Source organism: Rhea pennata, unplaced genomic scaffold (assembly GCF_028389875.1).
Source record: "Rhea pennata isolate bPtePen1 unplaced genomic scaffold, bPtePen1.pri scaffold_32, whole genome shotgun sequence".
NCBI classification, from domain to species: Eukaryota; Metazoa; Chordata; class Aves; order Rheiformes; family Rheidae; genus Rhea; species Rhea pennata.
Genome location: NW_026907679.1, coordinates 43 through 140,071, shown reverse-complemented (window position 1 = coordinate 140,071; position 140,029 = coordinate 43). Strand labels below are relative to the sequence as shown.

Below are 140,029 nucleotides of genomic sequence, written 5' to 3'. Positions count from 1 at the left end.
TGCACTGTGGAGAGCAGAGACATCCACTTCCAAAGTGCCCAACAGCACTCTTTCAGAGGGAATGTGAGGGGGGTCTCAGCCCTCCCCTTCTTGCCAGCAACACACTGGGTTCCTTCCAGCTGCCCATATCCAGCCTCCCAGTAGCATTTCCGTGTTCTTAGGATCTAGGTGCCTCTGCCTAAGGCGCCTGGGTTATACCCAGCTGCAAAGGGAGAGCTGTGCCCTTCTGGAGGGCAGCTTGCAGCCCAGCCAGACACCCCAGGGAAATGGCTGAATGTCCTAAGGGTGTTGAGGGTGTTCAGAAGAGAGAGTTGGCTAATTCCTGGCCCCCTACACTGCATTGTCCAGAGCCCCACAGGTTAGAGGGGATTTGGGCCCCTCACTGTCAAAGACATATTTTCATGGCAGGACCCACATGGTTGGTGTCTGAACTGCATCAGAAACCCCCTGCCCAGAGCACCCAAGGGGAAGGACAAGGGCAGCATGGGCAGGTAGGAAAGAAACAGGGAGCAACATCACGATATTTTCGCTGAGGGAGGCAGGACAGGGAAGGACAGAGAGACACTCAGGAGTGTCTCCTCTCCTGGATGTCTGACTGCTGAGGAAATGACTCATGTCCTGGACCCCACAGCCTTGAGGCAAGAGGGCTGTATTGGGTGGGAGAGGAGAGGGGACTTTGGAGTTGATAGTTTCCTCTCACACTTTGGCCGTGGCTCCGCTGACAAAAGCCATCCCTGCAGGGAGCTATGTCTCTGTCCCCACATCTCTCCCCTCTCAGTCATCACAGACCCCATCCCTCATGCTCAGCATTCAGCTCTGCCCTGCAGAAAGCTCCCAGAGGCAGGACACTGTGCAGGGGCACCTCCAGGTTTGTAGGAGCTCAGGAGCAGGTGAAGCAAAGCTAGCTGAGGCTGGAAAGGTGATGCTGACTATCTGTAGGCTCCATGTAGATGAAAGCATTTGCTGAGTCCCTGCCAGAACTGCTCCTCTCTCAGTGCCACTGTCCTGCAGCCTCAGTATTCTTTTAAACCTGACAGATCCAGTCCCATTTCACCGCACCCAAACAGAAAATAACTGAAAGCACCAACTCATGAAAGCACCTTCTCTTTCAGCTCTCCCCTGCCTTGGCATTCCTGGTGAAAAGTCACCTCTGGATATGTCCCCCAGCCCTGATCCATGCAGCAGGCTCTCCATGGAAGAAAGTACCTGTCCTGTCAGGGGTCTTTCCTTCCTCCCAGAGCTTCTCCCTCCAGTGCCATGGGGATCTCCCTGCACAGGCTGAGTGTTGACCCTTGCAGGCAGCAGAGTCCCAGCCCTAGGCACACAGCATGCTGGGCCACAGAGACTCTGCTCTGAAGGACAGTCCATGCCCACCTGGGTGCACAACAAGGCTTCACACCCCTGCAGCCATCCATCCAAGAAAGGAGCAGAGTGACATGTCCCTCTTACCATGTGGCAGGGAATCCTTGCTCTGAAGTTTCTCCCCATCCTCCACACTCACGGGATGGGATGGGCTTAGAAGACTCCCCCAGGAAACACAGCAGCATTGCCCTGTAGCCAGAGACTTACCATGCAAAAGACTGTGAAGATTTCTCCTCCCACAAGGAGCTCTCCTCTGGCCTCTCACTCCACACTGCCTTTCACTTCTGTCTTCTCTCACCTCATCTCATCTCATCTCCTCAGCAGCAACAGGCAGTGCCCAGAGTCCTGCTGCTCTTTGCAGAGGAGCTGTTTCGGGACACAGCCATCTCTCAGCAGTGCTGCCAGGCTGCCATGAGCAATCTCTATCCCCAAAACTGGGCTCAGCTCAGGAGCACAGGACCAGCTGAAGGCAGGAGTTGTTCAGTCCCTTGTGATTCCTCCTCCTGGGAGATGTTCCCTCAAGTAGGCTAAAATAAACACCTGTTTTCCCTTTCTAAAGAGGGCAGAGAGACTGATTCCAACATTGCCATTTATTTCGTCAGAGGATGGCTCTCTATGATAACTGGAAATGTCCTCATCTGCAAGCTCCTAGTTCCATCTCCTAACTAGGCAGGACACCCAGACAGGGATAAGAAGGGTGTTCACTGACACATGGTTCAGTCAATCTCGGCATCACATCCTGGTTTTGAAGACCCTGGGTTGCATTTAGATTCTGATCCCCCTATCCCCACTGTGAACTCCACAAACACACAGGAGGTAGGATTCCCCCTGCCAAAACTGAAGGGAGCACAGCACAGAGGTCTGCATGCGAGCTCCTTGTCTAAGCTCCCGTTCTAATCACTGGAGATGGAGGCTGGGAGTCAGTTGCTCACACACAAAGACTTGGTGACAGTGGAAGAGACAGAGATCATCCCAGGCACATACCAGTGTCTGCTTGCTCTGATGGAGTGACTGGGAGCCCTGAATCCTTCTAGAACATCAGGTGCGGAACAGGTGGGAAAATATTTTGGTCATCTGCAACGATGCTATGAAGCTGAGGCAAATGAAAATTCCAGTGTTACAAACAGTAGTAGTAGGTCAGTGCAGACATGTGATTTAATGACACAGAAATAGGCTGGCAGGGCTATTTCAAATGCCAGGGGTGTCCAGCACAACCACCTGTCTCTAGCAGATCCACCCTGGGACCTAAAAGAAAACCAAGCCCCTTTGCAGTGATTGCTGGGCAAGTGCCCCAGGGCATCTTGGGTTTTCTACATGTGCCCATCCCGTCTCCATTCAAGTGTGCTGTATACATGGGAGGCACATCACACCAGGGCCTCTGCTCTAGGCCCTGTACTCACAAACCCTTCCAGCTCTCTGACCACTGAACACTTTTTCACCCTGCTATATAAAGAGAGCAGGGATTGGGCTAATGAGGACCTTAGAGTGGTGGTATCACAGGTTGCCCAGGCTCACAGACTTCTTCAGTGACACTTCATCCTGCCTGGAGATTGGTTCAAGTCTGTCACCGGCCCCAAGGTGTCACAGAGTCAGCTCGGGCCGTCAACCACACTCCTGCGATTCCTGCATGGCCCAGCTGTGTTTCTCTCTGGCCTTGGGCACTGCAGGGTTTGCTCTCTTAATGGGAACATTCTTTCACCATTACATTACCACCTGCTATCCATGCCAGTAAGCCACCACTTGCACTCAAAGCCTTTGCATACATACATAAGGTCTTTGGGGACACGTGACAAATCTTTGGTCACCCCTACAACTGAGGTGCTGAAGCCAGAATGTATGCAAACACACACAGCCTGGGGTGCAGGCAGAAGCAATGCACAAGCTGTCACAAGAACATCACCTGGTTGGAATAACAGAGATGTGGTGGGATTGCTCACCTGACTGGAGTCCTTCAACAGCAGGTACAATTTCTACAGGAGGGACCACCAGGGAAGATGAAGAGGGGGGTGCCCTATGTGTGAAGGGATAGCTTGGATGTAGGGAGCTCTTCCATGGGATGGACCAAGGGAGGCAGCTCTGCAGGGCAGAAGAGCTCAGGAAAACCAGCAGATCATTAAGGAACACGTCTGTCAAGAACAAGAATGCTCCTTAAAGAAGAGTTTGTAAAATTGGTGGACATCTCTGGACCCTGGTTTGGTTAAAAAAGCGAGCTCACACACGAGCTCCAGGGGTATAAGGCAGCATATGGAAAGGGGAAGAAGGTAAAGGCTGCAAAGGAGGAATTTGGAAACAATGTCCAGCAAAGACGGGATGGCACTAAGAAAGCTAAAGTTCCACTGGGACAGACACCTGCAGGGGATGTGAAGGACAGGAAGAAGAGCTGCTACTGCTGCAATCATAGCAAAAAAAATATAAAAGGAAATGTTGGCCCACTGCTGAATGGGGCAGAGATTTCCAGTAAAAGCAGATGTAGATTGGTCTAGGGAAGTCAGGTCCTTCCTGGCTTCAGCCTTCACCAACAAGACTTTCTGAGCTGTTGTGCCCAGAGTCAGGACTCCTGAGGAGAAAACCAACCCACAGGGCCTAAGTCTCTAGAACTCAGCCTACAGAGACCTATGGCAGTGGACAGCTGGCATCCATGGACAGGGAGAGAGACGACTGCGAGGACAGCAAGGCTGCTCTCTATTGTCTTGTAAAGGTTGTGGAGATCAGGGAAGGTCCCAATGAGTAGAGAAAGGAGTATGTTGTGCCCATCTTCAAAAAAGGCCACAAGGACAAACCAGGGAGCTGCAGGCCTTTCAACCTCACTCTGGGGAAGAGTGTGTCATAGAGCCAGCCTCTCCAGTCACATGTCTGGGCAGGAGAAGAAGGTGCCTGGGAAGAGTCAGCATGGATTTACTGAAGGTAAATCATTCTTGACCAACCTGATTGCCTTCTGTAATAAAAGACTTGCACATGTGGAGAAGAGGAGAGTAGTGGATATCCAGTAGACATTCAGATGGGCAAAAGGCTGGTTGGATGATTGAGCTCAGAGCATTTTCAGGAATGAGTCATGCTTTATCGGGATGACAGTTAAATGTGGAGTATACAGGGGTATACACTGGACCCTGTCCTGTTTGAAAGGCTCATCAGTGGGGCAGAACAACATGTGCATCCGAACAGGCAGAGACCTCACTGGCAGAGGGCAGATCCTGAGGAGAAGGACCTGGATGTTACGAAGGATGCCATATGAGCTTGTGGTGCATGCTCACCACAAACGAAGCCAGCTGCATACAAGACTGTTTTAGGAAGAGCATGGCCACCCAGAGAAGGCCAGGTCTAATCCCCCTCGATTCAGCACTAGTATGGCCACATCTGGAACAGTGTGTCACAGTGTGGGCTGCCCAGGGCTGGAAGAATGGGTACCAACTGGCGATGGTCCAGAGGCGGTCTGTCCAGTTAGGACTGGGGTCCTCAAGAACTTGGCCTTTATGGAGCGTCTGAGGGACCTGGGCTGCTTTAGCCTGTTGAGGTGGAGGCTAAGGTCAGTAGAGTACTGTACTGACCTTAGTATAACTCTTGTGACTGGAACGTCACCATAGACAGCTACGTGCTTTTTAGGAAAGACAGGCCAGGAAGGCGAGGTGGTGGAGCTGCTCTTTATATGAGGGAGCAACTGGAAGGTATGGGGTGGAGGAGGATGCAGTCAAGAGCTTATGGGTGAGGATTAAATGGCAGGCTAACATGGAGGGCACTGTTATGGGTGTCTACTACAAGCCACTTGATCAGGAAGAGGAAGTCGATGAGGCTTTCTACAGACAACTGGAAGCAGCTTCATGATCGCAGGCCCTGGTTCTCCTGGGGGACTTCAACCACCCTGACATGTGCTGGAAGGACAACACAGATAGGCAGAAACAATCCAGGAGGCTTCTGCAGAGCATCAATGATAACTTCTCCTCAGTGGCTCCTCCATCACCTGTGTCAAGGAGTGTCCTGCTGGACCTTGTCCTAACCAACAAAGAAGGACTGGTTGGAGACATGAAGGCTAGGGGCAGCATTGGCTGCAGTGACCATGAGGTGGTGGAGTTCAGGATGCTGCATGGAAGAAGTAAGGCAATAAGCAGGATTGCAACCCTGCTTCAGGAGAGCGGACGTTGGGCTCTTCAGAGACCTAATTGGAGGAATCCCAGGGGTTAGTGCTCTAGAAGGAAGGGGAGTCCAAGAGAGCTGCCTAGTATTCAAGCATCCCTTCCTCCAAGACCAAGAGCGGTGCATCCCAAGGAGAAAGTAGGCCAGCAAAGGAGGCAGGAGACCTGCATGGATGGGCAAGGAGCTCCTGGCAATACTCAAACAGAACAAGACAGTACACAGAATGTGGAAAAAAGGACAGGCCACCTGGCAGGAATATAGGAACGTTATCATAGTATGCAGGGATGTGATGAGGAAGGCTAAGGCCCACTTGGAATTCAACCTAGCAAGTGATTCAGGACAACAAGAAGGGCTTCTTCAAATACATCAGCAGCAAGAGGAAGACTGGGGAAAATCGGGCCCCACTGATGAATGGAGTGGGAGCCCTAGTGACAGAGGACACAGAGAAGGCAGAGTTACTGAATGCCTTCTTGGCATCAGTCTGCTGAGCCCTCAGGACTCCCAGATCCTGGAGATCAAAGAGGAAGTCTGGAAAAAGGAAGACTCTCCCTTGGTCAAGGAGGATCATGTTAGAGGTCTTTTAGGCAGGCTTGACATCCACTAATCCATGGGCCCTGATGGGATGCACCCACGAGTACTGAGGGAGCTGGCGGATGTTATTGCTAGCCCGCTCTCCATCATCATTGAATGGTCCTGGAGAACTGGAGAGGTGCCTGAGGACTGGAAGAAACCAATGTCACTCCAGTCTTCAAGAAGGGCAAGAAGGAAGGCCCAGGAAACTACAGGCCAGTCAGCCTCACCTCCATCCCTGGAAAGGGGATGGAACAGCTCATTCTGGATGTCACCTCCAAGCACACAGAGGAGGAGAAGGTAACCAGGAGTAGTCAGCATGGACTCACCAAGGGGAAATCCTGCTTAACCAGTCTGATAGCCTTCTATAATGGACTGACTGACTAGGAGATGAGGGCAGAGCAGTGAATGCTGTCTACCTTGACTTCAGCAAGGCTTTTGACACTGCCTCCCGTAACATCCGCGGTAAACTCAGAAGGGCAGGCTGGATGAGTGGACAGTGAGGTGGATTGAGAACTGGCGGAAAGGTGGAGCTTAGAGGATCATCATCAGTGGTACAAAGTCTAGTTGGAGGCCTGTACTATAGCTAATGGTGTCACCGAGGTCTCAGTACTGGGTCCCGTCTTGTTCAGTTTGTTCATCAATGACATGGATGAAGGGACAGGGTGCATCCTCAGCGAGTTTGCTGATGATACCAAGCTGGAAGAGTGGCTGGCTCACCTGATTACTGTGCTGCCATACAGAGAGACCTGGACAGGCTGGAGAGTTGGACAGAGAGGAACCTCATGAGGTTCAACATGGGCAAGTGCAGGGTCCCGCACCTGGGGAGGAATAACCCCATGCACTAGCACAGACTCGGGGCTGAGCTGCCAGAAAGTAGCTCTGAAGAGAAGGACCTGGGAGTGCTAGTGGACGACAAGTTGACCATGAGCCAGCAATGTGCCCTTGTGGCCAAGAAGTCCAATGGCCTCCTGAGGCGCATTAGGAAGAGTGTCCCAAATCTGCATTCTTCTACCCAGTGTGCAAGCAACTAATAGACACACTGGGTCGAGATACTTATTTCATTTCTGCACAGAGATGGATACTATGTGGTAGATCCGCAAAGTTAGCACACCTTCTCCTTTTCTCGTTCTTTATTTATAAACAGTCAGTATATGAATGAAGTACATACAAGTATAAATAAATGTATATATAAGGGATCTCATAGCACAAAGCGCAGCCATTGGTCTAGCACTGGCCGATCAGTCAAGGCTGCACAAGTGACCCTACAACAACAAAGAGCAGCCACATGACTACCATGGACCTGTCAAGCCCTGAGGAACAACTGACCCAGCAGCACAGCCAGCAGCAGTGGCCATAGCACTGCCCTGGGAGAAAGTGAGGCAGAAGTGACCTCAAAAACACACACATCAACCACATGACCAGCCCTGTCCTATCAGGCACTGGGGCACAAAGGACCTCAAAACTACCACCAACAGCCCTGTCGCCAGCACTGGGTGATCAGGCACTGAGGCACAAGCGACCTTGTATAAGAAACAGCAACAGCATGACCATCACAGGCACAAACAGCAGTCACGTGTCTCCTTGTTGCCTGCCATTTACAGGTGCACAGGTGGCTTTACACTGTGTATCAAAAGACTTTGCTTGCTGCTTGCAGATCCTGTTCTGAGGAAGTAGTGACTTCACAGTCTTCATCAAAGCCGCGTGCCACCAGCTGGCCTATCAGATCGTAAGGCAAGTGTGACCTCACAAGCAAAAACAGAAGCCACATTCCTACCACTGGCCGCTCACATAAGGAACAAAGGTGACCTCACACTCGGCAATGAAGGCATGGGCTTGCTGCTGAGGCACACCAACGTCAGAAGCACAAACAGCGCTGATCTCCATACCGCTGCTCCATCAGGTGCTCATGCAGAAGTCAGCTCCGAATCAGAAACAGCAGCAAGGGCTCAGTTTTTTCAGCAACAACGACCTCAGATTCTGCATTGAAGCCATGTGCTTGCTGAGGGCCGATCAGGCACTGAGGCACAAGTGACCTCACAGGCACGAAATCAGAAATGTGCTTGATGCTGTTCCTTGAAGCAAAAGTCACCTCTCCAAAACAAAAATCACAATGTGGCTACTGGTGGCCTAGCCAATACTGAGGCCCAATAACTTCACAAACACAACCATCAGCAATATGCATTGAGCTGGAGTGTCACCTACTGAGGCAGAAGTGACCTCACAGGCAGCCATGAAGCCACAGATCTGCTCCTGCTCTGTTGGGGACTCAGGCACGATTGACCTAACCAGGCACAAACAGCAGCCATGTCCATGCTGATCACCAATCACTTACTGATACACAACTGACCACAAAAGCACAAACAGCAGCAATGGGCCTGCACCCCGTCTGCGAGGCGCTGAGCTACGACAGACCTCAGCATGTTCACACAAAGCCGGGTTGGTTTTGTGGGTTGGTGCCCATTTTTCCTAGAAGACTGTTGGTGCCTTATACGATGAGTCAAAGTCCCTTATAATAAATGCCAGCATCTCTTGACTGCCTTTGTCTGGGTGCCCCAAAGCCTTTGTAGCTTAAATTGAGGAAATCTCATAGCCCTTGTGGTCCTGGCTCTGCGAGAGCTGAAGATGTGCCCAGAGCTAGGTTGCCCATGGCACCCAGCCCTCAGTGCTCTCTGAACCCAGCTGTGGGGCCTCATCTCGTGCTGCAGAGCTTGTGCAGCGAAGATAGCTGGCACACCAGCAGACCTCCAGCCTGAGGGTGTCTCATTACTTGGACCTCGCTTCAAAGCCTCTGCCCCCTTTTCCCCTTCACAAGGTCTCCTTGTCCAAGTAACTAAAGGAAAGGAACCGAGGTTATTTTGAGCTCAGGAGGCCTTCAGGATTCTCCAATATTTCTACATTGTATCTCTAACATTTTTATTCCTAAACAAAATCCCTATCCCTCCATCCCTAGGTGCAGGTTCCTGAAGGGATGGAGGTGGAATGCAGCAGCCTGCTCTGCCCAAAGAAAACAGGCTTTTCCCCTCTGAAAACAGCAAAATTGTCCAAGGACCCAGCTCTGTTCCTGCTCTTGTGCTGATCATTTGCACATGCCTTGTGAGCCTAAAATGCCTTGGCCACCCTTGGGTGTGAGTGCAAGAGCTTCCCTGCGTGGGCTGAGGTGGCAAGGGAAGGCAGTGAGCAGAGCAGTGCTGGGGGAGTGTGCAAATGATGAATGTACTGCACGCATCTCTCCTTGCTGGCACTTGGTTGCATCTAACAGACCAGCCAGCTGTGTGGGGTAGAGTCAGTGTGTTTGTAGACTAGCTGGGACAGCAGAGGTCTGGCATGAGGTTGATGGCTGATGCAGTGCTGAGTTGATCTGTCAGTGTCAGACACCCCTTCCAATGAAGCTGCTCCCTCAGCCGATCTCTCTAGTGAGGCACAAGAAATGGAAGTGGCATCCTGCTGTCCTTGTGTAGGTGCCGCAGGGCAAAGGCTCGCAGCTCAGACCTGATGGTACTAAAGGAAAAGCCAGACCAATTGTTGCTTTTTGTGGTATGTGCCCTGTGTAAGAGAGTGGGGTTGTCCAGGACTTGGAGAGAGTCTTGGCAGGAGATGAAGGCTGTTTGCAGAAGGCTGTTATGTTTGGAGTGCTAACAGCATAATCAAGGGCCATGAGCATTGCCCAGGTGAGCTTCTGCTCTGTGAAGGTCTGCACCTTTCAGGTCACTTGTGCCTCAGTCCCAGGAAGACCAGCAGCAGGCACGTATATGCCACTTGTGCTTGTGAGGTGAGCTGTGCCTCTGAACCTGTTAGACCAACCTGGCTTTGTGTGTTTGTGTGAACATGCTGAGGTCCGTCGTAGCTCAGTGTCTCACAAATGAGGAGCAGGCCCATTGCTGTGTTTGTGCTTTTTTGGTCAGTTATGTATCAGTATGCGATTGGTGATCAGCATGGACATGGCTGCTGTTTGTGCCTGGTTAAGTCAATTGTGCCCGAGTCCCCAACAGAGCAGGAGCAGATCTGTGGCTTCATGGCTGCCTGTGAGGTCACTTCTGCCTCAGAAGGTGACACTCCAGCTCAATGCATATTGCTGATGGTTGTGTTTGTGAAGTTATTGGGCCTCAGTATTGGCTAGGCCACCAGCAGCCACCTTGTTGTTTTTGTTTTGGAGAGGTGACTTTTGCTTCAAGGAACAGCATCAAGCACATTTCTGCTTTCATGCCTGTGAGGTCACTTGTGCCTCAGTGCCTGATTAGCCAGCAGCAAGCACATGGCTTCAATGCAGAATCTGAGGTCGTTGTTGCTGAAAAAACTGAGCCCTTGCTTCTGTTTCTGATTTGGAGCTGACTTCTGCATGAGCACCTGATAGAGCAGCGGTATGGAGATCAGCACTGTTTGTGCTTCTGACGTTGGTGTGCCTCAGCAGCAAGCCCATGCCTTCATTGCCGAGTGTGAGGTCACCTTTGTTCCTTATGTGAGCGGCCAGTGGTAGGAATGTGGCTTCTGTTTTTGCTTGTGAGGTCACACTTGCCTTACGATCTGATAGGCCAGCTGGTGGCACGCGGCTTTGATGAAGACTGTGAAGTCACTACTTCCTCAGAACAGGATCTGCAAGCAGCAAGCAAAGTCTTTTGATACACAGTGTAAAGCCACCTGTGCACCTGTAAATGGCAGGCAGCAAGGAGACACGTGACTGCTGTTTGTGCCTGTGATGGTCATGCTGTTGCTGTTTCTTATACAAGGTCGCTTGTGCCTCAGTGCCTGATCACCCAGTGCTGGCGACAGGGCTGTTGGTGGTAGTTTTGAGGTCCTTTGTGCCTCAGTGCCTGATAGGACAGGGCTGGTCATGTGGTTGATGTGTGTGTTTTTGAGGTCACTTCTGCCTCACTTTCTCCCAGGGCAGTGCTATGGCCACTGCTGCTGGCTGTGCTGCTGGGTCAGTTGTTCCTCAGGGCTTGACAGGTCCATGGTAGTCATGTGGCTGCTCTTTGTTGTTGTAGGGTCACTTGTGCAGCCTTGACTGATCGGCCAGTGCTAGACCAATGGCTGCGCTTTGTGCTATGAGATCCCTTATATATACATTTATTTATACTTGTATGTACTTCATTCATATACTGACTGTTTATAAATAAAGAACGAGAAAAGGAGAAGGTGTGCTAACTTTGCGGATCTACCACATAGTATCCATCTCTGTGCAGAAATGAAATAAGTATCTCGACCCAGTGTGTCTATTAGTTGCTTGCACACTGGGTAGAAGAATGCAGATTTGGGACACTCTTCCTAATGCGCCTCAGGAGGCCATTGGACTTCTTGGCCACAAGGGCACATTGCTGGCTCATGGTCAACTTGTCGTCCACTAGCACTCCCAGGTCCTTCTCTGCAGAGCTACTTTCTGGCAGCTCAGCCCCGAGTCTGTGCTGGCGCATGGGGTTATTCCTCCCCAGGTGCGGGACCCTGCACTTGCCCATGTTGAACCTCATGAGGTTCCTCTCTGTCCAACTCTCCAGCCTGTCCAGGTCTCTCTGTATGGCAGCACAGTAGTCAGGTGAGCCAGGCACTCTTCCAGCTTGGTATCATCAGCAAACCCGCTGAGGATGCACCCTGTCCCTTCATCCATGTCATTGATGAACAAACTGAACAAGACGGGACCCAGTACTGAGACCTCGGTGACACCATTAGCTATAGTACAGGCCTCCAACTAGACTTTGTACCACTGATGACGATCCTCTGAGCTCCACCTTTCCGCCAGTTCTCAATCCACCTCACTGTCCACTCATCCAGCCTGCCCTTCTGAGTTTACCGCGGATGTTACGGGAGGCAGTGTCAAAAGCCTTGCTGAAGTCAAGGTAGACAGCATCCACTGCTCTGCCCTCGTCTCCCAGTCAGTCAGTCCATTATAGAAGGCTATCAGACTGGTTAAGCAGGATTTCCCCTTGGTGAGTCCATGCTGACTACTCCTGGTTACCTTCTCCTCCTCTGTGTGCTTGGAGGTGACATCCAGAACGAGCTGTTCCATCACCTTTCTAGGGATGGAGGTGAGGCTGACTGGCCTGTAGTTTCCTGGGCCTTCCTTCTTGCCCTTCTTGAAGACTGGAGTGACATTGGTTTCTTCCAGTCCTCAGGCACCTCTCCAGTTCTCCATGACCATTCAATGATGATGGAGAGCAGGCTAGCAATAACACCTGCCAGCTCCCTCAGTACTCGTGGGTGCATCCCATCAGGGCCCATGGATTAGTGGATGTCAAGCCTGCCTAAAAGACCTCTAACATGATCCTCCTTGACCAAGGGAGAGTCTTCCTTTTTCCAGACTTCCTCTTTGATCTCCAGGATCTGGGAGTCCTGAGGGCTCAGCAGACTGATGCCAAGAAGGCATTCAGTAATTCTGCCTTCTCTGTGTCCTCTGTCACTAGGGCTCCCACTCCATTCAGCAGTGGGGCCCGATTTTCCCCAGTCTTCCTCTTGCTGCTGATGTATTTGAAGAAGCCCTTCTTGTTGTCCTGAATCACTTGCTAGGTTGAATTCCAAATTGGCCTTAGCCTTCCTCATCACATCCCTGCATACTATGATGACGTTCCTATATTCCTGCCAGGTGGCCTGTCCTTTTTTCCACATTCTGTGTACTGTCTTGTTCTGTTTGAGTATTGCCAGGAGCTCCTTGCCCATCCATGCAGGTCTCCTGCTCCCTTTGCTGGACTTCTTTCTCTTTGGGATGCACCGCTCTTGGGCTTGGAGGAAGGGATGCTTGAATACTAGGCAGCTCTCTTGGACTCCCCTTCCTTCTAGAGCACTAACCCCTGGGATTCCTCCAAGTAGGTCTCTGAAGAGCCCAACGTCCGCTCTCCTGAAGCAGGGTTGCAATCCTGCTTATTGCCTTACTTCTTCCATGCAGCATCCTGAACTCCACCACCTCATGGTCACTGCAGCCAATGCTGCCCCTAGCTTTCATGTCTCCAACCAGTCCTTCTTTGTTGGTTAGGACAAGGTCCAGCAGGACACTCCTTGACACAGGTGATGGAGGAGCCACTGAGGAGAAGTTATCATTGATGCTCTGCAGAAGCCTCCTGGACTGTTTCTGCCTATCTGTGTTGTCCTTCCAGCAGATGTCAGGGTGGTTGAAGTCCCCCAGGAGAACCAGGGCCTGCAATCATGAAGCTGCTTCCAGTTGTCTGTAGAAAGCCTCATCGACTTCCTCTTCCTGATCAAGTGGCTTGTAGCAGACACCCATAACAGTGCCCTCCATGTTAGCCTGCCATTTAATCCTCACCCATAAGCTCTTGACTGCATCCTCCTCCACCCCATACCTTCCAGTTGCTCCCTCATATAAAGAGCAGCTCCACCACCTCGCCTTCCTGACCTGTCTTTCCTAAAAAGCACGTAGCTGTCTATGGTGACGTTCCAGTCACAAGAGTTATACTAAGGTCAGTACAGTACTCTACTGACCTTAGCCTCCACCTCAACAGGCTAAAGCAGCCCAGGTCCCTCAGACGCTCCATAAAGGCCAAGTTCTTGAGGACCCCAGTCCTATCTGGAGAGACCGCCTCTGGACCATCGCCAGTTGGTACCCATTCTTCCAGCCCTGGGCAGCCCACACTGGGACACACTGTTCCAGATGTGGCCACACTAGTGCTGAATGAGGGGGATAAGACCTGCCTGTGAAAAGCCAGGCACTTCCCACCTCCAGGAAGCAGAGAGAAAGTGCTCTCCTCGGGGCTCACCACACCAGCTCTCATCTCCCTCTTTTGCCTCACATGCCTTTACAAGTACATACCTCCAGCAGGTTCCTGCTGCTGCGCTAGGGTCTTTCATGGCAAAGAATCATAGAATCATAGAATCAGTAAGGTTGGAAGAGACCTCTGCAGATCATCTAGTCCAACCCCCCTGCTCAGCAGGGTCAGTTAGAGCATGGTAGACAGGGTTGCATCCAGGCAGGCCTTGAAGATCTCCAGAGAAGGAGACTGCACAACCTCTCTGGGCAACCTGTGCCAGTGCTCCGTCACTCTCACAGGGAAGAAATTCCCCCTCACGTTCAGGCGGAACTTCCTGTGGTTCAATTTGTGCCCATTGCCTCTTGTCCTGTCACACGGGACAACTGAAAATGGTTTGTCCCCACCCCCTTGACACTCACCCTTCAGGTACTTATACACATTGATAAGGTCCCCCCTCAGTCTTCTCTTCCCCAGGCTGAAGAGGGCCAGCTCTCGCAGCCTTTCCTCGTAGGGCTGGTGCTCCAGCCCTCTGATCATCCTCGTAGTCGTATGTTGGACTCTCTCCAGCTCTCTCCAGTAGCTCCACGTCTCTCTTGGACTGGGGAGCCCAGAACTGGACACAGTACTCCAGATGAGGCCTCACCAGGGCTGAGTAGAGGGGCAGGATCACCTCCCTCAACCTGCTGGCAACACTCTTCCTAATGCACCTCAGGAGACAATAGGCCTTCCTGGGCACAAGGGCACATTGCTGGCTCAGAGTCAACTTGTCATCCACCAGCATTCCCAGGTCTTTCTGTGCAGAGCTACTCTCCAGAAGGTCAGCCCCCACCTTGTACTGATGCATGGTGTTATTCCTCCCTAGGTGCAGGACTCTGTACTTGCCCTAGTTGAACCTCAGGAGGTTCCTCTCTGCCCAGCTCTCCAGCCTGTCCAGGTCTCTGAAGGGCAGCACAGCCCTCAGGTGTGTCAGCCACTCCTCCCAGCTTGGTATCATCAGTAAACTTGCTGAGGAGGCACTCCATCCCCACATCAAGGTCATTGATTGATAAATAGAACAGGATGGGACCCAGTACTGAGCCCTGGGGAACTCCACTAGCAACAAGCCTCCAACCAGACTCCATGTCACTGATGACGACCCTCTGAGCTCTGCCTTTCAGCCAGTTCTCAATCCATCTCACTGTCTGCTCGTCTAACCCACACTTTCTGAGTTTCTCTAGGAGGATGTTATGGGAGACAGTGTCAAAAGCCTTGCTGAAGTCAAGGTACACAACGTCCACTGCTCTGCCCTCATCTACCCAGCCAGTCATTCCATCATAGAAGGCTATCAGCTTGGTTAAGCAGGATTTCCCCTTGGGGAATCTATGCTGACTACTCCTGATCACCTTCTTTTCCTCCATATGTCTGGAGCTGACATCCAGAATGAGCTGTTCCATCACCTTTCCAGGGATGGAGGTGAGGCTGACTGGCCTATAGTTGCCTGGGTCCTCCTTCTTGCGCTTCTTGAAGACTGGAGTGACACTGGCTTTCTCTCAGTGCTCAGGTACCTCTCCAGTTCCCCAGGACCTTTTAAAGATGATGGAGAGCGGTCTGGCAACAACATCCACCAGCTCCCTCAGTACCCATGGGTGCATCCCATCTGGCCCATGGATTTGTGGATGTCTAGCCTGCCAGAAGGTCTCTAATCCTATCCTCCTCAATGAAAGGAAAGTCTTCCCTTCTCCAGACTTTCTCCCTCACATCCAGGCTGCAGGATTCTTGAGGGCTGCCCTTAGCAATGAAGACTGAAGCACAGAAGGCATTCAGTAATTCTGTCTTCTCCGTATCCCTTGTCAGCAGGGCCCCTGCCCATTCAGTAGCGGGCCCACATTTTCCCCAGTCCTCCTCTTGCTAACGATGTATTTGAAGAAGCCCTTCCTGTTGTCCTTGATATCCCTTGCCAGACTCAATTCCAACTGGGCCTTAGCCTTCCTAGTCGCGTCTCTATATACTCTGGCTTCATTCCAATAATTCTCCCAAGTAGCCTGTCCCCTCTTCCATATTCTGTGTACTTTCTTCTTCTTTCTGAGTTTTGTCAGGAGCTCCTTGATCATCCATGCAGGTCTCCTGCCCCCTTTGCTGGACTTCTTTCTCCCTGGGATGCACCGCTCTTGAGCTTGGAGGGAGTGATGCTTGAATACTAGTCAGCTCTCCTGCCCCTCCCTTCCTTCTAGAGCCCTAACCCATGAGATTCCTCCAATCAGGTCTCTGAAGAGCCCAAAGTCTGCTCTCCTGAAGTCCGGGGTTGCAGTCCTGCTTGTTGCCTTACTTCTTTCCTGCAGGATCCTGAACTCCACCAACTCATGGTCACTGCAGCCAAGGCTGCCCCCAACCTTCACATCTCTAACCAGTTCCTCTCTGCTGGTAAGGACAAGATCCAGCAGAACTTTTTGGTAAGGACAAGATCCAGAACCCTTCCTCATAGGTTCTTCCACCATATCTGACAAGAAGTTATCAACAATGCATTGCAGGAGCCTCCTGGACTGCTTGTGCCTTGCTGTGTAGTCCCTCCAGCAGATGTCAGGGTGGTTGAAGTCCCCCAGGAGAACCAGGGCCTGTGATATTCAGGCTACTTCCAGCTGTCTGTAGAAGGCCTCATCAACTTCCTCTTCCTGATCAGGTGGCCTGTAGTAGACACCCACAACAGTGTTCCCCATGTTAGCCTGACTTTTGATCTTTACCCATAAGCTCTCGACTGACTCCTCTCTCACATAAAGAACAATTCCACCACATCATCTTTCTGGCCTGTCTCTCCTAAAAAGCACATAGCCATCCATGACAGCGTTCCACTCATGTGAGCTATCCCACCATGTCTCTGTGATTGCAATGAGATCATGGCCCTGCAGTCGCACACAGATCTCCAGCTCCTCCTGTTTGTTCCCCATGCTGTATGCATTGGTATACCTGCATTTCGGAGAGGTAGTCATGCATGCAGGTTTCCCATGAAGGGTGTACGGGGGTCGCCCATAGCCATGTCCCAAACACACATCCCTAGCTGGATTTACCCATTGGAGAACCCCCAACCCAACTTGTGTTTTGTTATCTACCCTATCTGTATGACACCCCCCCACCCCCCTTCTAGCTAGTATAAAGCCCTCTTTACTAGACTGGCCAACCTGTTTGCAAAGGCAAATGTGCCCTGCTTGGTGAAGTGAAGCCCATCTCTCCCCACCAGCTGTTGGTCTTCAAGCCATGTTCCATGGTCATAGAATCCAAAACCCTGTTGCCAATACCAGCAGTGTAGCCAGTTGTTGATTTGGAAAATCTTCCTACTCCTCCTCCTATGCCTCCCCCTAATCGGCAGGTATCTGCATGAGAGCTCCTTGTCTGTGCTCCCTTTGCAGTCAGTGGAGATGGAGGGGGGGAATCAATTGCTCATACACAAACACTTGGTGACAGCTGAAGACACGAAGTTGGTACAAGGCATGTACCAATGACCACTTGCTTTGCTGCAGCAAATGGGAGACCCATGTTCTCCTAGAGCATTGTATGGGGCCAGGTGAGGAATTTCTTTAGCCATCTGAAATGACACTAGATGCCTGCTACAACTAGAGCTCCACTCACTGTGAAGCTGAGACACAGGCAGAGTCCAATGTTACGAACACCTGTCTGCCAGTTCAGGGCAGATACTTCATTTAATGACACAGAAATGGGCTGGCAGGGCCACGTCAGATGCCTGGGGTGTCCAGCACAGCCACCTGTCTCTAGCACATACAGCATGACACTTAAAGGGAAACCATGTCTCAAACACTTCCTGCTCTCCTCCCACTGAACCTCTTCTCACCCCACCAGATGATACAAACAGGGACTGGACTAATGAGGATCTCAAGATAGCTGGATCACAGGCTGCCCAGGCCCAGGGATTTCTTCAGTGGCACCTTGTCCTTCCTGGAGGCTGGTTCAAGAAATCTGTCAAATGACCAACAGTGTCACAGAGCCAGCTCACGCAGTCAGTCCCCTTCCTGGCATTCCTGCACAGCCCAGCCCTTTCTCTGTCACCTTGGGCACTGCAGGGTTTGCTGTCTTAGTGGGAACCTCCTTTCACCATTCCATTACCACCTGCTATCCATGCCAGCGTGTCAGCACTTGTGTCTCAGCGTGGGTCTCCCAGGCACTTTTCTTGTTAGTGGGAAGCAGCATAAGAAGGGGAAAGCATCACAATCTGCAGCTTGGAAGATCAAACCAGACATTAACGGGAATCAGTGTCACTCAAAGAGCAGTGCTGTGGTGCTACAGGTCACCCAGAGGGAGTCTGTGATCAGTCCCTGGCTCTGTGTTTCAAGGAACAGTCAGTGAGGACAGGGAGACATCAGTAGTGGGAGGGAGATCCCGAGGTGGGAGCAAGGTGGGGAAGCAGGTTGAGTGTTTACAGTCTGCAGGCACCCAGCAGCAGGCATGGGACAGTGTAGGAAAGTCTAGTGGAGACAGTGGAGGGCACTGGCATGCTGAAGAGCCTGAAAGAGCAGAGGTCTTTGTTCTGCAGCTGTTGTCTCTGTCACCATGCCACCATCCACTACTCTCCTCTTCTCCACATGTGCAAGTCTTTTATTACAGAAGGCAATCAGGTTGGTCAAGAATGATTTACCTTCAGTAAATCCATGCTGACTCTTCCCAGGCACCTTCTTCTCCTGCCCACACATGTGACTGGAGAGGCTGGCTCTATGACACACTCTTCCACAGATTGAGGTTGAAAGGCCTGCAGCTCCCTGATTTGTCCTTGTGGCCTTTTTTGAAGATGGGCACAACACACTCCTTTCTCTGCTCATTGGGACCTTCCCTGATCTCCACAACCTTTACAAGACAATAGAGAGCCAATTTTACAAACTCTTCTTTAAGGAGCATTCTTGTTCTTGACAGACGTGTTCCTTAATGATCTGCTGGTTTTCCTGAGCTCTTCTGTCCTGCAGAGCTGCCTCCCTTGGTCCATCCCATGGAAGAGCTCCCTACATCCAAGCTATCCCTTCACACGTAGGGCACCCCCCTCCTCATGTTCTGCGGTGGTCCCTCCTGAAGAACTTGTACCTGCCATTGAAGGACTCCAGTCAGGCGAGCAATCCCACCATATCTCTGTTATTCCAACCAGGTGATGATCTTGTGACAGCTTGTGCATTGCTCCTGCCTGCACCCCAGGCTGTGTGTGTTTGCATACATTCTGGCTTCAGTACCTCTGCTGTAGGGGTGACCAAAGATTTGTCACGTGTCACCAAAGACCTTATGTATGCAAAGGCTTTGAGTGCAAGTGGTGGCTTACTGGCATGGATAGCAGGTGGCAATGTAATGGTGAAAGGAGGTTCCCATTAAGAGAGCAAACCCTGCAGTGCCCAAGGCCAGGGAGGAACACAGCTGGGCCATACAGGAATAGTAGTAGTGGAGTTGGCTGCCCGAGCTGACTGTGTGACACCTTGCGGCCCATGACAGACGAACCAATCTCCAGGCAGGACAAAGTATTGCTGAAGAAGTCTGTGAGCCTGGACAACCTGTGATACCACTACTCTTAGGTCCTCATTACCCAGTCCCCAGTGTTGCTATTCGTTTGTTTGGGCACATGTAGGAAACCCCAGATGCCCTGGGGCACTTGCCCAGCAATCACTCCAAAGGGGCATGGTTTTCCTTTAGGTCCCAGGTATATCTGGTAGAGACAGGTGGTTGTGCTGGACACCCCTGCCATTTGAAATCACGTGTCTGCACTGAAGTAGAACTGCTGTTCGTAACACTGGAATTTTCATTAGTCTCAGCTTCATAGCATCATTGCAGATGACCAAGATATTTCCCCACCTGATGTTCTAGGAGGATTCAAGGCTCCCAGTCACTCCATCAGAGCAAGCAGACACTGGCACATGCCTGGGATGACCTCTGTCTCTTCCACTGTCACCAAGTCTTTGTGTGTGAGCAACTGACTCCCAGCCTCCATCTCCAGTGATTAGAATGGGAGCTGAGACAAGGAGCTCGCATGCAGACCTCTGTGCTGTGCTCCCTTCAGTTTTGGCAGGGGGAATCCTACCTCCTGTGTGTTTGTGGAGTTCACAGGGGGAATAGGGCGATCAGAATCTAAATGCAACGCAAGGTCTTCTAAACCAGGATGTGATGCCGAAACTGACTGAACCATGTGTCAATGAACTCCCTTCTTGTCCCTGTCTGGGTGTCCCGCCTAGTTAGGAGATGAGAAGAGGAGCTTCCAGCTGAGGACATTTCCACTTATCATAGACAGCCATCCTCTGATGAAAGAAATGGCAATGTTGGAATTAGTCTCTCTGCCCTCTTTAGAAAGGGAATACAGGTGATTATTTTAGCCTACTTGAGGGAACATCTCCCAGGAGGAGGGATCACAAGGGACAGAACAACTCCTGCCTTCAGCTGGTCCTGTGCTGAGGCCAATTTTAGGGACAGAGGTTGCTCATGGCAGCCTGGCAGCCCTGCAGAGAGATGGCTGTGTCCCAAGGCAGCTCCTCTGCAAAGAGCAGCAGGACTCTGGGCACTGCCTGCCACTGTAGAGATGAGATGAGAGAAGACAGAAGTGAGAGGCAGTGCAGAGTGAGAGGTCGGAGGAGAGCTCCTTGTGGGAGAAATCTTCACAGCCTTTTGCATGGTAAGTCTCTGGCTCCAGGGCAATGCTGATGTGTTTCCTGGAGGAGTCTTCTAAGCCCATCCCATCCCGTGAGTGTGGAGGATGGGGAGATGCTTCAGAGCAAGGATTCCCTGCCAGAGGAAGGAAGAGAGGTCCGAGGGACACATCACCCTGCTCCTTTCTTGGAGGGATGGCTGCAGGGGTGTGAAGCCTGGCTGTGCACCCAGGTGGGCATGGACTGTCCTTCAGAGCAGAGTCTCTGTGCCCCAGGGTGCTGTGTGCCTCGGGCAGGGACTCTGCTGCCTGCGAGGGTCAGCACTCAGCCTGCCTGGCAGCTCGACACAATGCTGCAGGGTGAAAGCTATGGGTGAAAGGAGGGACCCCTGGTAGGGCAGGTGCTTTCTTCCATGGAGAGGCTAGTGCATGCAACAGGGCTGGGGGTCATATCCAGAGGTGACTTTTCAGCAGGAATGCCAAGGCAGGGGAGAGCTGAAAGAGAAGGTGCTTTCATGAGTTGGTGCTTTCAGTTATTTTCTGTTTGGGTGCGGTGAAATGGGACTGGATGTGTCAGGTTTAAAAGAATACTGAGGCTGCAGTACAGTGGCACTGAGAGAGGAGCAGTTCTGGGAGGGACTTGGCAAATGCCTTCATCTACCCTGAAGCCTACAGATAGAGTCAGCATCACCTTTCCAGCCTCAGCTAGGTTTGCTTCACCTGCTCCTGAGCTTCTACAAACCTGGAGGTGTCCCTGGACAGTGCCCTGCCACGGGAGCTCTCTGCAGGGCAGAGCTGAATGCTCAGCATGTGGGATGGGGTCTGTGATCACTGAGAGAGAAGAGACATGGGGACAGAGACACAGCTCCCTGCAGGGACGGCTTTAGGCAGCAGAGCCATGGCCAAAGTGTGAGAGGAAACTATCCACTCCAGTGCCGCCTCTCCTCTCCCACCCAATACAGCTGTCGTCCCTCAAGGATATGGGGTACAGGACATGAGTCATTTCCTCAGCAGTCAGACATCCAGGAGAGGAGACACATCTGAGTGTCTCTCTGTTCCTCCCTGTCCCTGCTTCCCTTGGCATAAATATCATGACATTGCTCCCTGTTTCTTTCCTACCTGCCCATGCTGCCCTTGTCCTTCCCCTTGGGCTCTCTAGGCATGGGGGGGGGTGGTTTCTGATGCAGTTCAGACACCGACTATGTGGGTCCTGCCATGAAGATATGTCTTTAACAGTGAGATGCCCAAGTCCCCCTCTAACCTTTCGGGCTCTGGACAATGCAGTTGCCCAGACAGGAGGCAACTCTCTCTTCTGAACATCCTCAACACCCTTAGGACATTCAACCATTTCCCTGGGGTGTCTGGCTGGGCTGCAAGCTGCCCTCCAGAAGGGCACAGCTCTCCCGTTGCAGCTGGGTGTAACCTAGGTGCCTTAGGGAGAAGCACCTAGACTCTGAGAACACGGAAATGCAAGACTGCATGTGGGCAACTGGAAGGAGCCCGATGTGTTGCTGGCCAGAAGGGGAGGGCTGAATATCCCCCCTCACACACACACACACATATCCTTGGAAAGAGTGCTGGTGGGCACTTTGGAAGTGGATGTCTCTGCTCTCCACAGTGCCATTCCCTTTTTGGTAACATGAAAAACCCTTTTGCAATTGTTCTCCACCTCTGAGATAGGGGCAGAGGGCACCTGGGAACAAGCCAGCGCTCCTCCCTCTACACCAAAGACGGAGTGAATCCTTTTGCCTCGTTGGAATCAGAAATGGTCATTCTGAGTGCAGCAGAAGTATGGATGATTTCTACCTCCAAGAATCCTCCTCCGGTGTGACAGGGTCAAAGTCAGCTAAAGAAAACAAACCAAAAAAAAGCCTTGAAACTCTTCATGAACCTACATTGTTCAGAATGGAGTGGATCAAATTTGACTGGAACTGGGAATATAAATCTTAGTCACGTCTGTTCGTATATACTCAGTGCTGTAGGTCAGGGCTGACTCCTCGGGAGCCCATGGGCAAAGGCTGCTGCTCCTCATGGCAAGCTCAGCCAGCACAAACCAGAGTTTAAGCCATGGAGCTCAGTGATGCTGCTGCTGAGATGGGGAGTGCTAATGTGTGTGTGTTTGGGGGCAGGGGGGGGTGGTTGAAAGAGCTTTGCTCAGAGAAGTGTGTCCTAAATTGCGTCTATCTGTTCTTCCTTGGACAGTGCCCCAAGCTCAGGAGGGGTAAAATGTCCAACAGCAGCTCCCTCAGTGAGTTCCTCCTCCTGCTGTACGCTGACACCCGGGAGCTGCAGCTCTTGCACTTCTCCCTCTTCCTGGGCATCTACCTGGCTGCCCTCCTGGGCAACGGACTCATCATCACAGCCGTAGCCTGTGACCACTGCCTCCATACCCCCATGTACTTCTTCCTCCTCAACCTCTCCATCCTTGACCTTGGCTCCATCTCCACCACTGTCCCCAAATCCATGGCCAATTCCCTGAGGAACACCAGGTCCATTTCCTATTTGGGATGTGCTGCCCAGGTCTTCCTAGTTTTCTTCTTGTTTTCAGCAGAGTATTCTCTCCTCACTGTCATGGCCTATGATCGCTATGTTGCCATCTGCCAACCCCTGCACTATGGGATCCTCATGGACAGCAGAGCTTGTGTCAGAATGGCAGCAGCTGCCTGGGCCAGTGGGTTTCTCAATGCTCTCCTGCACACTCGAAATGCTTTTTCACTACCGCTCTGCCAAGGCAACACAGTGGACCAGTTCTTCTGTGAAATTTCCCAGATCCTCAAGCTCTCCTGCGCAGACTCCTACCTCAGGGAAGTTGAGCTTCTTGGGATTATTAGCTGTTTAATCTTAGGGTGTTTCATTTTCATTGTGCTGTCCTACGTGCAGATCTTCAGGGCTGTGCTGAGGATCCCCTCTGAGCAGGGCCGGCACAAAGCCTTTTCCATGTGCCTCCCTCACCTGGCCGTGGTCTCCCTGTTTCTCAGCACTATCATGTTTGCCTACCTGAAGCCACCTTCTATCTCCTCCCCAGTTCTGGATCTGGTGCTGGCTGTTCTGTACGCAGTGGTGCCTCCAACAGTGAACCCTCTCATCTACAGCATGAGGAACAAGGAGCTCCAGCAGGCAGCAAGGAAACTGATCCAGATGGTACTAGTTCAGCAGCAATGAGCTGCCCATCTTTCATCACAACTGATTCCCAGTTTATATCTCCAGCATCTCTTGTGCTTTGGGAGGTCTGTCTGTGATAGTCATGTTTGTGTAGAAATGTCTGAATTCCTCCCACATTTCTGGAGGCACAAACCTTGTCTTTCTCACCCAGAGGCCTTCCGTAAATCTGCCTATCACTGTGTCAGAGCTGGCCTCCCAAGTAGCATCTCTGTAATAAAAGAGGGTCTTCTGAGTACTCTGCCTGAATGTTGGGGTCTTTTTCCAAAGCTGGAGCCAAGAATGCACTCAGGGAATTACACCCAAAAAGGCCCTGTTTTTGTGCTTACATTTTCCGTGGGCTAAGGGGCATCATCTCTTTTGGGTGATGTGTGTGGGAATGAGGGCTGGATTTAACTGTCACTTGCGAGTGCCCAGGGTGCCTGGAGAGGGTGAGTGGTCAAGAGGTGTCTGCTCGGGACTGTCCCACATATTGGAGGGCTGGTGACAGATGACCATCCTTCTGGAAGGGATATGGAGTCAGAGAGCATAGGGCATCTCCAGGGGCACCATGTGCCTGGAATGGGCAGTGAGTGGAGACTCCCCAAACCAAGCAGAGTAAAGTAAATATAAAGGGCCAAAGCAAGGAATGCCCCACATGTCCCTCAGGAGAGGGAGTGGGCTGGGTCTGATGACACCTCTGAATAAATCCGGAGCAATGTGAAATGTCCCATGATTGCTCCATCCATCCTCCACAGCCAGAGATTCTGGGTGGGAGGTTGTCAGATGCAGTGATACTGGTCAAATAGCCGCCTCCCTGATCAGCATGGGGCCCCCACAGCCGACTTACCTGCAGAACAGCTCTGCCAGACCAGGGCCTATGCAGAGCCTAGGAGAGGGGTGTGAAAATGGCAGACCAGGCCAGGATCAACCCACTGACCTGGGGAAAGGCTCTCTGGGGAGCAAGGACACCTGTAGAGAAGAGCAAAGGAGCAATTGTGTGCTTGTGAGGAGGAATAAATGAAAACCTGTTGCTATGTTTGTCAGTGTGAGGCAGGCTGCTGTGTTACTGCAGCTGCCTGAGGCACCTCAGGCCCAGGACTCTTGCACTGTCCTGGGTAGAAGGGCTGCCCAGAAGATCTGCAGACAGCCAGGGTTAAGGTGGGAAAAGGTGGGGAGGGGCTGAGCTGGGCAGTACAGGGCCTGGGTGAGGAGAAATGCCAGCAGGCAGCTACTGCATGTGAAAGACAGTGTGGGAGCACAGAGGTGTCTGCTTGCAGGGCAGATGCAGGTGTCCTGGGAAAGGCACCAAGACATGGTGAGTGCAGAGGAGAAGAGCTCAGGTTTTTTCTTGTGCTACGTGCTGTGACCACAGGGAAGAAAAAGGAGGGTCAGATACCAGCATAGAGTGGGTACTCAAGGATCGTGGAAGCTTAGTCAGGATAGATTTAATAGAAGACTTACACTATAAACTGCTTGGGAACTACCTAGGAGGGTTGCTGATGGGAGGCAGCTGAAAGTATGAGTCAGAAACCCAGGTGGGACTCAGCTTGTTGTACCCTAAGGACCCCTTAAATCTACCAGAACTATTTCCTTATCTCAGCTGTGCTCAGCTTGAGCAGCCACTGGCTGTGAAGCAGCTCGACATTGTTGACAAGATGGAATATGCACGTCTGACCTTGACAGGAGTTTGGTCAGTGTGCAGAGAACACACTCTGGGGCTGCGATCACGCACTCTGCCAGTCCCCTGACTCACTGCCAGATCTCCCACAGATCTTCTCCCTACATATGCACAGAGCGGGGAAGCTTCCCCATGGCATTCTTCCAGGCCAGCCCTTCCAGGGCTGGTAATGCACCCCACCTGTGGGGTGGTCCATGACCAGCTCCATCCTTTTGCATGTCTCTATATCCTGATGGAGGGGAAAAGGCCAGCCTTGCATGGCTTCTCTTCTACACGATACCCCTGGCTGATCCCAGAGCATGGTGTCTGCTGAAGCCTGCATGGGGCACAGCTTGGGCTGCGCAGGGGCTAGATGAGGTGATCACGCACTACAGGCCAGGAGGTGAGATACCAGAAAAGGTACTCTTTGTCTCACTGCCTGTCCCATCACCATGAACATGACAGATGATCTGGATACATCCTTGAATCTGGCTACCATTTCTGGGTTTACTTCGCTCGCCTCAGGTGTGTAATGTGGGAGGGGGCCCTGGCTGCTGATGTCCCTCCCATGCCAGCCATGTGACTATCTTTGGCTCCCACTTCCCAGTCTTGAAGGGTGCAGTGGGCCCTTGCTGCGCTTAGACAATAGCAGAGCTACAATGAGAAAATGGGTCCGCACATATCCAGCTGAGTCTCCTGCAGAAAGACCAGGCATGCCCCAAAAGAGGTATTGGCCAGCTCTTGGAGAGTTGTGCAACGAGCTGCCCAACACGGTGGCATTCACACAATAAGGCAATGGTGCACATGCAAGGCCGCACAAACCTCCTGCCGAGCTGTGAGGGGGCTGAGTGCCAGCTTTAGTAGAGAGGCTGACTGCAGGAAATGCCGCCTATGCCAACCACTCCCAGCACTGCCCACGATGCTTGGAAAATCAGAACTTTCCTACAGGCTCCAGCTCCAGAAAGGGCTCAATTCTTTGTGCTTCCAGAGCCTTGCTCACTACCATTTCCTTTCATTGACACTGTCAAGAGAGGTGGAGGAGAGAAGCCAGGACAATGTTGTTCACAAAAGGCTTTATCCATTAACCAGATAAATGTCCTCATGTGTGCTTGGCCAGCTTGGCTAGGGCAAAAGGTTCTCAGTCTCTGGTCACCTACATCAATGTCAGAAAGTTTAATGTGAAAGCTGACTTGAGTTCCACCTCACCCAGACAGCTGAGCACACCTGTGAGCACACCTGTAAGCACACCCTAGCTCCATGAGTTGACTGTCTTCAACAGACTTGATGGCAGCTGGTCAGTCAGAAAGTGCCTGCTTCAGGAGGCTACTGCAGAGATGTGGCTTAGGTCCTGACATTTTGGAGAGTCCTATGCACCAGTGATTCATACCGCATACATGAGCAGCTGGGAGGCCTGGCAGCAGCAATCTCAGTGCCCGCTATTCCTGCTGACAGCCACAGTAACCACTGTGCAACCTTCAAGAGGTTGAACCCATCAGAAACGTGTTTAGAAGAGAGAGCACTGCTTTCCTGGACCTGCCGCTCTTCTGTCCTGAAGACAGAGAACCGTGCTGGCTCGGGCACTGGCGCTGCTGCTGTGAGGCAGGCAGGTAGGCAGAGGAACCTGCACCCAGGGCACTTTAGGCCATGCTGTGGTGCCTAGAAGAACTTAGCTTGCCCCTTACCTCCAGCACACCCACCTCTGCCCATAAGTACCCCCTGTCCAGCTGCTGGTACACTATCCAGCTCTGCTCATCTACGTGGCTGCTTGTGCACCTGTGGGAGAAGCCACTTCACCATGCCAGGATGTGGCTGGACTCCTGCGCTTTCTGTGGTGACAGGGCCACCCTGGTGCACAGGACACAGAGAAAGGAGCCCAGCAGGCTTTCCTGGCCACCCACAGGAGATGCATGGCCACACACGGAGAGACTCAGCTGCCCTGGCGTCCTGGTGACAGGGACTGCATGAGGGCTGTCACCCCAGGGGCCTTGTACCTCCCGCTGATGTTGGGCCAGCAGACCCCTGGCAGGAGAGGCTGCGGTGTGGCCCCAGGTTCCTGATGTCACCATGCTGTCATCCAACAATGCAGTCACAACGCCCAAAGGCAGCAGAAGAGGTAGAGGCTCCCGGGCCCCTGCCAGTCTGCCAGGCTTCACAGCTGGCTGCAGCCAAGGGCTCTCTGCAGGCTCCCTGGAGGCCGTCCTTGGCCACAAACACACCCCTGCGTGGGCAGCAGGGCTATCGATGGCTATCGAGCAGGACGTTATTGCAGGACATCCGGGGGCAGTGGAGCCTACATCTCAGGACACCCACTGACGGAAGCACTCAGCAGCTGCACCTCCATTTGGTACGCAGATCTCTTCCTGGCCTTCCTCTGGCCTTACTTGCTGACCTTGCTTTGCACCTTCTCCGTCCTGCCTTGGTGCTGAGACCACTTCCTGCAGTGCCTCCCCTGCTCATCGAGGGCCTGTGCCTGCTGCTCTGCTCTCGAACACTGCCTAACGCTGCCTCCTGTGCCCACTGCCACTGCCCCAGCACAAATGCTCCTGTCTAACCCTTTCCTCCCCATCTTGGCAGGGCTCCTCATGCACAGCCCGGCTCTCTCCAGACACCTGCTCCGCGTCAGAGCAGCCCAGCACTGGGGACACCCTCATTTCCACCACAGGCAATGAAGCTGCTGTGATGTGCTGCACACGCTGCCCCAATGTATCACGGAGGGTGGCCAGCCAACATGCGCCTCTGTAGCAGGGACACACCAGGGACAGTACTGGACATGGCAGCAGGCCAGCAACCCACCAGGGGCCCTCAAACACACAAAGCCCAACACTCCTGCCCTCCCATTCCCTTCTAGTCCTCCAAGGCTTTGCGACAGGCACTGCCTGTGAACAGCCGGGCACTTCCCACCTCCAGAAAGCAGAGAGCAAGTGCTCTCCCCAGGGCTCAGCAGGCCAGCTCTCGTCTCTCTCTTTTGCCTCACATGCCCTCACAAGCACATACCCCTAGCAGGTGCCTGCTGTTGCTCTAAGGGCTTTCATGGGAAAGGTTTCCTCAAGATAACTTCCCCAGCCATTTGCTACTGCTGGCCTATCAGGTAACAGATCAATAACCCTCTGAGACACCTCACGAGAACTTCTCCGGCCATGACACAAATGCTGACCTCTCAGCTGCTCTGGCAGAGGTGAGCTCCAAAGCACATAGCCCAGCCATGGACCTGCTTCTGCCTCATTAGCACAAGTGACCTCGTCATCAAGAGTGGAGCCATGTGCCCCCTGCCTGCCTGTCAGCTACTGCCAAAGAACTGATCTGACACTGGTCATTTTTTGGCATAGCTTTCGCAGAGAGCTGTGACCTCCCTGCCCACACCCCGACCACATGCCCATTGCCAGCTGCAGCCCCTCCTGCCTTCTCCACTGTTGAGCCAGCTCCTGAACAGCCTCCACAACTCTCCTTGTGGCCTTACAATGCTCATAGTGCAGCAAAACATCCTTTAGATAGCAGTTACTAAAAGAGAAAAAAAATCTGCCTATGCCCTTTAGAGCCCCACGGCAGCTGCAGGATGCCCCAGCTCCAGGACACAGGACTCCTTTCCTGCCAGAGCCCCATCGCAAAGGGGGACCCACTCCCAGGGAAACCTGACCATATATTTCCCCACAACTTCCACAAGGGGATGCAGCTGCCCCCACAGGAGCCTTGGGGCTCAGGGCAGCCCCAGCTACAGGACCCAGCTGCCACGTTGTCTCCTGAGCCAGATGACACCCTCAGGCAGGGCTCTTGTGGCAGCCCCCACCTTTGTCAGCCACCTCCACAGCCCAGGATCCACACCCATTTTTGCTGTTAATAATCTCTCTCCAACACCTTGGGAAGGAGCTCCCAAAGCCCTTACCCCAGTAGCCCCTGTAGTACCGGGAACAAGGAATTGTGATCTGGTCTGGTGGTCTGAGTCCTCCATCTCGCTTGCCCCCTTGGCCTTGCCTCACCTGTTCAACTGCCAAAAAGGATGCTCCTCCTGTCTTGTCATCCAAAACTTCTCTCCAATGTGTCCCTCCTCCTCTACCTGTGAACAAGTGGCCCAAAGGGTCCTACTCCCTCCTGTCCCCACTCCTACCTATGGACCAATTCTAAAGGGCAGCAGCGGGGAGGACATGAGCAGTGACCAGCACCTCCCAGAACTTGTGGGGAAGTGAGGGCACTGCTGTGTTACTGGGGAGACCTCCCTGTGATACAGGACATCCCACTGTTACCTCAGCTTGTATCATCGGAGGGCTCAGCCTGTCACTGCCATGGAGATGGCACAGCCAGCGAGAAAGCCCAGAGATTTCTCCTCATGTCCTAGAGCAGTCACTGCTCCTCATCCCAGCTATGTTCCAAAAGGTTCTGATGAATCCTTCAGGAATGTCTCCAGACGGTGCCAAAGGCTCTAAAATCTAACAGATGGGGCACTGGAGAGGCCAATTCTGTGGCCCCGCACTGACAAGTATCTGCATTGGGGAGACCTGTGCAGTTCCCTGGGGCATGGGGGTCGGTTTGGAGTTTTTTTGGCATTTTTCAAGGACAGGATCAAAATCATGGATTTCTGCCATGGGTCGCTCTTTCTGTAGAAGCAGAGTATAGGATAATATGAAACAGCATGCAACCTTCTCCCATAAGGCACCAGAGCAGGCTCTTTGGTTTTAGAAGTCTTCAGCTTGGTCTGAGGAGCTTAAATTAGAGATGGTACTTCAGAAAAGAGCAAACGTGTCCTTAGCATGCATACTCCAGAGGGCTTTCTTCAGGACCCTTGTGCTTGCTGTGCTCCAAGCCATGGGTGAGGCCAGGTATCAAACCTAGGAAGATTTCCCATTTCCCATTAGTTTTGGCCAGATTTCCTTCTGGCTGAGCCTGGGGAAATATATGTTCTTCATCTCCTGACCACAGCTCGTCCTTGAGCTTTTCAGTATCACTTCAGGACAGTGCTTCTCCCCTGGGTAGAGTCCATGGTACCCACAAGCATCCTGGTTCTCTCAAGGGACAGCCCTGGCTCCCTGCATCTCCCACATTTTTGACCCTGAGCTTCTCTGGACATGTCCACACATTGCAGGGCTGCTGCCCAGGCTCCAGTGCAGAACCTTTAAGACAGTGCAGTGCCTCAGGACCTGCATTTTGGCTCATTCAGAAATCTGGGAGGTGACCAGCTCCCACCTCTGCAGCTGCTGGAGTTGGGGAACATCCCTACCACCAACCTTCCTGCTCCTCCTTGTCTCAGCACAGACTTTTGTAGACCAGCACAGCCTGGTCAGGGATCCCCGAGAGCGGCACAACCCCCAGCAAGGCCCAGGACCCCCAGGAGTTGCATTGCTCTCTCTTCTGTTTCCACATGCCCTGATTAAAAAGATATTTTCTAACATCACTAGCTGGACGTTGCAATTTTCCATTGTTTCCAGTTTTCCACCTCTCGTTGCTCTTGGTTCATTCAGATACGAAGCTACTGATTTGCACTTCAGGAGTTTCGAGCTTGCTCCAAGTTTTACTAGTCTCTCCCTTTAGCCAAGTCATGAATTGTGTTTCTAGCTACCATTTCCTTTCTATCCCCAAAATTTCTAGTAAAGCTCTCCTTGTGGGAAGTGGGCCTCACTGGAGGCAGCTCAGACTTAGCATACTGTGGAGGATTTTAATTATTTTTTATGAAACTATATCATTCTTTATGTTTTGTTTGTTTACAATCAAAAGAAGAAAAGAAAAACTCCAAACCACTGTGTCTATTTGTAGCTAGTTGTCTAAGGAAAGCAGGTGGGAATTGAGGCATATGAGCTGTACAAATCACTTACAGACTTTAGTGAAAGCGGTTTAGCTTTAGCAAGGGTGATGGAATTCCCAGGTGGCTGATGAGAGCAATGGCAGGGTTGAGGAGATGGAGAGGAAGACTATGTGTACAACATCTGACCCCTGGGACACTGCTTTTCCTGCGTGTCCTGACTTCACTGAGGGACACTGTGGATCAGTATCACCTGGAGAATGCTCCTGCCACTTACTCAGTAAGTGGGAAATAATAATAATAAAAATAAAATTTAGAAGCAGAAATAATTTCATATTATGAAGGTCTCCGACTTTCAGCTACACTTCTGAAACCTCTGCAATTAGCCTTACCAGACTTGAAGAAGATTATGAGGAGAGAAGAGATTCATCAGGAAGTTTTTCATTTTAATGAGCCCCATGGTGTATTTGGTGCTGAGTCCACCTGCCTCAGTTACTAAGAGGAGACTGAACAAAACTTTCAAGAAGTTAAAGTCAGAAGCAGAACCCAAAGTTACACAGAGCATTAATGGGTCCCACTGAGGGCTGTTAGCAAGAAAGATTCGCTGGGGGCTGATTAGAGCAGAAAGTTGGAAGCACTGATTACAGGTAGGCGAAGGCAACATGCAGGTGACTCTGATGCCGAATCTCTCCTTGATGTGTTTTATCAAGCAAAATGGCCGATCGCAGACACCCAGCTCCTGAGAAGGGAGATCCTTTCCCCTATATTTTGCCCAGGGCTGCTCCTGGGGGCAGTGTGCAGCTGGGGATGTGCAAGCTCAAGTGCCCAACCATGACACAACACCTCCTGGGGTCCTCTGGTGGGCAAGGGGACAGTGAGGTCATGAAGCCTCCTGGTAGGCCCCAGTGACAGAGACAACAGCCGTAGAACAAAGACCTCTGCTCTTTCAGGCTCTTCAGCATGCCAGTGCCCTCCACTGTCTCCACCAGACTGTCCTACACTGTCCCATGCCTGCTGCTGGGTGCCTGCAGACAGTAGACACTCAAGATGCTTCCCCACCTTGCTCCCACCTCGGGATCTCCCCCCCTGTTACTGATGTCTCTCCATCCTCACTGGCTGTTCCTTGGAACACAGAGCCAGGGGCTGATCACAGCCTCCCTCTGGGTGACCTGTAGCACCACAGCACTGCTCTTCGAGTGACACTGATTCCTGTTAATGTCTGGTTTGAACCTCCCAAGCTGCAGATTGTGACTCTTTCCCTTTCTTGTGCTGCTTCTCACCACCAAAAAAAGTGCGTGGGAGACCCATTCAGGGACATGTTACTCCAGCTATCGTCAGCCCAGGGCTGAGTGGAGGGGGAATAATGGCTCCCCTTGTGTGGGTGGCCACACTTCTCCTCATGCAGCCCATAATCACTTGGCCTTATTCGCAATGACTGTGCCTCACTGGCTCACGTAGCATTTCTCATAAAACCCAGGCCCTTCCCCTCAGGGGCACTTCTCAGCTGAGGTCCCAACTTGCCCTGAAGCATGGAGTTATCCTGCCCCAGGTGCAGGACTTGCCCCTTCTCCTTGAGAAGCTTCACAAGGTTTCTGTCAGCTGAATCCTCAGTTTTCTCAAGGTCCTCCAGACTGAAATTCTCTTGTGTCACCTGTTAATGTGTGTGTGCAGATGGTTCACTGACTTGTGGTGCTTCTAAGAAGAGAACAGCAAGTGCAACTGAAGGACAGCACAAAGTTAAAAATAGGAGATTCTAGTGTAATGTAATTTCTGTCTGAAACAGGACTTACAGGACAATAATCTCAGAAATACCAGGTGAGGGTACAAAGCAAGCAAAAACAGGGCCAACGGGGAAAGAATGCACACAGATGGGATGTTTGTATGAGACGGTATTGCCTCTTGTCTTCTCGGCATAAAGAGTCTCCATCCCGGCAGCCCATTCCTCCGGCCTGTCCAGGGCCCTCTCAGTGGCAGCCCTCAGCCACAAGGCTGGGGCCTCTCACCCACTTTGGAGTTGTCTACTAATGTGATGACTGTTACCTCCTGCAGGCCACTCCTCAAAGTGTTAAACGGGACAGGTCCCAGGAGAGACCCTGTGCTGCTCCCTTTCTCTCTGGCCTGCAGGCAAAGAATTACTCTATTCAAAACAGCCCTCTGAGCCCAATCATCCAACCAGTTTTCAGCCTTCTAGTTGCCTACTCATGCAGTCCTTAATATCCGAGCTTCTATGTAAATATATTGAGGGAGACAGTGTAAAAGGCTTTGTTAAAGACACAGAATCACAGAATCACAGAATGGGTAAGGTTGGAAGGGAACTCTGGAGATGATCTAGTCCAAGCCCCTGCTCAAGAAGGGTCACCTAGATCATGTTAGACAGGATTGCATCTAGTTGGGTTTTGAGTATCTCCAGAGAAGAAGACTTCACAACCTCTCCGGATAACCTCTTCCATTGCTCTGTCACTCTCACAGGAAAGAAATGCCTGCTCATAATCAGGCAGAACTTCCTCTGTTTCAGTTTGTGCCCATTGCCTCTTGTCCTTTTGCATGGGGCAACTGAAAAGAGTTTAGCCTCATCCCCTTGACACCCTCCCTTCAGATACTTAGACACATTGATAAGATCCCCCCTCAGTCTTCTCCAAGCTAACCAAGCCAAGCTCTCGCAGCCATTCCTCGTACGGCAGATGCTCCAGCCCTCTGATCATCCTCATAGCCCTACCCGGGCCTTTCTCCACATGTTCTGCATCTCTCTTGTACTGGGGAGCCCAGAACTGGACACAGTACTCCAGGTGTGGCCTCAGTAGGGCTGAGCAGAGTGGCAGAATTACCTCCCTCGACCTGTTGGCAACATTCTTCCTAATGCACCTCAGGAGACCAATGGCCTTCCTGGCCACAAGGGCACATTGCTAGCTCATCGTGGTCAGCTTGTTGTCTGCCAGGACTCCCAGGTCCTTCTCTGCAGAGCTGCTCTCCAGCAGCTCAGCCCCCAGCTTGTACTGGTGCATGAAGTTATTTCTCCCTAGGTGCAGGACCTTGCACTTGCCCTCGCCCTCATTGACCTTTATGAGGTTCCTCTCTGCCCAGCTCTCCAGCCTTTCCAGGTCTCTCTGGATGGCAGCACAGCCCTCAGGTGTATCAGCCACTCCTCCCAGCTTGGTATCATCAGCAAACTTGCTGAGGAGGCACTCCATCCCCTCATCCAGGTCATTGATGAAGAAGTCGAACAGGATGGGACCCAGTACTGAGCCCTGGGGAACTCCACGAGCCACAGGCCTCCAACTAGACTCTGTGCCACTGATGATAACCCTCTGAGCTCTGCCTTTCAGCCAGTTCTCAAACCAACTCACAGTCTACTCATTCAGTCTGCAATTTGCATGTTTGTCTGCTTCAGCACCTCAGCTGTGTCACTAACAAAGATTTGTCACGAGGAAACATTTTACCAAGGACCTCATTCACGCAAAGGCTTTGATTTCAAGTGCTGACACGCTGGCATGGATAGCAGGTGGTAATGGAATGGTGAAAGGAGGTTCCCACTAAGACAGCAAACCCTGCAGTGCCCAAGGCCGCAGAGAAAGGGCTGGGCTGTGCAGGAATGCCAGGAAAGGGACTGACTGCGTGAGCTGGCTCTGTGACACTGTTGGTCATTTGACAGATTTCTTGAACCAGTCTCCAGGAAGGACAAGGTGCCACTGAAGAAATCCCTGGGCCTGGGCAGCCTGCAATCCAGCTATCCTGAGATCCTCATTAGTCCAGTCCCTGTTTGTATCATCTAGTGGGGTGAGAAGAGGTTCAGTGGGAGTAGAGCAAGAAGTGTTTGAGAGTGCTGACACTAGAGAGGAGACCTGGGTGTGATGTGCCTCCCTCTTCTGCAGCACACTTGGATGTAGACAGTACAGACTGTGCCTGAAAGCAGAGGTAGGATTCATTTGTTTGGGCAAATGTAGGAAACCCAAGATGCCCTGGGGCACATGCCCATCAGCCACTCCAATGGGACATGGTTTCCCTTTAAGTGCCATGCTGTATGTGCTAGAGACAGGTGGTTGTGCTGGACACCCCAAGCATCTGACATGGCCCTGCCAGCCCATTTCTGTGTCATTAAATGAAGTATCTGCCCTGAACTGGCAGATAGCTGTTTTTAGCATTGGACTCTGCCTGTGTCTCAGCCTCACAGTGAGTGGAGCTCTAGTTGTAGCAGGCATCTAGTGTCATTTCAGAGGGCCACAGAAATTCCTCACCTGGCCCCATCCAATGCTGCAGGAGAATGCGAGTCTCCCATTTGCTGCAGCAAAACAAGTGGTCATTGGTACATGCCTTGCACCAACTTTCTCTCTTCAACTGTCACCAAGTGTTTGTGTATGAGCAACTGATTCCCCCCCTCCATCTCCACTGACTACAAAGGGAGCGCAGACAAGGAGCTCTCATGCAGATACCTGCCGATTAGGGGGAGGCATGGGAGGAGGCGTTGGAAGATTTTCCAAATCAGAAACTGGCTACACTGCTGGTGTTGGTAACAGGGTTTTGGGTTCTATGACCATGCAGAATAGTTTGAAGACCAAACAACTGGTGGGGAGAGATGGGCTTCACTTCACCAAGCAGGGCACATTTGCCTTTGCAAACAGTTTGGCCAGCCTAGTAAAGAGGGCTTTAAACTAGGTAGGAAGGGGGAGCGGGGTGTCATAGAGACAGGGTAGACAACAGAACACAACTTGGGTTGGGGGCCCTCCAATGGGTAAATGCAGCTGGGGATGTGCATTTAGAACATGGCTATGGGCAACCCCTGTACACCCTTCCTGGGAAACCTGCATGCATGACTACCTCTCCGAAATGCCTGTACACCAATGCACGCAGCATGGGGAATAAACAGGAGGAGCTGGAGATCTGTGTGCGATCGCAGGGCCATGATCTCATCGCAGTCACAGAGACATGGTGGGATAGCTGACATGACTAGAACGCTCTCATGGATGGCTATGTGCTTTTTAGGAGAGACAGGCCAGAAAGATGATGTGGTGGAATTGTTCTTTATGTGAGAGAGCAACTGGAAGGCATCGGGCTCTGCCTAGGGTTAGAGGAGGAGCCAGTTGAGAGCTTATGGGTAAAGATCAAAGGTCAGGCTAACACGGGGGACACTGTTGTGGGTGTCTACTACAGGCCACCTGACGAGGAAGAAGAAGTCGATGAGGCCTTCTACAGGCAGCTGGAGGTAGCCTCACAATCACAGGTCCTGGTTCTCATGGGAGACTTCAACCACCCTGATACCTGCTGGAAGGACAACAGAGCTAGGCACAAACAGTCCAGGAGGCTCCTGCAGTAAATTGATGATAACTTCTTGACACAGGTGGTAGAGGAAGGGTGTGCTGCTGGACCTTGTCCTAAGCATCAAAGAAAGACTGACTGGAGATGTGAAGTCAGGGTGCTGCCTTGGCTGCAGTGACCACGAGATGGTGGAGTTCAGGATCCTGCATGGAGGAAGTAAGGCAATAAGCAGGATTGCAACCCTGGACTTCAGGAGAGCAGACTCTGGGCTGTTCAGAGACCTATTTGGAGGAATATCATGGGTTAAGGCCCTAAAAGGAGGGGTGGTTCAGGAGATTTGGCTAGTATTCAAGCATCCCTTCCTCCAAGCCCAAGAGCGGTGCATCCCAAGGAGAAAGTAGGCCAGCAAAGGAGGCAGGAGACCTGCATGTGTGAGCAAGGAGCTCCTGGCAATACTCAAACAGAACAAGACAGTACACAGAATGTGGAAAAAAGGACAGGCTACTTGGGAGAATTATAAAAATGCTGTCAGAGTATGTAGAGATGCAACTAGGAAGGCTAAGGCGTATTTGGAATTAAGTCTGGCAAGGGATGTCAAGGACAATAGGAAGGGCTTCTTCAAATACATCAGTAGAAAGAGGAGGACTAGGGAAAATGTGGGCCCACTACTGAATGGGGCGTGGGCCCTGGTGACAAGGGATATGGAGAAGGCAGAATTACTGAATGCCTTCTGGGCTTCAGTCTTCACTGCTAAGGGCAGCCCTCAAGAATCCCAGAGCCTGGAGACAAGGGAGAAAGTCTGGAGAAGGGAAGACTGTCCTTTCATTGAGGAGGATGAGATTAAAGATCTTCTGGGCAAGCCTGACATTCACAAATCCATGGGCCCAGATGGGATGCACCCACGGGTACCGAGGGAGCTGGTGGATGTTCTTGCCAGACTGCTCTCCATCATCTTTGAAAGGTCCTGGAGAACTGGAGAGGTGCCTGGGCACTGGCAGAAAGCCAGTGTCACTCCAGTCTTCAGGAAGGACAAGAGGAGGAGCCAGGCAACTATAGGCTGGTCAGCCTCACCTCCATCCCTGGAAAGGTGATGGAACATCTCATTCTGGGTGTCAGCTCCAGCCATATGGAGGATACGAAGGTGATCAGGAGTAGTCAGCATGGATTCACCAAGGGGAAATCCTTGCTTAGGGGATCAAGCTAATAGCCTTCTATGATGGAATGACTGGGTGGGGAGATGAGGGCAGAGCAGTGGATGTTGTGTACCTTGACTTCAGCAAGGCTTTTGACACTATCTCCCATAACATCCTCCTAGATAAGCTCAGGAAGTGTGGGTTAGATGAGCAGACAGTGAGGTGGGTTGAGAACTGGCTGAAAGGCAGAGCTCAGAGGGTTGTCATCAGTGGTGCGGAGTCTAGTTGGAGGCCTGTGGCTAGTGGAGTTCCCCAGGGCTCAGTACTGGTCCTATCCTATCCAATTTACTCATCGATGACCTGGATGAGGAGACAAAGTGCTTCCTTAGCAGGTTTGCGGATGATACCAAGCTGGGAGGAGTGGCTGATACACCTGAGGGCTGTGCTGCCATCCAGAGAGACCTGGAAAGGCTGGAGAGTTGGGTGGAGAGGAACCTCATGAGGTTCAACAAGGGCAAGTGCAGAGTCCTGCACCTGGGGAGGAATAACCCCATGCACCTGTAAAAGGTGGGGGCTGACCTTCTGGAGAGCAGCTGTGCAGAGAAGGCCCTGGGAGTGCTGGTGGATGACAAGTTGACCATGAGCCAGCAATGTGTTTTTGTGGCCAAGAAGGCCAACGGTCTCCTGGGCTGCATTAGGAAGAGTGTTGCCAGGAGGTTAAGGGTGGTGATCCTGTCCCTCTACTCAGCCCTGGGGGGGCCTCACCTCAAGTCCTGTGTCCAGCTCTGGGATCCCCAGTACAAGAGAGACATGGAGCTGCTGGAGAGAGTCCAGCATAGGGCTACGAGGATGATCAGAGGGCTGGAGCATCTGCGCTATGAGGAACGGCTGGGAGAGCTGGGCCTGTTTAGCCTGGGGAAGAGAAGACTGAGGGGGGATCTGATCAATGTGTATATATACCTGAAGGGAGGGTGTCAAGGGGACGAGGACAAACTTTTTTCAGTTGTCCCATGTGACAGGACAAGAGGCAATGGGCAGAAATGGAAGCACAGGAAGTTCCGCCTGAACGTGAGGAGGAATTTCTTTCCTGTGAGAGTGACAGAGCACTGAAACAGGTTGCCCAGAGAGGTTGTGGAGTCTCCTTCTCTGGAGATCTTCAAGGCCTGCCTGGATGCAATCTTGTCTAACAGGCTGCAGGTGACCCTGCTGAGCAGGGCTGTTGGACTAGATGATCTCCAGAGGTCCCTTCCAACCTTACTGATTTTCTGATTCTGTGATTCTATGATCCTTTCCCATGAAAGCCCTTAGTGCAGCAGCAGGCACCTGAAGGGTGTATGCGCTTATGAGGGCATGGGAGGCAAAACAGGGAGATGAGAGCTGGCGTGCTGAGCCCTGGGGAGAGCATTGCTCTCTGCTTCCTGGAGGTGGGAAGTGCCTGGCTGTTCACAGGCAGGGCCTGTTGCAAAGCCTTGGAGGACTGGAAGAGAATGGGAGGGCAGGAGTGTTCGGCTTTGTGTGGCTTGGAGCCCCTGGTAGGTTGTCTGCTTGCTGCCATGTCCAGTCCTGTCCTGTCCCTGGTGTGTCCCTGCTATGGAGGTGCATGTTGGCTGCCCACCCTCCATGATGCATTGGGGCAGGGGGTGCAGCATGTCACAGCAGCTTCATCCCCTGTGGTGGAAATGAGGGTGTCCCCAGTGCTGTGCTGCTCTGACGGGGAGCAGGTGTCTGGAGAGAGCAGGGCTGTGCATGGGGAGCCCTGCCAAGATGGGGAGGAAAGGGTTAGACAGGGGCATTTGTGCTGGGGCAGTGGCAGTGGGCACAGGAGGCAGCGTTAGGCAGTGTTCGAGAGCAGAGCAGCAGGCACAGGCCCTCGATGAGCAGGGGAGGCACTGCAGGAAATGGTCTCAGCACCAAGGCAGGACAGAGGAGGTACAAAGCAAGGTCAGGAAGTAAGGCCAGAGGAAGGCCAGCAAGAGATCTGCGTACCAAATGGAGGTACAGCTGCTGACTGCTTCTGTCAGTGGGTGTCCTGAGGTTCAGGCTCCACTGCCCCTGGATGTCCTGCAATAACATCCTGCTCGATAGCCATCGACAGCCCTGCTGCCCACGCAGGGGTGTGTTTGTGGCCAAGGATGGCCTCCAGGGAGCCTGCAGAGAGCCCTTGGCTGCAGCCAGCTGTGAAGCCTGGCAGACTGGCAGGGGCCCGGGAGCCTCTGCCTCTTCTGCTGCCTTTGGGCGTTGTGACTGCATTGTTGGATGACAGCACGGTGACATCAGGAACCTGGGGCCACACCACAGCCTCTCTGGCCATGGGTCTCCTGCCCCAGCATGGTGGGAGGTACAAGGCCCCTGGGATGAAAGCCCTCATGCAGCCCCTGTCACCAGGACACCAGGGCTGCTGAGTTTCTCCATGCGTGGATATGCATCTCCTGTGGGTGGCCAGGAAAGCCTGCTGGGCTCCTTCCTCTCTGTTCCTGTGCACCAGGGTGGCCCTGTCACCACAGAAAGGGCAGGAGTCCAGCCACATCTTGGCATGGTGAAGTGGCTTCTACCACAGCTCCACAAGCAGCCACGTAGATGAGCAGAGCTGGATAGTGTACCAGCAGCTGGGCAGGGGGGATCTCTTGACAGAGTTGGGTGTGCTGGAGGTAAGGGGCAAGCTAAGTTCTTCTAGGCACCACAGCATGGCCTCAGGTGCCATGGGTGCAGGTTCCTCTGCCTACCTGCCTGCCTCACAGCAGCAGTGCCAGGGCCCAAGCCAGCATGGTTCTCTGTCTTCAGGACAGAAGAGCAGTAGGTCCAGGAAAGCAGTGCTCCCTCTTCTAAACACATGTTCGCATTGGGCTCAACCTCTTGAAGGTTGCACAGTGGCTACTGTGGCTGTCAGCACGAATATCATGCACTGAGATTGCTCCTGCCAGGCCTCCCAGCTGCTGGTGTATGCAGTATGAATCGCTGGTGCATAGGATTCTCCAAGATGTCGGGACCTAAGCCACATCTCTGCAGTAGACTCATGAAGCAAGCACCTTCTGACTGACCAGCTGCCATCAAGTCTATTGAAGACAGTCAACTCATGGTGCTAGGGTGTGCTTACAGGTGTGCTCACAGGTATGCTCAGCTGTCTGGGTGAGGTGGAACTCAAGTCAGCTTTCACATTAAACTTTCTGACATTGATGTAGGTGACCAGAGACTGAGAACCTTTTGCCCTAGCCAAGCTGGCCAAGCACACATGAGGAGATTTATCTGGTTAATGGATAAAGCCTTTTGTGAACAACATTGTCCTGGCTTCTCTCCTCCACCTCTCTTGACAGTATCAATGAAAGGAAATGGCAGTGAGCAAGGCTCTGGAAGCACAAAGAATTGAGCCCTTTCTGGAGTTGGAGCCTGTAGGAAAGTTCTGATTTTCCAAGCATCGTGGGCAGTGCTGGGAGTGGTTGGCAGAGGCGGGATTTCCTGCAGTCAGCCTCTCTACTAAAGCTGGCACTCAGCCCCCTCACAGCTCAGCAGGAGGTTTCTGGGGGCTTACACGTGCACCACTGCCTTCTTGTGTGCATGCCACTGTTGTTAGAGAAATACTGTGAGAAAAACCTTGCAAATAGTTAACAAGTCTGAAGGACAAGGGAGAGAGAAAAACAGTACTGCAAAGGATAACCAGCTCCGGCTAAAGAACCTTGATGAAACCACAGCACTTTGAAGATTGCGAGGGGTAGGCAAGACAAAACCGGCAGAATAACCCAGAAGTGACCTTAGGTTCATTAAGGCTTATTAACATATTAAACTACACACCCCTAAATGAATAATGAGACGGAAATGACATGATAATGATGTTACCACCTCTTCTTCGCTTCCTATGCTAATTAACAAGAATGTGAAAGCGCAAGCGTAGAGCCATCATCTGATGTAATGGAATTGTAAGCACTAGAAAGATTTTTATAAAGTACTCCCTGAAAAGTGTGTATAAATCAAGAATGGGAGGGGGAGAAGGTATGCTGGCTTTGTGGATTTACACCTGGAACCCCCATCTCTGCGCAGAAATCAAATAAACAAATATCTCAACCCTGTGTGTATCTATTGGGTGCTTGCACACTGGGTAACAGAACACAGATTTTGGACAACACCGTGTTGCGGAGCTAGTTGCACAACTCTCCAAGAGATGGACAAGACATCTTTTGGGGCATGCCTGAACTCTTTTCAGGAGACTCATCTGGATATGTGTGGGCCCATTTTCTCATTGTAGCTCTGCCATTGTCCAAGAGCAGCAAGGGCCCGCTGCTCCCTCCAAGACTGGGAGGTGGGAGCCAAAGACAGTCACATGACTGGCATGGGAGGGACATCAGCAGCCAGGGCCCCACCCCACAGTACACACCTGAGGCGAGCGAAGTAGGCCCAGAGACGAAAGTCAGGTTCAAGCATGCATCCAGATCATCTGTCATGTTCATGGTGATGGGACAGGCAGTGAGACCCAGAGTACCTTTTCTGGTACCTCACCACCCGGCCTGTAGTGCCTGACTGCCTCACCTAGCCCTTGCCCAGCCAAGGCTGTGCCCCATGCAGGCTTCAGCAGACACCATGCTCTGGGATCTGCCAGGGGTCTCATGCAGAAGAGAAGCCATGCAAGGCTGGCCTTTTCCCCTCCATCAGGATATAGAGACATGCAAAAGGATGGACCTGGTCATGGACCACCCCACAGGTGGGATGTGCTGTCAACCCTGGAAGGGCTAGTCTGGAAGAATGACCATGGGGAAGCTTCGCCACTGTGTGTATATGCAGGGAGAAGATCTGTGGGAGATCTGGCAGTGAGTCAGGGGACTGGCAGAGTACGTGATCGCAGCCCCAGAGTGTGTTCTCTGCACACTGACCAAACTCCTGCCAAGGTCAGACGGGCATATTCCATCTTGTCAACAATGCCGAGCTGCTTCACAGCCAGTGGCTGCTCAAGCTGAGCACAGCTGAGATAAGGAAACAGTTCTGGTAGAGTTAAGGGGTCCCTAGGGTACATGCTATTGGAACATGTCCCTAGGTGATGATATTGGACCAGCATCACTGCATCTGAAAACCTCCCATCCAGAATCTCCAATCATGGATAGATGGAGCAATCATGGGACATTACACATTGCTCAGGATGTATTCAGAGGTTTATTAGTCCCAGTCCACTCCCTCTCCTCAGGGACATGTGGGGCATTCCTTGCTTTGGCCCTTTACATTTGCTTTACTCTGCCTGGTTTTGAGAATCTCTGCTCCCTGCCTATTCCAGGCACACGCTGCCCCTGGAGATGCCCTGTGCTCTCTGGGTGACTCCATATTCCCTTCCAGAAGGATGGGCAGCATCTGTTACCAGCCCTCCAATATGTGGGACAGTCCCCAGCAGACACCTCTTGACCACTCACCCTCTCTAAGCACCCTGGGCACTCATAAGTGACAGCTAAATCCAGCCCTCATTCCCACACACATCACCCAAAAGAGATCATGACCCTAAGCCCGTGGAAAATGTAAGCACAAAAACAGGGCCTTTTTGGGTGTAATTCCCTGAGTGCATTCTTGGCTCAAGCTTTGGAAAAAGAACCCATCATTCAGGCACAGTACTCGGAAGACCCTTTTTTATTACAGAGATGCTACTTGGGAGGCCAGCTCTGACACAGTGATAGGAAGATTTACAGAGGGCCTCTGGGTGAGAAAGACAAGGTTTGTGCCTCCAGATACGTGGGAGGAATTCAGACATTTCTGAACAAACATGACTATCACAGACAGAACTCCCAAAGCACAAGAGCTGTGGAGATGAACTGGGAATCAGATGTGAGGAGAGATGGGCAGCTCATTGCTGCTGAACTAGTACCAGCTGAAACAGTTTCCTCACTGCCTGCTGGAGCTCCTTGTTCCTTATGCTGTAGATGAGGGGGTTCACTGCTGGAGGCACCACTGAGTACAGAACAGCCAGCACCAGATCCAGAACTGGGGAGGAGACAGAAGGTGGCTTCAGGTAGGGAAAGATGATAGTGCCGAGAAACAGGGAGACCACGGCCAGGTGAGGGAGGCACATGGGAAAGGCTCTGTGTCGGCCCTGCTCGGAGGGGATCCTCAGCACAGCCCTGAAGATCTGCACGTAGGACAGCACAATGAAAATGAAACACCCTAAGATTAAACAGCTAATAATCCCAAGAAGCTCAACTTCCCTGAGGTAGGAGTCTGCGCAGGAGAGCTTGAGGATCTGGGAAATTTCACAGAAGAACTGGTCCACTGTGTTGCCTTGGCAGAGAGGGAGTGAAAATGTGTTAGCAGTGTGCAGGAGAGCATTGAGAAACCCACTGGCCCAGGCAGCTGCTGCCATTCTGACACAAGCTCTGCTGTCCATGATTGTGCCATAGTGCAGGGGATTGCAGATGGCAACGTAGCGGTCATAGGCCATGACAGTGAGGAGAGAATACTCTGCTGAAAACAAGAAGAAAACCAGGAAGACCTGGGCAGCACATCCCGAGTAGGAAATGGCCCTGGTGTTCCACAGAGAATTGGCCATGGATTTGGGGACAGTGGTGGAGATGGAGCCAAGGTCGAGGAGGGAGAGGTTGAGGAGGAAGAAGTACATGGGGGTGTGGAGGTGGTGGTCACAGGCTACGGCTGTGATGATGAGGCCATTGACCAGGAGGGCAGCCAGGTAGATGCCCAAGAAGATGGAGAAGTGCAAGAACTGCAGCTCCCGGGTGTCAGCGTACAGCAGGAGGAGGAACTCACTGAGGGAGCTGCTGTTGGACATTTTGCACCTCCTGAGCTTGCAGGACTGTCCAAGGAAGAACAGATAGACACAAATTAGGACACACTTCTCTGAGCAAAGCTCTTTCAACCCCCTCCACCAGCACCTCCCCCAGTGCACACACACATTAGCACTCCCCATCTCAGCTGCACCATCACTGAGCTCCATGGCTTAAACTCTGGTTTGTGCTGGCTGAGCTTGCTGTGAGGAGCAGCGGCCTCTGCCTGTGGGCTCCCGAGGAGTCAGCCCTGACCTACAGCACTGTGTACATGGGAACAGACGTGACTAAGATTTATATTCCCAGTTCCAGTCAGATTTAATCCACTCCATTCTAAACGATGTAGGTTCATGAAGAGTTTAAAGGCTTTTTTTGGTTTGTTTTCTTTAGCTGAGTTTGACCCTGTCACACAGGAGGAGGATTCTTGGAGGTAGAAATCATCCACACTTCTGCTGCACTCAGAATGACCATTTCTGATTCCACAGAGGCAAAAGGATTCACTCTGACTTTGGTGTAGAGGGAGGAGCACAGGCTTGTTCCCAGCTGCCCTCTGCCCCCATCTCACTGGTGGGGAACAATTGCAAAACACATTGGGCTCCCTCCAGCTGCCCACATCCAGCCTCCCAGTAGCATTTCTGTGTTCTTAGTATCTAGGTGCTTCTCCCTAAGGCACCTGGGTTATACCCAGCTGCAACGGGAGAGCTGTGCCCTTCTGGAGGGCAGCTTGCAGCCCAGCCAGACACCCCAGGGAAATGGCTGAATGTCCTAAGGGTGTTGAGGGTATTTGGAAGAGAGAGTTGCCTCATTTCTGGCCCCCTACGCTGCATTGCCCAGAGCCCCAGAGGTTAGAGGGGGACTTGGGTACCTCACTGTCAAAGATACATCTACATGGCAGGACTCACATGGTTGGTGTCTGAACTGCATCAGAAACCCCTCTGACCAGACCGCCCAAGGGGAAGGACAAGGGCAGCATGTGCAGGAAGGAAAGAAACAGGGAGCAACATCATGATATTTGTGCCAAGGGAAGCAGGGACAGGGAGGAACAGAGAGACACTCAGTAGTGTCTCCTCCCCTGGATGTCTGGCTGCAGAGGAAATGACTCATGTCCTGGACCCAACAACCTTGAGAGAAGAGGGCTGTATTGGGTGGGAAAGGAGAGGGGGCTTTGGAGTTGACAGTTTCCTCTCACACTTTGACCAAGGCTCTGCTGCCTAAAGCCAGAGCCAGGACACTGTCCAGGGGCACCTCCAAGTCTGTAGGTGCTAAGGAGCAGGTGAGAAAAACCTAGCTGAGGCTCGAAATGTGATGTTGACTCTATCTGCAGGCTGAGGGTGGATGTAGGCACTTGCTGAGTCCCTCCCAGAACTACTGCTCTCAGTGTCACTGTTCTGGAGCCTCTCCCACCTTTTAAACCTGACAGATCCAGTCCCATTACACTCCACTCAAACAGAAAATAACTGAAAGCACCAACTCATGAAAGCACCTTCTCTTTCAGCTCTCCCCTGCCTTGGCATTCCTGGTGAAAAGTCACCTCTGGATATGACCCCCAGCCCTGACTCATGCAGCAGCCTCTCCATGGGACAAAGTACCTGCCCTGCCAGGGTTCCCTACTTCCACCCAGAGCTTCCACCCCGCAGCATTGTGTGGAGCTTCCAAGCAGCCTGAGTGCTGACCCTCGCAGGCAGCAGAGTCCCTGCCCCAGGCACACAGCACCCTGGGGCACAGAGACTCTGCTCTGAAGGACAGTCCATGCCCTCCTGGGTGGACAACAAGGCTTCACACCCCTGCAGCCATCCCTCCAAGAAAGGAGCAGAGTGACATGTCCCTCGGACCTCCCTTCCTTCCTCTGGCAGGGAATCCTTGCTCTGAAATTTCTCCCCATCCTCCACACTCATGGGATGGGATGGACTTAGAAGACTCCTCTAGGAAACACAGGAGCATTGCCCTGTAGCCAGAGACTTACCATGCAAAAGGCTGTGACGATTTCTCCCACAAGGAGATCTCCTCTGGCCTCTCACTCTGCACTGCCTTTCACTTCTGTCTTCTCTCATCTGATCTCCTCCTCAGCAGCAGGCAGTGCCCAGAGTCCTGCTGCTCTTTGCAGAGGAGCTGCCTTGGGACACAGCCATCTCTCAGCAGTGCTGCCAGGTTGCCATGAGCAACCTCTGTCCCCAAAATTGGGCTCAGCAGAGGACCAGCTGAAGGCAGGAGTTGTTCTGTAACTTGTGCTCCCTCCTCCTGGGAGATGATCCCTCAAGTAGACTAAAATAATCACCTGTTTTCCCTTTCTGAAAAGCATAGAGACTGATTCCAACATTGCCATTTATTTCATCAGAGGATGCCTATGATAAGTGGAAATGTCCTCATCTGGAAGCTCCTATTCCCATCTCTTAACTAGGCACGACACCCAGACAGGGACAAGAAGGGAGTTCGTTGACACATGGTTCTGGTACTGGCTCAGATGAGTCAATCTGAACATCACATCCTGGTTTAGAAGACCCCAGGCTGGAGTTAGATTCAGATCCCCCTATCCCCACCGTGAACTCCACAAATACATGGTAGGTATGATTCCCACTGTCAAAACTGAAGTGAGCACAGCACAGTGCTCCTTGTCTAAGCTCCCGTTCTAATCACTGGAGATGGAGGCTGGGAGTCAGTTGCTCACACAAATACTTGGTGACAGTTGATGAGACAGAGGTCATCCCAGGCAGGATCAGTGTCTGCTTGCTCTGATGGAGTGACTGGGAGCCCTGAATCCTCCTAGAACATCAGGTGGGGGCCAGGTGGCAAAATATCTTGGTCATCTGCAATGATGCTATGAAGCTGAGGCAAATGAAAATTCCAGTGTTACGAATAGCAATTCTAGTCCAGTGCAGACACGTGATTTCAAATGGCAGGGGTGTCCAGCACAACCACCTGTCTCTAGCAGATCCACCCTGGGACCTAAAGGAAAACCATGCCCCTTTGGAGTGATTGCTGGGCACGTGCCCCAGGGCATCTCGGGTTTCCTACATGTGCCCAAACAAACGAATAGCAACACTGGGGACTGGGCTAATGAGGACCTTAGAGTGGTGGTGTCACAGGTTGCCCAGGCTCACAGACTTCTTCAGCGACACTTTGTCCTGCCTGGAGATTGGTTCAAGTCTGTCACCGGCCCCAAGGTGTCACAGAGTCAGCTTGGGCAGCCAACTCCACTCCTACTATTCCTGCATGGCCCAGCTGTGTTTCTCCCTGGCCTTGGGCACTGCAGGGTTTGCTGTCTTAAAGGGAACCTCGTTTCAGTATTATATTGCCACCTGCTACCCATGCCAGTAAGTCACCACTTGCACGAAAGCCTTTGCATACATAAGGTCTTTGGTAACACATGACAAATCTTTGGTCACCACTACAATGAGGTGCTGAAGCCAGAATGTATGCAAACACACACAGCCTGGGGTGCAGGCAGGAGCAATGCACAAGCTGTCACAAGATCATCACCTGGCTGGAATAACAGAGATGTGGTGGGATCACTTGTGTGACTGGAGTCCTTCAAAAGGCAGGTACAAGTTCTACAGGGAAGATGAGGAGGGGGGTGCCCTACGTGTGAAGGGGTAGCTTGGATGTAGGGAGCTCTTCCATGGGATGGACCAAGGGAGGCAGCCCTGCAGGGCAGAAGAGCTCAGGAAAACCAGCAGATCATTAAGGAACACGTCTGTCAAGAACAAGAATGCTCCTTAAAGAAGAGTTTTTAAAATTAGTGACATCTCTGGACCCTGGTTTGGCAAAACAGGGAGCTCACACGTAAGCTCCAGGGGTATAAGGCAGCATATGGAAAGGGGAAGAAGGCAGAGGCTGCAAAGGAGGAATTTGGAAACAATGTCCAGCAAAGTCGGGATGGCATTAAGGAAGCCAAATCTCCTCTGGGAAAGACACCCGCAGGGGACGTGAAGGACAGGAAGAAGAGCTGCTGCTGCTGCAATCATAGTAAAAAAATAAAAAAAGGAAATGTTGGCTCACTGCCGAATGGGGCAGAGATTTCCAGTAAAAGCAGATGTAGATTGGTCTAGGGAAGTCAGGTCCTTGCTGGCTTCAGCCTTCACCAACAAGACTTTCTGAGCTGTTATGCCCAGAGTCAGGACTCCTGAGGAGAAAAGCAGCCCACAGGGCCTAAGTCTCTAGAACTCAGCCTACAGAGATCTATGGCATTGGATGGTTGGCATGGAGAGAGTCGACTGTGAGGACAGCAAGGCTGCTCTCTATCCTCTTGTAAACGTTGTGGAGATCAGGGGAGGTGCCAATGAGCAGAGAAAGGAATGTGTTGTGCCCATCTTCAAAAAAAAAGAGCCACAAGGACAAAGCAGGGAGCTGCTGGCCATTCAACCTCATTCTGGAGAAGAGTGTGTCATAGACCAGCCTCTCCAGTCAAATTCCTGGGCAGGAGAAGAAAGCACCTGGGAAGAGTCAGCATGGATTTACTGAAGGTAAATCATTCTTGACCAACCTGATTGCCTTCTGTGATAAAAGACTTGTACATGTGGAGAACAGGAGAGTAGTGGATATCCAGTAGACATTCAGATGGGCAAAAGGCTGGTTGGATCATGGAGCTCCGAGCATTTTCAGGAATGAGTCATGCTTTACCGGGATGTCAGGTAAAGGTGGGGTATACAGGGGTATAACCCACATCCTGTCCTGTTTGAAAGGCTCATCAGTGGGGCAGAACAACACTGCATCAGGACAGGCAGAGCCCTCACTGGCAGAGGACTGATCCTGAGAAGGGCGTGGATGTTACAGAGGATGCCATATGAGCCTGTGATGTATACTCACCACCGATGAGGCCAGATGCACACAGGACTGCGTTAGGAAGAGCATGGCCACCCAGAGAAGGGCAGGTCTTATTCCTCTGGACTCAGCACTGGTGTGGCCACGTCTGGAACAGTGTGTCCCAGTGAGGGCTACCCAGGGCTGGATGAATGGGGAGCATCTGGAGAGGATCTAGAGGAGTTCTGTCCAGATAGGATTGGGTTCCTCAAGCACATGGCCTTTATGGAGAGTCTGAGGGACCTGGGCTTTTTTAGCTTACTGAAATGGAGGCTAAGGTCAGTAGAGTACTGTACTGACCTTTGTATAGCTCGCATGACAGGAATGTCACCGTAGACAGCTATGTGCTTTTTAGGAGAGACAGGCCAGGAAGGCTAAGTGGTGGAGTTGCTCTTTAGGTGAGAGAGCAACTGGAATGTATTGAGATCTGCCTAGTGGTGGAGGAGGAGCCAGTCAAGAGCTTATGGATGAGGATTAAATAGCAGGCTAATGTGGGGGACACTGTTTTGGGTGTCTACTATAGGCCACTTGATCAGGAAGAGGAAGTCGATGAGATCCTCCACAGACAGCTAGAAGTAGCCTCATGATTGCAGGCCCTGGCAGAAACAATCATAAGGCTCCTGTAGAGCATCGATGATAACTTCTTGACACAGGTGGAGGAGGAGCCACCAAGGAGGAGAGTCCTGCTGGACCTTGTCCTAACCAGCAAAGAAGGACCTGTTGGAGACAAGAAGGTTGGGGGCAGCCTTGGCTACAGCAGCCACGAGATGGTGGAGTTCAGGATCCTGCATGGAGGAAGCAAGGCAATAAGCAGGATTGGAACCCTGGACTCAGGAGAGCAGACTTTGACCTCTTCAGATTCCTGCTCGGAGGAATCCCGTGGGTTAGCGCTCTAGAAGGAAGACGAGTCCAAGAGAGCTGGCTAGTATTCAAGCATCACTCCCTCCAAGCTCAAGAGCAGTGCATCCGAAGGAGAAAGAGGTAAAGGAAAGGAAATGAAAGGCAGGAGACCTGCATGGATGAGCAAGGAGTTCCTGGCAAGCTGGGCATACCAAGCTGGGAGTTGTGCCTGATGATACACCTGAGAGCTGTGCTGCCATGCAGAGAGATCTGGACAGGCTGGAGAGCTGGTCAGAGAGGAACCTCACGAGGTTCAATATGGACAAGTGCAGAGTCCTGCACTTAGGGAGGAATAACCCCACCCACCAGTACAGGCAGGGAGCTAAGCTGCAGGAAAGCAGCTCTGCAGAGAAGGACCTGGGAGTTTTAGTGGAAAACAAGTTGACCATGAGCCAGCAATGTGCTTTTGTGGCCAAGAAGGCCAGTTGACTCCTGGGGTGCATTAATAAGAGTGTTGCCAGGTAGTTCAAGGCGTTGTCCCAAAATTGGGTTTTTTTATCCAGTTTGCAATCAACCAATAGACACATTGGGTTGAGATATTTCTTTCATTACTGCACAGAGATGGGTGCTAACTGGTAGATCCACAAAGCCAGCACACCTTCTCCTTTTCTCGTTCTATAATTACACACACTCACACACATATAAGGATTAATAAATGTATATATAAGGGATCTCATAGCACAAAGCGCAGCCATTGGTCTAGCACTGGCCGATCAGTCAAGGCGGCACTAGTGACCGTACAACAACAAAGAGCAGCCACATGACTACCATGGACCTGTCAAGCCCTGAGGTACAACTGACCCCACCAGCACAGCCAGCAGCAATGGCCATAGCACCGCCCTGGTAGAAACTGAGGCAGAAGTGACCTCACAACCACACACATCAACCACATGACCAGCACTGTCCCATCAGGCACTGGGGCACAAGTCACCTCACAAGCAGAAGCAGCAGCCATGTGACCAGTGCTGGCCTATGAGGCCCTCGTGCACAAATGACCTCACAGACACAGGCACCAGCCCCATGACCAGCACTGGCCGATCAGCCATGAGGCACAAGTGAGCTCACAGCTACTAAGAGCAGCCATGTGCCTGGCACAGGCCTATGAGGCCCTGAGGCTCAAGTGACCTCACAAGCACAGGCAGAAGCATGTGACAGTGCTGGACTATCAGACACTGCTGCACACGTGATGTCATAGTACCCAAACAGCAAACACATGACCACCACGGGCCTATCAGGCACTGAGGCACACATGACCTCACAACCACAAAGAGCAGCCACATCACCAACACCAGTATATCAGGCACTGAGGCACAAGAGACCTCCAACCACCAACAGGAAACACATGACCAGCACTGACCAATCAGGCAATGAGGCACAAATGACTTCACAACAACTAACAGCAGTCACATGACCAGCGCCAGCCTATCAGGCAGTGAGGTACAAGGACCTCACAACCACAAGCAGCAGCAATGTCCATAACAGTGGCAACAAAGGCCACAGGCACAAGTGACCTCACAGCCACAGATACCAGCCAGGGGCTTAGCATGGTCCGAGGAAGGACGGAGGCAGAACTGACCTCACTACCACAAAAAGCAGACAGGTGCCGGGCACTGGCTCATCAGGCGCTGGTGCAGAAGCCACCTCTCAACCAGAGACACCAGCCAGGGGCCTACCACTGGCCTCTGAGGGCCTCAGGCAGAAGTGACCTCGCAAACACAAGCAGCACCTGTAGGCCTGGCATTACCCTGTCAGGGACTGAGGCAGAAGCGACCTCACAAGCACAAACGCAGCCATGGACCTAGTGCATGCCTGTAAGTCCCTGGTGCGCAAGTCACCTCACAACCACAACGAGCAGCCAGGGGCCGAGCATTGCCCCGTCGGGGACTGAGGCAGAACTGACCTCAGAAACACAAACACAACCCATGGGCCTAGCATAATCCTGCAAGTCACTGGTGCACAAGGGACCTCACTACAGTTAACATCAACCACATGACCAGGACTGTCCTATCCAGCACTGGTGCAGGCCTGACCTCACAAACAACAGCCGCATAACCGTAGCTGGCCTGTGAGGCACTGAGGCACAAGTGACCTCATATCCACTAGCAGCAGCCACAGCCATGACACTGGCCTATCAGGGACTCATGGAGATCTGACCTCACTCACAAGCACAAAAAAGCCACATGACCAGCACTGGCCTAGCAGGCACCGGTTCACAAGCGACCTCACACCAGCAAACAGCATCCATGGGCCTACTGCTGGCCTCTCTGGTCCTCAGGCAGAAGGGACCTCCTAAGCACAAACAGCAGCTGCCTGCCTGGGAGCGGCCTATCAGGCCCTGAGGCACAAGTGGCCTCACAAGCACAAACAGCAGCCAGAGGCCCAGCATTGCCCTGTCAGGCACTGGGGCACAAGGGACCTCAGAAGCACAAACACATGCCTGGCATTGGTACTGCGTGCAGTACATTCATCATTTGCACACTGCCTTCCCTTGCCACCTCAGCCCACGCAGGGAAGCTCTTGCACTCACACCCAAGGGTGGCCAAGGCACTCTAGGCTCACAAGGCATGTGCAAATGATCAGCACAAGAGCAGGAACAGAGCTGGCTCCTTTGACAGTGTTGCTGTTTTCAGAGGGGAAAAGCCTGTTTTCTTTAGCAGAGCAGGCTGCTGCGTTCCACCTTCATCCCTTCAGGAACCTGCACCTAGGGATGGAGGGATAGGGATTTTGTTTAGGAATAAAAAAGTTAGAGATACAATGTAGAAATATTGGAGAGTCCTGAAGGCCTCCTGAGCTCAAAATAACCTTGGTTCCTTTCCTTTAGTTACTTGGACAAGGAGACCTTGTGAAGGGGAAAAGGGGGCAGAGGCTTTGAAGCGAGGCCCAAGTAATGAGACACCCTCAGGCTGGAGGTCTGCTGGTGTGCCAGCTATCTTCGCTGCACAAGCTTTGCAGCACGAGATGAGGCCCCACAGCTGGGTTCAGAGAGCACTGAGGGCTGGGTGCCATGGGCAACCTAGCTCTGGGCACATCTTCAGCTCTCGCAGAGCCAGGACCCCAAGGGCTATGAGATTTCCTCAATTTAAGCTACAAAGGCTTTGGGGCACCCAGACAAAGGCAGTCAAGAGATGCTGGCATTTATTATAAGGGACTTTGACTCATCGTATAAGGCACCAACAGTCTTCTAGGAAAAATGGGCACCAACCCACAAAACCAACCTGGCTTTGTGTGAACCTGCTGAGGTCCGTCGTAGCTCAGTGTCTCACAAATGAGGAGCAGGCCCATTGCTGTGTTTGTGCTTTTGTGGTCAGTTGTGCATCAGTATGTGATTGGTGATCAGCATGGACATGGCTGCTGTTTGTGCCTGGTTAAGTCAATCGTGCCTGAGTCCCCAACAGAGCAGGAACAGATCTGTGGCTTCATGGCTGCCTGTGAGGTCACTTCTGCCTCAGTAGGTGACACTCCAGCTCAATGCATATTGCTGATGGTTGTGTTTGTGAAGTTATTGGGCCTCAGTATTGGCTAGGCCACCAGCAGCCACCTTGTTGTTTTTGTTTTGGAGAGGTGACTTTTGCTTCAAGGAACAGCATCAAGCACATTTCTGCTTTTGTGCCTGTGAGGTCACTTGTGCCTCAGTGCCTGATCGGCCAGCAGCAAGCACATGGCTTCAATGCAGAATCTGAGGTCGTTGTTGCTGAAAAAACTGAGCCCTTGCTGCTGTTTCTGATTCGGAGCTGACTTCTGCACGAGCACCTGATAGAGCAGTGGTATGGAGATCAGCGCTGTTTGTGCTTCTGACGTTGGTGTGCCTCAGCAGCAAGCCCATGCCTTCATTGCCGAGTGTGAGGTCACCTTTGTTCCTTATGTGAGCGGCCAGTAGTAGGAATGTGGCTTCTGTTTCTGCTTGTGAGGTCACACTTGCCTTACGATCTGATAGGCCAGCTGGTGGCACGCGGCTTTGATGAAGACTGTGAAGTCACTACTTCCTCAGAACAGGATCTGCAAGCAGCAAGCAAAGTCTTTTGATACACAGTGTAAAGCCACCTGTGCACCTGTAAATGGCAGGCAACAAGGAGACACGTGACTGCTGTTTGTGCCTGTGATGGTCATGCTGTTGCTGTTTCTTATACAAGGTCGCTTGTGCCTCAGTGCCTGATCACCCAGTGCTGGCGACAGGGCTGTTGGTGGTAGTTTTGAGGTCCTTTGTGCCCCAGTGCCTGATAGGACAGTGCTGGTCATGTGGTTGATGTGTGTGGTTGTGAGGTCACTTCTGCCTCACTTTCTCCCAGGGCAGTGCTATGGCCACTGCTGCTGGCTGTGCTGCTGGGTCAGTTGTTCCTCAGGGCTTGACAGGTCCATGGTAGTCATGTGGCTGCTCTTTGTTGTTGTAGGGTCACTTGTGCAGCCTTGACTGATCGGCCAGTGCTAGACCAATGGCTGCGCTTTGTGCTATGAGATCCCTTATATATACATTTATTTATACTTGTATGTACTTCATTCATATACTGACTGTTTATAAATAAAGAACGAGAAAAGGAGAAGGTGTGCTAACTTTGCGGATCTACCACATAGTATCCATCTCTGTGCAGAAATGAAATAAGTATCTCGACCCAGTGTGTCTATTAGTTGCTTGCACACTGGGTAGAAGAATGCAGATTTGGGACACTCTTCCTAATGCGCCTCAGGAGGCCATTGGACTTCTTGGCCACAAGGGCACATTGCTGGCTCATGGTCAACTTGTCGTCCACTAGCACTCCCAGGTCCTTCTCTGCAGAGCTACTTTCTGGCAGCTCAGCCCCGAGTCTGTGCTGGTGCATGGGGTTATTCCTCCCCAGGTGCGGGACCCTGCACTTGCCCTTGTTGAACCTCATGAGGTTCCTCTCTGCCCAACTCTCCAGCCTGTCCAGGTCTCTCTGTATGGCAGCACAGTAGTCAGGTGTCCCAGCCACTCTTCCAGCTTGGTAGCACCAGCAAACCCACTGAGGATGAACTCTGTCCCTTCATCTAGGTCATTGATGAACAAACTGAACAAGACGGGACCCAGTACTGAGACCTCGGTGACACCATTAGCTATAGTACAGGCCTCCAACTAGACTTTGTACCACTGATGACAATCCTCTGAGCTCTGTCTTTCAGTCAGTTCTCAATCCACCTCATTGTCTGCTCATCCAGCCTGCCCTTCTGAGTTTACTGCGGATGTTCTGGGAGACAGTGTCAAAAGCCTTGCTGAAGTCAAGATAGACAGCATTCACTGCTCTCCCCTCATCTCCCCAGTAAGTAAGTCCATTATAGAAGGCCACCAGATTGATTAAGCAGGATTTCCCCTTGGTGAATCCATGCTGACTACTCCTGGTCACCTTCTCCTCCTCTGTGTGCTTGGACGTGACATCCAGAATGAGCTGTTCCATCACCTTTCCAGGGATGGAGGTGAGGCTGACTGGCCTGTAGTTTCCTGGGTCTTCCTTCTTGCCCTTCTTGAATCCTGGAGTGACATTGGTTTCTTCCAGTCCTCAGGCACCTCTCCAGTTCTCCATGACCATTCAATGATGATGGAGAGCGGCCTAGCAATAACTAGGCTGATATATAGGCTGATGAATAACTGAGCTCCCTCAGTACTCATGGGTGCATCCCATCAGAGCCCATGGATTAGTGGATTTCAAGCCTGCCTAAAAGACCTCTAACATGATCCTCCCTGACCAAGGGAGAGTCTTCCTTTTTCCAGACTTCCTCTCTTATCTCCAGGATCTGGGAGTCCTGAGGGCTCAGCAGACTGATGCAAAGAAGGCATTCAGTAACTCTGCCTTCTCTGTGTCCTCTGTCACTAGGGCTCCCACTCCATTCAGCAGTGGGGCCCGATTTTCCCCAGTCTTCCTCTTGCTGCTGATGTATTTGAAGAAGCCCTTCTTGTTGTCCTGAATCCCTTGCTAGGTTGAATTCCAAATTGGCCTTAGCCTTCCTCGTCACATCCCTGCATACTATGATGACGTTCCTATATTCCTGCCAGGTGGCTTGTCCTTATTTTCCACATTCTGTGTACTGTCTTGTTCTGTTTGAGTATTGCCAGGAGCTCCTTGCCCATCCATGCAGGTCTCCTGCCTCCTTTGCTGGCCTACTTTCTCCTTGGGATGCACCGCTCTTGGGCTTGGAGGAAGGGATGCTTGAATACTAGCCAGCTCTCTTGGACTCCCCTTCCTTCTAGAGCACTAACCTCTGGGATTCCTCCAATTAGGTCTCTGAAGAGAAAAAGTCTGCTCTCCTGAAGTCCAGGGTTCCAATCCTGCTTCTTACCTTACTTCTTCCATGCAGGATCCTGAACTCCACCATCTCATGGTCACTGCAGCCAATGCTGCCCCCAACCGTCATGTCTCCAACCAATTCTTCTTTGTTGGTTAGGACAAGGTCCAGCAGGACACTCCTTGACACGGGTGGTGGAGGAGCCACTGAGGAGAAGTGATCATTGATGCTCTGCAGAGGCCTCCTGGACTGTTTCTGCCTCTCTGTGTTGTCCTTCCAGCACATGTCAGGGTGGTTGAAGTCCCCCAGGAGAACCAGGGCCTGCGATCAGGAAGCTACTTCCAGTTGTCTGTAGAAAGCCTCATCGACTTCCTCTTCCTGATCAAGTGGCTATACAGTAAACACCCATAACAGTGCCCTCCATGTTAGCCTGCCATTTAATCCTCACCCATAAGCTCTTGACCTCATCCTCCTCCACCCCTATACATTCCCGTTGCTCCCTCATATAAAGAGCAACTCCACCACCTCGCCTTCCTGACCTGCCTTTCCTAAAAAGCGCGTAGCTGTCTATGGTGACATTCCAGTCACAAGAGGTATACTAAGGTCAGTACAGTACTCTACTGACCTTAGCCTCTACCTCAACAGGCTAAATTAGCCCAGGACCTCAGCCTCTCCATAAAGGCCATGTGCTTGAGGACCCCAGTCCTATCTGGATAGACCTCCTCTGGACCATCGCCAGTTAGTACCCATTCTCCCAGCCCTGGGAAGCCCTCACTGAGACACACTGTTCCAGACGTGGCCACACTAGTGCTGAATCGAGCAGGATAAGACCCGCCCTTCTCTGGGAGGCCATGCTCTTCCTAACGCAGTCTTGTGTATAGCTGGCCTCGTTTGTGGTGAGCATGCACCACAGGCTCCTATGGCATCCTTTGTAACATCCAGGCCCTTCTCAGGATCAGTCCTCTGCCAGTGAGGGCTCTGCCTGTCCTGATGCAGTGTTGTTCTGCCCCACTGATAAGGCTTTTAAACAGGGAAGGATGCAGGTTATATCCCTGCAGACCCCAACTGTACAAAGCATGACTCACTCCTGAAAATGCTCGGAGCTTGATCATCCAAACAGCCTTTTGCCCATCTGAATGTCTTCTGGATATCCACTACTCTCCTCTTCTCCACATGTACAAGTCTTTTATCACAGAAGGCAATCAGGTTGGTCAGGAATGATTTACCTTCAGTAAACCCATGCAGACTCTTCCCAGGCACCTTCTTCTCCTGCCTAGACATGTAATTGGAGAGGCTGGCTCTATGACACACTCTTCTCCAGAGTGAGTTTGAAAGGCCTGTTCTCCCTGGTTTGTCCTTGTGGCCATTTTTTGAAGATGAGCACAACACATTCCTTTCTCTACTCATTAGGACCTTCCCTGATCGCCACAATCTTTACAAGATGCTGGAGAACAGCCTTGCTGTCCTCGCAGTCGACTCTCTCCCTGTCCATGGATGCCAGCTTTCCAATGCCATAGGTCTCTGTAGGCTGAGTTCTAGAGACTTAGGCCCTGTTCGTTGGTTTTCTCCTCAGGAGTCCTGACTCTGGGCACAACAGCTCAGAAGGTCTTGCTGGTGAAGGCTGAAGCCAGGAAGGACCTGACTTCCGTAGACCAATCTACATCTGCTTTTACTGGAAATCTCTGCCCCATTCAGCAGTGGGCCAACATTTCCTTTTATATATATATATATTTTTTTGCTATGATTACAGCAGTAGCAGCTCTTCTTTCTGTCCTTCAAGTCCCCTGCAGGTGTCTGTCCCAGAGGAGCTTTGACTGTCTTAGTGCCATGCCGACTTTGCTGGACATTGTTTCCAAATTCCTCCTTTGCAGCCTCTGCCTTCTTCCCCTTTCCATATGCTGCCTTATAACCCTGGAGCTCGTGTGTGAGCTCGCTTTTTAGCCAAACCAGAGTCCAGAGATGTCCACCAATTTTACAAACTGTTCGTTATGGAGCATTCTTGTTCTTGACAGATGTGTCCCTTAATGATCTGCTGGTTTTCCTGAGCTCTTCTGCCCTGCAGAGCTGCCTCTCTTGGTCCATCCCATGGAAGAGCTCCCTACATCCAAGCTATCCCTTCACACGTAGGGCATCCCCCTCCTCATCTTCTGCGATGGTCCCTCCTGAAGAACTTGTACCTGCCATTGAAGGACTCCAGTCAGGCGAGCGATCCCACCACATCTCTGTTATTCCAGCCAGGTGATGATCTTGTGACAGCTTGTACATTGCTCCTGCCTGCACCCCAGGCTGTGTGTGTTTGCATACATTCTGGCTTCAGCACCTCGTTGTAGTGGTGACCAAAGATTTGTCACGTGTTACCAAAGACCTTATGTATGCAAAGGCTTTGAGTGCAAGTGGTGGCTTACTGGCATGGATATCAGGTGGTAATGTAATGGTGAAAGGAGGTTCCCATTAAGAGAGCAAACCCTGCAGTGCCCAAGGCCAGGGAGAAACACAGCTGGGCCATGCAGGAATCGCAGGAGTGGGGTTGGCTTCCCAAGCTGACTGTATTACCCCTAAGGGCTGGTGACATGTTTGAACCAATCTCCATGCAGGACAAAATGTCACTGAAGAAGTCTGAGAGCCTGGGCAACCTGTGATACCTCCACTCTTAGGTCCTCATTAGCCCAGTCCCCAGTGTTGCTATTCATTTGTTTGGGCACATATATGAAACCTGAGATGCCCTGGGGCACTTGCCCAGCAATCACTCCAAAGGGGCATGGTTTTCCTTTAGGTCCCAGGGTGGATCTGCTAGAGACAGGTGGTTGTGCTGGACACCCCTGCAATTTGAAATAGCCCTGCCAGCCTATTTCTGTGTCATTAAATCACGTGTCTGAACTGGACTAGAACTGCTGTTTGTAACACGGGAATTTTCATTTGCCTCAGCTTCATTGTATCATTTCAGATAACCAATAAATTCACCACCTGGCCCCCACCTGATGTTCTAGGAGGATTCAGGGTTCCCAGTCACTCCATCAGAGCAAGCAGACACTGGTACGTGCCTGGGATAACCGATGTCTCTTCTACTGTCATCGAGTCTTTGTGTGTGAGCAACTGACTCCCAGCCTCCATCTCCAGTGATTAGAACGGGAGCTTAGACGAGGAGCTCGCATGCAGACCTCTGTGCTGTGCTCCCTTCAGTTTTGGCAGGGGGAATCCTACCTCCTGTGTGTTTGTGGAGGTCACAGTGGGCATAGGGGGATCTGAATCTAAATGCAACCCAGGGTCTTCTAAACCAGGACGTGATGCCGAGATTGACTGAACCATGTGTCAGTAAACTCTCTTCTTGTCCCTGTCTGGGTGTCGTGCCTAGTTAGGAGATGGGACTAGGAGCTTCCAGATGAGGACATTTCCACTTATCATAGACAGCCATCCTCTGATGAAATAAATGGCAATGTTGGAATCAGTCTCTCTGCACTCTTTGGAAAGGGAAAACAGGTGACTATTTTAGTCTGCTTGAGGGAACATCTCCCAGGAGGAGGGAGCACAAGGGACAGAACAACTGCTTCCTTCAGCTGTTCCTGTGCTCCTGAGCTGAGGCCAGTTTTGGGACAGAGGTTGCTCATGGCAACCTGGCAGCACTGCTGAGAGATGGCTGTGTCCCAAGGCAGCTCCTCTGCAAAGAGCAGCAGGACTCTGGGCACTGCCTGCTGCTGCTGAGGAGATGAGATGAGAGAAGACAGAAGTGAAAGGCAGTGTGGAGTGAGAGGCCAGAGGAGAGCTCCTTCTGGAGGAAATCTTCACAGCCTTTTGCATGGTAAGTCTCTGGCTCCAGGGCAATGCTGCTGTGTTTCCTGGAGGAGTCTTCTAAGCCCATCCCATCCCATGAATGTGGAGGATCAGGAGAAACTTCAGAGCAAAGATTCCCTGCCACATGATTAGAGGGACATGTCATCCTGCTCCTTTCTTGGAGGGATGGCTGTAGGGGTGTGAAGCCTGGTTGTGCACTCAGGTGGTCATGGACTACTCCAGAGCAGACTCTATGCGCTCCAGGGTGCTGTGTGCCTGGGGCAGTGATTCTGCTGCCTGCGAGGGTCAGCACTCAGCCTGCCTGGGGAGCTCCACACAATGCTGCAAGGTGAAAGCTCAGGGTGTAAGGAGGGACCCCTGGCAGGGCAGGTACTTTGTCCCATGGAGAGGCTGCTGCATGTGTCAGGGCTGGGGGACATATCCAGAGGTGACCTTTCACCAGGAATGCCAAGGCAGGGGAGAGCTGAAAGAGAAGGTGCTTTCATGAGTTGGTGCTTTCAGTTATTTTCTGTTTGGGTGGGGTGAAATGGGACTGAATGTGTCAGGTTTAAAAGGTGGGAGAGGCTCCAGGACAGTGACACTGAGAGGGATGTCATTGCCAAACTTTGAGAGGAAACTATCAACTCCAGTGACTCCTCTCCTCTCCCACCCAATACAGCCCTCTTCTCTCAAGGTTGTGGAGTCCAGGGCATGAGTCATTTCCTCAGCAGCCAGACACTGAGGACAGGAAACACTCCTGAGTGTGTCTCTATCCCTCCCTGTCCCTGCCTCCCTTGGCACAAATATCATGACATTGTTCCATTTCCTACCTGCCCATTCTGCCCTTGTCCTTCCCCTTGGGCTCTCTAAGCATGGCGGGGGGGGGGGAGGGGGAGGCGGGAGGGGGTTGATGCATGGCTGACACCAGCCATGTGGTCCTACCATGCAGACGTGTCTTTGAGAATGAGGTACCCAAATCTCCCTCTAACCTGTGGGGCTCTGGACAATGCAGTTGCCCAGGAATGAGCCAACTCTCTCTTCCGAACACCCTCAGCATCCTTAAGACATTCAGCCATTTCCCTGGGGTGTCTGGCTGGGCTGCATGCTGCCCTCCAGAAGGGCACAGCTCTCTCTTTGCAGCTGGGTGTAACCCAGCTGCCCCAGGGAGAAGTCACCTAGATACTGAGAACATGGAAATGCTGCTGGGAGGCTGGCTGTAGGCAGCTGGAAGGAGCCCAATGTGTTGCTGGCCAGAAGGGGAGGGCTGGGACCCCTCCCGGGCTGGGACCCCCCCCCACATACCCTCCTAAGGAGTGCTGATGGGCACTTTGGAAGTGGATTTCTCTGCTCTCCGCAGTGCCATTTCTTTTTTGGTGACATGAAATAGAAACTTTTTGCAACTGTGCTTCACCTCGGAGAGGGGAGCACAGCGCATCTGAGAATAAGGCAGGTGGACAGGCCAGTGCTCCTCCCTCTGCACTAACACCAGAGCGAGTGTTTTCCCCCCTCTAGAATCACAGCTGGTCACTCTGAGTGCAGTAGTAATGTTGGGGATTTCTATCTCCATGAAGCTTCCTCTGGTGTCACAGGGTCAACAGAAGGAAATCAGAAAAGCCTTAAAACTATTCATGAACCCATATTGTTTAGACCTGGGAGTGAAGTTGCTGAAATCCCTTCAAAATTATCAGTGAATTAAATCTGACCAGACCTGGGTATATAAATCTTAGTCACATTTGTTCCCATGTATGCAGTGCTGTAGGTCAGGACTGATTCCTTGAGAACCCACGGGCAGAGGCCACTTCTTTTCACAGCAAAATCAACCAGAGCTGAGTGATGGTGCTGCTGAGATGGGAAAAGGTAATGTGTGTTTGTGTTTGGGAGGTTTTATGAGAAAGCTTTGCTCAGAGAAGTCTGTCCTAAATTCTGTTTCTCTGTTTTTCCTTGGAGTCTCCAATGCTCAGAGGAAGCAAATGCACAACAGCAGCTCCCTCAACGAGTTCCTCCTCCTGGCATTTGCGGACACGCAGGAGCTGCAGCTCTTGCACTTCTCCTTCTTCCTGGGCATCTGCCTGGCTGCCCTCCTGGGCAACGGCCTCATCATCACAGCCATAGCCTGTGACCACCACCTCCACACCCCCATGTACTTCTTTCTCCTTAATCTCGCCGTCCTCGACCTTGGCTCCATTTCCACCTCTGTCCCCAAATCCATGGCCAATTCCCTGTGGAACACCAGGGCCATTTCCTACTATGGATGTGCTGCCCAGGTCTTCCTGGTTGTCTTCTTACTTTCCGCAGAGTATTCTCTCCTCACTGTCATGGCCTATGACCGCTACGTTGCCATCTGCAAACCCCTGCACTACGGGATTCTCATGGACAGCAGAGCTTGTGTCAAAATGGCAGCAGCTGCTTGGGCCAGTGGGTTTCTCAATGCTCTCCTGCACACTGCTAACACATTTTCACTACCACTCTGCCAAGGCATCACAGTTGACCAGTTCTTCTGTGAAATCCCCCAGATCCTCAAGCTTTCCTGCGCAGAATCCTACCTCAGGGAAGTTGGGCTTATTGTGGTTACTGCCTGCTTAATCTTTGGGTGCTTTGTTTTCATTGTGCTATCGTATGTGCAGGTCTTCACTGCTGTGCTGAGGATCCCCTCCGAGCAGGGCCGGGGCAAAACCTTTTCCATGTGCCTCCCACACCTGGCTGTGGTCTCCCTGTTTGTCAGCACTGTCATCTTTGCCTACCTAAGGCCCTCCTCCATCTCCTCCCGAGTTCTAGATTTGGCGGTGGCTGTTCTGTACTCAGTGGTGCCTCCAACAGTGAATCCTCTCATCTACAGCATGAGGAACAAGGAGCTTCAGGAGGCAGTGAGGAAACTCATTCACATGGTACTACTTCAGCAGTAATCATAGAATGGTAAGGTTGGAAGGGACCTCTGGAGATCATCCAGTCTAGCCCTCAGCATAGCCCTGTATAGGGATTGAACCCACGACCTTGGCGTTACCAGCACCACACTCTAACCAACTGAACTAAACCTGCCACCATCTCTCCTCACAACTGATTCCCAGTTCATCTCCACAGCTCTTGTGCTTTGGGAGTTCTGTCTGTGATAATCATGTTTGTGCAGAGATGTCTGAATTCCTCCCACATTTCTGGAGGCAGAAACCTTGTCTTTCTCACAGAGGCCTTCTGTAAATCTGCCTATCACTGTGTCAGAGCTGGCCTCCCACGTAGCATCTCTGTAATAAAAAAGAGTCTTCTGAGTACTGTGCCTGAATGATGGGGTCTTTTTCCGGAGCTGGAGCCAAGAATGTGCTCAGGGAATTACACCCAAAAAGGCCCTGTTTTTGTGCTTATCTTTTCCGTGGGCTAAGGGGCATCATCTCTTTTGGGTGATGTGTGTGGGAATGAGGGCTGGATTTAGCTGTCACTTGAGAGTTCCCAGGGTCCCTGGAGAGGGTGAGTGGTCAAGAAGTGTGTGCTGGGGACTGTCCCACATATTGCAGGGCTGGTGACAGATGGCCGTCCTTCTGGAAGGGAATATGGAGCCACCCAGAGAGCACAGGGCATCTCCAGGGGCAGCGTGTGCCTGGGATGGGCAGTGAGTGGAGATTCTCAAAACCAAGGAGAGAAAAGCAAATGTAAAGGGCCAAAGCAAGGAATGCCCCACATGTCCCTGAGGAGAGGGAGTGGGCTGGGTCTAATGACACCTCTGAACACATCCTGAGCAATGTACAATGCCCTGTGGTTGCTCCATCCATCCTTCATGGCCACAGCTGGAGATTCTGGGTGGAAGGTTGTCAGATGCAGTGATGCTCACCCAGCAGCCTCTGCCCTGATCAGCATCGCCGAGGTGGAGTCACCCTGGGACCCCACAGTCCTCTTGCCCTGCAGAGCAGCACCACCAGACCAGGGTCCTGCGTGGAGCCCAAGGAAGGGGTGCAAGAATGGCTAACTGGGCCAGCATGCATCCACTGATCTGGGGAAAGGCTCTCCACAGAGCAAGGATGCCTTGCAAAGGAGCAATCACGTGCTTGTGTGGAGAAATAAATGAAAACCTGTTGCTATGTGTGTCAATTCAGGGCAGGCTGCTGTGTCACTGGAGCTGCCTGAGGAGCCCTGGGGCCTGCACTCTCATGCTGTCCTGGGGAGAGGGGCTGGCCAGAAGGGCTGAAGGCAGCCAGGTTAAGGATTTCCTGGACATGGGATCAGTGGAATGATTGGCCTCCATTTCCTTGTGCCACTGCTAGACCACAGTAGACCACAGTCCTGGAGCTGATGGGGAGGCTGACACACCTCTCTGCCCCCCAGGAGCTGCTGTGCTCTTCAGAGTGCCTGGGCTGCCGGGCATATCCAGAGCTCTCTAGCTCCCTAGAGTGGGCACTGCAGTGGGTCATCCTCATCTTGAGCTGCTCTGCTGGGTGGGCTGGAGAGAGAGCAGAGGAGGTGGGGACAGATGGGGAGGGGCTGGGCTGGGCAGTACAGGGCCTGAGTGAGTGAAAATGCCAGCAGGCAGCTGCTGCACATGAATGGCAGTGTGGGAGCACAGAGACGTGTGCTTGCAGGGCAAATGCAGGGCTCCTGGGAAAGACCCCAAGACATGGCGAGTGCAGAGGAGAAGAGCTCAGGTTGTTCCCTGTGCTGCGTGCTGTGACCACAAGGCAGAAAAAGGAGGGTCAGATACCAGCATAGAGTGGGTACTCAAGGATCAGGGGAGCTTAATCAGGATAGATTTAATAGAAGACTTACACTCCAAACTGCTTGGGGAGTCCCAGAAAGTGCCTGGGAGGGTTCCTGATGGGAGGCTGCTGGAAGTATGAATCAGAAACCCAGGTGACATTTAACTCATTGTACCCTAGGGACCCCTTAAATCTGCCAGAACTCTTTCCTTATCTCAGCTGTGCTCAGCTTGAGCAGCCACTGGCTGTGAAGCAGCTCGACATTGTTGACAAGATGGAATATGCATGTCTGACCTTGGCAGGAGTTTGGTCAGTGTGCAGAGAACACACTCTGGGGCTGCAATCATGTGCTCTGCCAGTCCCCGGACTCACTGCCAGATCTCCCACAGATCTTCTCCCTACATATGCACACAGTGGGGAAGTTTCCCCATGGTCATTCTTCCAGGCTAGCCCTTCCAGGGTTGACAGCACATTCCACCTGTGGGGTGGTCCGTGACCAGCTCCATCCTTTTGCATGTCTCCATATCCTGATGGAGGGGAAAAGGCCAGCCTTGCATGGCCTCTGTTCCGCATGAGGCCCCCGACAGGTCCCAGAGCATGGTGTCTGCTGAAGCCTGCATGGGGCACAGCCTGGGCTGGGCAGGGGCTAGGTGAGGCGATTAGGCACTACAGGCCAGGTAGTGAGGTACCAAAAAAGGTACTCTGGGTCTCGCTGCCTGTCCCATCACCATGAACATGACAGATGATCTGGATGCGTGCTTGAACCTGACTTTCGTCTCTGGGCTGGCCTCGCTCACCTCAGGTGGGTGCTGTGGGTTGGGCCCTGGCTGCTGATCTCTCCCCCATGCCAGTCATGTGACTGTCTTTGGCTCCCACCTCCCAGTCTCGGAGGGAGAAGCAGGCCCTTGCTGCACTAGGACAATAGCAGAGCTACAATGACAAAATGGGCCCGCACATATCCAGATGAGTCTCCTCCAAAAAGACCAGGCATGCCCAAAGGAGGTCTTGGCCAGCTCTTGGTGACTTGTGCAACTAGCTGCCTAACACGGTGGCATGCACACAAGAAGGCAGTGGTGCACGTGCAAGGCCCCAAGAACCTCCTGCTGAGCCGTGAGGGGGCTGAGTGCTAGCTTTAGTAGAGAGGCTGACTGCAGGAAATGCCACCTATGCCAACCACTCCCAGCACTGCCCACGATGCTTGGAAAATCAGAACTTTCCTACAGGCTCCAGCTCCAGAAAGGGTTCAATCTTCTCTGCTTCCAGAGCCTTGCTCACTACCATTTCCTTTCATTGACACTGTTAAGAGAGGTGGAGGAGAGAAGCCAGGACAATGTTGTTCACAAAAGGCTTTATCCATTAACAATAAATAAATCCCCTCGTGTGCTTGGCCAGCTTGGCTGGGGCAGAAGCTTCTCAATCTCTGGTCACCTACATCAATGTCAGAGAGTTGAATATGAAAGCTGACTTGAGTTCCACCTCACCCAGACAGCTAAGCACACCTGTGAGCACACCTGTAAGCACACCCTAGCTCCATGAGTTGACTATCTTCAACAGACTTGATGGTAGCTGGTCAGTCAGAAAGTGCTTGCTTCATGAGTCTACTGCAGAGATGTGGCTTAGGTCCCGACATTTTGGAGAATCCTGTACACCAGCGATTCAAACCACATACACCAGCAGCTGGGAGGCCTGGCAGCAGCAATCTCAGTGCACAGTATTGTGCTGACAGCCACAGTAGCCACTGTGCGACCTTCATGAGGTTGAGCCCAACGGGAACTTGTGTTTAGGAAAGCACTGCTTTCCTGGATTTGCTGCTCTTCTGTCCTGAAGACAGAGAACCGTACTGGCTCGGGCCCTGGCACTGCTGCTGTGAGGCAGGCAGGTAGGCAGAGGAACCTGCACCCATGGCACCTAAGACCATGCTCGGGTGCCTGGAAGAACTTAGCTTGCCCCTCACCTCTACCACACCCACCTCTGTCAGGAGATACCCCCTGCCCAGCTGCTGGTACACTATCCAGCTCTGATCATCTACGTGGCTGCTTGTGGAGCTGTGGGAGAAGCCACTTCACCATGCCAGGATGCTGGACTCCTGCCCTTTCTGTGGTGACAGGGCCACCCTGGTGCACAGGAACACAGAGGAAGGAGCCCAGCAGGCTTTCCCAGCCACCCACATGAGATGCACAGCCACGCAAGGAGAGACTCAGCTGCCCTGGCATCCTGATGACAGGGGCTGCATGAGGGCTGTCACCCCAGGGGCCTTGTACCTCCCGCTGGTGCTGGGCCAGCAGACCCCTGGCAGGAGAGGCTGCGGTGTGGCCCCAGGTTCCTGATGTCACCGTGCTGTCACCCAACAATGCAGTCACAACGCCCAAAGGCAGCAGAAGAGGCAGAGGCTCCCGGCCCCCCTGCCAGTCTGCCAGGCTTCACAGCTGGCTGCAGCCAAGGGCTCTCTGCAGGCTCCCTGGAGGCCATCCTTGGCCAAAAACACACCCCTGCGTGGGCAGCAGGGCTATCGACGGCTATCGAGCAGGAAGTTATTGCAGGACATCCAGGGGCAGTGGAGCCTGCACCTCAGGAAACCCACTGATGGAAGCACTCAGCAGCTGTACCTCCATTTGGTACGCAGACCTCTTGCTGGCCTTCCTCTGGCCTTACTTCCTGACCTTGCTTTGCACCTCCTCTGTCCTGCCTTGGTGCTGAGACCACTTCCTGCAGTGCCTCCCTTGCTCATCGAGGGCCTGTGCCTGCTGCTCTGCTCTTGAACACTGCCTACCGCTGCCTCCCGTGCCCACTGCCACTGCCCCAGCACAAATGCCCCTGTCTAACTCTTTCCTCCCCATCTTGGCAGGGCTCCCTATGCAAAGCCCTTCTCTCTCCAGACACCTGCTCCCCGTCAGAGCAGCGCAGCACTGGGGACACCCTCATTTCCACCACAGAGGATGAAGCCACTGTGACATGCTCCACCCCCCCTCCCCCGATGCATCACGGAGGGTGGCCAGCCAACATGTGCCTCTGTAGCCAGTTATCAATCCACCTCGCTGTCCGCTTCTCTAACCCACATGTCCTGAGCTTATCCAGGAGGATGTTATAGGAGACAGTGTCAAAAGCCTTGCTGAAGTCAAGGTTCACAACATCCACTGCTCTGCCCTCATCTCCCCAGCCAGTCATTCCATCATAGAAGGCTATCAGATTGGTTAAGCAGGATTTCCCCTTGGTGAATCCATGCTGGCTACTCCTGATCACCTTCTTTTCCTCCATATGCCTGGAGATGACACCGAGAATGAGATGTCCCATCACCTTTCCAGGGATGGAGGTGAGACTGACTGGCCTGTAGTTACCTGGGTCCTCCTTCTTGCCCTTCCTGAAGACTGCGGTGACATTGGCTTTCTTCCAGTCCTCAGGCACCTCTCCACTTCTCCAGGACCTTTCAAAGATGATGGGGAGCATCCTGGCAACAACTTCCGCCAGCTCCCTCAGTACCCATGAGTGCATCCCATCCGGGCCCATGCATTTGTGGATGTCAAGCCTGCCCAGAAGGTCTCTAATCCTATCCTCCTCAACCAAGAGAAAGTCTTCCCTTCTCCAGACTTTCTCCCTTACATCCAGGCTGAAGGATTCTTGAGGGCTGCCCTTAGCTGTGAAGACTGAAGCACAGAAGGCATTCAGTAATTCTGCCTTCTCTGTATCCCTTATCACCAGGGCCCCCACCCCATTCAGTAGCGGGCCCACATTTTCCCTCGTCCTCCTCTTGCTGCTGATGTATCTGAAGAAGCCCTTCCTGTTGTCCTTGATATCCGTTGCCAGACTTAATTCCAGCTGAGCCTTAGTCTTCCTCGCAGCATCTCTACATACTCTGGCATCATTCCTATAATTCTCCCAAGTAGCCTGTCCCCTCTTCCACATTCTGTGTACTTTCTTCTTCTGTTGGAGTTTTGTTGGGAGCTCCTAACTCACCCATGCAGGTCTCCTGCCCCCTTTGCTGGACTTCTTTCTCCTTGGGATGCACCCTTCCTGAGCTTGGAGGAAGTGATGCTTGAATACTAGCCAGCTCTCCTGGACCACCCCCCCTCTTCTTTCTGGGGCCTTAACCCATGAGACTTCACCAATTAGGTCTCTGAACACCCAAAGTCCACTCTCCTGAAGTCCAGGGCTCCACTCCTGCTTGTTGCCTTACTTCTTTCCTGCAGGATCCTGAACTCCACCATCTCAGGGTCACTGCAGCCAAGGCTGCCTCCAACCTTCACATCTCTAACCAATTTCCTCTGTTGGTTAGTACAAGATCCAGCAGGACACCCTTCCTCATAGGATCTTCCACCATTTGTGGCAAGAAGTTATCATCAGTGCATTGCAGGAGCCTCCTGGACTGTTTGTGCCTTGCTGTGTTGTCCTTCCAACAGATGTCAGGGTGGTTGAAGTCTCCCATGAGAACCAGAGCCTGTGATCTTCAGGCTACTTCAAGCTGTTTATAGAAGACCTCATCAGCTTCCTCTTCCTGATCAGGTGGCCTGTAGTAGAAACCCACAACAGTGTCCCCCATGTTAGCCTGACCTTTGATCTTTACCCATAAGCTCTCAACTGGCTCCTCCTCTAACCCTAGGCAGAGCCCGATGCCTTCCAGTTGCTCTCTCACATAAAGAACAATTCCACCACATCATCCTTCTGGCCTGTCTCTCCTAAAAGTCACGTAACCATCCATGACAGCATTTCAGTCATGTCAGCTTTCCCACTATGTCTCTGTGATTGCAATGAGATCATGGCCCTGCGTTCGCACACAGATCTCCAGCTCCTCCTGTTTGTTCCACATGCTGCGTCTGTTGGTGTACAGGCATTTCAGAGAGGTGGTCATGCCTGCAGGTTTCCCATGAAGGGTGTATGGGGGTCACCCATAGCCATGTCTCAAACGCACATCCCCAGCTGCATTTACCCATTGGAGGCCCCCCAACCCAACTTGTATTTTGCTGTCTACTCTGTCTGTATGACAAGCCCCTCCTCCCTCCTACCTAGTTTAAAGCCCTCTTTACTAGACTGGCCAACCTATTTGCAAAGGCAAATGTGCCCTGCTTGATGAAGTGAATATCATATCTCCCCACCAGCTGTTGGTCTTCAAACCATGTTCCATGGCCATAGAATCCAAAACCCTGTTGCCAACACCAGCAGTGTAGCCAGTTTCTGATTTGGAAAATCTTCCAACGCCTCCTCCCATGCCTCCCCCTAATCGACAGGTATCTGCATGAGAGCTCCTTGTCTGCGCTCCCTTTGCAGTCAGTGAAGATGGAGGGTGGGAGTCAGTTGCTCATACACAAACACTTGGTGACAGTTGAAGAGAGAAAGTTGGTGCAAGGCATGTACCAATGACCACTTGCTTTGCTACAGCAACTGGGAGACCCGCATTCTCCTGGAGCATTGTATGGGGCCAGGTGAGGAATTTCTTTGGCCATCTGAAATGACACTAGATGCCTGCTACAATTAGAGCTCCACTCACTGTGAGGCTGAGACACATGCAGAGTCCATTGTTAAAAACAGCTATCTGCCAGTTCAGGGCAGATAATTCATTTAATGACACAGAAATGGGCTGGCAGGTCCATGTCAGATGCCTGGGGTGTCCAGCACAGCCACCTGTCTCTAGCACATACAGCATGGCACTTAAAGGGAAACATGTCTCAAACACTTCTTGCTCTCCTCCCACTGAACTTCTTCCCACCCCACTAGATGATACAAACAGGGACTGGACTAATGAGGATCTCAGGATGTTAGAGAAATACTGTGAGAAAAACCTTGCAAAGAGTCAACAAGACTCAAGGACAAGGGGGAGAGAAAAACAGTACTGCAAAGGATAACCAGCTCCGGCTAAAGAACCTTGATGAAACCACAGCACTTTGAAGAATACGAGGGGTAGGTAAGACAAAAACAGCAGAATAACCCAGGAGTGACTGTAGGCTCATTAAGGCTTATTAACATATTAAATTTCACACCCCTAAATGAATAATGAGATGGAAATGAGATAATAATGATGTTACCGCCTCTTCTTCGCTTCCTATGCTAATTAACAAGAATGTAAAAGCGCAAGCGCAGAGCAATTACCTGAGGTAATGAAACTGTAACCAATAGAAATATTTGTATAAAATACTCCCTGGAAAGTGTGTATAAATCAATGATGAGAGGGGGAGAAGGTGTGCTAGCTTTGTGGATTTACCACCTAGCCCCCATCTCTGTGCAGAAATGAAATAAACAAATATCTCGACCCTGTGTGTCTATTGGTTGCTTGCACACCGGGTAGCAGAACCCAGATTTTGGGACAACAGTTACAGTAGCCTCAGTGTGTAGGTGGTTACAGTAGTCTTAGGGCAGTTACAGTTCAGAGTTTGTTCTCTTCCTGGTGCAGTTAGTGTCTCTGTATCCGTAGTGAGAGAGGGACTAACCTGGGCCAGACCCTCACCAAGGCTGGGCTTGCAAAAGATTCTGTAGCCCGGAGGCAGCAGCACTGCCATCGAGGACCGTCACACGCACACATGCATGGGGTCCCGAGGCCACTCGCAGCTGGTGGTAGGACTGAGGCCCCCAAACCATCCTCTTTGCCTCTAGGGAAAGGCAGCAGGACTCTGGCATCTCTTTCACAGGGACATGAGACCAAGGCAGTTCACCAAAGATGTGCCTAACAACAGGATTTCTGTCCTGGAGCACGTCCCACACGAAGTGACTATGGCCACAAGTGTGAGCTTCATCCCTGCCTTCCTAAGAAACCTCCTGCGGTTTCTTAGGCACAAGCAGCAGGAACTTGACTTCTTGTCTCTCCTGAAGGCTTGCACCTCCTGAGTTGCTGTGGAGCTCTGCAGCGTGCAGGAATAGGACGACACAATGTGGCTGCAGACAGACAATTTCAGCAGGTGCCACCCCCAGGGCCCCCACCTGCTGCTCCTGCAAATTCACTCCAAGGTCAACAGCACAGACACAAAGGACTTTGGCCCCTTCTCTGCTGGAGCCCCCCTCTCCCCTCTCACAACTGGTTGATTTTTGCCTGTCTTCACAGCATTTCCTGATTCTCTCTGCAGTGGACACTGAGGATTTCTTCTGCTACTCAAGACCTGTGGCAACAGTTTGGGAGCTGATGAGTCAGCAGGTGTTACAGCTTGCAGGCAAGAGTGGGCCTCCTGGATAGCACAGCCCCGATCCCAGCAGCATGCGCTGGTGCCTCCCACCAGTGGGGAACCTCTGGGGCGCCTGCGGCTTGAGGCACCACACTGCAGGGCTGTGACGGAATGGAGTGATGAGAGATGAGATGGCACTGCAGAAACTCTCACCGCTCGTAGAACAGTGGGGAACTGAGTGATCGAAAGGAAACCAAGGCAGTTGTAGGCAATACTGAATCCTGACTGGATCAACAGATGATTGGGCTTGCAATTGGTTTAAGCTGTGACTTCTGGGGAGAACAACAGTGTGAATTATGAAGATTAATGCCACCCCCCAAGGTGTGGACCCTGCTCTGGGCAGTGGGACTTCCCCCAAGATTCTACCCAGTGAGAAGTGGATGCCTGCACCGCAATTCCCCTGTGACCGATGGGGCATCTTAATTCAGCCGGCTGGGAACAGGAAATTTGTCCTTTGGCTTCTAATGGGTCTGCAGTCATGTATGTGGGATGCTTCACTTATATTTCTTTATTAATCATGGACGACTGCGGCAGCAAGGTACTCCCCAATTAAGGGAGGGCCCTGTGGCAGCTTACAGGGAGTTTATACAGTTTCCCTTTAACCAGAGAATGTTACTTTAAAAAAAAAAAAAAAAAAAAAAAAAAAAAAGAACACCTACCATTTCATTAGTCAGGGACACGAGTACACAATACTCTTACCAACTTCCCTATTTTGGTGGCTGTAAACTATGTCTTTATTTTAAAATGTTCTCTCTGCCAAGGACCTAACATCTATGTCGTCTTAAGAAACAACTGCCGCAGGACATGAGTTCCACCAAGGACATGCATTTTGCTCTACTAACTCATCGCAAAGGTACAACCCTAGACATCCCCTTGTGCATAAAACCTGCAGAGAGAACAGAAGTTGCATTGTGCCTACCACCCCCAATCCTGTGGGGCTGCAGCAAGGAGAAACTCCAACAGGAGAACCAAACTGGCAAAGAGCTGGGCAGAGACGGGCCTGAAATGGCCTGATGCATTACCTGAACCCAGAAAATGAATACTACTTGGGAACTACTATAGAACTATAGGAATTAACCAACCTCCCAGAGCTTTACCTTCTCTGGAGCGCTTTGTGCCTTATTTATCATATTCCTCACTTGATGGAAGCCTAAATGCTAAGCTCTTCAGAATACTCAGACTGTTTTGTTTTTTGGTTTTTGTTTTGAGTATTGACCTTAGTAATTGTGTAGGTGTTGGTTCAGTTTGACTCAGGTTGTGCAAACATTGTTGTGGGAAAGGAGAGAACGAGGCAGAATACAAGCAGGGGGCCGAAGAATGATGCTGAGCATATTAAAGGAAGAAGGAAAGGAAGAAGTGCTTGGACTAGCAGTGTCAGAATTTAATTCCTGGAGAAGAATCCTCCCTTTGCAGTGCTGGCCGCTTCAGCAGGTACCTGGAGCTACAGACCTCTGGCTTTGCTTGGTTCAGGTGGGGAAAATGTGGGGCTGTCTTCAGCCACAAATCTCCCAGGGGGCCTTTTCCAGTGAACCAGCACTCCTAAAGGAAGGGGGGGAAAAAAAGGCACAGTGAGAGCTGAGAAGAGCATGTGACCTCCAGAGCCATGACTTCTGCCTGGGAAGGCAACTAAGGCCTCTCTCAGCAGCTTGTTCCATCCATCAGCCAATGAGCCATGCTGCCAAAACCCCTCAGCAAGCAGAAGGAGAGGCAAGGCCAATTCAGACTCAGCACACGTTGACCCTGGCCTCCCAGAGCTGCCTTAAGGAGCAGGGAAAGATTCCACTTCACCACCACTCTGCCAAGCAGAGATGCTGCAAAGGAGCAGCTGCAGGGCATACTGCTTCCTCACGTACCAGTCCAGCCCCGCTTGGCAGAGAGAGATCACAGCTGTCTCTACCTTCCTCTTGAGCAGGGCTAAGAGCACCTACCAGCTCACACAGGACTTTGAGCACATGCCCCTGAAGCTCTCGGGGGGCTCTCTCTGGGGGTACCTGCCACAGTACAGTGCGGACCACCTTCTGCTACAGCAGGCTCAACTTCTGCCCAGGAAGCAACTCAAAGGCACAGGTGAGCAACTTACAGTGCTCATCTCCAGCCAAGTCTTCTCCAGCAGGTTGCCATGGTCTTCACAGGCTTGGAGGCCCTGGTTGAGGCACAGCAGGCTCTGCTCTTCATTCCCCAGCATCAGGAAAATGTAGGCTTTCAGGTGGTAGACTCTGGGGTAGAAGACGGGGCTTGTGGAGCACCGAGAGAAAACCTCTTCGGCAAGCTGCCGAGAAAACAACAGAGAGGTACATCAGGACAAGTCAGAGAGCCCAGCGATGGCTTGGCACAGAGAAGGGCACCAAATCCCCAAAGAGAAAAACCAGCCACAAAGAAAGGAGGAGTGCACAGCTAGCAAGGCTGAGGTACCACACAGATCTCTCCTGAGCAGTAACACCTCTATGGAGCAGGCATTTCAGCAGGGCTCACTAGCTCATGGCTGAGCAAGGCTCTTCTCCTCTCCCGTTTGGGCCAAGCAGTCCCACACGGGAATTCTCACACGCCCAGGAAGACTGCCTTCACCCGACTGCCTTCTCGTCCCCCTCCTGCTGACACCTCTGTTACAGGAGTCTTTAGCCATGCTGCTCCCTAAGGTGCTACCCTCTGGCACTACCCTGACTCCATCCTGTCGTGGCTGCTTCTACCTGCACAGGTCAACCCACTGCTGCTAGCAACACAGCTTTCCCCGGAGGGCCCTTGCAGCATGCCCCTCCCCTTCCTCCGCATCCCTCACCCTTAGAGCCCTGCGGCAGCTCTCACGGGCCCTCCACGAGCCCTGCTCCATGTCCTTTTTCAGCACCAGGCTATGGCACTCCAGGAGCCGGCTGCACGCTTGGCTGGCCACAAGGCAGGCACCAGTGCTCTTCAGCAGCCTCTTGGCCTTTTCAAAGGGCTTCTGGAAGTTGTCCCACTGCCCAAGCCTTGCAAACCTACATTGTCCAGAGGAAAAAAGGAAACACACACAAACACACACTCAGGCACATTTTGTAGAGATGAGCAAGTAACCAAGAGGTCTCCTAGGCCATAGGCTCCAGCCCCAACCTGGCTTCCAGAGGCAATGCATCCTCTAGGACAAGGAAGCTACTGGGGGTGTACTGGGGGGCTGGGGGGCTGAGCTGCAGCGTGTTGTAGCTGCTCCTGATAAGCATCACTGAGAGCACTGTATTGTAATCAGGCATCAGTAGCTCAATTCCTTCTCTCCCACGTGAACTTGGAGTTCTCGTCTCCCTGCTACATCACAGCTGAGCAGGAATCTACTGCTGTCCCTCCCAAAAGGGTCCTCTCTGCTCCCCTTCCCTCCAGTTTGCTTGATCTGTTTATAAACGTGTGCGCATGCATGTCTGTTTGTGAGCCAGCGCCACTCAGCACTCCCCCACAGTGATGAGCGAGACCACAGGGAAACTGCAAGGACTGGAACCCAGTCCCTTGCAGGCACCCAGGAGACACAAGCCATGCTAGGCAGGAGACTGGGACAATGGCTGCCTTCTCCCACAAACACAGCGGTGCTCCAGGCCCTCGTGCCCTCTCCGAGCCAAGCTCTTGCACTTAGGCAGCATTCAGCCTGCATCGCTTTCCTGCGCTGAGAGAGAGCCACACCAGTCCGTCCCCAACATTCAAGGGGAAAAGGAAGGCTGTGGCTGAATGCTGCCAAGGCATCCTTCCCTGGCAGGGCTCCACAGCAGCACAACCTGGGCCTCCTTGCCACCTTGCTCATCCTGCGTGGCCCCCTGGCCCCTTTCACCACCATGCTCCAGAAGCAGCCGCCTTGGTGGACATGGGATGGGGGCATGTGATGAACGCAGAGCTCCCCCTTTCCCGGCCACAACCACTGCCTGGGCCTCTCCCCACTCAAAGCAAGTCTCCAACTTACCAAAGAGCCAGGGACGAATACAGTCCAAGCAGGATGCTGCTCTGTGCCTGGAGAAGGCAGTTGGCTTCGTTCTGCTCCACGAACCTCCTGCACTCTTCAAAGGACTTATACTGCCACCCTGCAATACAAATGTCTCTCAGAGAAGCAGCGAAGCAGCACCTCCCTCCCTGGCCTCACCGTGCCTCAGGCATTCAGAGCAGCAGAAAGCTCCAGCACAGCTGGCAAAGTTCTTGGCAGGCAAAGCACTCACAGAGCAACAAACCTCACAGGAAGCAGGCAAGGGCTGCACTTCTATCCTAGCTCCTCAGGGCTGCTCAAGTGCACGGAACTGCCCTTGAACGCAAGGGCAGAGAACATCAGGAAGGAAACAAGAGAACTCCCAACTCCCCTGACACCACGCCTTGCCCTTGAGAAATCTGCAGCTTTCTAGCACTGCACAAAGGCACACTGCCACTGAGCAGCAATGACAGCGACGCCACAGCACAGGCTCTTAGGTGCCTCCTGCTCAGGCACATGCCAGCGCTGCTAGCCCTGCTTCCTGGGGAGCCAGAGCAGAGTGAGGCGGAGAAGAGCTTTCAGAAGGGGCAATCTCAAAACACAGCTAGGAAAGAGCATAACTAAAAGCACTGTCAAATTACTCTTGGCTCCCATGTTAGAAACGCAAAAGGGAAAAAAATTAACGAGGATGCAGGCGAAGAGAGAAACGCGCACAGCGGAAAGCTCTGTGGAGGAAATATAAGGATTGCTGGAGGCTCTGGGGTCATTGTTCTAACAGGAGAAAAACTGCTTTGGCCAGCACAACTGTTTCCGTGTTTCCAGAGGACAGGGAGACCTGGCAGAACTCTTGTATTGTCTACTCTAGTCTCTAGAAGTCTTGTACTGACGGTGCACTTCTGCTTGTGCTGGGAGGGCTCTGCCTGTTTACACCTTGCACAAAGCCCCCAGCTCTGGCCCACAGCTCCAGGGGTGCAGCCTTGCCTGCCCAGCAAACAGGTTCTCGGGGGCCCTCCTCACTGAGCACTTACCAGCATCAAGCAAGAGGTCTAAGCAGCAGCAGAAGAAGCATGCCTGCCCAACGATCTCATCTGCTCCAGACACCTGCTCCTCTAGCCTGCGCAGCACTGCCTCACATTCCGGGTACCTGGGGAGGAACACAACGAGCCTCCAGGGAGCCTCTCCATGGGCTGGGAGCCCAGGCAGCACCTCCAGACACTTCCCACTCCCCTTCCCAGCACCTCTCTCTCCCTCGTTTTCCCTTCTTTGCTCTTCCTCCCAACTCCATCCCACTTTCTCCAGCAGGCCTGTTCTCACCCAAAGGTCCCTGACCCCTGACACTGCGCAACCCCCACTCTCTCCAGCACCCTGATTACCTCATCTGGAGAAACAGTGCCGTGAAGAGGGTCCTGAGAACCACACAGCCCAGGTCAGGCTTCTGCAGCTCCATGCAGAGCCTCTCAGCACGATAGCCTGGGAAGAGGACAAGCAGACTTGCACCGGCTCTCTCAGCAGAGATGCCTTCTGGCAGGCGGCGGGGGCAGTACCTACCTACGTCGACGGACAGAGGCAGATTTCCCAGGCTGAGGGTCAGATGGGACAGGGCCTGGGCAAAGCTGGCTGTGTTTAATACCCCTCCTCCAAAGAGCTGCACCTCAGTGCTAAGCTGCATGGCCGCCCGCCCATATTGCAGCCACTCTTCCCGGCAGCCCAGGTTCTGGCAGCACAGCGCATATTCCAGGTAGGACAAGAGGACCTACAAGGGTCCAAACATGACAATGCACATGACTCTGTCTCTCCAGGGCAATTCCCTGGCCTGGAGGGGACAGGCCACAACCCAACTGCCAGCTTCTCTCTTCCACTCTCACAGCGCGCACCCATACGACCAACTCTTCTTCCTACTGCCACTGCTAACTGCAGCCGTGCCAAGACAGGGGCCCCCAGCCTTGCACACCAGCATTATCAAGAGCCACGAGGAAACTACAGAATACACACAGTGGTGCTGCCTTAAAGCCAGAACCACCTCCATGCTCACAATTAGGAAACAAATCCAACACGAGGGGCTACCAAAAGCAGCAGCAACCCACACCCTCTGGAAGTTCATCCAGAAAAGGGCAGGCACACGTCCATCTTTGGGCTCTTCTTGCCGGGGGCAGGCCCTGCTGGTACTCTTGCCAGGCCAGGGAAAAGGAGCCGTGTCAGGGCGGGTCTGCTGCTGCAGAGAGAAGGCACTCACGTGACTCGCATCCTCGGACTCCTCGGCCGTGTTCACCTTCATGAGTGCTGCCAGGCGGGAGAGCCTCCGACTGCCGGCGGCGCTCTCCAGGCTGAAGAGCTGCCGCAGTAAGGACAGGCAGTGGCTTTGCCGGAACAGCCAGGGGAGCCTCTGCCTCCTGCCACACAAGGGAAACTGCTGGGCTACAGCCACTAGGCGCACTGTGCCAAGTCCCACGGGGCGGGGGAAGCAGGGGGATGGAGGAGACGGCTGCACCTCCTTGCAGAGGGGCAGGTGACGCAGGCCCGGCCACAGCGATACAAGTGGCAGAACCAAGGAGTACCACCCAGGAAACGTGACTGCTAAAGACGGTGTCTTGGCACTACAGCGTAGGCAGGCCAAGCAAAGCTGGCCACCGGGAGGAAAAGGGGCCTTGCACGGGAGGCCTGCGCCTGGCTACAGCCTCTGAGCTTCCTCCCTCTCACAGCTCACCTCCGCTTACGCCGACAGGCCCACCTCCTGCTCCTGCCAGCACACTCCCTTCCCCTCCCCACACTCTGCTCCCCACTAACACCTCCCTGCTCTCACCAACACCATCTCCCATGCCAACACCCCAGTAGCTGCCCAATACAACCCACAGCTGCTCCACCCATTAGCCTCCAGCTCCCTCAGCAGCTTTCCCTCTGCCTAGAAGAGCCTTTGCTTTCCCTTCTGCTTCCTACCCTGCCTCCTGAGGAACGGAGGAGTCTCTGTTCTTCTTGCGAGAGGCATGCTCTGACTTTTCCAGCACAAGCTGCAAGGCGGCACCAGTGGAGGTCATGGGGAATTTCCTCTTCAGCAGGCTCAATGCCTTCCTGATCATTGTCTTCGCCAGCTCCGTTTGTCCCATATGGTAGCAGACCTGCACACCAAAAGGGCTTTCAAGGCAGTCCCGTTTGGCACAAAAGCTCATCCCCAGTGCATCAAGCAGCCCCAGGCACAGCTGGGAATCCTGAGCCTCCCAGCTACTGGGAACGCTAAGAACAAGGATACTGGGAAGGCTCCCAAAGGGCTCCGATTCAGCACAAAACCAATTGGATGTCTCTGGCGGAATCAAGGCCAGGACCTCAGCTGGTTTTGGCCAGGGGGCAAAGGGGCCCCAGGAAAGCAGGCTGAGAGCAGTTGCAGTGAGGTGGGCCAGGGAGAGCCTGCCCCACCCCACCCTACCCCACAGGAAAGCATTCAACTCCACCCACCGGGGGAGCCCACCAAAACCACCCTGTCACCTTACCTCTCCTTTGAGGCTCAGCAAAGTGGCTTCTTCAAAGCAAGCAAGCGCGTTTCCCTTCTTAGCCACCAAGGTCCTCAGCACTTCTGCTTTCTTCAGGTTCCGGAAGGCCTTTGAACAAGCACACAGAGAGCAGCTGAGCATCGCTGCCAAGCCTGTCCCCAGCCCCAGCACTCCCAGGTGCCTCCAGCATCTTGCTGAGGAGGCTTGCATCTGTCCCTGGTGATGCCCACCCAAGCACAGTCACGCTGCCTCTCACACCACGTGCACAAGCACTCCTTTGCATCACCTCCTGGGAGGTGCACCTTGCACCAAGGGGCTGCTTCACGGCCCTGTCTCTCTTGCCACAGGAGAGGCAAACAGGAGGCAAACGCTGGGTCTCCCTCCCACCAATTCATCCCCGAGTCCCCACAAAGGCAGGCCCCCAGGCAGGCCCTATTGCAGTGGGGAAATGGGCTTGCCCAGGGCAAGGCACTTGAGAGGACTCCACGGGCAGTGGGCTCTGGCAAGCACGGCAACTCACCAGGTAGTTGTCGGAGACGTGCAAGTAGGCAGCCGCACCCTCCAGCAGATAATAAAAGGCCCTGGCGTCATTGCCCACTGCCATGTAGTGCTGAGCCAAGGGCACAAGCACCAAGTCCACAATGGCCTTGCAGCTGCAGGAACACTCCACACCCTGCGTCCAGTGGGTCTTGCTGGGCACCTTGGGCATCCATTCGGTCTTAGCCAGAAACTGCTTTGCTGCTCTGGAGACAAGATCACGGAGAAAGAAGACACCAAAGCACACACCAGTGTCACCAACACCGCTCCTTCAGCGTACGTTAAAGACACATTCTAGCACAGCACGAGGCCACACGCACGAAGGCACCGCACGGGAGCCGTGGGCTGCACAGCTTTCCCAGGCGTGCTGAGGGAGCTCGCTCAGTCCTTCTTTCTACCCCACACAACAGTGACCTGCACCCAGAGTTCCCTGGGCCCTCCCAGCTTACAACTGACACCACTGACTCCGGAGCAGGCTGCAGCCGCCCATCATTGCTATGACTTCCCCCTGTGCTCCTTCCTCCCTTCCGCTCTCGCCTTCTCTCCTCCCTCAAGACCTTTGGCTCTCCCCGCACGGCAAGCAAAGCCAGGACAACTCACTCACACAGCACGCTTTGGCAAGATTTGTTCCCTGACACTGTGGGCCCATTGACCAGTATATGCTGGGCACTCTGAGGAGCCCTGGGGCCCCAGAGCACAGGCACAGTGGACTCAGGCAGGGCAGAACCGGCACGAGAAGCAACAGCTCCCCTTTTCAGCAGTGGCAAGCCATTCCATTGGCCATAGTTGTAACAAAGTGGCAGGAGCACCGATCCTGTTGGCGTCTTTGCTGCCCCTGCTCTGGAGGAACACTGCTCTTTTAGGCAGGCAGGGAGACCAGCTGGCATTTCTGTCCCCTTCCACAAGCCACCCTGCCTCCAGGGGCTGCTTTGCCCCTGCACAGCTTGCAACACTGCTCTCTAACAGCTAGAAAGCCGGGGCTGCTCCACTCCAAATCACCATCAGCACTGGGATCCCACTGGCTTCCCCAAAGATACGCATCCCCATGGCCATCTCAACCCAGCTGCCTCTCACAGGCCTGCTCTTGCCAATGCTAGACTCACAACGGGCAGCCCAAGCTGGCAACTCCGCTTATCTCCTCTGCACACCCTCACCCCACTGCCCCCAAAATCATCTTCAAAACCTTGGCTCCTCACCGAAAAATCTCCTCCAAGAAGCTCTTCTCTTTCGGTACACCACTTGAAGCATCTGCAAAGAAAGCATGGCATTAAACACCTCCTCACTGCACATGCCATAGAGCTGCTTCTTGCCATTCTGTAGCACCGAGGGAGGAAGAGCAGAGCCAAAGGCACTGGCGGCAGCTCCCTCTCCACCTCCTTCCCTGACATCTGTCTTCACTGTGGGGCTCAACTCCAGACTTAACCCAGCTTCACCAAGTGTACTAGACACCTCAGCCTGCTGAGCCACGTGTGCACCTCTGCCAGGAGATGGGCTGCCCTCCCGTAATTCTGGGAAATGCAGGTGGACACGCAAGGGGAGAAAGGCGCTGCGCTGTGCACAAATCATCGCTCTCATGTGGAGCTGTGCTCAGTGGAGAAATGAACTAGTCCTACAACAGTATCTGCCTTGCACTGGAAGCATGCCCACGCTTGCGTGAAACAAGTGTGCAGTAGGAGTGGGCAGGACCCAGGCTCCAGAGCAGGGCACACAGCATACCCGTAGAGGCGGGGAGCTCGTCTGACTTCATCTCCTCGCTGGTCGCCAGGGAGGCCTCCCAGTTGTGCCAGTAGCAGTCGCTTCCGTGCTCTTCTCCGCTCTCGGCCTCCTGTGTGCTGCCAAGGGCCAAGCGGTGGAAGGCAACAAAGTCGCCTCCCCCGCAGCACTGGCACTTGTGCGCGTGCCTCTCCAGGAAGGCCGCACACTTGTGGTGCAGGGCCACCCTCTGTCCCTTCGGCCATAGCTCGTAGGCAGCCTCCTGCAGCAGCGGGGCGCAAAAGGCCAGCATGCCAGACTCCAGCCTCGCCCTCTGCTTGCTCTCCTCCACGGATGACTTCTGGGCATCTGAAAGGCAACGGGGCTTCCCATCAGCCAGAGCTGGGGCCAGAGCTGGGGCCAGAGCTCACGCATGCCATAGCTGCACCATGAAAGACAGGCCTTGGCGTAGGCCCTTGGCAGGAAACCAGCGCTCCTGCACTCAGAGCCTCCGGGCCAGACAGCAAAAGGGCCCACCTTGCCTTCCTCACACTAGCACGGCCAGCGCAACAGGCTGCCGGGCTGCTCTCCCTGCCAACAGGCTGTGCAGCTGCGCTCAGGCGGCAGCTGGGGATGCTGCCAGCCGCAGAAGCAAGACACAGCCAGCTCTCTCTGCCCACTCTGCAAGACACTCCCAGCGTCCTACGCTCCCCCGGCGCGAGGGGACAATAAAGATCAACACACACTAAATCCCTCATCTGCACACAGCGGGAGGCGGGGTCAGCAGGTCCGGGCTTTCGTACTCCCTCTCCTACATGGGCTATGAGCCGCGCTTGCAGGCAGGGCAGCGGAGGGACTCGCAGCACCTCACTGCAATATTGCCCTCCAGCACAAAGCACAAAGCACAGGCTCCTCGGAAATGGACTTGTCAGAGCTTTTAACAGTGCTCCCAGGCTCCCCTTACCACCTCTTACCACTCTCCTCCTCCAGAGAGGTGCCTGACCCCTCGGTGGGAACACTGCTCTCTTCTGCCCCCTTGGCAGCATTCAGCCACTTGAGGATGTTGCATCTCACCAGGGCATTCAGCGCCTTGTTCAGCTTGGCCCTGCTCCACCCGGGAAGGATGTGGAACAGCAGCTCCGTGCTAAACAGCGGCCCTAGGATGGCTGCACACTTCAGAACCATCTGCTCCGAGGGCTTCATGCTGTCCAGCTCAGCCAGCGCAATCCCTGCCAAAAGCAAGCCACACGTCTCTCCCTTGCCCACTCCCCACCATCACAGCCTGCATTAGCTGCAACACTCGAGAGGGTAGATTCTTCCCTAGGGACCCAGCCCCTTGGACAACTGCAACCCAGGGCACGTGTCTTCAAGATGCCTCTGCTCCTGCTTGACTCACAGGAAGCAAGGATGCGGGAAAGCAGAGATGCTCAGACGAACGCTCCCCCACCACGGATGAGCATCCAGCACATGCATATGTCCGGGGATGCAGCTTGCCAGCTCTGCGCTCTATTTATGTCCACAGGGCACACAGACAGAGAGCTTTTCCTGCACCGCTGAGGCCAGCTCAGAACTCCCCACAACCCCGCATTTCCCTTGGTCACACGAGACTTTCCCCTTCTTGGACAAAGCAGCTCCTTCAAGAAGAACACTTGGGCACGGGGGACATTTCTGCCACCTGCATTCGGCCAGGGCTCGGCTCGAGGGCAGCCATGCTCATTCACAGCTTCCCATCCAGCACCCCCTAGAAATGGGGCGATTTCTGGGCTAGCCCAGAAAACAACAGGCAAAGAGAGATTCGCAAGATGGCTTTGGTTGGGCTTCACTGCCTTGAGGCCCCACAAGCAGGAGAAATTACAAACAGAACAATGAGGTGCGAAGCCTAGTTCAAAGCTCAATCGGAGCCATGACAAATATCCCCTGGAAATGCATTTTCTCTTGCTGAGAACAGTCTGCTCCCAATACCTTCCTTTCTCCGCCCCCTGCCCACCCCACCCCACCCCACTCAGAGCAGACAACATGCATGTTTCTCTGCGGACAATCCCATGGCACCAAAGCAACCTGCCCAGCTTAGTCCCAGAGGGGAGAGGCTCAACTCTGCAGCACACCGAGGCCCACACTCTCCAGCTCAGGCCCTGGCAAAGGCACCCAGCACTGCTGCCAGCTGCCGCAGCGTGGCTCAGCCCCTCACCTTTCAATGTAGGGGGAAGTACAGTGTTCTGCAGGGTCACATCCGGCCTCATGGCGCACACCCTGCGGTCCTTCCCCGCGCTGGAGCTCCGTGCTGCTGCGGTGGTTGAAGCCTCCATCACAGAAGCTGAGCGGCACAAGGGAGCAGGAGAAAGCGATTAGCAAAGGGAGACAATTCATGTCATGACTTCCTGCTTGCAAACTCCAAAATCCACCTCAGCGGGAACAAGGCCTGCCTCAGGTGGGCTGATGCACTTGGCCTGCACCAAACATGCTCGCTAAGACGAGCAAAGCACTTCCCTTGCATACCTTTGTTTCATAGCCCTTCCCTAACATTAGCCCAGGCAGTTTCCCCAAACTCTCCCAAGTCAAAGGCTCCAGACCTCCTGACTGGGGAGGCAACGCCTCAAGGCAGAAGGCAGCAGTGTTGCTGTCATCCCAGAGGCAGGCACCTTGCCAGTGCAAATGCAAAATCGGGGGTCACTCAGGGCTGCTGCCAGAGCCGTGGCAAGCTGGTTGGCATTCATCCATAGGTCATGTTACCGCTGCCGCCTTCACTTAGTAGCACCTTTGGGGGCTTTCACACTTTGGCATTCAAGTTCCCAAGGCCTGTGCCTTGCCTCTGCTGGGTTTGATGTCAGACTTCTTTGCAAGTGACCTTCTTTGCCTTCTGCCCAGGGAAATACACGCACATTCCAATGCCTATTAAATAACACGCCTACATCGGCCAGAGAGCAGAGTTCTCCAGGGCATCCCAAGAATTTGGGCGGCGACTCAAAGGGCCAAAGAAGGGATTTTCCACAGGTCAGACAGCAGCACCTCCGACGTCCCCATGAAAATCCACCCGCGTGGGGCATGCTAGAGGCAGAAGCAGCATGCCCCGCTTTGTGCCTAGCCGGGGTCTTGTGTTTAATCTCTCGCTCTCTTTAGCCAGAGCATGCCCAAAGCCAGCCTGCGGTCAGGCTGCTCTGCGCCTGCCTGCCCTCGCCCCGCACATGGAGCTTCATAAGCGGCTGTGCTCAGGGACAGAAATTGCTCTTTCCCACCCCTTCAGGCAGGCTTCAAACTACGCTTTGGCCTATAAGGCAGAGGAGAAGGACAGCAGGGGCTCACAAAAGCCAGAGTCCTCAGACCACCTGCTGATGAAGAAGTTTCTTCTAACCAACAAACACGGTGTGCGGCAGGAACATAAAGTGCACCAATGCCGTATACCCATATAGAGAAGAGCCTGACCCCAGCAGGAGCTCTCCTTGAAGCAGCAGACCAGGCGTTGTGGACTCCAGGCATCCATTTGCCTTCCCTTGCCCTCAAGTGTTTTCGCTAACACACTCAACTCTTCAGGCCCTCTGTCTGGTCCTCTAAATGCCTCCCACCCAACATCCCTCAGCTCCCTCCAACCTCAACCCTTCAGCATTCACCCCTAGCAGGCCTTACAGCACCTGGCACCATGTGTCGCTGACGGACTCAATCCAGCCCTGTGGCTGTGCACAAGGAACATTCCAGCCACAGGACTCAGCACACTGGCCCAGAAGAAGCACCTGCGTTCCTATGAGTTCACGACAAGACCAGCACTCATCTGAGTGCCAGGCAGCGGCTCTGCTCCTCCTTTGAAATTGGCTGCCATGGCACCCTTGCTTGTCCTCTCAAAGACACCAGAACTCCCCGGCCTCGGCTTGGGCTGTCCCAGCAGCAAGGCCTGTACAAACCCACACCTGATCCACACCACGATCTCTATGGCTGCAAGAGCTGACAGTGCCAAGTTCACAGGGGAAGCCTCGGGCAAGAATGCGCTGGGGAAAATGCACCACAGCAACTAGGCAATCGACCGCAAAGGTGCTTACTGAAGAGGCTCTCCCACTTGTCCTCTCGTTTCCCATCCTTCCCCAGTGGGTGGAACAAGAGCATGTCATGGCCAAGAAGGTAGCGCAACAGTTCCTCACAGTAATAGGGGATGCCGTAGCTTCTTTGCGTCAGCAACCTGCAAAGGAGCACATCCAGCACTCACTGACACAGGCAAAGGCAGGTCAGGTGGGTGCTGAGCCACTTGGGCAGAGCACAGAAACCAACGTCTTCACCACAGATCCACCTCACTTCTGAAAGGGCCACGACTCCCACGGGCTTTGGGGCCTGAGTCACCCGGAAGATACAGCCTTTGCTGGAATCCTCGGGAAAAGCAGTGCAGATAGAGCCCCAAGCAAGCCTTGTCCTTCGTGTCCCCAACAGCCTCGATGCTTTCCGGCACCAGTGAGAACCTTTGCCCCAGTGAATCACCCCTCAAAGCCTCACCACGCAGACTAATGCCTTTGCCACCCCTGAGCCATGCCAGCGTGCAGGACCACTTCCTTCCTGCCTTCCGGTGCAACACAGGAGGCTGGACACCTCCTGTGCTCTGTGCCTAGGCAGCTGCCCACTCGCAGCTCACGACTGTCAGTATGTCCCACTGGCTAGAGGCACTGGCCCTTCTAGAAGCTCTGCACTGCCTTTTCTAGGGCTTCATTCCCTTTGCCTCTCTGCACAGCTTCAAGCCCTCAGCAAGAGCTCACAGGCCCTGCCTGTGACTTACGTCTCTAGATCCTGGGGCAGGCTGACAACTCCAAGCGCCTGGCAGGCTTTCTGCACTACAGCGGAAGGCTTCAGCTCTCCCAGACGAACACAACTGGTTTTTGGCAGCTTCAGGATGTCTACGGCAGCTTGGCAAAGCCTCTGTCTTCTGCAGTGACTGGCAGTGAAGCTCATCACCATGAAGATTGAGACATCCCTGAGCACGCTCCACATAAGACTCCAGGAGGGAGAGTCGATGCAGTGGGCGTTGTCGATGACAAATACAACGCCATCTTCTTCAACAGTCTGAAACAAACAGCTTGCTCTGGGGGGATTCTGATGGGTTCTCAAGTAGCCTCCATAGCAGCAACTTTGGCCTCTTTCTCTCCCTCTCCAGACAGAGAGGGAGAGAGAGAGACGGAGAGAATGCTCTGAAGCCTCTTTCCTCTCCCCAGCTACTTAGGCATTCAGAATCTTACTGGCTTGCACTTTCTCTGAGACTTTAAGGCCTCTGGTGCAAAGTAGGACAGAAGAAAGAACCTTGTTGCTCCTCCCAAGCACGTTCCCACCAACTTTATGGGAGTAAAGGTATCGGGGCTATGGGCAGGGGTGCTTGGGCTATGAAGGGTAAGGACTCAGGTACATCGTCCTCCCGCCAGCTCCCACCACTCTCCTCCTGAAGCCTCCGCCTGTGGCATTGGTGTCTTTCTCTGACCCCCAAGGGAGAGAAGAGCTCACCTTCTGGAGCACTTTCTTCAAAACCAACTCCAGCTCCATTTGCCTTTGAGTGCCACTCATCTGGGAAACTGCCGTCGAGAGGGGAAACTGCCCAGAAAAGCACAGTCATAGAGAAACAGCCTTCCAGGGCTTGCAGCACACCTACCCACCACACAACACCAACCCAGCAAAATGCCTCTCCTGGCCTCACCATCAGCCCTCTCCCCAACACAGCTGCAAGGAGACAACACAGGTCATCAGCCCCATCTCCAAGCTGCTCTTCAGTGCCTTTTGCCCACCGCGCTCAGGAACAGAAGCCTGCGCTATATGCCCCTGCTCTTCCCTCCAGGCAGCCAAGCGACTCCCCACCAGAGCCTCCAAACTACTAAAGCTCACAAGCAGCCCTTTGCCAGGGCCAGAGAGGGCTTCGCTCTCACCTTAACGAGGAAGATGTCGTTGAGGAGGCAGTAGCTGCTCTCTGCCATCAGCCCTTGGAGCTTTGCCTGCAGCACAAGCTGTCTGGCACTGCACGATTGACATGCCTGCAGGCCCAGGGCCATGGCCAGCACCATACGGAGGGCAGAGTAGACCTGCTTCAGGTTTAGCTCTGTCAGTTCCACGGCCACCACCCTGCCACGCAAAAGCAAAAGGGACCGAGATTCAGAGAGCAACGCAAAGAGCTGCAGACTTCCAAGGCAAAACTGTCAGAGAAGAGGCACGTCATCCAGGGCTGTCTGCAAGGGAGCTCTGGACACACAGCCCCAGACGGATTCTTCTTCCGCACACCTCCAAGTGCTTCACAGAGGGCCAAGCTTTTCCCGCGTCTTACAAGGAAAAGCCACAGAGGGGCAATTGCTGCCAAGCCCCTGGGAGAGCCACCACCACACCCGGTGTCTCCACAGCTCTCAGCACCTCCCCCTGCTCAGCAACTTGCCAGCTGAAGAAGCAAGGACTGAGCAAGTTGGGCCTTTGTGTTTGAATGCCACAGCTTTGCCATCTGCCTCCTATACTACGGAAAGCCTTGGCCACCCCAGGGGCCTTTGGGGATAAAGCCCAAGGGCAAGCAGCCTTTCTCTGGCAGCTCCACCACACCACTCCCGCCTCCCCCAGCATCTTTCTTCTCCTTACTCTCCAGGTGCATGAAAAGCACGCAGCTTGGGCTCTTGCCAGACCTTGCTGCCTGGCCTAAGTTTGCAAGAGCAACAGCCCTGGCTCCACAAGCCACTTCCAGCTCCCGCGAGACGTAGTAGGAGAGCGTACAGCTGCTCCATACCAGCGGCTCCAGGAGGCTTTTCAGGGATGCTGCAGGCCAACGGCCAGCAGCACTAGCAGAGGGGCTCAAGGATGCCACGAACATCAGTGGATGGGCAAGGGAAGTGTCCCACACGTAGCGCTCCAAAACACTCACCTGTGGCCAGCAGCCTGGCCTAAAAATGCCAGCTCAGTGAGTAAATGGCTCTTTCCAGAGCCAAGCACACCCTCAAATGCTAGGATGCTGCTTTCGTGACAAGTCCTGTAGGCTTTCAAGGCACTTTCAAAGAGGGCAATCTCCTCCTCGCGACCTGTGAAGGCAGACAAAAAGCAAGCTGCTGCAGCGAGCTCAAAAGCCAACAACCTTGGGCAGCCTCCCCTCTTGCTGCCACTGCACCTTCCCTCCACCGCACCTGCGAGCCTGCCCGCACCCAGGGCTCCTTCCCACCCTAAGAGCTACAATTCTGCAGCTAGGCCTGCCTTAGGGCACTCACAGCCCCACCTTCCTGCTGGAGCCTGGGAGCAACTGCTTTCTTGAAAGCTCCTGACACGCTAATGGTGCAGGAAGGCAGGAAGCACTAGGCGTCTCACTCTGATTCCCACCTCCACTTCTGGCCCAACTCCAACCTTACGAACGAGCTATGAGCCTAAACCTGATGGCCACTGCAGGCAACACCATCCCTTGCAAAAGCATCTCCATTCCCAGGCTGGTACTAGCAGGTACCCAAGGGCAAGAAATGGGCATACACAAGAGCAAGGCATTCACCTACCGAGCAAGGGGCCGTACTCTGACCTCTCCTCCATAAGATCCAGGCCAAATATGCTAGCAGGGGGAGAGAAAAACAAAAGTCAGTGAAGGAGGCAGAAGCTGGAGGACAGAGAGTCATGCGTGCAGCTGAGGACACACTCTTGCCTACCCGCTCCTCTTTTGAGCATAATGGCAGCCTGGCCACGCTCCCACCACCAAAGTTCACGCTCATTCAGCAGAGAGTGCAAACACCAAACAAGCACAGGGAAAACTTCCAGCACATGGAAGTCCAAGGGCTTCTGCCCACACTGGCACAGCACACGCTATCAACGTGCAAGCAACAGAGGCCAAAACATCATCCAAAGAGAACCTACAAGCCTGGCCCAGAGGAACAGCTCCAGTTTCACCAGCAAGCGAGCAAGAAGACAGGCCTGGCCACCCACACTTGCCCAGGGGACCAGCACGGACCAAAGTGCTTTCCAAGAGCTTCCTGCTCAGAAGCAGCCGAGATAATACCCCCTGGGTGGGTCACAATTGCCACTGCATTGCACTTGCATGCCAGCAAGCAAGCACAGGGCAGAAAGCAGAGTTGCAGGCCCTCTGGGCAGGGGCTGACAGGCCCCTCTGGGCCTACGGACTCCCGAGAGCCCTCTCCACCCCTACGCCATCACTCCCACTCTCTCAACAGCAACAGGCACCAAGGTGAACAGGCAAAAAGCACGGCCGTGCTATGGCTTTCCCTCTTCTCAGCCACAGTGGTGGGAGGCCTGGGGAGGGCAGCAGCTTGGCCTCTTTCTGCACAGCTCCTCTTTTTCCCCAAGGCTGCACCCTGTGTGCCTCCACGCCCCCAGCAGCCTGCTCAAAGAGCACACTCACAGCTTCTGCGACATCCCCAGGTACTGATAGACAGTGCCAGGATCGCCAACCCCCTTCATCTGGGCCTTCGGCAGCTCCTTGAAGTAGGACCGGGGCAGCCGGGATGCTGCGTAGGTCGCTGCATCGCAGGACACCAGCCCCGGGTAGTGCTCCATCAGCCGGGCAGCCAGGTTCACCTTCTGGCCCATGACTGCCACAGAGAGAGAGCACGCGTTGATGTCCTCAGGAGAGCAACCCGCACCACCCTTCCAGGCTGCCGGCTGCATCCCCTGCAGCACAGGCCAGCACAAAACCCTGCTGAGCACGAGCGAGAGCAACAAGGAGGCTCACAGCCCGTCCCCCATCGTACGGCGGGACCCGCTCCGCCTCCGCCGTTCCCGACGCGCCGCCGCAGGCCAAGCCCTCGTCCTGGCCTGGCGCCCAGGGCCCACAGCTTCTTCCCCGACACTCTGCCTCTTCCTGTCAGAGACGCGGCCCGGGCACCCGCTCCGCAGACGGACACCTCGTACCTGTGTACTCGTGCCTGACGCGGTGGCCGACGACTCCGCAGAACGCCATCCCGCTGGTGACCCCCACGGACACTGCCCTGAGGTGCAGGCAGAGCAGCAGGGACTCAGCAGCGCCCGTGCGCAGTCCTGCCTGCCCACCGCCGCCCCTTCCCCACGTCCCTGCGCTCTGCCGTCTGCCCCGGCAGCGCAGGCCTCGGGGACCGGCAGAGCCCGGCAGCGGACACGCCAGCTTGAGCGGGCTGCATGTGCAGAGCAGCCAGGCGCTCTGGCACCCCTCCGCACCCCCCGCCCCAGGCCGTCCCAGGCAGCATGCCTCCCCACTCACTCGATTTTCCCCAGCCTCCCGGAGCAGGCGGTGGAGATTTTAATCGCGCTTTCCAAGGCGCAAACGCTCTCACAGGGCAGCTTTCCTCCAGGGAGGCCAAACACACACAGCAGCGTGCAGCCCTGCCGAGGACAGAGGCAGCACACCTTGCCGCAACGCCTGCACCAAACCCTTCCCGCCCTGAGACTCCAGCCTCCGCCGACCGCAGCAGAGCTTCAGGGCACCCCAGGACACAGGGTACCGCTCCCAACGCCGAGGCAGAGCTGCTTCCCCTCTCCCCACCGTGCGAGAGACAGAGCCGCTTCCCTCCTCTCCACCACCACCCTCGCCCTCGTGCGCGGGGGCACTGCTCCTCCACGCTCACCTTATCAAACATGGAGATTTTGTTGATTTCGCCCTTGTGAGGACGGAGGATCTCCGAAATCAGCACGCTGCTGTCCTGGATAGCCTTGCAGATTTGCGTTAGGTTGACCTTGGCAGCAAACTGCAGCTTCACAAAGAGGCAGGTGACCGGCCGCAGCTCGGATAGGCACGCCAGGGGCTGTCTGTCGTCAATCTGGAAGACAGCAGCGGGCCACCTCCACCAGCCAGCTCGCCCTGGGCGCTTCCTGCCTGCAGCAGATACCAAGGCAGAGCGCACAGAGCGGCAGCAGCGGGCGCTCTCAGAGGAATGCAGAAAGCCTCCTCGCAGCGCAAAGCAGTCGTCAGCCTGCGCGAGGCAGACCTACAATGGTGTAAGAAGGCACTGGGCATGGATGGACACAAGGGGCCACCCTCAGCAACGCTGTCACCGCTCCGGAGGCATCCCTCTCTTACCCCGGGGCCATGGCCAGAACAACATCAGTGGAAAATGCAGAGGGCAATCCACCCCGCCCTCACCCCCGGCGCTCTCTGCAGGAGCACACAGTCGGCAGGTTTCTGGCCCCTGCAGCACTCCTTTCCCAGGTTTTTGCATACAGGGGCATTTTCTTTGCCTTACCTGCTGTCTGGAGAACTGCCGCTCTGCAACACACATCTCCTTCTCCCCTCCCTCTCCCCCAAAAGGCACCTCCCAGCACTCGTGGCCATACCTTGCGCAGGACACTGGCTGGGATGTACTTCCTCAGCACCTTCCCCTGAGCACGATGAGGGGCCAAGGTAACAGCAGGCCTCAGGACACCTACGCAAGGAAAACACACGCGGTCACTGGCAGCAGGGCGCTACGAGCCTGGCTACGGGGGCCTCGCAAAGCAGGGGCTGGCACTGCAGCTCGGGGAGAAAGATCCTCCGCCCTTTGCCCGTGTGTTCCTCTGGCAGGTGCTCAGCCACAGCAGTCCCCTGGAAGCAGCAGGAAGCAGCCAGTGCCTCTGCTGCAGCGCAGCTGCGCCCCAAGCACAACCACTAACTAACTGCAAGGGGGAGAGGGCAGAGGCCAGGCCCCAGCAGCCCCTCCGCAAGCCAGTCCCCATCTTTCTGGGCAGGCACAGAACAAGGCAAAGCCGGGGCACTCACCTGGCATTTCAGGAGAACGGCAGTTCAGCTGGGCTCGTGTGAACTTGGAGAAAAGGTCTTCGCGTTCCGACACAGACATCCTCTGCACACCTGTAACCTGAAGGCACACGCAGCAGAAGCACTGCCATCGGCCTCCCCAGGAGTCCCAGGGCACGCGTCCTACCCTCCCTCCATCCCGCCCTCGCTTCCCAGAGAAGAGGAGGAGATCTCCGTGTAGCAAAGCCACCTTGCTGGATTTACACCGGGACAAACGCTGGCATCAGCAGCACACGAGCTGTGCAGCCATCAGCCACGCACCCTGACGTCTACAGAACCCCGCCATGACCCTAGCAGGGCCAAACCCTGACACTCCCTCCTGACCCCACCGCAAACCCAGCAAGCACAATCCACAGCTAACCCTCGGCTGGAAGGGCAACAGCTACAGCTCTCCACCTCCACTTTACAGCTACAACCCCCACAACGCCCAGCTCCTCAGCCTTCGCACACCTTCCTCCCTCACCCCCAGCTCCAGGTGCCCCAAACAGCTCTAGAGGCCATCTCACCCACCTTCACAGCTCCTTGGCCTTTCACTCTCTTGCTCTTCACCTGGCTCTGGTTACAGAGCTCCCAGCAGCTGGCTGACAGGATAACATCACTTGCATTTGCAAGGTTTTGCGCCTGCCAGACTTCACCTACGGCCTTGCCAAGGATCAGGAAGTGCTGCTCCTTGCGGTCTCCCACAGTCAGCAGCGACATGTGCCCTGCAGAGATCCCTGGGGAGAGACAAGCACAACTGAGGCACAGAGCACTTGCACCTCTGCAGCCTCCCGCAGTGGCAACTCTCCACAGGCTTCGTTTCAAGCTCAACCCTGGAGACAGGCTCCTGCTCTCAGCTGCTTCAGCTGGAGGCACCCATCCTTCATTACGGAGTCCAGCTGGAGTGTCGATGGGGAGGGGGTACAAAGTGGGGCCTGCCAACAGAGGGGCCTGAAACGGGTGCCTAGAAAGAGGCACGTGAAGCTGACACTGACAAAGTCTTCACAGCCACAGCACCCCAGAGGCCCAGCACACCAGCACCTTTGCTGGCCATCTGCTCAGGGTGCGTGCAGGCAGCTTGTAAGCAGCTGCCTGAGAGCACACTACAGCCTTCCAGGCAGAAGGTTTCCCTGGCCCCACGAGGGATCACCACCTCTCCCCCAGGCGGAAAAGCACCCTGCAGCACTACACAGGGCCATGGAGCCACACACGGCACGGCTAGTCCAGCACACCCCATACCTATCTTCAGTCGGAGCTTCAGACCCATGTCTGTGTCACGGACGCTGTACTTCTCCTGGATTTGCCGGCAGCACTGCAGCACCAGACTGATGGTGTCTCTCAGCTGTGTTTCCCTCACTCTCCACAGCACCAGTACAGCATCCCCTGCAGAAAGCAGGGGAACGGCGGAAGGCTCTCGTGAGACGTGACGCTCACTGAGCTGCACCCCCCTGCACGGACAGCAGGAACCGGCAGGCGTGCTGAGGAAGATGCACTCGTCGGAAGGCCTCCTCCTCAACTACAGCTCTCTGGGCACAGGGATGCCTTCCCCTCCCCCAGGCCAGCTACAACAGCAGCCACAGAGGATGAAGGTGCACAGTGTGGCTACAGGAACATGGGCACCCCCGCAGCCGGTCCCACTCAGGGCAGAGATGAGAGGCCTCTCTCATCCCCTCCTTCCTACCATGCTGCCTCAACCCCCAAGCTCCCAGGCTGCCTCCCCAACACCTCCACACCAGCCCTGTCCCACTGCAGCTTCCCGCTTGGGGCCCGCGATGGCAGCTCCCCAGGAGCACCTGCGTGCCAACAGAGCCTCCCCTCTGGGCTTTGCCAGCTCACAGCTCACTCTGTCCTCTCCCCTAGCACGCCTCTGCAGTGGCAGCAGACAGAGAGAAGTTTCATTTAGAAGGACATACCTGCAAACTTCAAGATGTCTCCTCCAAAGCCCAGCAGCTCTGCAGGCGAAAGAAAGCAAGAGAAGAGTTGCCTCTACACCTTCTTCAAGCAAGCCACAGAAGCAGCCACTCTGCTGCCCGAATAGCACAAGGGCAGTGCTGCCTGGTGGGGCACCATTCAGGAAAGCACAGCTCCAGCCCCGCCTCTACACTGCTCACAGGCACCACAGCACTGGTGCCTATGGTACTGGGCACTGCCCAAAGGAGCTAGTGAAGATAACACACCCATTTCTCAGCACCAGTGTCCCCCAGCACAAGAGCCCAGCTGCTCTCGGTGGCCCTCAGCGCCCACAGAAACCCCCAGCACGTGCAAGGAGGCTGCCTAGCGCACCTCTCTGCTCTCCCAAAGAGCAGCCTCATGGCACCGTCCCAGACAGTCCTGCAGAACGGCACTTACCCTCCACAATGTCGCCCATGTAGTCATTGAGCGTTTGCGTTAGCTCGTCCGCACCCCGCTCGAGGCTGACGCTCTGGCTAAACTTCTCTGTCAGAGCAGTGAAACCTCAAAGAGGCACAAACAGGCACAGAGGAATCAGCAGGTGCCTACCTGGCCGCCAGCTTCACACTCCCACCTCAGAGAGCGTGCACATTACATCGTGCCCTGACCTGGCTTGTGACAACAAGCCTGCACCACCCAAGAGAAACCACCACTCTCGCATTGGCCACTGCTCCTGGCAGCGTGCCTTCTCCCACACCACACAGCCTGGAGCAGGGGCCCCTGGCCCACGCGCTCTTGCAGCCCGTGGAGGAGTGCCTAGCACTGGGTACCTCTGCTGAGCCCAACTAGCCGACTCCCGGCCTCTTCCAGGCCTCCTCTCTTTTGGAGCCCCTTGTTCCTCCTGACGTCAGCCACCTCTGAGCTCTGCTTCCCCCAAAGTGGAAGATGGCAGCAGCAAAGAGGCCTCCTCTGATGCATTCTCCACCAGAGGTGGCACCGGGGCTCCCAAAGGCCCAGAAAGCCCCAATGCCTCGTGTCTCTGACTTCTTCTCAACCCCCACCCTTCACAAGCCTTGGACCCACCTGAGACGTCCGCAAAGAGCAGTACTCCATGAAAATTCTGAACGCAACGGGCTTCGTGCCTCAAGTCCTCAGATAAAATGAGGTCGGGGACGTAAGCAGCTACTTCCCTGAGTTCTGAGCAGTGCTTGGACCTTCTCTCCCAGGCACAAGACATCGTCAGCGCCCTTGGGGTACACAGGGTACCTCAGGAGAAGACGACCGTGCCCAACCGGGAGCAGGCTAGCACAGCACCACGCAGGGTTGCGCAATAACCCGGGGCCTTGGGAGGGGCTGCTGGCCCTCTGCCACCAAGGGGCAGGTCACAATCAGCCGGCAGTGACATCGGCCACACGTCACCGATTGCCTCTGTGCTGTCATCAGACAAGCGAGCCAGCTAACAGGGACAGCTTCTGCACGTCATCGCTGCCCTAGCAACTGCAGCACGCAGTGGGGCACGTCCTAGGTTGTTCTGTTGTAAAGAGCAAGTGGGTCTTTTCCAGGGGGTGGGGGACAGAGCAAACCTCCAGCCACAGGGCTCCTGGCGGAGGCCAGGAGGAGATGGACAGGGCTGCACCAGCAGCACAGCGTACGGGCATGTCAGAGAGGGGAGGAAAAAGCTGAAGGACGCGGCAGGAGGCAGCTCCAGCCCCCTGCTCTGCGGGAGAGAGCTGTGTAAAGCTTCCACGCCGCAGGGACACCCCCTCACGCTGGGCACCCCAGCTCACAGGCAGCCCAAGGCTCACTGCTCCCTACGGGAAGGTGAGCCGGGGCTGAGGCTGACACCCTCGCAGGCGGTGCCCTTGCCCACAGGGCGCAGTCCCGCAGAGGCTGAACACGGCATGCACAGCTGGGTGCTGGCCTCTAGCCGGGCAAATTACAGCTGGCGGCTCCGACTTGCTTGTTTTCTGCTCTGTTTTTCCTGGTTTCTCTTTTGTAAATAAACTTAAGGGTAGGTAAGACAAAAACAGCAGAATACCCCAGAAGTGACCGTAGGTTCATTAAGGCTTATTAACCTATTAAATTTCACATCACTAAATAAAGAATGAGATGGAAATGACATGATAATGATGTTACTGCCTCTTCTTCGCTTCCTATGCTAATTAACAAGATTGTGAAAGCGCAAGCGCAGAGCGATAACCTGAGGTAATGAAACTGTAACCAATAGAAAGATTTGTATAAAAATCTTTTTTCACTCCCTGAAAAGTGTGTATAAATGAAGAATGAGAGGGGGAGAAGGTGTGCTAGCTTTGTGGATTTACCACCTAGCCCCCATCTCTGTGCAGAAATGAAATAAACAAATATCTCGACCCTGTGTGTCTATTGGTTGCTTGCACACCGGGTAACAGAACCCTGATTTTGGGACAACAGGGCTTCTGCTTCCAGCCCTCTTCCCACACACATCACTTGACAAGCTGATGCCCCTTAGTTCGTTGGAATCCCAGGTATGGCAACAGGACCTTTTCATGTGAAATTCCCTGAGCACATTCTTGGCTCCAGTTGGGAAGAAGAGCCCAGCCTTCAGGCACAGTAGTAAGGTGATCCCCTTTTATTACAGAGACGCTACCTGGGAGGCCAGCTCTGACATGGTGATAGGCAGATTTACAGAAGGCCTCTGGGTCACACAGAGGGGATTTGTGCTTCTGGAGAAGCGTCATCAATTCAAATATTTGTGCACAAACATGACTATCACAGACAGAACTCCCAAAGCACAAGAGCTGCTTGAGAAAAACAGGAAATCATTTGTGAGGAGAGATGGGTAGCTCATTGCTGCTGAACTAGTACCAGCCGAATAAGTTTCCTCAGTGCCTTCTGGAGCTCCCTGTTCCTCATGCTATAAGTGAGGGGGGTCATGTTTTGAGGCACCAATGAGTGCTGAACAGTCAAGATGGAGGAGAGAAACAGCGCTCAACAGCAGGTAGGACTGAGTACCAAATATACCTTGGGGCTCAATAAAATGCAAAAATCCTGATGATCCCCATCTCTCCCTATAATTTTCTTCAAGTCTTGCATGGTTAACTGAGTAAGTTTCAGGAGCGTAGCTGAAAGATGGAGATTTCAATAATATACAAGATCTTTATGCTTTTAAAGTTTTTTTTTTATGATTATCATTCTTCAGCTTCCCAATTCTGTGTTTGATCTAGAGTGTCTCCTACTGAAGTCAGGGCATGTAGGAAAAGCAGTATGCCAGAGGTCAGGCACTGAATGGGCAAGCTTCCTCTCCATCTCCCCAAACCTGCCATTGCTCTCATCAGCTACCTGAGTCTTACATCACTTGTCTTAAAAGCTAACCTTCTTCCACGGAAAGCAGCAGCTGAATACAACTCATATGCCTCAATTCCCACCTGCTTTCCTTAGACAACTAGCCACATATAGACACAGATTTTTTTTCATTTAATTGCAAAAATATAATAAAATAAAGCACAATACAATTTCATTAAAAAATAATCAACAGTATGCTAAGTCCAAGCTGCCTCTGAAGAGGTAAAAGTTACACAAGGGACAGAGCCCTACTAGAAACATTTTGGATAGATGAGAATGGTAGATAGAGACACAATGCCAAAATACAGGTCCTGAGGCATTGCACAGCCTTACGGGCTCTGCATGGAGCCTGGGCAGCAGCACTGCAGCGTGGGGGCATGTCCTGAGAAGCCCAGGGTCAAAAAAGTGGGAGATGCAGGGAGCCACGACTGTACAGCCCCCCTGAAGGAGCCAGGATGCTGGGGGGGATCCGGGGTGCCAGGGACTGCACGCAGGGGAGAAGCATTGCCCTGAGGTGATACTGAAAAGCCCACGGACCTACTGAGGTCCAACATGAGAAATACCTTTCCACAGGCTCAGTCAGAAGGAAACCTGGCCAACATTCATGGGAAATGGGAAAATGTCCCCTGGTTTGCTGCCCAGGGTCCTGAAGAAAGCCCTTCAGAGGACGTGTGTTAAGGACATGTTTGCTCTTGTCTGGCCTATCATCTCTCTCTTAAGTGCCTCAGACCCGGAAACCTTGCTGAGGACTTCTAAAACCGAAGAGCCTGCTTTGGTTCCTAATGGAGGAAGACGATATCCTACCCCATATTATCCCGCATTCTACTTCTACAAAAAGAGCGGCCCACAGCAGAAACACATGCCTTTGATCTTGTCCTTGAAAAAGGCCAGACCCCAAACCAATCCCCAAGGCCCAGGGAACTGCACAGGTCTCCCCAGTGCAGACACCTGTCAGTGCAGGGCCACAGAAGTGACCTCTCCAGTGCCCCATCTGAGAGATTTCAGAGCCTTTGGAATCATTTGGAGTCGTTCCTGAAGGATGTATTGGAAATTTTTGGAACATGACTGGCATGAGGAGCAGGGACTGATCCAGAGGACATGAGGGGAAATGTCTCAGCTCTCTCCCTGGCTATGCCATCTACATGGCAGTGACCTATTGAGCCCCCCCAAATGACACAAGCAGGGGTCACAGCGGGATATGCCAAATCACAGGGAGGTCTCCCCAGTGACACAGCCGTGTCCTTACTTCCCACATGAGCACTGCTCACGTGCTCCCCACTGCTGCCCGTTGGAGCTGATCCAGGGTTAAGGAGGGGGAAGAAGATGTACATTGGGCCTCTTGTTGACAGTCAGAGGAGCAGGGATGTACTGGAGAGGATTTTGGGGTGATGAGACAGGAAGGGCGACCTTTTTCTCCAGCTGGGCAGATGAGCCAAGGGCAAGGGGGCAAGCAAGGTGGAGGACCCAGCCCATCAGCCGAGACCATTTTTCCTTCTTCCCAATGCTCCTGTGATTCTCCACAAAGGATAAGGGCATCAGGAACTGCTGCCCCAGGTTTTGCTCAGAGATGGTTAACTGCAAAAAATGGCTCTTGCTCCTGAGTTGTGGGAGTAGCTGGACAGGGTGTGGATGCCACAAGAGCCCTGCCTGAGGGTCTGATCTGTCTTAGGGGACAAGGTAGCAGCCAGGATTCCTGGGTCCTGTGGCTGGAGATGCCCTGAGCCCCAGGGCTCCTGTGGGGCCAGCTCCCTCCTCTTGTGGAGGGTGGGGAGCAATCCATGGCCAGGTTTCCCTGGGAGTGGGTCTGCCTTTGGGACCTGGCTCTGGCCAGTGTGGTGGCGGTGGTGTGTCCTGCAGCTCCTGTGCAGCTCTCAAAGCATAGGCCGAAGGTAGTCCTCTCTTGGGGTAGTAACTCGTATCCAAAGGGTGTTTTGCTGTGCTGTGAGCATTGTGAGGCCAGGAGGGGAGTCAGGGAGGCTGTTAAGGAGCTGATTGAGCTACAGAGGAGGCAGGGGGAGCTGCAGGCAGCAATACCTGTGTAACCAGGGTGTGGGCAGGGAGGTCACAGCTCTCTGCCAGAGCTATGACAGAAAATAACTAGTATCAAATCAGTTCTTTGTCAGTAGCTGACAGGCCAGATGGAGGCACATGGCTCCACTCTTGATGATGAGGTCACTTCTGCTTGAGTACCTGATAGGCCAGCTGAAGGAACAAGGCTTGGCTGGTGATGGTGAGGTCACTTGTTACTGCTGAACTGACTGGATCAGAGCAGAGCTGTGCCTGGAGAGGGGACTGTGAGGTGACTTGCAAATGAGCAGCTGATGGGGCATCAGCAGGTCCATGGCTGGCCATGTGCTTTGGAGCTCATTTCTGCATGAGCAGCTGAGAGGTCAGCATCTGTCACATGGAGGGGGAAGTTATCGTGAGGTGCCTGCTGTCTCAGAGGCTTGTTGACCAGTGACAGAGACATGTCTGTGGTGGTGACTGTGAGGTCATCTCCTTCTGAGTCCCTGAGAGGCCAGCAGCAGGCAAACAGGCATGGATGTTGATTGGGAGGTCTCTTTTGTCAGAGGACCTGCTAGGCCCGCAGTAGCAAATGGCTGGGGAAGTTATCTTAAGGAAACTGATGACTCAGAAGCCCCGAGGCCAGCAGCAGGCACCTGCTGGGAGTATGCACTTGTAAGGGCATGTGAGGCAAAAGAGAGACAAGATCTGGCATGGTGAGCCTCTGGGAGAGCTCTTGCTCTCTGCTTCCTGGCAGTGGGAAGTGGGCAGGTGCTCGGCTGTGCCTGGCAGTACATAGGCAGCACCTGTTGCAAGGCCTTAGAGGACACAAGGGGAATGGAAGGTCAGGAGAGTTGGGCTTTGTGTGTGTTGGGGCCCCTGGTGGGTCAGCTGCCTGCTGCCATGGCTAGTCCTGTCTTCTATGTGTCCCTGCTGCAGAGGCACATGTTGGTTCTGTGTGGCATCAGAGGGTGCAGCATGTCACAGTGGTGGCGTTCCCTGTGGTGAGGATGGAGGTGTCCCCACTATTGTGCTGCTCTGATCAGGAAATGTCTGGAGAGCGCAGTGCTGTGTTTGAGGAGCCCCACCAAGATGGGGAGATGGGGAGTGCTCCGAGGTGAGGTGTAGGGGGAAGCTGGGAGCACCCCACCACACCAAAACCTAGTGCCATTTCCCAGCGGTCTGCATTCCTGTGCTTCAGACTGAAAGGGAGGATGTCAGGACTTTGAGATGAGGCCTTCTTGGGCACCAGACCCTGAGAGACAAAGCCTCCTCCCACTGCTGGGGCAGGGTTAATTATGGTGGTCTGCACTAATCTCCTTCTGTAAGGACCTTGGGAGACAACACCTGCTTTCACTGCTGGGGCAGTGTTAATCCTTGTGGACTGGAATTAACTCCTCCTTACGCCAGCTGTGGGCTCTCTCCTTGAGACCACCACTGCAAGAGTAAAGCAATCATTCGCAGTCACTCAAACTCTTTACTTCAGGGCTGAAGAGTGCTCAAGGCAGCTAGCCTGCCGCTGGGGATGTTCAGCCACTCCCCCCACCCCATGACTATGAGTACGATCATTGATGGAGGAGAGTTGAACCGTGCAGCAGCCAAGAGCTGGGGACTGTGACTGCATGAAGAGAACTGCAACTGGTCTAGCAACTCCCCCTCCACCTTCCCCTGAAGGGTTTAAATGGGTTGGCTCCAAAGGCCATCTTTGACTCTTCACTTGTGACTGTGAGTCTGTCAACTTGTGGAACCCCTTGGGATGGGGGCACCCTCTGGCAGTTACTCCCTTGGGACTCCATGTACGTTGGTCGCTGAGGCAATGCATGGGTAAGATCAATTACATTTGTTTTGTCTAGTTCATTTGTTTGGGTCGTTACAGTTAGTGTAAATGAGCTAGCTTTGCCTGTTTATTAAGTAGTTACCGTTAGCATAACTTGTAGTGTAATTAGAAAATAAGGATTCTAGTTGAGCTAAGTTTCTGTTAATAACAGTTGTTGCTTTGCATCACTGCAACTTGTGCAGTAAATTCTGATGCTTGAAGCAATCTGTGGAGTCATGCTGTAAATCTCCATCTCCCCCCTCCTCACCCCCCTCGCTCCACCCCCACCCCTTCCTCCCCATGGTCTAGGACTGTAGTCAGTTATCTGTCGACAGTAGAAGAGATGGGTTTCCCTCTCCAGAAGAGCAATGGAGCGGAGCTTTCCCTGGGGGAGTTGGAAACACAGAACAGCCCTGGGTGACACTCAGCAGGCAAGCCCTCTGGAAGAGCATGATTCGGATAGACTGGTGGGCACAGCACACGTCTTCCAAAGAAGCCCCGGGAAGACCTTCCAAGTGGGAGCACAAGGCCTCCCCAGAATATTGCCTTGCAAAGCCACTCTGCTTTGTGGAGTGCCTTGTGCTAGGCAACATCCAAACAAAGAGGTCCACAGCTGCACCAAGTACATCCTTGGAATTCTAGAGCCACACAGCTTCTCAAGGAGTCGATGTTTTGTTGCTGCTGAGTTACAAACAGCACCCTTGAACATCAGCATCATGGGTAAAGCCTTCTGTCCCTGTGGTGCCATGGCCAGGGTGGCAGATGAACAGGGGAGGTTGCTTCAGATCAAGTCTTTGCAAGCATTTTTGCCTTTCTTCGGACAAGATATCCAATTTCCTGGGTCATCTGCCTCATCCATTCTCCTACCTGGAGAAAGGAGGTGCTCCACAGGAAAATCCCACACAGCTCCTTGAAAGACCCAACCAGTTGCGCTCCAGCCCTGAACAGTGTGCTCCCTCCAAGCTTTGCACTAGCACCAAAATACGGCACCATGCACCTTTACATCAGTGGGTCCCTGCTGACCTGGCATGCACCATTGTCATCTTGTGTGCAAGCCACCTTGTTGTGCAGCTTGTTGCACAACTCTGCAAGAGCTGGACAAGGCATCTTCTTGGCCCTCCCTGGTGTCTTGTCAGGAGACTCAACTGGATATGTGTAGGCCCATTTTCTCATTGTAGCTCTGCCCTTGTCAGAGTACAGCAAAGGCCAGCTGTTCCCTCTGGGACTGGGAGCTGGGAACCAAAAACAGTCACATGGTTGGCATGGCAGGGACATCAGCCGCCAGGGCCTCATCCCACAGTACCCACCTGAGGTGAGGGAGACAGGCCCACAGATGGCAGCCAAGTTCAAGCATGTGTCCAGATCATCCAGCATGTTTGTGGTGATGAGACAGGTTCAAGATCAGGCCAGGAAAGTAATCTGCAGGTCAAGGTCAGGATGAGGTGTGATGAGGGTCATGAGGGTTGAACCCTCATGGGTTCACAGTCCAGTAATCTGTAGGTAGGTCCCACATTAGGCCAAGAGGTCTAGCTATGGCTCAGAGTCCACAGCAACAGTGTCCAGGGCCAGGCACAGGCATGGCTGTGGCTGAGCAGAGGACTTGCCTCAGTAGTAAGCAGACACGCCCAGCTCTGCCTGCAGGCCATCAGCTCAGCTCTTCTGAGCCTACAAAGGACTCAGATGTACTCTAGTACTGTCGGTCAGCACCTGGTGACCCTGCATGGCATGCACCTTTTGCGTTGCACTTTTGATGTCACCTGGGAGGCATGCCGTTCTCAGCGAGGCCTTCCGCCTTTGAATGGTGCCCAAGGGAAGGTGAGGAGGTGATCTAAGAAGTCTGGGAGATGTGGAGACCAGAGAAGGCTGCAGAAAGGAGTAGGGCAATGTGTTTATGACAGGCTGATGAGGCAGGTGCAGGCACTGGGAGTAGGAAATAGGAGGAGGTGAGAGTAGAGGTCTAGACTGGGCGGACAGGAGATTGGGCAAGGAAGGACAGAGAGGGCAAGGAGGCAGTGGCAGGGGTGAGGATTCAAAGGGATGGCAACTTGGAGAAAAGGGTGAAGAGGAAATGAAGGTGACGACAGTGAGAGAGAGAGGACTTCTGTATGGCCACATGTTGGGCCATCTGCTTCAGGAGGTGCGGACCACCTCTCCTATCCTGGCTGAGTCACGCCAGAGGAGAGCTCCAGCCACTCTGATCCCTGCCCTGGACCAGCTCAGATCCAGGAGACATGAACATGCCTTGGACACAGTCTGCTGAGACACCCCTGCTGCCCCATGAGGTAGGCTTGGGGAAAAGACCGACCCTCTGAGCTCTCCAAAGAGCATGACAAGCCCCGTAGCCAGGAGGGTACCGGCACTTCCTGACCGTGCAGATGCAGGGCCAAGCTCTTGGGCCACAGCCAGCACGTGCAGCAGCACAGCTGGGAGAGGACAGCCCTGCACTTTCATTGCATGCATGCAGGGACAGCTGGCAAGTGGCAGCTCCTGATGGAGCCCCAAGCCTGCAGCCTTTCCAAATACACGTTGCTTTGCGCAAGCCAGCACACACTGGGGATACAGAAGAGACAGAAGTGCCTGAGCTCCTGCTGCAAACATGCCCCAGGGCAGAGAGACAGTGACCTGCAGGGCACAGCTGGTGTCTTGGTGCTGCAAGCGCCGACGGTCCTGGCCTGAAATGGCCCAGAGGAGTCTCGGGAACAGGCCATGCTCAGTGCTACAGGGGAAGGCGAGAAAGCCCCAGGGACTGCTGCCAGTCTGTCCCGGGGGGAAAACTCCTTCCTGACCCCAAAGCTGGTGGTCGCCTGTTCCCTGTGCATGTCAGCTGGGTCTGCTTTCCAGCCAGCCCTAGGAGGGGGCCAGCCCCACCAGGGGACAGCAGCATGGCCCGACCCCTTTCCTCTCACAACCTGCAGCCACCTAAGAGTCTTCAGAGAATGGGGGAAAAAAAGAAATATACAACAGACGTGATAGTGCTGGGAGGAAAATAAATCTTCTCCCAGGTGTTGTCTGCCAAGGTCCTGACAGAAGGAGATAAGTGCAGACCACAGGGTGCTCCAAGGGGTTGGCTGAGAGCTATGACACTGGTGATGACCACTTGGAACATCTTCACGTGCCATTTCCTGCAATGTCTGGGTGCTGCATCTGGCACCGAAGGAGCTAGGTGCGAGGAGCTTCGGAATGGTTGTCAGCTGCTGAGAATGGATGTCCTTGTTCTTTATAGGCCATTGAGTCAACCTTTTCCACTGTTGTCCAGCTGAAAAGGCCTGGTACCCTTTGGGGCCTGCAGGTGGGTGGAGCGCTAATCCTCCTGCTAGGGGGGTTGTGGCAGTCCTAGAAGGACCAAGGTTACAGGCAGCTTTGAATCTGAGCCTGCTCGGAGCAGGAATTGGGTCAGACGACCTCCAGAGAACTCTTCCAACACAAATTCCTCCACCATCCTGTGGCTGCACAAGGGCTGCTTCAGCTGTGAGATTCAGCCATTTGCTGTCCCATCAGGAAATGCCTGATGGCAGGAAATGCCAGTCTCCGCTCCCAGAGGAATGGCTGCTGAGAGTGGTGGGAGGTGTCCCTGTCCTTTCCCACAGGAGGCAGGCACAGGCCAGCAGTGCCCAGCAGTGCGACACGAGTATGGCAACAAACCTGTTGTCACGCCTGATTGCCTTGACCTCTTCGGATCAGCTCAGTGGATGGGGCTTAGAGGAGACCTGGAGCTGGAAGATGCTGACCTTCCGCTGCTTCTCTGAGAGTGAAAACACTGCCATTGCTGTCACTTGGCACTGCTGTCTATGTCTTTGGTGGCATCCCAGGCAGAAGAGGAACTGCATCAGCAGCCTTTCTGAGGTGCAGACAGCTCAAAGGCCCACTCTTGTGGCAGCTTCTGGGCACTGCAGCAGGCACTCTTGCACTCCAAGGATGTGGTACCCCACAAAAAACCTTGCTGGCACCTTGCCTTGTCTCATCAGGCTGCAAGTATGTCCTCTGAAGAAAGGATGCTCTCAGGGCCATATCAGCAGGGGACCTCTCCTGTGCCCATCTTGCTGCAGCCTACGACCGACACAGATTGGCGGGAGATGTCAAGCACAGGTGAGGAGAACTGGCACCTTGAAGTGTCCCTTGTCCTCGGGGGGAACATTCGTGCCGTGATGGGGAAGGTCCACCAGCTTCGCAGCTGCAGCAACTCTGAGAAGCTTTGCCAGGGAGCTCGGACCTCCCATCTCCATCAGCCACTCAGCAGTCCTCCTCCCAGGGAGGCAAGGACCGTGGCTGCATCATGTGGGATAACAGCCATTTCCCAGGGCACTTTCAAAGACCCTTCTTTGCTGTCAGAGGTCAGACACTGAGGGCCACTTGGCTCTGCATGCTGGAAAACGTGCAGCACGTGGCACAATTAGCACAGGCCACAGTGTGGCCACATGCCACAAGGATCAGAGGAACTGCTCTTGCTAATTTTACTGAAAGCAGGAAACACTGCCTCAGAACACGCAGCATTAGACCTGTGGCAGGCTCCTGCCTCTAAATCTAGTCCTGCAACAAGACAGCAGATTCCTGGGCACTGCAAGCTTTATCCCAGTGGTGGCAACACTGGCCAGTAAATGGCTTCAGAAATAATTAGATGGCTCCTGGCTTTTCAGAGTCTGTGGAAGAGACGGGTTTCCGTCTGCAGAAGAGCAGTGGAATGAGCTTTCCCTGGGAGAGCTGGAAGCACAGAATAGCCCTGTGTGCCCCTCAGCAGACAAGCCCTCTGGAATAGCATGATCCATCCAACTGAGTTAAGCCCTCTGTCCCTGTGGTGCCATGGCCAGAATGGCAGACGACCAGGGGAGGTTGCCTCAGGTCGACTGGGTCTTTGCAAGTGTTTCTGCCTTTCTTCAGACAGTCTGTCCAATTTCCTGGCTCATCTGTTTCCTGCTGCCCAGAGGAAGGAAGTGCTCCACAGCAAAATTCTGCATAGCTCCTTCAAAGACCCAAGCAGTCCTGCTCGAGCTCTCAACAGTGTGCTCCCTCCAAGTTTTGCGCTATCACCAGAACATGGCACCACGTACCTCAACATCAGCATGTCCCCCCGACCTCTCCTGCAAATTCCATGGCCACAGCTCCAAAGATGCAGCAGCCTCAAGAGAATTTCTCCCAGGCCCTCGAGTGCCACCACAGGTGGGAGATCGGGAAAAGCTTCCAAAGGGCAGCTCCAGGCACCTTGCAGCACACCCTGAGGCAGCACAGCGCAGGATAAAACCAGCTGCTCAACTCCACAAAGGCAGTGTTCTCTCCACCTCAAAACCATAGTACAGCTTTGGCTTTGTCTCAGCCCTGCTGAAGGTTGTCAGGTTTTGTGTGGAAGGAGGCTGTTGTCAACAGCTGAGCTGATGGTGAAACAGCTGGGGAGGACTCTTCTAGCAGGAGTGCCTTGGAGGAGGGGGTGACTCCAAGAAGAGCGAGGAAGTGGTGGCCTGTGATGTCAAGGAAAGTTGCTGGGCCATGTGGGGGGAAAGCAACATGGGCGAGAGAGCAGCAGGAATGCAGGGAGCTGTAGCGTGGGCTGCACAAGGAGCCAGTGGAGAGAGCTGGGGTGAGGATTAGCAGGCAGAGCAAGAGGGGTGGCCTTGGAGTGTCTCTGTGCTCTGGAGTGCCTGAAGAACGGCAGCCTGGAGAGCACAGCTGGAGAGAGGAAACTTGGTGGTGCTGCCCAGCTGTGAGCAGCCGGACAGGCTCCAAAGCTGAAAGCAGAGGCTTGGAGGCAAGACCTTGGTGTTGGGTGTGCCCATGGAGCCTGCCAAAGCTTTGTGATGGGGGTGCCCACAGTGCTCCGCAGGGCTTGGTGAGGGGTGTTGCCACGGTGAGCAGCAGGGCTTTGTGGTGGTGGTGGCATGGTGCCTCCAAGGCCATGGTGGTGGGGCGGTCTGCATGGGGACTGTGTCCCTGCTGGGAGCAGAGCCCCTGGGGTCCTCCCTTTGAGGAGAGCTGTTCCCTGAGGAGGCAGCAGCTGCCCTTGGGACCAGAGCAGCAGGACCCCAGCAGAGGATCCTGCAGAGGGATGAGGAGCGGCAGCAAACGGCTGCTGCCAGGCTGCACACGCACTGCCAGGCACGCCGGAGCACAGGGGCGAGGTGAGCCATGGGGCGGGAGGCAGGGGCAGGCAGCAGGCATGGGAGCTGCCCGGAGAGCAGCCGGCTGGTTTGGCAAAGGAGCTGGGGGAAAGAGGCAGGCAGGAGCTGCTGCGGCCAGGTGGGAATTTCTTGCCGGTCCTCGGGATTTTCCCTGCCACAAAGCACACCGACCAGCATGCTCCAAGGCCCCCATGGAGCCCGTGAGCTCTGCGCCTAGGGCAGAAAGCAGCTGTGGGCCCAGCTCAGCCAGGCGGCATGCAGCCAGAGCTTCCCTTGTACACAGCACTCAGCTTGCGTGCTCTTCAGCAGCCTCTTGTTCCAACACAACGACCTCCACCCTGTGGGTCCTCCTGTCCACAAGTGGTCCAGAAGCAGCTGCATGAAGCAGTGCAGTACAGCCAGAGCCCAGCTTGCTCCCAGCGAAGGCACAGGCTGCCTTGACTGCCTGATGTACAAGGCTCCTGGGCACACATCCTCACAAAGGTGCACAGCTGAGCCATGACGCTGGCCTTGAAAGCCTCTGCCTGACTGCCTGGAGCTGCTGAGAAGCCAGTGGGAAGTGCTGGCAAAGTCCAGTAGGTTTCTGCCTGCCAGCAGGCTGACTGCATGCTCAGCATGGCAACCTGCAAGGATATGCCTGGGGGTGTCCAAGGCTGCCTTTTCCGTGGGTCTGCACGGTAACTGCACACTGGCCTTGCTGGTCATACCAGAGCCAGCTGGACCAGTATCATTGCTCCTGACAACTCCTCCCCCCTCCCTCAATCTGTTATGGTGGGATGGACAGAGAAGTGACAGGGCATTTCACAGAATCACACAGAAGCACAGAATGGCTGCGGTTGGAAGGGACCTCTGGAGATCATCTAGTCCAACCTCCCTGCTAAAGCAGAGTCAACTGTTGCATGTTAGACAGGATCATGTTGAGGCAGATATTGAATATCTCCAGAGACAGAGACTCCACGACCTCTCTGGGCAACCTGTTCCAGAGCTCTGCCAATCCTGCAGTAGAGAAGTTCTTCTTTATCTGTGGGGGCAGAATTTCACACTGCTCAGGGCATGTTCGGGGGTGTCATTAGACCCAGCCCACTCCCTCTCCTGAGAATGAAGAGCCCTGATTTGATGCTTTCCTTTGGTTGACTGCACTTGTTTGTGAGAGTCTCTACTTACTGAACATCCCAGGCACACACTGTCCCTGGAGATGTCCTGTGCTCTCTGGGTGGTTCCAAACCCCCTTCAGAAAAATGGGCATCTTTGATCAGCCCTCCAATATGTGGCACAGTCCCCAAAAGAGACCTCTTTGACCACTCATCCTCTCGAGGGACACTGGGCACCCACAAGTGACAGATGAATACAGCCCTCTTTCCCTCACGTGTCACTCAAAAGAGTTCATGCCCCTTTATCCATGGAAAACCCAAGAACAACAACAGGATCCTTTTGGGTGCAATTCCCTGAGCACATTCTTGGCTCCAACTTGGGAGGAAGAGCCCAGCCTTCAGGCACAGAGATCCCCTTTTATTACAGAATTGCTACTTGGGAGATCAACTCCGACACAGAGATAGGCAGATATGCAGAAGGCTTCTGGGTCAGAGAGATGGGATTTGTGCTCCAGCAGAAGTGGAATGAATTCAGATATTTGTGCACAAATAGGACTATCACAGACAGAACTCCCAGAGCACAAAGTTTCTTGAGATAAACTGGGAATCGCTTGTGAGGAGACATGGGCAGCTCATTGCTGCTGAGCTTGCACCAGCTGGAATAGTTTCCTCACTGCCTCCTGGAGCTCCTTGTTCCTCATGCTGTAGAGGAGCGAGTTGAGTGTTGGAGGCACCATTGAGTACAGAACAGCCACCACCAGATCCAGAGATGGGGAGGAGATGGAAGGGGCTTCAGGTAGGCAAATGCTGTAGTGCTGACAAACAGGGAGACCACAGCCAGGTGAGGGAGGCACATGGAAAAGGCTTTGTGCCAGCCCTGCTCAGAGGGGATCCTCAGCACAGCCCTGAAGATCTGCACGTAGGACAGCACAATGAAAATGAAACACTCAAAGACTAAAAAGACACTAACCACAATAAGCCCAACTTCCCTGAGGTAGGAGTCTGCGCAGGAGAGCTTGAGGATCTGGGAGATTTCACAGAAGAACTGGTCCACAGCATTGCCTTGGCAGAGCGGTAGTGAAGATGTATTTCCAGTGTGCAGGAGAGAATAGATAAAGCCACTGGCCCAGGCAGTTGCTGCCATTCTGACACAAGCTCTGCTGCCCATGATTGTGCCATAGTGCAGGGATCTGCAGATGGCAACAAAACAGGCCATGACAGTGAGGAGAGAAAGTTCTGCTGAAAGCAAGAAGAAACCCAGGAAGACCTGTGCAGCACATCCTGAGTAGGAAATGGCCCTGGTGCTCCAGAGGGAATTGGCCATGGATTTGGGGACAGTGGTGGAGATGGAGCCAAGGTCGAGGAATGAGAGATTGAGGAGGAAGAAATACATGGGAGTGTGGAGATGGTGGTCACCAACTACAGCTGTGATGACGAGGCCGTTGCCCAGGAGGGTAGCCAGGTAGATGCCCAGGAAGAGGGAGAAGTGCAAGAGCTGCAGCTCCCGTGTGTCTGCAAATGCCAGGAGGAGGAACTCATCGAAGGAGCTGCTGTTGGACATTTGCTGGTTTGGAGCATGGGGCAACTGTCCAAGGGGAAAAGACAGTGACCACTGATTGTCCCTGAGAAACAAAACTTTCATTTGTTCATAGAAGTACTACCCCCTCACCCATCCTACCAACAGTATAGACAAATTTCTTTTCTCCTTCTCAGGAAGACCTTCGTTCAGCTCCTCAGCTCCTCAGCTTCAGCTCCAGCTGAGTGTGCTGGGAGGAGCACAGGCCTGTCCTGCTTCGCACCGGGCAGTAGATGGGGCTGGTTTTTGATATCTCTGATTTTCACAACTGATGTCTGAGTGTCCACCTGTAAAGAAAAAGATCTGTTAATATCCTCACACACGGTTCTATAGAATTTATGCTACAGCAGAGAGGTTTAGCAGTTTTTTTACAGTTATTTGTTTGCAGATTTTTAGATTCTTCCATCACATCTGGTGAGTGGTCTTTTTAGGGATAGACATTTTTTCTTGCTGCAAGGATGAACATTAGAAGACGAGAGAGGAAAACGGGCTGTCTGCTGCTTAGTGCAGGGTCAGGAGTGCTGTTGAGTCCACCTGCCTTGCTCCCAGCTGCCCTGTGCTTGCACTTGCGTTACCCGAAGGATGATTTCACCCACAAGTTACTCTAAAAAAAGACATTGAACTCTGATGAGATCAGGGGAGGCTGGTTTCAAAGCACAGATCTAACTGCTCTCTTTTGCAGCCTGAGGTGGAGATGTGATGGAGAGAATGGGGTTTTCCTCCTGGCATACATGATCAGACCAAGGATTCTGTGAGCTGAATGCTGAGAGCGGAGGAAACTCTCAACACTTCCATTCTAGCCGAGGAAACGCTGGGTTCACTTCAGCTGCACACATACGAAGGTGCTCAGGAGCATTTTCTGGTGTTAGTACCTCCTGAACTACTTGAAAGGGATCTCCAGCATTGCTGAGATCCAGTGGGAGAGCTGTGTCCTTCTGGAGGGCAGCTTCCAAACCCAGCAGGACACCATAAGGACTCACTCACATGTCCTGAAAAGGAGATCTCCGAAAGGGAGAGTCCATTCATTCCCCAGACCCTCAAATCACATTTCCCAGCACCCTGGGATGAGAACAGGCCGTGGGCACCTCAGCCCTCTGCAGACACCTCCATGGGAGGACCTCAGGGTGGGTGTCTGAATTTGCAGCTGAACCTCCAGCTGACAGCAAGTACAAGAGCAGAAAGGGAGAGCGAGGACCACGGGAGAGTTGCCTGAGTCCAGCCTGCCACAGTGTTTCTGTGGGCACTTTCCTCACATTCCCTGAGCATCTCTCAGCCGCCTGGAGCTGTCCCCACTGGAAGCTCTTTCTCTGTCCCCACGTCTGTCCCCTGTCAGTGCTCCCTGACCCCATGCCACCCACGGGGCATTTGGCTCTGCCCTACAGACTCCTTCTGGCCAAAGGGCCCAGCCCAGGGGCATCTCTGTGTGTGCAAGACCTAAGGAGCAGGGGAGACTAAGCATGATGAGACTGGTGAGGGCTGCAAAGGAGATACTGCTGCTGCTGGCAGGTGAAGAGGTGGCTGAAGGAGCTTTCTGGGGTCCTTGTAGACCTGTTGGTCCCTCACAGGAACACTGCAGAACTCTCCTCCAGTCACCTAAGCCCAAACAATCCTTTCCAGTTTGTGCCCTGCCAAAGGTATAAAACAAAATCAGAGCCTCAGGAGAGTGCCTTCCCTTTCAGGTAAGCCTGCCATGCATGTTAGAAACCAGGAGAGTGATCCGTAAAAAGCCTTCCAGGCACGGGATGGGCTGGGTTCAGAAGACCCCTCCAGGAATCTCAGTGGTGTTGTCCTGCAGACAGAGACTTACCGTGTCAAAGGCTGTGAAGATTTCTCCCACAGTGAGCTCTCCTCTGGCCTCCCACTCCACACCGCCTTTCACTTCTCATCTCATGTCCACAGTCAGTGCCTGCAGCCTAGAGCCCTGCTGCTCTTTGCAGAGGAGCTGCTCCTGGACACCACTGTCTCTCAGTAATGCTTCCAGGTTGCCATGGGCTCCTTCTGTCCCAGGAGCCCGGCCCCGCTCAGGAGCAGGGGGCAGCTGAAGACATGAATTTCTCTGTGCCTTGTGCTCCATTCTCTTGGGAAATCGTCCCTGAAGTAGACTGAAATAATCACCGATGGTCCCTCTCTAAGCCCTGAAGGAAGAATGATTCCAGCATTACAATTTATTTCATCAGAGAATGGTTATCTGCAGGAGATGGAAATCTCCCACTCGGGAAGCCCCTGTTCTGTCTCTTAACTAGGCAGGACACCTGGAAAGGGGCAGGAAGGGAGCTCGTTTAGCCATGGTTCAGGTATTGGTTCTGATGAGTCTTTCAGGGCATCGCATGTCTGTTTAGAAGCCCCTGAGCTGGAGTGGGACTCAGATCCCTCCCATGACCGCCACAGGCACAGAGAAGGTGGGATTCCCCTTGCCCGAGCAGAAGTGTGCACAACAGAGATGTTTGCCTGTGAACTCCTTGTCTGAACTGCCGTTACAATCACTGGAGATGGCGGGTGGGAGTCAGTCCCTCACACACAAACCTCTGGTGTTAATTAAAGAGACAGAGTTAAAGAGACAGCTAAGAGCTAAGGAGACAGTTCAAGTATCTGCACTGATGGAGCAACTATGAGAATCACACCCTTCTGGAGCATGAGGTGGGGGCCAGGTGGGGAATTTCCTTGGCCATGACACTAGATGTCTAACACTGCTGGAGCCCCACTCACTGCGAAGCTGAGACACAAGCCGATCCCTACAGTGCAAAATCCTGATGTGATTCAGTGCAGACTCTCGATTTAATGACGTAAAATAGGCTGGCAGGTCCGTACCGGATGCCTGAGTTGTCCAGCACCACTGTGTATTTCTCGCAGATACAGCGTGGCACCTACAGGGAAATCATGCCCCTTGGGCACGTGTGCTGGGCAAGTGCCCCAGGGCATCTTGGGCTTCCTACCTGTGCCCAAACAAATGAATCCTACCTCTGCCCTTAGGCACAGTCGGTATCGTCCACATCCAAGCGTGCTGTGTAAATGGGAGGCACATCACACCGGGGTCTCCACTCCAGTCTCGGCACTCTCACACCCTTCTAGCTCTCCTGTCCCTGAGCCTCTTCTCACCTGCCCAGATGATATGAACAGGGACTGGGCTAATGATCTCCACAAAGTGGCTGGATCACGGGCTTTCCAGGGCCTGGGAATTGCTCAGTAGCACCTTGTCCTTCCTGGAGATCAGTTCACCTCTGACACAGGCCCCAAGATGCTGCAGAGTCAGCTCAGGCAGCAAACCCATTCCTGCACAGCCCAGCTGTGTTTCTCCCTGGCACTGCAGGGTTTGCTCTCTTAGTGGGAACATCCTTTCACCATAACATTGCCACCTGCTTTGTATGCCAGCATGTCCCTGCTCTGAAGTGAGACCATCACGTACACTGTGTCCTTGGCCCTTGATAACAGGTTTCACCATCACAAGTCTGACTGAAACATTGCTAGAATGACTAAGGTGTGGTGAGATCACCCACATGACTGAAAGGAAGCAATCGTAGGGTAGAAGCTCTTCAGGAGAGAACAAGGGAGAAGATGAGGAAGGGGGATGTCCTTTGTGCGAAGGGGCAGTTCACATGTGTGGAGCTCTTCCATGGGAGAGGCAAGTGTTTGGGTAAGCACCAGAGTCAGGGTGACATTGTGATGGGAGCTAGACCACCTAATCAGGGTGACGAAGTCAATGCAATGTGAGCAAATCTGTGGATCACAGGCCCAAGTGATCTTGTGGGGCAGGGAGGGGGATGGACTTCGATCTCACAGACATTCCCTGGAAAGTGAAGAGCAGAGTGGAAGCAGGCTGGGAGGGTTCTGGAGGGCACCAGGGACAGCTTCTTTGCATAGTTGCACAGTGGGCCGGTACTCGTATTTCCCTCTGTCTGCAATTCCAACAGGGAGGAACTGATCAAGGATGGGACAGTCAGTGTGATACTTTCCTAGAGTGACCATGAAAAAGCAGAGTTCTATGTCCTGAGCAGAGTGGGGAAGGATAGCTGCAGAGCTCAGACCCCAGACTTCAGAGAGGCAGACTTGGGCCTGCTCAGGGGACTTGTGGGGGGCCAGGAGCTCAGGAAAGCCAGCAGGTCTGTAAGGACAGCACCTGCCAAGCACAAGAATGGGCCATAGCGATGCTCAGTAAAACTAGCAGAAATCTTGGGAGACTGGCTTCGCTATGCTGGGAAATCAGGACTGAGCTCCAGGCAAAAAGGCCACACGTAAGAATTGGAAGGAGGGAGAAGCTAAAAAAAAAGAAGAAATCAGAAAAATTGTCTAGCAAAGCAGGGATGCTCTTAGGGAAGCCAAAGCTCTGCTAGGATTGGACTTTCAGGGTACGTGAATGGCATCAAGAAGAGCTGCTACCTCTTCAGTTATAGCAAAAGAGGGAAAAGGAAAATGTGGGCTCACTGCTGGTTCAGGCAAAGAATCTAGTAACAGAAGATGCAGGTAGGTCTGAGGAGCTTTGTGCCTTCTTGGCCCCACTCTCCACCAACAAGGTCTCCTGGGCTGTTTTGCCTGGAGTCAGGACTTCAGAGGAAAAAACAGCCACAGGTGGAAGAGGGTTCAGTGAGGTATTATTGGCAAGATCTCAACCCCTGCAAGTCTCATGAGCTGGATGGGCTGCATCAGAGGACACTGAGAGGGCTGGCCAATATCGTAACAAGGCCAGTTGTTATCCTCTTTGGAAGGCTGTGGAGATCAGGGGAGGTCCCAACGACTAGAAGAAGGAATATGCTGTGCCCATCTTCCAAAAAGGCCACGAGGACAACTTGGGGAGCTGCAGGCCCTTCAGTCTCATTTTGATGAAGAGTGTTTCGTGGAGTGAGTCCTCTTGCATCACATTCCTGGGCATGTGAAGGAGGAGGAGGAGGAGGAGGTAATGGATTTACTGAAGATAAATCATTCCTGAGCAACCTGGATGCTTTCATGAGAAAAGCTCTGTACTTGTGGAGGAGAGGAGAGGAGAGGAGAGGAGAGGAGAGGAGAGGAGAGGAGAGGAGAGGAGAGGAGAGGAGAGGAGAGGAGAGGAGAGGAGAGGAGAGGAGAGGAGAGGATGTAATCTGCTGTGATTTAACTAGGTGTCTGATGGTATCTCACACTATTTTCTTGCATACAAGTAAGGCATTACACTGCACTGGGTAGACAGGCGGATGGGTAAAAAGCTGGCTGGATGGTCAAGCTCAGAGGGCTTTTGTGAATGGGTTTGGCTTTACCTGGAGGCCAGTGACGAGTGAAGTATGCAAGTGTCCATACTGGGACTTGTCCTGTTTAACAACTTCGTCAGTGACCTCGAGGACACAACTCTCAACACATTTGCAGATGGCACCTAATCAGGAAAACGGTCATAAGCTTGAGGGCTGCCATCCAGATGGACCTCAGCAGGGGAGAGGAACGGGCTGCCAGGAACGTTGTGTTGACTGTGGAATGGAAGCTGTGGCCATGCACAACATCATCATTTGATGTCATTCATTCTGAAAGAGACATGGATGCACGTTGAAACCAGGTCCAAGAATCCTTTCCCAGGATGCATTTCTCTGTGTGTCGATCAGATGATCAACACTCAGGCAGTTCTGGTCCTCCCCCACCCCCAACACGCACACGTGAGTCAGTGAAGCCTGGACGATTAAAGAAGTGAAAAGGTGCCTGTGTGCATCCTTCTCCAGGGGACGTGGTGCTACCAGACAGAGCCGACAGGCCCAGGGAAGGAGCTGCCAACTTCTCCAGAGCACGTGATCCTGCAAGGTCCAGGAGAGACCTTTGCCCGTACCCTGGCTCTCCAGCTGCAGGCTAGACAAACACATAAGAGTGTTTTTTGTTTGTTTTACCTAAAAGGATGGACAAGACATTTCCTTGATTTAGAGTCCCTTAAGGAATATTGTGTTTTAAATCAACATGACTAAGAGTCTTGTTGGATCTTTCTGGTGGAGGCTCAGTCCTTCCATTTGACCAGTAATAACAACGCACTTTACTGGAACGCTAGTACCAAATTTCACCTTTGTGGTTACTTCTCCCTCCCTACCCCCCCAAAAACAATTCTGCACTCTCTTCTCTCCCACTCCTCACTTCAAGCAGACAAGGCTGTTTATAAAGACCCCGCCGTTTGAATGAAAGGGACACAGACACTTGCCTGTTGCAGTTAAGGAATGTCTCCTCCTGTCTAGCAGCCATTGGATGAGACAATTCATCTTCAGAACCCTGAAGTGATTTCTCACCACTACACAATGAATCTGCTTTTAAAATGTGATTAATACAGGCTGAAAGACAAGAGATGTTTGTTAACTTCCCCGAACAGTCCGTATGCTTCATTTGCACCTAATTAGAGCTGGAATGCATTCACTGCATTTTGTGATTTAATTGGAACAGGCTATATTCTTAAGTCTTCCTCCTACCACATAGCACAGCAGACTGTACAAGTCTCTCCTGAATATCCTAACTTGGCTAAGGTCTTTCTCCAGTAGTAAAGATATCTATTCGCCCAATTGAAAAAAAATATATAAAATAAAGATGACGATCCAGAATGCATTCTGTAGTTCCTAGACACATAAAGAATATATATACACACACATACAGAGATACATATGATAAATATATATATATATATAAAATCTGTGATAGGTACAAATATATAGCCATATATATGTGTGTGTGTGTGTGTGTGTATACTGATTATACATATGCATTTCCTGACAGAGCACTTGTGCAGAACAACAGACAACGGCAGGAACAGCGTCTTCATAGCTCTGTGCTGTGTGTAGTTCATTTCCACAAGCTGATAAGTGTTTCTTTCTATGTGCAACAGCAGCCTCTTTCTTTCAGGATCCAGAAAGTCCCAGAGAAGCCAGCCAAAGCCCTACTTGCATGAACTCAGTGATGGGTCTATGCAGTGGACTCCTGGCACCCTTCTAGATCCACAGCAGCAGGAGCCCAGAACAAGCCCCTCTGTCCAGCACAGCCTGGGGGTGGCTCAGGCCTCCCTGGAGAGCCCCAGCCCAGCAGTGAGCAGCCCTGCAAGGCCACCACATTTCTGGCCTGTCATCTTCAGGGACAGGAGTGTCCTCCCAAGCCATTTCACAGCCCCGTGGCTGCTGCTCAGCTGCTCAGGCTGCAGTGGCCTCACAGCTGCTCTGCTGATGCTGTTCCTGCTGCTGGCCTCTCCGGTGCTCGGGCAGAAGTGACCTCGCAGCCTACACCGAGGCCATGAACCTGCTCCTGGCCCAGCAGCAGCAGAGACACAACAAGAACATCCATGAACCAGGAGGCTGCTGGTGGCACAGAACCTCCAGAGCAGGAAGTGACCTCACAATCGGCAGCATGGCCGTGTCCCCTCTTTTGGCCTATCAGGCACTCAGGCAGCCGTGACCTCACAATCTGCATCCAAGCATTAGGCCTGTTCCTGTCCACTCAGCAGCAGAGACTGCGGTGACATCACAAGGACCTCCCTGAACAGGATCCTTCTTCTGGCCTATCAGCTCCAGAGAAAACTGTGACCTCCAATGAGAACCAGAGCCTGAGAGGTGTTGGCCTATCAGGTGCGCAGGCAGCAGTGACGCTGCAAGCACAAACTCCAGTCACATCCCTGGCCTGGTCTGGCTTCTCCTCACACAGAAGTGACCATGTCATTGACCCCCAGGGATGTGGGGAAGGTTTTTTTCCCAGGATTTCCTTGCTTCTGCACTGGCTTCTCAGAGCTGGGAGAGGCCCCAGGAGGTAGCAGGACCTTGGCCCCAGCCATGTGTCAGCACCTTCCCCTCGTGAGCCGTGGGGCCGGTCCTTCCTCCTGCCAGACCTTTGACCAGTCAACTGCTCTCCAAGAGGGTGACAGGAGCCTGAGGTCTCCTTGACCATCCTGAGGACATGCTCCTCAGGGACTCCCCAAAGCACTGCTGGCCCCCAAGCATCGGGCCTAGGAAGTGTGTGCAGGGGCAGTGTCACAGCCACAGCCACTGCAGTGCCATGAGGATCCTGCCAGGCCTGTTCTTCCAGCACTTCCTCAGACAACAGGCTTGGGAGGACCAGGAAGGGCCACGTCCCACCTATGCCCATCCAGATGGCTGAGGGAGCACCTTGGGGACTTGGTTTCCTTCGACACAAGGACATTCTGGGTACAACAGTTGGGCTGGCATTCGCTGGTACCTTCCCCACGACTCCCGGAGCCGAGACCGCTCCCCAGTGCTGAGGAGCTAAAAAGGAAAATTTGGTGCACAGAGAAAAGTAGGGAAATACTGCAGGTCTCACTGAGGCCAGATGTTACGGGATCTGCTTCTGAGGGTGGTTCAGTGGTGGCTGTGGTGTCACTCAGGTCCCTTGTGAGCCACGCGTTGGAGGCATCTTGTAGCCTTCAGCCACCCAGGATTTTAAGGTCTCAGATGGAAATCTTTCTTTCAAGGCCCAGAAACTCCCCCTTGTCTGCAAGGGATCCCTCAAATCCTGCTACCTTCCATCTCTGAAGGAGTGTCAGGAGAAGACTCTCCTTCCCCCAGGTTCTGCTGGCCATGGAAGAAATGGCTTTACCAGAGAGGGAGTAAATCCACCCCTATTTGCAGATGTTTACTGGAGGGACTCTTGCCCTGAATTCCCCCTCTTTTGATTCGTTTCTACTTTCTTCCTTCACCTCTCCCACAGAGATTTATCTTACTGTGTGGGATGTGCCATGAGCCCATGGCATGAGCAGAGGGAGCCACGTCCACCCCCATGGCTCAGGGCTGGGATCCTTGGCAGCTCGGGAGGGTCCCTGTCCCTTGGTTTCTCCAGGCCTTTGCTGTGAGGCCTCGTGCACACGTTTGCTTTCTCAGTGCTCTCCCCCGGCTGCTCAGATTATCACCACGGCATTTCCCTGCACTCAGCGCTTTCTCCACAGTCTCGATCTATTTATTATACAAAGGGAAAAAATGGAGTTCAGGGTAGACTGAGGTGGGACCACAGGAAGTATCACTGCAGAGCAGAGAAAGCATCAAGTAGCTCATAGTCACCCTCAGGACGTTCAGTCCTAACCCCCCGTGAGCAAGCCTGGACCCACCTGGCTCCAGCCACTTGGCAACGGGCAGAAATGCCGTTTTCCTCGTGGTGTTTGCAGCACCTGGGCGCTCTGTTGGCCACACCACTCTCTCCAGCATGGGCAGTCTGACAGTTCTGCTCTTCCTTTATTTTGCCCCTCTTTTTTTTTTTTGTCAGAGCTGCCAGGATTTTTTGTGTGTCCCGCTGCACTTGCCCTGCTGCCTGCACTCTTGCTAGCACAACCTGGTGTAACAGTGGTTGTCTTTGCTACAGGAGCACCCTGCTGACTGCTGGTCACCTTCATATCCACCACGACCTTCCCCAGATCCTCCTTCTTGTCCTTCCTGAAGACGGATGCAATGTTTGGTGGAGGAGTGGGAAGGGCCGGGGACCAGGCAGTGGCTGCAGGGCTGTGCCAGCTCTTACTGTACTGCTGGTCCTTGCAGTGTGGGGAGAAGAGACGGGAGATGGGGCAGCATGGGGGTGGCAGCGGGGCAGGGGACAGTGGGGACTGCGGCGAGGGGTCGGGGCTGGTGTTTCTGCAGCGCGGTGGCTGTCACATCCATCCAACATGCCAAAGTCCTGCACTGAGCCCAGGCAGGATCAGGCCATTTCCCTGGTGCCTCCCCCCAGCACCTGGTCCCTGCCCAGCCCCGGCCGTGTCCCACGTTGGGGATAGCACACCGTCATCCTCCGGGGTCTGGCTGGGAGGAAGGCCAGCCAGGGCTGCTTGTTCCTCTCTTCTGCGCCCAACACGTCTTGGTTCCCCTCCACGAGATCCACCAACGTGTGTCCTCATCTTTCCCACTCCCACAGCTGAGCTGACGTCGGTGCTTTCCTCTCCCAGGCCCTCTCCAGCCCAGCCCAGCCTCTCCCCGCCTCTCCTCACCTCCTCACCTCTCCCCAGCCCACCCAGCAGAGCAGCCCAGGCTGGGGGTGGACCCACAGCAGTGGTCCCCGCAGGGGGCTGCAGAGCAGGAGGTGGGTGCAGCAGCTCCGGTGGGTGGGTGGGTGGGGGGATGTGTCAGCTGCCCCATCAGCCTCCGGGCACACAACAGCTCCTTTCCTCTTCTCCGGAGACATCCCTGCTCCCCAAAGAGCCCTTTCCCGGGGGGTGCATTGGGATTGGCCTGCCTGGCCATTCCTAGACCCTCCCCCATCCTCCCCATGAGGCCCTGAGCTGCTCTGCCAGTGCTGCTCTGCAGAGCAAGCGGCCGTGGGGCAGCAGGGCCACTGGTTGCCTCCACACTGGCCATGGTGGTCATGATGGGAAGCAGACCCAGCCGGATAGGCATCATTGCACCTCACAGCCCCTACCAAGGAGTCTGTGGCCGTGGATGATGCTCTGAGCAATCATCAGCCCTAGATTTTACGAAGCTCCATTCACCGCTCACCCCAAGGCACGTGGTGGCCCTGGAGATGTCCCGGGGTCTCCTGGGGGCTGCGTGCTCCCTTCGAGGACACGCTTCCGTCTCCAGCCTCGTCCTACTGGAGGTACGGCCTGACCATCCATCACCTCCAGGAGCACCTGGCACCCACAAACGCGACCACAAACGCCGGTCCTCGTGCCTACGACGTCACCGATGAGCTCATCACCTTGAGATAAGCTCCTCACCCTGGAGAAGCGCCGCGTCCTTCGAAGGTGAAGGTCCTCGAGCACGTTTCAGAGCCCAACCTTCGGGCGCTGGCCCGACAAAACCCTCTTCAACTCGAGCGGAGCCGAGTCCGACCCGGCGGCGGGCGCGTTCCGGACGGACGGACGGACGGACGGACGCGCTTTGGTGCCGCCGGAGAGGCGAGGGGGGAGTTCGAACCCTTCCGCACGCGCGCGACCGTCACGGACCATCTGGAGAAGATCCAGAGGAGCTCGGTCCACACCGCGCTGGGGTCTTCACGGAGCCGCTGAGGGACCTGGGCTGCTTCAGCCTCCTCAGGTGGAGCCTCAGCTCAGTAGGCCCAGGTGTCCCGGAAAGGGGCCCAGGCGTCCGGGCAAAGGGCCCAGGCGTCCGGGTAACTGCCCACTCGAGCACTGCACTGACCTTTGGGTGACTCTTGTCACTGCCACGGCGCCATGGACACCTCGGAGAGCGAGGCCCAGGGAGAGGACGTGGGGGAGCTGCTCCGTATCTGAGGGAGCAAATGGAAAGCTGGAAGGGGCCCAGGCGTCCGGGGAAGGGGCCCAGGCGTCCGGGAAGGGCCCAGCTGTCCTGGGAAGGGCCCAGGTGTCCGGGAAGGGCCCAGATATCCGGGAAAGGGGCCCAAGCATCCCCAGAAGGGGCCCAGGTGTCCGTGGAAGGGACCAGGTGTCCGGGGAAGGGGCCCAGGCATCCGGTGAATGGGCCCAGGCGTCCTGGGAAAGGGCCCAGGAGCTCAGCGAAGGGGCCCAGGCATCCGGGGAAAGGGCCCAGGTGTCCGGGAAAGAGCCAAGGCGTTCGAGGAAGGGTCTAGGTATCTGGGGAAGGGGCCCAGGCATCCTGGAATGGGCCCAGGCATCCAGGGAAGGGGCCCAGGCGTCCGGGGAAAGGGCCCAGGTGTTCAGTGAAGGGGCCCAGGCGTCCGGGGAAGGGCCCAGGAGTCCAAGAAAAGGCCCCAGGTGTCTGGGGAAGGAGCCCAGGCGTCCGGGGAAGAGCCCAGGCGTCCGGGGAAGGGCCCAGGGGTCCAGGGAAGGGGCCCAGGCGTCCGGGGAAAGGGGCCAGGCATCTGGAGAAAGGGCCGAGGTGTCTGGGGAAGGGGCCCAGGCGTCCTGGGAAGTAGCCCATGCATCCGGGGAAAGGGCCCAGGCATCCGGGTAAGAGCCCAGGGGTCCTGGGAAGGGGCCCAGGCATCCAGGGAAGGGCCCAGGCGTCCTGGGAAATGGTCCAGGTGTCCTCGGAAGGGGCCAAGGCGATCGGTGAAGGGGCCCAGGCATTCTGGGAAGGGCCCGGGCGTCCGGGGAAGGCGCCAAGGCATCCGAGGAAGGGCCCAGGCACCCGGGGAAAGGGCCCAGGCGTCATTCGAAGGGGCCCAGGCGTCCGGGGAAGTGCCAAGGTGTCTGGGCAAAAAACCCAGGTATTCAGTGAAGGGGCCCAGGTAGCCGGGAAAGGGCCCAGGCGTCCGGGGAAGGGCCCAGGTGTCCGAGAAAGGAGCTCAGGTAGCCAGGAAAGGGCCCAGGCGATCGGTGAAGGGGCCCAGGCATCCCGGGAAGGGCCCAGGCGTCCAGGTAACGGCCCAGGGGTGCTGGGAAGGGGCCCAGGCGTCCGCGAAGGGCCCAGGCATCCTAGGAAAGGGCCCAGGAGTTCGGTGAAGGGGCCCAGGCGTCCGGGGAAAGGGCCCAGGCGTCTGGGGAAGGGGCCCAGACATCACGGGAAGGGGCCCAGGAGTTCGGCGAAGGGGCCCAGGCGTTAGGTGAAGGGGCCCAGGCATCCGGGAAGGGCCCAGGTGTCCGGGGAAGGGGCCCAGGTAGCCGGGAAAAGGCCCAGGCGTCCGGGTAACAGCCCAGGGGTGCTGGGAAGGGGCCCAGGCGTCCGGGAAAGGGGCCCAGGTGTTTGGGGAAGGGGCCCAGGAGTCCTAGAAAAGGGCCCAAGCGTTCGGTGAAGGTCCCAGGGGTCGAGGGAAGGGGCCCAGGCGTCCCAAAAAGAACCCAGGCATCCGGGGAAGGGCCCAGGTATCGGAGAAAAGGGCCCAGGCGTCCGGAGAAGGGGCCCAGGCATCCTGGGACAGGGCCCAGGCGTTCGATTAAGGAGCCCAGGCGTCCTGGGAAAGGGCCCAGGCATCCTGGGAAGGGGCCCAGGCATCCGGGAAGGGCCCAGGCGTCCGAGGAAGGGGCCCAGGCGTCTTGGGACAAGGCCCAGGCGTCCTGGGAAAGGGCCCAGGTGTTCAGTGAAGGGGCCCAGGCGTCCGGGGAAGGGCCCAGGCATCCGGGGAAAGGGCCCAGGTGTTCAGTGAAGGGGCCCAGGCGTCCGAGGAGGGGTCCAGGCGTCCCGGAAGGGGCCCAGGCGTCCGGGCAGGGGGCCCAGGTGTCCTGGGAAGGGGCCCAGGAGTTCTACGAAGGGGCCCAGGCATCTGGGGAAGGGGCCCAGGCGTCCGAGGAGGGGTCCAGGCATCCCAGAAGGGGCCCAGGCGTCCGGGGAAGGGGCCCAGGTGTCAGGGGAAGGGGCCCAGGCGTCCGGGGAAGGGGCCCAGGCGTCCGGGGAAAGGGCCCAGGTGTTCAGTGAAGGGGCCCAGGCGTCCGGGGAAAGGGCCCAGGGGTCCAGGGAAGGGGCCCAGGCGTCCGGGGAAATGGCCCAGGTGTTCAGTGAAGGGGCCCAGGCGTCCGGGGAAAGGGCCCAGGCGTCCGGGGAAGGGGCCCAGACCTCCAAGCAAGCAGCCCAGGCGTCCGAGGAAGGGGCCCAAGCGTCCGGGCAAGGGGCCCAGGTGTTCGGTGAAGGGGCCCAGGCGTCCAGGCAAGGGGCCCAGGTGCTCAGGGAAGGGGCCCAGACATCCGGGCAAAGGGCCCAGGTGTCCGAGGAAGGGGCCCAGGCGTCCGGGGAAGGGGCCCAGGAGTCCTAGAAAAGGGCCCAGGCCCCCGGGGAAGGTCCTTGGGGTCCAGGGAAGGGGCCCAGGCGTCCGGGAAAGGGGCCCAGGCGTCCGGGGAAGTACCCAGGCGTCCGGGGAAGGGCCCAGGTAGCCGGGAAAGGGCCCAGGCGTCCGAGGAAGGGCCCAGGTGTTCGGAAAAGGGGCCCAGGAATCCTAGAAAAGGGCCCAGGCATCCGGGGAAAGGGCCCAGGCGTCCAAGAAAAGGCCCCAGGTGTCTGGGGAAGGGGCCCAGGTGTCCGGGGAAGGGCCCAGGTGTCCGGGCAAAGGGCCCAGGTCTTCAAGGAAAGGGCCCAGGCATCCGGGTAAAGGGCCCAGGCGTCCGGGCAAAGGGCCCAGGCATCCTGGGAAGGGGCCCAGGCATCTGGGGAAGGGCCCAGGCATCCGGGGAAAGGGCCCAGGCGTCCGGGGAAGGGGCCCAGTTGTCCGAGGAAGGGGCCCAGGTGTTCGGAGAAGGGCCCAGGAGTCCTGGAAAAGGGCCCAGGCCTCTGGGGAAGGTCCCAGGGGTCCAGGGAAGGGGCCCAGGCATCCGGGAAAGGAGCCCAGGCGTCCGGGGAAGGTCCCAGGGGTCAAGGGAAGGGGCCCAGGTGTTCAGTGAAGGGGCCCAGGCGTCCGGAAAAGGGGCCCAGGCGTCCGGGTACTAGCCCAGGCATCCTGAGAAGGGGCCCAGGCGTCCGGAGCAGGGCCCAGGCATCCGGGCAAAGGGCCCAGTGTCCGAGAAAAGGCCGCAGGCATTCAGGGAAGGGGCCCAGGCGTTCAGGCAAGTACCCAGGCGTCCGGAGAAGGGGCCCAGGCGTCCGGGAAAGGGGCCCAGGTGTCCGGGTAACGGCCGAAGTGTCCGAGAAAGGGGCCCAGGCGTCCGGAGAAAGGGCCGAGGTGTTCAGTGAAGGGGCCCTGGCGTCCGGGGAAGGGCCCAGGCGTCCGGAAAAGGGGCCCTGGTGTCCTGGGAAAGGGCCCAGGCGTTCAGTGAAGGGGCCCAGGCGTCCGGGGAAGGCCCAGGCGTCCGGGGAAGGGGCGCAGGCGTCCTGGGAAGGGGCCCAGGTGTCCGGGAAGGGGCCCAGGCTTCCTGGGAAAGGGCCCAGGCGTCCGGGGAAGGGGCCCAGGTGTCCGAGGAGGGGCCCAGGCGTCCTGTGAAGGGCCCAGGCGTCCGGGGAAGGGGCCCAGGTGTCCGAGGAAGGGTCCAGGCATCCCGGAAGGGGCCCAGGCGTCCGGGGAAGGGGCCCAGGCGTCCGGGGAAAGGGCCCAGGTGTTCAGTGAAGGGGCCCAGGCGTCCGGGGAAAGGGCCCAGGCGTCCGGGGAAGTGCCAAGGTGTCTGGGCAAAAAACCCAGGTATTCAGTGAAGGGGCCCAGGTAGCCGGGAAAGGGCCCAGGCGTCCGGGGAAGGGCCCAGGTGTCCGAGAAAGGAGCTCAGGTAGCCAGGAAAGGGCCCAGGCGATCGGTGAAGGGGCCCAGGCATCCCGGGAAGGGCCCAGGCGTCCAGGTAACGGCCCAGGGGTGCTGGGAAGGGGCCCAGGCGTCCGCGAAGGGCCCAGGCATCCTAGGAAAGGGCCCAGGAGTTCGGTGAAGGGGCCCAGGCGTCCGGGGAAAGGGCCCAGGCGTCTGGGGAAGGGGCCCAGACATCACGGGAAGGGGCCCAGGAGTTCGGCGAAGGGGCCCAGGCGTTAGGTGAAGGGGCCCAGGCATCCGGGAAGGGCCCAGGTGTCCGGGGAAGGGGCCCAGGTAGCCGGGAAAAGGCCCAGGCGTCCGGGTAACAGCCCAGGGGTGCTGGGAAGGGGCCCAGGCGTCCGGGAAAGGGGCCCAGGTGTTTGGGGAAGGGGCCCAGGAGTCCTAGAAAAGGGCCCAAGCGTTCGGTGAAGGTCCCAGGGGTCGAGGGAAGGGGCCCAGGCGTCCCAAAAAGAACCCAGGCATCCGGGGAAGGGCCCAGGTATCGGAGAAAAGGGCCCAGGCGTCCGGAGAAGGGGCCCAGGCATCCTGGGACAGGGCCCAGGCGTTCGATTAAGGAGCCCAGGCGTCCTGGGAAAGGGCCCAGGCATCCTGGGAAGGGGCCCAGGCATCCGGGAAGGGCCCAGGCGTCCGAGGAAGGGGCCCAGGCGTCTTGGGACAAGGCCCAGGCGTCCTGGGAAAGGGCCCAGGTGTTCAGTGAAGGGGCCCAGGCGTCCGGGGAAGGGCCCAGGCATCCGGGGAAAGGGCCCAGGTGTTCAGTGAAGGGGCCCAGGCGTCCGAGGAGGGGTCCAGGCGTCCCGGAAGGGGCCCAGGCGTCCGGGCAGGGGGCCCAGGTGTCCTGGGAAGGGGCCCAGGAGTTCTACGAAGGGGCCCAGGCATCTGGGGAAGGGGCCCAGGCGTCCGAGGAGGGGTCCAGGCATCCCAGAAGGGGCCCAGGCGTCCGGGGAAGGGGCCCAGGTGTCAGGGGAAGGGGCCCAGGCGTCCGGGGAAGGGGCCCAGGCGTCCGGGGAAAGGGCCCAGGTGTTCAGTGAAGGGGCCCAGGCGTCCGGGGAAAGGGCCCAGGGGTCCAGGGAAGGGGCCCAGGCGTCCGGGGAAATGGCCCAGGTGTTCAGTGAAGGGGCCCAGGCGTCCGGGGAAAGGGCCCAGGCGTCCGGGGAAGGGGCCCAGACCTCCAAGCAAGCAGCCCAGGCGTCCGAGGAAGGGGCCCAAGCGTCCGGGCAAGGGGCCCAGGTGTTCGGTGAAGGGGCCCAGGCGTCCAGGCAAGGGGCCCAGGTGCTCAGGGAAGGGGCCCAGACATCCGGGCAAAGGGCCCAGGTGTCCGAGGAAGGGGCCCAGGCGTCCGGGGAAGGGGCCCAGGAGTCCTAGAAAAGGGCCCAGGCCCCCGGGGAAGGTCCTTGGGGTCCAGGGAAGGGGCCCAGGCGTCCGGGAAAGGGGCCCAGGCGTCCGGGGAAGTACCCAGGCGTCCGGGGAAGGGCCCAGGTAGCCGGGAAAGGGCCCAGGCGTCCGAGGAAGGGCCCAGGTGTTCGGAAAAGGGGCCCAGGAATCCTAGAAAAGGGCCCAGGCATCCGGGGAAAGGGCCCAGGCGTCCAAGAAAAGGCCCCAGGTGTCTGGGGAAGGGGCCCAGGTGTCCGGGGAAGGGCCCAGGTGTCCGGGCAAAGGGCCCAGGTCTTCAAGGAAAGGGCCCAGGCATCCGGGTAAAGGGCCCAGGCGTCCGGGCAAAGGGCCCAGGCATCCTGGGAAGGGGCCCAGGCATCTGGGGAAGGGCCCAGGCATCCGGGGAAAGGGCCCAGGCGTCCGGGGAAGGGGCCCAGTTGTCCGAGGAAGGGGCCCAGGTGTTCGGAGAAGGGCCCAGGAGTCCTGGAAAAGGGCCCAGGCCTCTGGGGAAGGTCCCAGGGGTCCAGGGAAGGGGCCCAGGCATCCGGGAAAGGAGCCCAGGCGTCCGGGGAAGGTCCCAGGGGTCAAGGGAAGGGGCCCAGGTGTTCAGTGAAGGGGCCCAGGCGTCCGGAAAAGGGGCCCAGGCGTCCGGGTACTAGCCCAGGCATCCTGAGAAGGGGCCCAGGCGTCCGGAGCAGGGCCCAGGCATCCGGGCAAAGGGCCCAGTGTCCGAGAAAAGGCCGCAGGCATTCAGGGAAGGGGCCCAGGCGTTCAGGCAAGTACCCAGGCGTCCGGAGAAGGGGCCCAGGCGTCCGGGAAAGGGGCCCAGGTGTCCGGGTAACGGCCGAAGTGTCCGAGAAAGGGGCCCAGGCGTCCGGAGAAAGGGCCGAGGTGTTCAGTGAAGGGGCCCTGGCGTCCGGGGAAGGGCCCAGGCGTCCGGAAAAGGGGCCCTGGTGTCCTGGGAAAGGGCCCAGGCGTTCAGTGAAGGGGCCCAGGCGTCCGGGGAAGGCCCAGGCGTCCGGGGAAGGGGCGCAGGCGTCCTGGGAAGGGGCCCAGGTGTCCGGGAAGGGGCCCAGGCTTCCTGGGAAAGGGCCCAGGCGTCCGGGGAAGGGGCCCAGGTGTCCGAGGAGGGGCCCAGGCGTCCTGTGAAGGGCCCAGGCGTCCGGGGAAGGGGCCCAGGTGTCCGAGGAAGGGTCCAGGCATCCCGGAAGGGGCCCAGGCGTCCGGGGAAGGGGCCCAGGCATCCGGGGAAGGGGCCCAGGCGTCCGGGGAAGGGGCCCAGCAGTTTGGCGAAGGGGCCAGGAGTTCGGAGACGGGGCCCAGGTGTTCGGGGAAGGGCCCTGGCATCCAGGGAAGGGACCAGGGATCCGGGGAAGGGGCCCAGGTATCGGAAAAAAGGGCCCAGGCGTCCGGGGAAGGGGCCCGGGTGTTCAGCGAAGGGGCCCAGGCATTCTGGGAAGGGCCCAGGGATCCGGGGAAGGCGCCAAGGCGTCCGAGGAAGGGCCCAGGCATCCGGAGAAAGGGCCCAGGCGTCCGAGAAAAGGCCCCAGGTGTCTGGGGAAGGGGCCCAGGCGTCCGGGGAAGAAACCAGGGGTCCGGGGAAGGGGCCCAGGCGTCTGGGAAAAGGGCCCAGGCGTCCGGGGAAGGGCCCAGGCGTCCGGGGAAAGAGCCGAGGTGTTCAGTGAAGGGGCCCAGGCGTCCGGGGAAGGGCCCAGTCATCCGGGGAAAGGGCCCAGGTGTTCAGGGAAAGGGCCCAGGCGTCCGGGGAGGGGGCCCAGGCGTCCTGAGAAGGGGCCCAGGCGTCCTGAGAAGGGGCCCAGGAGTTCGACGAAGGGGCCCAGGCATCTGGGGAAGGGGCCCAGGCGTCCCGGAAGGGGCCCAGGCGTCCGGGGAAGGGGCCCAGGTGTCCGAGGAGAGGTCCAGGCATTCGGCAAAGGAGCCCAGGCGTCCTGTGAAGGGCCCAGGTGTCTGGGGAAGGGGCCCTGGCGTCCGGGGAAGGGCCCAGGGGTCCAGGGAAGGGGCCCAGGCGTCCGGGGAAAGGGCCCAGACGTCCGGGGAAAGGGCCCAGGGGTCCAGGGAAGGGGCCCAAGCGTCCGGGCAAGGGGCCCAGGTGCTCAGGGAAGGGGCCCAGGCATCCGGGCAAAGGGCCCAGGTGTCCGGGGAAGGGGCCCAGGTAGCCGGGAACGGGCCCAGGCATCCAGGGAAGGGGCCCAGGAGTCCTAGAAAAGGGCCCAGGCCCCCGGGGAAGGTCCCTGGGGTCCAGGGAAGGGGCCCAGGCGTCCGGGAAAGGGCCCAGGTAGCCGGGAAAGGGCCCAGGCGTCCGAGGAAGGGCCCAGGTGTTCGGAAAAGGGGCCCAGGAATCCTAGAAAAGCGCCCAGGTGTCTGGCGAAGGGGCCCAGGCGTCCGGGGAAGGGCCCAGGCGTCTGGGGAAAGGGCCCAGGTGTTCGGGCAAAGGGCCCAGGTCTTCAAGGAAAGGGCCCAGGCGTCCGGGTAAAGGGCCCAGGTGTCCGGGCAAAGGGCCCAGGTCTTCAAGGAAAGGGCCCAGGCGTCCGGGTAAAGGGCCCAAGCGTCCGGGCAAAGGGCCCAGGCATCCTGGGAAGGGGCCCAGGCATCCTGGGAAGGGCCCAGGCATCCGGGCAAAGGGCCCAGGCGTCCGAGAAAAGACCGCAGGCGTTCAGGGAAGGGGCCCAGGCGTCCGGGTAACGGCCGAAGTGTCCGAGAAAGGGGCCCAGGCATCCGGGTATTACCCAGCCGTCCTGGGGAAGGGGCCCAGGCGTCCAGGGAAGGGCCCAGGCGTCCGGGAAAGGGGCCCAGGCGTCCGAGAAAGGGGCCCAGGGTACTGGGGAAGGGGCCCAGGTGTCAGAGGAGGGGTCCAGGCATCCCAGAAGGGGCCCAGGCGTCCTGTGAAGGGCCCAGGCGTCCGGGGACAGGGCCCAGGTGCTCAGGGAAAAGGCCCAGGCGTCCGGTGAAGGGGCCAAGGTGTCTGGGGAAAGGGGCCCAGGCGTCCGGGGAAGGGCCCAGGCGTCCGGGAAAAGGCCCCAGGCGTTCGGTGAAGGGGCCCAGGTGTCCGCGTAACTGCCCAAGTGTCTGAGAAAGGGGCCCAGGCGTCCGGGTATTACCCAGACATCCTGGGGAAGGGGCCCAGGCGTCCGGGAAAGGGGCCCTGGTGTCCTGGGAAAGGGCCCAGGCGTCCGGGGAAGGGGCCCAGGCGTCCGGGGAAGGGGCCCAGGCGTCCGAGGAGGGGCCCAGGCGTCCGGGGAAGGGGCCCAGGCGTCCGGGGAAGGGGCCCAGGCGTCCGGGGAAGGGGCCCAGGCGTTCGGTCAAGGGGCCCAGGCATCCCGGGAAGGGCCCAGGCGTCCGGGGAAGGGGCCAGGCGTCTGGGAAAGGGGCCTAGGTGTTCGGAGAAGGGGCCCAGGAGTCCTAGAAAAGGGCCCAGGCGTCCGGGGAAGGGCCCAGGCGTCCGGAGAAGGGCCCAGGTGTCCGGGGAAGGGCCCGGCGCACCCCCCCGCTCGCAATCACTCGCCATCCGGCCCCTTTTCGCTCTCTTTATTCCCCCCCGGCAGCTCCGGAGCCGCCACCGTCATTTTTTGGGTTCTTTTTTAACCAATTTTCGCTTTTTTTACCTTAAAAAACTCCCCTCCGCCCCCGAACGCGAAATCGCCTCTTTTTTCCCCAAATACCTCGATCGCGCCCCACATTGCTTTTTTCGGCCGCTTCTTGCTCATTTTTGAGGCAAATTCCGCCCGTTTTGGGTAAACTGGAGAGCAGAAAACCAACGAAAAATCCGGAGTTAAAGGTCGCGCTCTGATGACGTCGCAGCGAGGCGCCGCGTCCGCCTCGGTCGCGCGGCGGTGACGTCATAACGGGGCAAAGTGCGGTGGGGCGCGGGCGCGCCGTGCTGCCGCAGCGCGCAGGCGCGGCGCCGGGTAGGGGGGGAATGTCGCGCTGTTGTGACGTCACAACGAGGCGATTTAGTGTGGCGGCGCGCGGTGATGGCGCCGTACCGAGGCAAAGACGCGGTGGGGGGGGAATGTCGCGCCGTTGTGACGTCACAACGAGGCGCTTTCGTGCGGCGGCGCGCGGTGATGGCGCCGTACCGAGGCAAAACTGGTGGTGGGGGGGAATGTCGCGCGGCAGTGACGTCACAAAGCGGCGCCTGCGCCGCCGTCGCGCGGCCATGACGCCATACCGTGGCGCACGGAGCTGTATGGGGGGGGCGCGCCGTTTTGACGTCATAACGAGGCGCGCCGCGCCGGCAGCGAGGCCGCGCGGCGCTCCGCCCCGTGACGTCATCGCGACATGGCGGCCGCCGGGAAGGCGCAGCGCTACGAGGCCTTCGTCAGCGACGTGCTGCAGCGCGACCTGCAGTGCGTGACCCCGCCCCCCGCCGCCCGGCCACGCCCCCCGCCGCCCGGCCACGCCCCCGCCGCCCGGCCCCGCCCCCGCGGCCGCCTGGCCCGCCCCGCCCGCCGCCGCGCCCCGCCCCGCCGCGGTCTGGCCCCGCCCCCCATTCACCGCGGCCCCGCCCCCCGTTCATCGCGGCCCCGCCCCCCATTCACCGCGGCCCCGCCCCCCGTTCATCGCGGCCCCGCCCCCATTCACCGCTGCCCCGCCCCCCGTTCATCGCGGCCCCCGCCCCCATTCACCGCGGCCCCGCCCCCCGTTCACCCCGGCCCCGCCCCTCATTCACCGCTGCCCCGCCCCCTTCACCGCGGCCCCGCCCCCCATTCACCGCTGCCCCGCCCCCCATTCACCTCGGCCCCGCCCCCATTCACCGCGGCCCCGCCCCCCGTTCACCTCGGCCCCGCCCCCCATTCACCGCGGCCCCCGCCCCCCGTTCACCCCGGCCCCGCCCCCCCGTTCACCTCGGCCCCGCCCCCCATTCACCTCGGCCCCGCCCCCATTCACCGCGGCCCCGCCCCCCGTTCATCGCAGCCCCGCCCCCATTCACCGCGGCCCCCGCCCCCGTTCACCCTCGGCCCCGCCCCCCGTTCACCTCGGCCCCGCCCCCCATTCACCTCGGCCCCGCCCCCATTCACCGCGGCCCCGCCCCCCGTTCACCTCGGCCCCGCCCCCCATTCACCGCGGCCCGCCCCCATTCACCCCGGCCCCGCCCCCGTTCATCGCGGCCCCGCCCCCCGTTCACCTCGGCCCCGCCCCCCATTCACCGCGGCCCCCGCCCCCATTCACCCCGGCCCCGCCCCCGTTCATCGCGGCCCCGCCCCCCGTTCACCTCGGCCCCCGCCCCCGTTCACCGCGGCCCCGCCCCCCATTCACCTCGGCCCCGCCCCCGTTCACCGCGGCCCCGCCCCCCATTCACCCCGGCCCCGCCCCCGTTCACCGCGGCCCCGCCCCCCGTTCACCTCGGCCCCGCCCCCCATTCACCGCGGCCCGCCCCATTCACCCCGGCCCCGCCCCCGTTCATCGCGGCCCCGCCCCCCGTTCACCTCGGCCCCGCCCCCCGTTCACCGCGGCCCCGCCCCCCATTCACCGCGGGCCCCGCCCCCCGTTCACCCCGGCCCCGCCCCCGTTCATCGCGGCCCCGCCCCTCGTTCACCGCGGCCCCGCCCCCCTTCACCGCGGCCCGCCCCCCCTTCACCGCGGCCCCGCCCCCCCATTCACCGCGGCCCCGCCCCCCTTCACCGCGGCCCCGCCCCCCTTCACCGCGGCCCCCGCCCCCCCTTCACCGCGGCCCCGCCCCTGCCGTGGCCCCGCCCCATCGCTAAGGCCCGGCCCCACCCCCTCTCTGAGGCTCCTGCCCCAGCCCCGCCACCCATTCCCCGCGGCCCCGCCCCCTGCCTTGGCCCGCCCCCTGGCTGAGGCCCCGCCCCCGCAGGCGGGTCCTGGCCCAGCGCGACGCCCTCTACGAGCAGCTCGCGGAGCTGCTGCAGCTGCGGGCGGCCCTGGAGCGGCTCCAGGTGGGCGGGGCTCCCGCCGGAAGGGGGCGGGGCTCCCGCCGGAAGGGGGCGGGGCTCCCGCCGGAAGTCGTGGGGGCGGGGCTCCCGCCGGAAGGGGGCGGGGCTCCCGCCGGAAGTCTTTGGGGGGCGGGGCTCCCGCCAGAAGCAGGGCAGGGGGGTGACTGGGGGCGGGGCTGAGCGTGGGGGCGGGGCTACGAGGGGCGGGGCTGCGAGTGGGCGGGGTCCGAGAGGTGAAATTTGTGGTTTTGGGGGTGGTTTAGGGGATTTCGGGGTGATTTAGGGGAAATTTGGGTCTGGAGAAACTGGGGATTTGGGGGAGATTTTGGGGCGATTTAGGGCAAATTTGGGTCTGGAGCAATTGAAGATTTGAGAGAGATTTTGGGGCAATTTAGGGCAAATTTGGTCTGAAAGGATTGGGGCTTTTGGGGTGGTTTAGAGCAAATTTGGTCTGAAAAAACGGGATTTTGGGGCAATTCAGCGCATTTTGGGAGGCGATTTCAGCCAAATTTGGGTCGAGAGAAATCAGAAATTTTGGGGTGATTTCGGGGGAATTTGGGTCTGCCCAGGGTGGGGGAGGGGCGGGGAGAAGATTTGGGCGGATTTTAGAGGGTTTCAGCTCCACCGCGGATTTGGGGCCATTTGGGGCGATTTTGGGGTCAGGGCAGTTGTTTAACTTCCGGGGGGGATTTTGGGGCAATTTGGGGCCGTTTTCGGTCGGGGGGGTAAATAAGGGAGATCGGGGCCGTTTTGGGGCGATTCAGGGGTATTTGGGGTCGGGGGATGGTTAATATTTTGGGGCGATTTGGGGTGATTTGGGGTCTGGGGGATATTTGGCTTTTTGGGGGGGGTCTGGGGGGTTTTTGGGGGTGGATTTTGGGGTGATTCGGGGTGTTTTGGGGGTGGGGCGGCTCGAGGGGGGGGTAGGTGGGTGGGGGGGTTCGGGGGGTGGATTTTGGGGTGATTCGGGGTGTTTTGGGGGCGGGGGCAGCTCGAGGGGGGTAGGTGGGTGGGGGGGTCGGGGGGTGGATTTTGGGGTGATTCGGGGGTGTTTTGGGGGCGGGGGCGGCTCGAGGGGGGGTAGGTGAGTGGGGGGGTTCGGGGGGTGGATTTTGGGGTGATTCGGGGGTGTTTTGGGGGCGGGGGCAGCTCGAGGGGGGTAGGTGGGTGGGGGGGTTCGGGGGTGGATTTTTGGGGTGATTCGGGGGTGTTTTGGGGGCGGGGGCGGCTCGAGGGGGGGTAGGTGGGTGGGGGGGTTCGGGGGTGGATTTTGGGGTGATTCGGGGGTGTTTTGGGGGCGGGGGCGGCTCGAGGGGGGGTAGGTGGGTGGGGGGGTTCGGGGGTGGATTTTGGGGTGATTCGGGGGTGTTTTGGGGGCGGGGACGGCTCGAGGGGGGTAGGTGGGTGGGGGGGGTCCGGGGTGGATTTTGGGGTGATTCGGGGGTGTTTTGGGGCGGGGGCGGCTCGAGGGGGGGTAGGTGGGTGGGGGGTAGGGGGGTGGATTTTGGGGTGATTCGGGGGTGTTTTGGGGCGGGGGCGGCTCGAGGGGGGGTAGGTGGGTGGGGGGGGTTCGGGGGTGGATTTTGGGGTGATTCGGGGGTGTTTTGGGGCGGCTCGAGGGGTGGGGTAGGTGGGGGGGTTTCGGGGGGTGGATTTTGGGGTGATTCGGGGGTGTTTTGGGGGCGGGGCGGCTCGAGGGGGGGTAGGTGGGTGGCGGGGTTCGGGGGTGGATTTTGGGGTGATTTGGGGGTGTTTTGGGGGGGGGGCAGGCGGCGGCCCCCCCCCCTGCGCACCCAGGTCGATCTCGGCTGCAACTTCTACGTGGGAGCCGAAGTGTGAGCGACCCCCCCGGGCCCCCCCCAAAATCCCCCCCCCGGGACCCCCAAAATACCCCCCCGGGGACCCCCCAAAATACACCTGGGACCCCCCAAAATCCCCCCGGGACCCCCCAAAAATCCCCCCAGGACCCCCAAAATACACCCGGGACCCCCCCCAAAATACAACTGGGAACCTCCAAAATCCCCCTGGGGACTCCCCCAAATCCCCCCAGGACCCCCAAAATACACCCGGGACCCCCCAAATCCCCCCCCCGGGACCCCCAAATACCCCCTGGACCCCAAAATCTCCCCGGGACCCCCCCAAAATCCTCCCGGGACCCTCAAATCCCCCCCCCGGGACCCCCCAAAATACACCTGGGACCCCCCAAATCCCCCCCGGGACCCCCCAAAATCCTCCCGGGACCCCCAAAATACACCTGGGACCCCCAAATCCCCCCGAGACCCCCAAATCCCCCCCCGGGACCCCCCAAAATACACCTGGGACCCCCCAAATCCCCCCCGGGACCCTCAAATCCCCCCCCCGGGACCCCCCAAAATACACCTGGGACCCCCCAAATCCCTCCCGGGACCCCCGTCCCGGATTCCTGGGCCCCCAAATTCCCCCCCAGGACCCCCAAATCCCCCCCAGGACCCCCGTCCCGGACACCTGGGCCCCCAAATTCCCCCCCCGGGACCCTCAAATCCCCCCCGGGACCCCCCAAAATACACCTGGGACCCCCCAAATCCCCCCCTGGGACCCCCCAAAATACACCTGGGACCCCCCAAATCCCTCCCGGGACCCCCATCCCGGACGCCTGGGCCCCCAAATTCCCCCCCAGGACCCCCAAATCCCCCCCAGGACCCCCGTCCCGGACGCCTGGGCCCCCAAATTCCCCCGCAGAACCCCATGACCCCCCCCAGGACCCCCATCCCAGACGCCTGGGCCCCCTCATCCCCCTACCGAGACCCCCAAATCCCCCTGGGACCCCCATCCCCGGATGCCTGGGCCCCCTCACCCCCCCCCCCACCAGGGACCCGCGTCCCGGACGCCTGGGCCCCCTCACCCCCCCCCCCACCAGGGACCCGCGTCCCGGACGCCTGGGCCCCCTCACCCCCCCCAACAGGGACCCCCATCCCGGACGCCTGGGCCCCCAAATCCCACTTGAAACCCCCAAATCCCTCTCCCCGGGACCCCCCTTGGGCCCCAAGTCCCGGACGCCTGGGCCCCCTCATACCCCCCCCCCCCAGGGACCCGCGTCCGGACGGCCTGGGCCCCCTCACCCCCCCCCACCTGGGACCCCCATCCCGGACGCCTGGGCCCCCAAATCCCACTTAAAACCCCCAAATCCCCCCCCCCGGGACCCCCCTGAGGACCCCCATCCCGGACGCCTGGGCCCCCTCATACCCCCCCCCCCAGGGACCCCCCATCCCGGACGCCTGGGCCCCCTCACCCCCCCCCCACCAGGGACCCGCGTCCCGGATGCCTGGGCCCCCAAATCCCACTTGAAACCCCCAAATCCCCCCCCCCGGAACCCCCCTTAGGACCCCCATCCCGGACGCCTGGGCCCCCTCACCCCCCCCCCACCAGGGACCCGCGTCCCGGACGCCTGGGCCCCCAAATCCCACTTAAACCCCCAAATTCCCCCCCCCGGGACCCCCCTTGGGGCCCCAAGTCCCGGACGCCTGGGCCCCCTCACCCCCCCCCCCAGGGACCCCCATCCCGGACGCCTGGGTCCCCAAATCCCACTTGAAACCCCCAAATCCCCCCCCCCCGGGACCCCCGTTAGGACCCCCATCCCGGACGCCTGGGCCCCCTCATACCCCCCCCCCCAGGGACCCGCGTCCCGGACGCCTGGGCCCCCTCACCCCCCCCCACCTGGGAACCCCCATCCCGGACGCCTGGGGCCCCCAAATCCCACTTAAAACCCCCAAATCCCCCCCCCCCGGACCCCCCTGAGGACCCCCATCCCGGACGCCTGGGCCCCCTCATACCCCCCCCCAGGGACCCGCGTCCCGGACGCCTGGGCCCCCAAATCCCACTTAAAACCCCCAAATCCCCCCCCCCGGGACCCCCCTGAGGACCCCCATCCCGGACGCCTGGGCCCCCTCACCCCCCCCACCAGGGACCCGCGTCCCGGATGCCTGGGCCCCCAAATCCCACTTAAAACCCCCAAATCCCCCCCCCGGGACCCCCCTTAGGACCCCCATCCCGGACGCCTGGGCCCCCTCATACCCCCCCCCCAGGGACCCGCGTCCCGGACGCCTGGGCCCCCTCACCCCCCCCCCAGGGACCCCCGTCCCGGACGCCTGGGTCCCCAAATCCCACTTGAAACCCCCAAATCCCCCCCCCCCGGGACCCCCCTTAGGACCCCCCATCCCGGACGCCTGGGCCCCCCAAATCCCACTTGAAACCCCCAAATCCCCCCCCGGACCCCCCTTGGGCCCCAAGTCCCGGACGCCTGGGCCCGCTCATAACGCCACCCCCCCCAGGGACCCCCGTCCCGGACGCCTGGGCCCCCTCACCCCCCCACCAGGGACCCGCGTCCCGGATGCCTGGGCCCCCAAATCCCACTTGAAACCCCCAAATCCCCCCCCGGGACCCCCCTTAGGACCCCCATCCCGACGCCTGGGCCCCCTCACCCCCCCCCCCCCACCAGGGACCCCCATCCCGGACGCCTGGGCCCCCAAATCCCACTTGAAACCCCCAAATCCCCCCCCCCGGGACCCCCCTTAGGACCCCATCCCGGACGCCTGGGCCCCCTCACCCCCCCACCAGGGACCCCCATCCGGACGCCTGGGCCCCCAAATCCCACTTGAAACCCCCAAATTCCCCCCCCCGGGACCCCCCTTGGGCCCCAAGTCCCGGACGCCTGGGCCCCCTCATACCCCCCCCCCCAGGGACCCCCGTCCCGGACGCCTGGGCCCCCTCACCCCCCCCCCAGGGACCCCCATCCCGGACGCCTGGGCCCCCAAATCCCACTTGAAACCCCCAAATCCCCCCCCCGGGACCCCCTTAGGACCCCCATCCCGGACGCCTGGGCCCCCTCATACCCCCCCCCCAGGGACCCGCGTCCCGGACGCCTGGGCCCCCAAATCCCACTTGAAACCCCCAAATCCCCCCCCCTGGGACGCCCCTTGGGCCCCAAGTCCGGACGCCTGGGCCCCCTCATACCCCCCCACCAGGGACCCGCGTCCCGGACGCCTGGGCCCCCTCACCCCCCCCACCAGAGACCCCCATCCCGGACGCCTGGCCCCCAAATCCCACTTGAAACCCCCAAATCCCCCCCCCCGGGACCCCCCTTAGGACCCCCATCCCGGACGCCTGGGCCCCCTCATACCCCCCCCCCAGGGACCCGCGTCCCGGACGCCTGGGCCCCCAAATCCCACTTGAAACCCCCAAATCCCCCCCCCTGGGACGCCCCTTGGGCCCCAAGTCCCGGACGCCTGGGCCCCCTCATACCCCCCCACAGGGACCCGCGTCCCGGACGCCTGGGCCCCCTCACCCCCCCCACCAGAGACCCCCATCCCGGACGCCTGGGCCCCAAATCCCACTTGAAACCCCCAAATCCCCTCCCCGGGACCCCCCTTGGGCCCCAAGTCCCGGACGCCTGGGCCCCCCATAACGCCCCCCCCCCCCAGGGACCCGCATCCCGGACGCCTGGGCCCCCAAATCCCACTTGAAACCCCCAAATCCCCCCCCCCCCCGGGACCCCCCTTAGGACCCCCATCCCGGATGCCTGGGCCCGTCACCCCCCCCCCCACCAGGGACCCCCATCCTGGACGCCTGGGCCCCCTCATACCCCCCCCCCAGGGACCCCCATCCCGGACGCCTGGGCCCCCAAATCCCACTTAAAAACCCCCAAATTCCCCCCCCGGGACCCCCCCTTGGGCCCCAAGTCCCGGACGCCTGGGCCCCCTCATACCCCCCCCCAGGGACCCCCATCCCTGACGCCTGGGCCCCCAAATCCCACTTAAAACCCCCAAATCCCCCCCCAGGACCCCCCTTAGGACCCCCATCCCGGACGCCTGGGCCCCCTTATACCCCCCCCCCCCCAGGGACCCCCATCCCGGACGCCTGGGCCCCCAAATCCCACTTGAAACCCCCAAATACCCCTCCCGGGACCCCCCTTGGGCCCCAGGTCCCGGACGCCTGGGCCCCCTCATACCCCCCCCCCCAGGGACCCGCGTCCCGGACGCCTGGGCCCCCTCACCCCCCCCACCAGGGACCCCCATCCCGGACGCCTGGGCCCCCAAATCCCACTTGAAACCCCCAAATCCCCCCCGGGACCCCCCTTAGGACCCCCATCCCGGACGCCTGGGCCCCCTCACCCCCCCCCACCTGGGACCCCCGTCCCGGACGCCTGGGCCCCCTCATACCCCCCCCCCCCCAGGGACCCCCATCCCGGACGCCTGGGCCCCCAAATCCCACTTGAAACCCCAAATCCCCCCCGGGACCCCCCTTAGGACCCCCGTCCCGGACGCCTGGGCCCCCTCACCCCCCCCCACCTGGGACCCCCATCCCGGACGCCTGGGCCCCCAAATCCCACTTAAAACCCCAAATCCCTCTCCCCGGGACCCCCCTTAGGACCCCCATCCTGGACGCCTGGGCCCCCTCATACCCCCCCCACCAGGGACCCCCATCCCGGACGCCTGGGCCCCTTCACCACCCCCCCCTCCCCCCCCCAGCTCCGACCCCTCCCGGATCTTCCTGGCTTTGGGCTACGGGTTCTTCGCGGAGCTGACGCTGCCCGAGGCCCTGCGGCACCTCGAGCGCCGGAGCCGCCTGCTCACCCGGTAAGCCCCGCCCCCGGCCGGGGGGGGTGGCCACGCCCCCTAGGCCTGGCCACGCCCCCCTTCGGCCGGGCCACGCCCCTCCACGGCCGAGCCGCGCCCCCTCCGAGCGCCCACCCCCCCCGCCCTCCTTCCCCTTCATTCAGCTCCTTCTGGCTGGCTAAGCCCCGCCCCTTAGCGTTGGCCACGCCCTCCGGGCCTGGCCACGCCCCTTTGCCTGGCCACGCCCCTCTATGGCTGAGCCACGCCCCCTTCCACGTGCCCTCCCCCTTCCTTCCTCCTCCCCCTTCGTTCAGCTGCCTCCTGCCTGCCTAAGCCCCGCCCCCTCAGCGTTGGCCACGCCCCTGCCTGGCCACGCCCCCTCCGGCCGAGCCACGCCCCTCTATGGCCGAGACACGCCCCCTCCGAGCCACACCCGCCCCCTTCCTCTTCGCTCAGCTGCCTTCCGGCTGCCTAAGCCCCGCCCCCCCCCTTTCCAGGCACGCCCCCACCCTGCGGCTGGACACGCCCCTTGGCCTGGCCACGCCCCCACCCCATCTCCCCACAGCTGCTCCCTCTCATGTGGCTTCTAGGCCACGCCCCCATTGGAGCTGGCCATGCCCCCTCTTGGATATGGCCACGCCCCATTGGGGCTGGCCACGCCCCCAGGCTCTGCCGCCATTTGGCCACACCCACCCGAGCAAAGGCCCCACCCACCCACCCCAGCAAGCCCCATATCTGGCTGGCTCCACCCCCGTCATGGCTATACATGGTTGGCTCCACCCCCATGACCATATATGGGTGCATTGAGGGGCGGGGATATGCAGGCCCCGCCCCCTCCGAGCTGAAACTCCTCCCCCCTCCCCTCCCCCACCAGCCTCAGCGACTCCCTGACCCGGGACAGCGCCAAGATCAAAGCCAACATCCGCCTGGTGCTGGAGGTGCGCCCGGACGCCTGGGCCCTCCCCGGACACCTGGGCCCCTCTTCCAGGACGCCTGGGCCCCTTGCCGGACACCTGGGCCCCTTCAGCCGGACGCCTGGGCCCCTTCCCCGGACACCTGGGCCCCTCTTCCAGGACGCCTGGGCCCCTTTGCCCGGACACCTGGGCCCCTTCCCCGGACACCTGGGCCCCTTCCCGGACGCCTGGGCCCTTCCCCGGACACCTGGGCCCCTCCCCGGACGCCTGGGCCCCTTCCCCGGACACCTGGGCCCCTCTCCCAGGACGCCTGGGCCCCTTTGCCCGGACGCCTGGGCCCCTTCCCCGGACACCTGGGCCCCTCTTCCAGGACGCCTGGGCCCCTTTGCCCGGACGCCTGGGCCCCTTCCCCGGACACCTGGGCCCCTCTTCCAGGACGCCTGGGCCCCTTTGCCCGGACACCTGGGCCCCTTCCCCGGACGCCTGGGCCCCTTCCCCGGACACCTGGGCCCCTCCCGGACGCCTGGGCCCCTTCCCCGGACACCTGGGCCCCCTCTCCCAGGACGCCTGGGCCCCTTTGCCCGGACGCCTGGGCCCCTTCCCCGGACACCTGGGCCCCTCTTCCAGGACGCCTGGGC

At 56.0% G+C, this 140,029-nt stretch overlaps 4 protein-coding genes across 4 annotated transcripts; 2 read left to right on the top strand and 2 right to left on the bottom strand.

Moving 5' to 3' along the window:
• Nucleotides 1-22,566: 22,566 nt before the first annotated feature.
• LOC134154646 (olfactory receptor 14A16-like) lies at nucleotides 22,567-23,508 on the top strand. The gene has a single exon (XM_062601322.1). The coding sequence runs from the start codon at nucleotides 22,573-22,575 to the stop codon at nucleotides 23,506-23,508; it is 936 nt and encodes a 311-aa protein (XP_062457306.1). The 5' UTR covers nucleotides 22,567-22,572.
• Nucleotides 23,509-43,103: 19,595 nt separating this feature from the next.
• On the bottom strand, nucleotides 43,104-44,003 carry LOC134154645 (olfactory receptor 14A16-like; the record flags this gene model as incomplete). The annotated part of the gene is made up of 1 exon (XM_062601321.1): nucleotides 43,104-44,003. A coding segment is annotated over exon 1 (900 nt), but the record flags the coding sequence as incomplete, so codon positions are not given.
• Nucleotides 44,004-72,886: 28,883 nt separating this feature from the next.
• On the bottom strand, nucleotides 72,887-130,151 carry LOC134154491 (adenylate cyclase type 10-like). The gene is made up of 36 exons (XM_062601162.1): nucleotides 130,070-130,151; nucleotides 129,596-129,729; nucleotides 115,378-115,435; nucleotides 114,824-114,936; nucleotides 94,767-94,902; nucleotides 94,143-94,247; nucleotides 93,707-93,745; nucleotides 93,033-93,176; nucleotides 92,325-92,530; nucleotides 91,779-91,875; nucleotides 91,358-91,446; nucleotides 90,652-90,843; nucleotides 90,288-90,409; nucleotides 89,963-90,039; nucleotides 89,454-89,643; nucleotides 88,600-88,652; nucleotides 87,987-88,140; nucleotides 87,016-87,208; nucleotides 86,600-86,686; nucleotides 85,884-86,167; nucleotides 85,162-85,298; nucleotides 83,322-83,447; nucleotides 82,108-82,362; nucleotides 81,158-81,502; nucleotides 80,638-80,689; nucleotides 79,425-79,647; nucleotides 78,905-79,012; nucleotides 78,357-78,535; nucleotides 77,656-77,812; nucleotides 76,971-77,175; nucleotides 76,796-76,892; nucleotides 76,451-76,566; nucleotides 75,426-75,543; nucleotides 74,289-74,484; nucleotides 73,593-73,781; nucleotides 72,887-73,051 (listed from the first exon to the last, which is right to left on the bottom strand). The coding sequence occupies exons 1-36, from the start codon at nucleotides 130,149-130,151 to the stop codon at nucleotides 72,887-72,889; spliced, it is 5,223 nt and encodes a 1,740-aa protein (XP_062457146.1).
• Nucleotides 130,152-130,228: 77 nt separating this feature from the next.
• Nucleotides 130,229-139,464, top strand: UXT (ubiquitously expressed prefoldin like chaperone; the record flags this gene model as incomplete). The annotated part of the gene is made up of 5 exons (XM_062601311.1): nucleotides 130,229-130,339; nucleotides 131,809-131,900; nucleotides 133,668-133,722; nucleotides 138,391-138,498; nucleotides 139,352-139,464. Coding segments are annotated over exons 1-5 (436 nt in total), but the record flags the coding sequence as incomplete, so codon positions are not given.
• Nucleotides 139,465-140,029: the final 565 nt, after the last annotated feature.

Bases quoted from the DNA above. Each gene is read 5' to 3' on its own strand.
- LOC134154491 (XM_062601162.1), bottom strand. From the start codon at position 130,151: ATGGCCGCGCGACGGCGGCGCAGGCGCCGCTTTGTGACGTCACTGCCG. The intron at 83,448-85,161 runs GTAAGCACCTTT...TGTGCCGCTCAG, and splicing joins CAAGTGGGAGAGCCTCTTCA to CTTCTGTGATGGAGGCTTCA. The intron at 81,503-82,107 runs GTAAGAGGTGGT...GTTGCCTTTCAG, and splicing joins CTCTCTGGAGGAGGAGAGTG to ATGCCCAGAAGTCATCCGTG.
- LOC134154646 (XM_062601322.1), top strand. From the start codon at position 22,573: ATGTCCAACAGCAGCTCCCTCAGTGAGTTCCTCCTCCTGCTGTACGCT.